The 138,540-nt window shown below is 52.9% G+C and overlaps 6 protein-coding genes across 7 annotated transcripts; 4 read left to right on the forward strand and 2 right to left on the reverse strand.

The window, feature by feature from the left end:
* Positions 1-213: 213 nt before the first annotated feature.
* LOC108961795 (uncharacterized) lies at positions 214-12,228 on the forward strand. The gene is made up of 3 exons (XM_018912401.3): positions 214-837; positions 938-1,972; positions 11,725-12,228. The coding sequence occupies exons 2-3, from the start codon at positions 1,495-1,497 to the stop codon at positions 11,901-11,903; spliced, it is 657 nt and encodes a 218-aa protein (XP_018767946.1). The 5' UTR covers positions 214-837; positions 938-1,494; the 3' UTR covers positions 11,904-12,228.
* A 7,247-nt stretch (positions 12,229-19,475) lies between these two features.
* Positions 19,476-25,270, reverse strand: LURAP1 (leucine rich adaptor protein 1). Its single transcript, XM_030226498.2, has 2 exons — positions 25,067-25,270; positions 19,476-22,088 (listed from the first exon to the last, which is right to left on the reverse strand). Exons 1-2 carry the CDS (start codon positions 25,265-25,267, stop codon positions 21,399-21,401), a joined length of 891 nt encoding a protein of 296 aa, XP_030082358.1. The 5' UTR covers positions 25,268-25,270; the 3' UTR covers positions 19,476-21,398.
* A 169-nt stretch (positions 25,271-25,439) lies between these two features.
* On the forward strand, positions 25,440-40,155 carry POMGNT1 (protein O-linked mannose N-acetylglucosaminyltransferase 1 (beta 1,2-)). Of its 2 annotated transcripts, none has more exons than XM_030226496.2 (22): positions 25,440-25,555; positions 26,372-26,565; positions 28,536-28,644; positions 29,018-29,133; positions 29,389-29,454; positions 29,851-29,964; positions 30,622-30,739; positions 31,047-31,145; positions 31,616-31,743; positions 32,332-32,402; positions 32,677-32,752; positions 34,159-34,242; positions 34,372-34,413; positions 34,583-34,641; positions 35,173-35,245; positions 35,554-35,682; positions 35,985-36,110; positions 36,265-36,329; positions 36,679-36,723; positions 36,893-37,028; positions 37,339-37,448; positions 37,727-40,155. In XM_030226496.2, the coding sequence occupies exons 2-22, from the start codon at positions 26,455-26,457 to the stop codon at positions 37,827-37,829; spliced, it is 1,980 nt and encodes a 659-aa protein (XP_030082356.1). In that variant the 5' UTR covers positions 25,440-25,555; positions 26,372-26,454; the 3' UTR covers positions 37,830-40,155. The 2 variants fall into 2 exon arrangements, with proteins under 2 accessions (XP_030082356.1, XP_030082357.1); XM_030226497.2 differs by having other exon boundaries at positions 25,479-25,555; positions 26,369-26,565.
* A 4,539-nt stretch (positions 40,156-44,694) lies between these two features.
* TSPAN1 (tetraspanin 1) lies at positions 44,695-49,483 on the reverse strand. Its single transcript, XM_030226229.2, is given in 9 exon segments — positions 44,695-45,427; positions 45,679-45,762; positions 46,246-46,314; positions 46,316-46,384; positions 46,742-46,840; positions 47,528-47,602; positions 47,980-48,186; positions 49,225-49,289; positions 49,408-49,483. Coding segments are annotated over 8 exon segments (714 nt in total). The 5' UTR covers positions 49,282-49,289; positions 49,408-49,483; the 3' UTR covers positions 44,695-45,373.
* Positions 49,484-68,939: 19,456 nt separating this feature from the next.
* LOC115483908 (phosphatidylinositol 3-kinase regulatory subunit alpha-like) lies at positions 68,940-76,470 on the forward strand. The gene is made up of 4 exons (XM_050977511.1): positions 68,940-69,162; positions 71,987-72,188; positions 72,517-72,602; positions 76,316-76,470. The coding sequence occupies exons 1-4, from the start codon at positions 69,048-69,050 to the stop codon at positions 76,468-76,470; spliced, it is 558 nt and encodes a 185-aa protein (XP_050833468.1). The 5' UTR covers positions 68,940-69,047.
* A 23,591-nt stretch (positions 76,471-100,061) lies between these two features.
* On the forward strand, positions 100,062-132,623 carry PIK3R3 (phosphoinositide-3-kinase regulatory subunit 3). Its single transcript, XM_009088684.4, has 10 exons — positions 100,062-100,845; positions 115,715-115,826; positions 118,121-118,219; positions 119,656-119,836; positions 120,572-120,697; positions 121,437-121,579; positions 122,666-122,842; positions 123,304-123,378; positions 123,692-123,862; positions 125,295-132,623. The coding sequence occupies exons 1-10, from the start codon at positions 100,740-100,742 to the stop codon at positions 125,494-125,496; spliced, it is 1,392 nt and encodes a 463-aa protein (XP_009086932.1). The 5' UTR covers positions 100,062-100,739; the 3' UTR covers positions 125,497-132,623.
* Positions 132,624-138,540: the final 5,917 nt, after the last annotated feature.

The following is a 138,540-nucleotide window of genomic DNA, read 5'->3' on the forward strand; positions in this document are numbered from 1 at the left end:
CAGCAACTCAGTGATGCCAGAGATCCCACCACTAAAGCAGATGAGCTGTATTTGTAAGGAGCATGAACCAGTTTCAGACCATTATCAAGGTGACCAAGGAGGCTGGCTCTTACCAGTTGGCGCAAACAGCGTAGCAGGGAGGGGAGACGGTGAGGGAGCTCAGCCTCAAACCCTCCGTGCTTTCTACAAACCAGTCATCCCTCCGATGCCCAAACTTTGCAGGGCGGAGGCAGCCGGGGAGGGAGCGGGGCTGTGGGGAGCATCACTCCTGCGGGATGCTGGCGGTGGGATGGATGATGTCCGCCCCGCTCCCGGCAGCGCCCGCGATGTGATTCCTCCCTGCCGCCGGCTCCGCTCCCAGACAAAGGCTGAGCTCAGCGCCCGAGGGCGGCTGGACCTGGGCTACCCACGAGAGCGCTCCGGCTGCTCCCCACCTTCCCCTGCACCTCCCCGGGAACATCCAGCAGACGGATCAAAGCTCATCTTTTGTCATCGAAAGGATTAGCTCCCCGGGGAGCAGCGGCGGAGGCTGAGCCCACGCTCCCAGCCTGCTTCCCAGCACGCTCAGGAGTTTTGGAGCCAACCTCCCGGCAGCTAATCCCCCTCTCTGCCGGAGCCGGGGAGGCTGGGAAGAGCCGGCAGGTGAAGGGACAGGAGGGAAGAGGACGGGGAGGAGTGTCACACACGCACACGCACACGCGGGCAGCCCGCACACGGCAGCGGGCAGCGGCAGCGGATCGGCGGCTGCGTGCGGGGAGCTCCGCAGGGACCCAGCCCGGAATGAAACAAGCTGGAGCATCAGGAGAGAGGATCTGTTCGCTTGGAAAAGTCTGTAAGGTAAAACACGAGACCGGCCGCTCGTGGACTGAGCTGGGGAGCGGGTACTGGGCTCTCTGCCGGCATGCTCGTTGTCTCTGACTTGGTTCTGTTTTTAAAGGAATCGATCGGGAGATGCCGGTAGAAGTTGTTGAAAGCCAGGCTGGAATGGCCAGGAGCTGCGCGCCGCCGGCCCCGTCGCAAAGCGGAGCAGCTGAACTTTGTGGGGTCTGAACATTTGTCTCCTCTGCGAACGCTCTGGGCAGCGCGAACGGGAGAGCCAGGACCGCGCCGCGCACCTTGAGCCTGACCGAGCCTGGGGCAGAGCCAAGGGGGGATTTCTGTCTCGCCAAGGACCATCGCCTCTGAAGAAAAAAAGCTGGAGAAGGGCAATTTATCTTTCTTTTCCAGATGACTGAAAATATCTACAGGATCCTGTCTCTCCGGTTTTCATCGGTGAGTAGCATAAGGGACAGGCGGCTGAGGAACAAAAATGATATCGGTCAAAATCATCCCAGCACCTACTTTTTCCTAAGGAACTTCATGCCCATAGGGGTTTTCTGCGGGCATTTCCAGGAGTGAGACGAGGTATCAGAGATGCATCCCTACCGGATCATGTAAGAATTTGCAAATGAGAAACGTACCCCATCCAGACCTTCTCTGCCCGCTTTGCAGTACATGGTTTGGTGTAAGCACAGCAATTCTCACCTCTTTCTCTCCCTTTTAAGTCTCTTGAGCTTGGAGACCTCTTTCCTCATTGCAATTATGATTATTTGCAACATCAGTGCCATCAAAGATTGGAGCACTTTCCTTTCCCAAATCCTCCCCAGCGTTAACAAGACTCTGAACTTGGTACAGCAAGTGGAAGCCACCACCAGCTCGGTGGTAAGTGTCCTCCAGGACCCCGAACAGGACAGCTACCTGTCCAATAGCCAGTCCATGAACTCCAGCAACTTCACAGCTGGCCTGGACCACTTGTTCCAGTACTCATACTCGGACAATGACCAGCTCTACAAGGAGTACAAACCCCCTCCTCGAGATGCCATTCCTCTGCCCAAGGCTGTCCTCTACCTCCTCATGGCAGCCCTGGTGGTGGTGGCAGTGGCGTACGCCATCGTCGGGCATCTCATCAAGGACCTCGTTTACGACTTTGTAGGTGAGTGTGGGCTTCATGCTTTGTGTGCTTGTGGCCAAAAAGAGCCTGGTGCCAAGGCTGGACGTGCTGCCTTGCGTGTCTCCTTTGACTTGGGTGGGTTTTAGACCAAGCTTTGACCCTTTCACTTTTGCAAGAGTGTTAGTTTATTTCATGTGCTGGGTTCTCCAAACTGAGTTCTGTGTTGACCATCTTCCCAGAAAAAATCCTTGGGTTTAGCCCCCTTCCTACAGGAGCAGATCTTGTACCTGTGTGTGTGTGCATAAATGTGTGTGCGTGAGTCTGGGTTGCCAAATGACTGTAAAATCCCTTGGCCAGTTTCAATTGAGCTTGGATTAGAGATCTCCAACATGAAAAGTTTCATGGCACCAGATACCTGAGCACAGGACAACAACCCATTAGTGCATAGTGAAAGAAAATCTGCCATATGAGCTTAACCCCTTATTAGACACCAGTGAGTCTACAAATTCCTAGGAAACCCAGCTCAGCAGTCTGGTTGCTTTAGAACAGCCATCACAGCCCCTGCAACAAATCCATGCAGTGACAGCCCAAAGAGGGTACATTTTTTTGAGATTTGCCTTCCTCCTCTTTGGTTTCATCCTGTTGCTGATGAATGCTGTCCCTCACCATTGGGGCCAAGAGCTGGGGAGTGCAAATGTGCCCAACTCCCATCTGAATCCCTGGTGCTTTTGGTCCCTACACCCTGACAGCCATCGTGTCCTTTTGGGTGTCAGGGCCTTTCTTCAGTGTGCTGGTTACAGTTTTCCAGCCTGGATAGAGATCCAGAAGGGATCCCTAGAGGGATTTAAGCTCCTGGCTCCTGCAGATGTGCACAATCCCCCAAAGCTCTGGGAACAATGCCCTGCACAGGGAAACGAGGCTGAAATCCCTTTGCACAGCCTTGCTCTGAGCCTGACCCCCAATCAGGGTTGAAGCCCTGCGGGCTCCATCTCTGAAGGGGGAGGGAGATCACACTCATCTGGAACAAAATCCACGTGTTCATTCATGATTCCGTTTTATCTCCCTGTTCCTGGGACACAGGAGACACACAGCAGCCAAAACTCCAGCCAGTGCCTGGGGGTGGGCAGCACCCCTGCCTTGCTGAGGGAAGGGCAAGCCAAGGCCTTTGGGCAGAGGGTCATGACCAGGCAAGGGCCAGCAGCTCCAGGACACAGGGATTTAGAGGGGGGTTATTTGGGACAAGAAAGGTCACACCTGCTGGCAGGGAGCAGTACTTGGGGTCTCACATGAGGCTGAGCCTAGAAAACAGCACGGAGCTGCTGCTGAGGAGTTTTCTTTGCTCCAGATGGAAGGAAAGGGATATATTGTCTTAAAGTGTTAAATTTAACACTTAATCAGCAGCTTGCTGGGGCTGTAACATCACCTGGCTCTGCCGCTCATCTGATTTAGTGCTGCCTTCCCCCAAAGGTAGGCAGTGGGGACAGCACCTAAAAATATACTCACTCCTGCCCCAAGAAGCTCAAAGGACCAGGTCAGGCCAGGTTAGAAGCTCCCCCGAGGCAGGGCCAGTCCAGTCCCAGTGCCCCCACAGAGCAGCCACCCCTGCCCCCGTTGCTGTGGCCCCTGATGCAGGAGAGCAGAGATGTGGGTGCTCAAACCACCCCTTGGGTGGGTGCTGCAAAGCAGGGCAAAATCCACAGAAATGCCCTGTCCCTCCAGGCACAGAGGGGGGCTGCAGCTGCAGTCAGAGGGCACCTGGGCCCCAGGTGTGCTGCTTCCAACTGGGCACCAATGTTCCCTGCTGACCTTTAACTTGAGCCTCTTCATGGGACGAGGTCAGCAGGGTGCCCCTTCTCTTGCAAAGCCCTTTGCAAAGGGACTTCCACAGCCTTTCACAGCACCACGGCCATCCCAGGGGCTGGACAAGCACTGGGGTCTGCCCACTTCCTGCCACTTTGGAAGAAGCCTTTTCCCAGTTTAACACACTTGCTGAGAGCAAAGCATCTTCCCTGCCCTGGGGTGAGGTAATATCTCTCCAAGTTAGGGTCAGAAATCCGTATGTGAGCTTCTTCCCCCTCCAGGCAGGGAGGAGAAGGCACTTCCCAAACTCCAGCAGCACCCCTCAGTGCTGAAGACTGCCTCCAGCTCATCCTAGTTAGCACTCCAGGCCCATCTTCCCACAGTTTTTACACTTAAAAAGAGCCAGTCCTCGGAGGAGAGCGGACGAGACCATGTTTGTTAACACTGCAAGGAACAGCCTTTAAAGAGAAGGGGTTTAATTTGAATGAATTTGCATAAAATTACTCTAGGGACTGGACAGAGAGACCAAGGGACAGTAAATAAGAATCTGCTCTATTAGCTGCCTTAACACAATGCCTGGATTGATATACTCGGCAGCAGCTCCAGCCTCTGCTATCAGCATTTCTGCACTAATCATGTTCAGAAATACACAGGGAGAGATGGAAATAAGATGCCAAAGGGCTGGAGCCTGTTTCAGGGAGATTAAAGTGGGAATAGTTAATCACTGCTTTAAACAGTCACTTGGAGGCAGTGGGGATGATTGTGACTCCTCAATAACAGCTTGTCGGACACGGCTTGGGGAGTCAAAGCATCAGCCAGGCCCCTGCTCCCACAGGAGCAATGAGGGAGAGTGCTGGGCTCAGTTTTGGATGGTGAAGGGGGTCTTGGGATGCTGCCAAGGTTTTCTCCCTGCGAAATCTGAATGGGTATTTGAGACACCGACACCTCTCTTGCAGATGCTTCTTAAAAAATCAATTAGAGCTTGCCCAGGCATCCCCAGGGGGATATGAGCACTGCTGTGATGCCCAGGGATGGCTGGGGAGGAGTGGAAAATGGGAACTGCATTGGAGAAGGAGGAAAGATGCATTGTTGGAGAGTAGGAAGGCAGAGCACCTAGATATGGATAAGAGGGATCTGAAAGAGCCCCTCTTCAGCTCTTCCTGGAGAGCCCTGGCCAAGGAGAGCCCCAAAGGCCTTCATTTCCCTCCAGTCCCTCCTGCTATCTCTGAGCTGACCAAGTGTCACGTTTGGCTTTCCCAAAACTCATCAGATGTCTCTACTTGGGGTCGGACACGAGCCCCCCGAGGAGGGTGGGAGGAAGGCTCCTGCGTGAGCACGGCTCAGACCCCACCAGCAGTCAAGGCAAATTGGGTCGAAGCGTTTGGAAAGCTGCTTAACTCTGAAGCGCTGGAGAGCTGCCAGAGCCGGCGCTGCGGCGAGGAGCGGGCTTGGCAAATGACAAGGCTGTCACCACCGTACGAGGCGCCTAATTACTGCAATCCTGGGAATCTGCCCGCCCTCCCTCCTCCGTCCCCAGCAGCTCGCAGAATATCGCTCCTATTTAAAATTAAAAAAAAAAAAAAAAAAAAAAAGGAGGAAAAGGGGGGGAAAAATAAAAAGTTTGACTGGAAACAAAGCTGTTGCCATGGAGACTGCACGCGTGTGGTCGCCGGGAAAGGGGAAAGCATCTCGCTCCTGCACGGGAAGCTCACGGAAAGGAAGGGTCTGCCGGGCTGCGTGGGAGCAACGCCTTGCAGGGAGACCTTGGCTGCTGTCACCCGGTTCAGCCAAGGTCTCCTCCGGGCTGTTGATCTCCAGAGGAGACCTTGGAGGAAACTTTTCCCTCGGGAATGGGCCAAAGGCAGGTGCCCAGCTGGGGCAAGGCAGGTTCATTGGCACTGGCAGGACTGTGCTGGTCGATGGCTTTGGGACTGCTCAAAGCCCTACGCCATCCTTGGAGCAGGGTCTTTCTTTTCTTTGCCCTTTTGACCCACCAGCCATATTTTTGTTTTTCAGCCTTATCTCCAGCCACCACATTTCAGGCTTCTTTAGGAAACGGTCTTGAACAAAGAAACTGTACATGAATGTGGCATTGCTGAAAATATCTGCTGGGTGATCCTGCAGGAACACAGGATCCACTTTTAATTGCTCCACACAGAACCACGGGGCTCTGAGGATAATTCAGCCCATGGCAGGGATTGCAGACAGATCTTAGGTCCATCAGAGAGGACTTATACCTCTTCTTTTCCAGCTCTGTTTTGAGGATAACTCCTTTGCCTCCCAAAGCTGTGGGAAGAAACCACGTCAGGCTCCCTTCTGCTTTTCTATCTCGGTTCTAACCCACCTCTCACAGTGATCCCCTGCCTCTGTGTTTCCTTTCTGGTGTGTGGGGGTGCATCAGGAGTTCCTGAGGTGTTGTTTGGGGAAGCAGTGGCTGCTGTAGGATAGTTCACCACTTCCCCTCACAGGCTGGGGCTGTTGGCTGGACAATGAGCCACAGTGGTCTGACCCTGCAAAAAGGGCCCACTGCAGGACAGCTGCATTTGAGGCCAAACCTTTGGAGCTCAGAGCTGGAGGAGAGCAATGGCTTCCAGCACACACTGCCAGGCATTGACCTCAGGGATGCACCATCCCAGCAGCCTTCCCATTCCTGCCATCATGTGGTCCAGGGATGGGCTGTGTCAGGTCCTGGGGGCGAGGGCTGTGTTTGTCTGCAAGCACTGGTCTCCCCTGAGCTGAGACCCAGCAGGGCTCCTCACACTCTGCTCACCTTCACTCTGCCTCTGGAAGATATGGATAGCAAATATACACCCCCAGGACCATGCCTGCCTCCCACCTACCACGCCTGAGTCACCACCTCTCAGGGACCCATTCTCTGGAGCTGCAATGCTGCCTGATGGATGGGACTGGGATCAAATGCAGGCTTGGTCCAGGGTTGCTCTGGTGCGTGCATAAAAGTTGTTTTTAAGAGAATATCATAATTAATTGAGTGCCTTTTCCACGTCACCCCTTTTCCCACCAGATGCTTCATGCTGGTGACAGCTCTGCAGAGGAGCAGTGTCCTTACCTGTCCATCAGCAAAGCAGAGTGCTCCTGCTGTTTGGGGTGCAGGACAATTTTGACTCAGCCAGCGCAGCAAAGATGAGGAATTTCTACAAAACAGGGAAGGAAGAACAAACCCTAACATGAAATTCATTTAGAAAGAAGTGAATCTGAGGGGAAAAGGGGGGTTTCTAACACATTGCTGTTGCCAGGGGCAGACACAGATTTTCCATCAGAACAAACCTGGGAGTTATCTGTTGATTTTGCTAATGAATAAGTAGAGTCTGTCCAGCAAATGAGACAGCTACAACATCCAGCTGTGACTGCTGCATCATGTCAGAGACTCGAGGGATACCCTTGAACTCATGTCCATCGGGAATGCTCTGGCCAGAGCTGGCCCTGCCTTGCTGCAGAGCACAGTGTGATTGCTGGGTCAGGACTTGTTTCAAAGAAAGAGGTGCTTCTGCTCCTGCTGATGGGAAAAGAGCTTTTTTAGCAGCTGCTTTCACACCCAGCTCCATTTAAAGCAAAAGTAGAGCATGAGTCTGATTGTTCATCGAACATGTCGCCTCTTCCTTTCCTGTTTCCATCTCTACAGGGACTGTGAATGTCTCACTCACCAGGCTGCATTTAAATTTCAGCCCTTTCTCCCACCCCCTTCTGCTCTTCTGCCTGGGATGTCTCTTTTTCAGCAGCTGAAATGCCTCACAGACATCCCACCCTGCCACCAGTGAATGCAGGGGACCGGGCCACCCTCTTGGGGTGACACTGAGCATACAGCAATCCTGTGCCCCTCTGCACCCAGACAACAGGAGGCTGTTTCCTGCTGCCTGCCCTGTCAGGGGTTTCTGGGCAAGGACCAGCCCTCATGCTGCTGGTACAAGAAGGGCACGTTGTGACATCTAGGCAACCCCAGCGTTTTTGTGTCCCCAAAAATACAGCCTGTCCCAGGGGTCCTGCTTCCAGGGGCGCTGGCAAAGACTTGGACAGAGACAGGAAGGTGCAGGGGCATTTTGTGCCACATCACTCTGCTGCTTGGGGTTAACAATAATAACAGAGTTGCTATTCCACAGCTCCTGATTTGCCCAGCTTGCTCTATCTCCTCTCTCCAGCTGCTTTGGATCAATTGCTCTGTATCGATCTCACCCCACCTCAGCTCTTCCCACCTCTCCACTGGCCCTGCAGACCCCAGCAGGCACACTGAGCCTCAGCAGCACCTGGCCAGCAGGAAGAAGTGTCTCAAGGTTAGGTGCTGCTCCCCAGCCTGGCTGAGAAAGTCACTTTGTTCCTCTCTTTTATCCAAGACATTCACATACACACCCGTGGGCATGCCCTGGATTTTGCAGCATGTGTGATGAGCTCCTTCCAGTGGCTGGGTAGGGACAAGCAATGCTTCTTCTTATCTCCAGAGTGTGACTGGCTTGGGTGTGGATGTGCCACTGCCCCAAGAGCACACTGTGTGATCCTTCCCCATCCCAGCTCTGCCTGTAGCTGTCCCAGATCCATTATGTGTCATTAGGTTCAGCCTAACTTTGCTCACCTTCTGGCTGGAGATTGTGTGAATCCATATGTGGACTTGGATCCAAAAGAGGTTTTTGTTTTCCTCACTCTGTATATTTTTTGTGGCTCACGCATCCCCCTGCCAGCTGTAAGGGGTGGAGAGAGAAATACCTGACGTGGTGCTGAGGGCTGCAGGTACCTTTGGCTGCCCACCACCAGCCCTTGGCTCCCAGCCCTTGGCCACCCCCCTTACCCAGTTACACCCCTGTGCAGGGTTCATTATCCAGGGTTTCCAGCCTGTGTTGGCACATGGCATGAGGTTGTGCCTTCCATCCCCTGCAAAGTTCCTTCCTCATCAGAGCGAGGTTTAATCCCACTGATGCCAAAGAGGTGCAGGTCTCCTCTCTGTTCTCCCTCATCCCTCCCCAGATATGCCATGGGTGACCCCAGGAGATCTTGGTTCCTCACCCTCAAACTGAGAGGAGCCAGAGGGAGAAGCTGGGAGGATGGATCCTGGCTGGGACAGAGCTGGCGGTGCCTGGCAGGGGACTTGAGGGCGCTGACATTTTTATGGTTGTTTCTCCAGGGTCCTGCTGGCAGGAGATCCTCTGCCAGCTCCACGGGGCCTCGCTCCCCTCTTCCACACATGGCAACACGCTGAAGTTACAGGCCATAAATGGCCACAAATAACATGTAATTGTGTAATTACTTCACTCCTTACTTACACAGTCAAATCATAAAGGCATCGCAGTAAATACCCTCTAATGACAGCCTAATTACATCTTCCTGCAGATTACTGGGTAATTAGATCCAGCAGGCTCCAGAAATAATTCCCAGGGAAGCAGTGGTTCGGATTAGCACTCACAATCCAGCCTGCTCTCACCCAGGAGCTGGACTGTGGCAGCCCCCCACAGCCACCTTCCCCAGGCACCCTGACCAGCCACATCCCCTTTGGTGACAATGCACTGTGACACTTCTCCCATGGCTTCTGCTGGTGCCATTGGTGCTCTCCCAATACACCCATCCCCTGCATTTCTCTGCCTTTACCACAGTGCCTCATCCAGCTCTTGCTTCTTATTGTGCCCACAAATGTCACCAGAGGTTCATCATCTGGCCACCAGATGCCACTTACCCCAACTCACAGGCGTGCAACACTCTCTGCTCCTCGTTGCACACAGCAATCCTCATCCAGTGGCTCCTGGAATATTTGAGGACCCATCACCCCTTTTTCTACAGATTATTCCCCTTCCTCCCTGCTGCTCCCACTGGAGTTTTACGGCTGACGTCAAGGAAAGCAAGCTGAGAACTGTAATAGTATTTGTAGGAGGCAATCTTGTTACTGCCTTCAGCTTCTCCTCAAGGCAAGCAGCTGTGTGGGGGCTGCAGCAACCTGCAAGGTCTTGGGGCCAAGAGGCTCTGTCTGGGATGGACCAGACCACAAAGAAGGTGGTGGAGTGTTTGGCCTTTAGTCTAAACCCAGGAAAGCCAAGCAAAATCAAAGCTATAAGGGAAAAAAAGCCCTAAATGAGCCTTCTGGGCTTGGCTGATTTTCCTTGGGGAAGGGTTGTGGGATGGGGAGCCCAGCCTCAGGTGGGTTATGCAAGTGAAAGCTAAATGTCCTGGTTGGGACTCAGGGCAGACTCAGGGCTCCCCAAAAATTTTGGACCACTTCTTTGCTGAGTTTCCCAATCCCTCTTGCCAGCACTGTGGTGGCTGAGGGAGCTGTGGTGGTTCTTCTCCTGCCTTTCCTGTTGGACAGCCTGCAAACCCTGCTAGCACAGTGATGAAGGTGAAGAAAATAGGAAAACCAAGGAAAAACAGTCACTCTCTGGACATGTTGGCAGTACCCAGTGTGGTGGGAGCTCTACTCTCCTTGGAGACAGCCCCTCTCTCCAGCCAGCTCATGCTGGCAGTGGGGCACAACCCCCTCCACTCCCTGTCCCTGGCAGAGTGGTCACCTACCCTGGCTCCACAGCATAAGCATCATCCTGAAAGTCATGTTCTGCTCTCTTGGTGATGCTGTGGCCAAATGGCTTCAGGCTGGGGAAAAAACTCAAATATTGCATTGCAAAAACAACAAAACTTTTGGCTTTTTTTTAAAGAAAAAAAAAAAAGGGAAGGTTTGGGTCTCTCAAAAAAAAGCCCAGAATTTGACTTGCAGTGCACATACTGAGCACAGAGAGGCCCACAGGTCATTCCTGTCTCTCTGCTCACACCTAAAGAAATGTCTGGCCACCACTGTGAGCTGAGAAATGAGATCTTCCATTCCCTTCACACCTGGCATCCCACCCTGGCATTTATCATTATTCAGTCCTAGTTTTGCTGTAAAACATGTTTCCATAGCCCAAGAGAAAGACATCATCTCACTGGCATGGCATTTCTGTGTCCGTGCCCCATCAGGAAGCCTGTGTCCTCTACCATAACTGGAATGTCCTGTGGGGACAGAAAATGCCCCACAGCACAAAGGAGAGAAATTGTATTCTGTGGGATCCAGTGGCAAATAAGCAGAGTTCCTCAGGAACAAAAAAACCAGGCTGGTCCTTTTCTCTGCCTCCTGGTAGCCACCTCTGCTTTATTTTGGTAGCAGAGCTAAAGCAGAGGAGTGCTGCTGCTCCACTGCCCACAGCCACAAGGTCTTGGGGCTGCTGTCCCCTCGCCTGGGTTTCCCCAGCTTTGGTATCCTCACTGCTGGTGCCTTCCCATCTCAGTGGGTCGTGGCCTCTCACTGCCCAAACAGCCAAGTTTTCTCAAAGGCAGCAGTTTGGGAAGCAGCACTGCCTGCTTTCACTCAGCTGCAGTCCCTAGTGCTGCAGGGGATGTTTCAGTCACGCTGGCATCCAGCAGTGACACTGTATTTTAGAGGGGCATGAGTCGCCCCCAGGGTTGTGGCAGTGGCTGGATCAGCTCAGAGCCAGGTCCTGGCGCTCTGGTGACCAGAAAGAAGCACAGCCCCAAAACTGCCAAGGAGAGTTTGAGGCCCTGGCATGGCTGTAATGTACTCTCAAGGCAGAAAAGCCATGTCCCAGCCACGTCTCCAGCCCCATTTGGATGACACAGTTATTTAATCACTTACTCTGTCTGAGTAAGTGCAAAATCCCACTTTAGGAAATAGATTGCTAGAGACCCCAGATGCACACTTCACTTTGGAGGCACTTCACTCTCATTTTTGGGATTATCAGGGCGATTTCATCTGCTTAAGCCGTGAGGGCTTCCAGAAACCAACAGCCTGAAAACCAGCCCAGAGCTGGGAAGAGCAGAGATCCCAGCACCAGGGGAGTGGAGGGAGCTGAAGGGGCAGGGATGGGCAAGGAACACTCCTGGAGGGGGAAGCACCCAGAGCTAGAGGTAGGATGTAGCTGGAAGCAGCAATTTTCAAACAATTTCAGAGCTTTGAGCTCTGGGCAAACAGCTGAGGTAACCAGGGGCTTGTTTTGTGCTTTTCCCTCCTCCAGACTGGATCTTTGGCCCCAACCCGGATGACAACAGCAACAAGAGCGACATCAACTGCATCAGCAACAGCGTCAACGAGATGAGCGAGATGCCCGAGGCGCCGCAGCGGCACCGGGAGCGGCAGCCCCAGGACGTGGTCATTGCCATCAGCGAGACCTGCCACCTGCCACAGCAGACGTGACCGGCGCCACGCCCGGGCCAGGCGGGATGGAGCAGCGGGATGGAGCAGCGGGATGCAGAGGAGGGATGGAGCAGTGAAACAGTGCAGCAGCCGCCTTGCAGGGCCGGGCGGGAGAGGAAGGGATGGGCAGAGCCGGCGCCGTGGAGCAAAGCCCTCCTCCCCTGGTTTTACCGGTCTCTGAGGACCTCGTGGGGGTGGGTGGCATCACCCCTTCTCCCAGGCTTGTCAGTCCTGTCCTGACGTCTGCCCTTGGGTTTGTGACCCCCTCTTTGTTCCCTGTGAATAGCAAAAAAGAAAAAGCAAATGCAAAATACACCCACCAGACAAAGCTTGCAAGAGAAATGAGCTGCAGAGAGGCCGGGCAGTCCTTTGGCATGTGGCTGCCCAGTGGCATGGGAGTGGGGTGGGGAAAAGGGCAAAGGAGACAAGGAGGCTGCAGAGAAATGTGTGGTTATCTGCATTTCTGGGGACAGGCCCAGGGCACAGCAGGGAGCTGGGAGCTGCAGAAAGGCACAGAAAGGTCAGCAGGGGCCAAATCCCCCAGTACATTGGTGATCTGCCATCACTCCTGCCTTAGTTTTGCAGCTCCAGCTCACAGCCCTTTTCAGCAGGTGTGTCCTGTGGCTCTGGGACATCAGGGTGACAGCCCAAACTTCCCAGGGAGCCTTATTCCTCTAGGTCTGTAACCAAGCCAGGGCCACCACATTCCCTCCACCACATCTCTGCCTGAGCCCAGCACCCCCTGACAGGGAGCAGCCCTGTTGGGAGCAGGTGCAACCCCTTTTTCTGAGGAACATTTCTGGAGAGGAGGACAGGGACCCATCTGCATGAAATCCAAACTCTTTGTGGTGGAAAATAGCCCTTGTATATCTGCATCCTTCAGACTCATCCCAGTGTGACCACCTCCTACATCACCCCCAGATTTTCTGCCACCCCGAGGGCTGCTGGCTCTGTGCTGGGGTCAGCCCCTTGTGCATTGATGGAGCAGGGACACCTCCCTCTTCTCCCTGGTTGCCTTCCTCCTCCCAGCCAGAACACCACCAACCAAAACTGCCCTTCTCTGTGCCCAAAGACATCCTTTCCCATTTGTAACTCCAGGCAGATCCCTGCTCCTCGCTGTTTAAGGGGCTCAGGGGAAGCCAGCAACAGCAAATGTGTGGAGCAAGCTCCCAAACCATGTGGGAAAAGGAACATCCTCATGGCTTCATTGCTGTTTTAAGATCAGCCCTTAAAAACCTCAATATGGGTTTTAAACCAGGATCCATAATTTCCCTGTATAGCAGAGTGGAGGCACTGGGACCAAGCTCATTCCTTGTGCCTCTCCCTTATGAAGATCCCTTTACTCTCCAAATCTTCTCTGAACTTAAAAAGCCACAAAGCCAGTCCTGGCCATGGTCCAGACTTGTGCCTCTGCATTCAGGGAGACAAGTCCTGCCTTTTCCCAGCCTGCAGTACCCAGCACACCACAAAGAGCAGGGGCCAGAACAGCATATTCCCCTTCTGAGAGTGGTTAAGGAAAATGGATGTGGTTTCAAACTCCTGCTCCAAGGGCTTTAATGAGACCCATTGCCAGCAGTCCCACCCTGGGCTGGGGCTTTGTCGCTTTTCAGCAAGCAAAGGCGGAGGGCAGTACCTCGGACCTCCCCCGTAATTAACCATTTCCGATCCCACAGTGTTCTGTGTTCTGCCACCGTCATTTTTCTCCCGTTTTTTTTAATCCTGGATTTGTAGCGTGGCTGCTCTGGCACCTGCCAGGCTTCCCCTGTGCTGCTGGGGCTGTGAGGAGAGCTGGACAGAGATGCTCCAGCAGCACCAGGGGGGTGCTGGGGCATGATCCCCGCAGTGACTGTCAGCCCCTGGGAACAACCCCCTGCAGCACCAGAGCTGGCTGTGGGCTGGGGAAACTGGGAAGCTCCAGATTCCCGGGGGACAGCAGGTTGTGCAGGGAGGGGCTGGTTTGCTTGCTCCCCTGCTCTCTCAGCATCAGCAGGCTGGACACCGGGGTCACCCAGGTGAAGGACAGTGACACACCGTGTCTCACAGTGGCACTGCTCACCATGGGGACACGCCACTCCCTGGGCACAACCGGTCCCCCCACGGCTGCAGCAGCAGCCCAGGGACTCCTCTGCACTGCAGCCCCATCACCCATCAGCTGCTGGGAATGAGGTGGAGGCTTCCCTGGGCGTGGAGGCAGCCCCCTCCCCTCCAGCCGGGCTCTCGCTCCTTTCCGGAGACTTTCGTGGTCCCACAAGACGCGGTTTGACCCAGGAGATGCTCCTGCACCGAGCAGCGACTCGCACCGAGGGCTGGCCTCGGAGCAGGAGCCGAAGGAAGGAGCCCAGCTCCCTCCTGTGGCCGCCGGAGCCGGGCCCGCCCGGGAAGGGCTGGCAGGGAGCGCCCCGAGCCCCTCCGCTCAGCCTCTCTGAAATCCCCCTTTGCAGGGGGGCCGGGGGCCCTGGGGCTGTGTCCACCTCCGGGACTGACCAAGCCCTGGGTGATGCTGCGGCAGTGACCACGGCGAGGGGAAACACCAAGCGCGTCCCTGAGCTGCGGGGTCACTCCTGGGCAGCGCCAGGAGCCAGGGCTGGCACCAGAGCTCTGCAGGACCCCGGCGCTGCTTTCGGAACTGACCCCACCGGCACCTGCCACGAACAGGGCAATACCACAGAGGGCAGCTGTTCTCCACACCACCTGCCTTCACATCCCCCTTCCCTGCATCACTGCCATCCAGAGCTGGCACCTCCCTTACCCCTGCTTTGTCACCAGAGCCCACGCTAGCGCTCTGAGGCTGACTGTGAGCCTGTCAGAGTCCCAAGACCACGGAGCCTCCAGACACTGGAGGCAGAGCATGGCTTTGGGCTGCAACAACCCCTGTCCCTCCAAAATCTGAGTGTTTTTCTGTCCAGCCATGCACCCATGCAGCTGACTGCATTTTGGAGGACATCACCAGTACCCTCAGAGGACCTTTGAAGCAGGGTGGAAGGACAGGACCAGACAGATGAGTGAGGAGTGTTCTCCACGGTTTTTTTGGGGCGTGCAAATAGTACAGCAACCTCATGTGCTCCTCTCGCCCACCAGGACCCCCTCTGCAGGCTCAGCTGTCCTCCTCAGCCCTCTCCTTGCCCCCCACAACCTCTGAGCAGTGGACAAGTTTTTGGTGATCCAACAGCGGGGACCCAGGAAGAGCATGGAGGGGCTTCTTGGGGAGAATTTTTGGGGGTGCTGAGGAGGAGGGGGTCTCATGAGTGTGCCAGGCTATTCTGACTGCACCTCTTTAGTGCAAGAGGTTGCTCTTTAATTCCCTCCTTCCTCCCCTAAGCGCCTTAGGGAGCAGAGAGGAGAGATGCTGTTGCTTTTTATAGCAGCCATAATCCCTGCTGCTCACACTGCCTGCACCTCCTGCCCCGAGACACAGGGCTGAGCTTCCAAAACAGGGGCTGCTGCCCAAAAACTGCCTCAAAACCCTTTTGCTCCCAGCATTGCCCCTCTCCCAGTGCACAGACCCCAGCTGGGGGTGGTTCTGGACTCAAGACCCCTTTTCAGGAGGGCTGGGACAGCCACAGGTGCTGCACTCTGACAAGGAGGGACAGGCAGACACACGTACAGAGACACACGGATGAGCCCCAGAACAACTGCCTGGCCCCCCTGCTCTCCTCCAAGACTTGTGGAACAGGAACCAACCACTCAGCACAGCCACAAGAAATTCCTTAGGCACAAGAGGAGACTGGGGGTTTCTTTCCTTTCTATTTCCCTGACTTTACAAAAGGGAAGCTGAAGTAGGGCGGGAGCAGGGTTAACCCTAACCCTGATGAGGGTAGGCAGCTGATGAGCTTTAAAGGTAGATGAAGCCTTTCCTTGGATGCAACCCCCAGGATGTGAGCTCCAGCACTTTGCCAGGATCATTTTGGTGTTCAGTTGCCCGGTTTCCCTCACCCAGGCTGTGCCTGTGAAGCCACAGATGGCATTTGAGCCATCCAGGCTTCATCCCTGGGCATGAAGGGACTGAGGAAAAGGGATGTGAAGTGGGGCAGTGGAAGGTTTGGTGTGGGGCAGGAGCAGGCTCTGGGAGAGGCATATTTCACCTCCTGTAGCTGTCCTGGTGATTAGTGCTGTCCTTCCACCCAGCCCCAGTCCCTGTGACCACCCCAGGACCGCAGCCACCAAGGAGGGCACGAGCTCTGCAGCTGCTTTGCTCCCATTGCCATTTCTCTCTCCAGCAGCTCTGCTTTTACTTCTTTCCAGCCAAAAGTCCCCCTGACTTTGCACCCTGCCAGGAGGAACACAACACAGCTCTTGACCTTTTACTGTTTCTGTTCTACTGCCCATGCTTGGGCAGATGAAATTTTCTCTGCCCACCCACTCCAGCTCACAGGGTCTCAGGAGAGGGCAGCCTGGCAAATCCTGTCTAAAACCACTTTGTCCTGCTGGAGGTCTGGCCCCTGTCTCCCACAGCTTCTTTGCAACGCATTTGCTGTAATTTTCCCTTTAAACACCCCACAGAGGGGAAAAAAAAACAACCCGGGAGAGGGGGGGGTGGTGGTGGTGGTTCTTCTAGGTCAGGCTGAGCTAAGACAGGGAAAGAAGATTAATTTCTCAGCAGAGCAATTCAGATTTTTCTGCTGCTCCCTGCTGGGGACTGAGGCAGAGCTGGTGCTAGGAGCACACTCATCTCCTGGGCACACACGTGTTTTGGTTGTCACCCCTGGGGTGGCACTGAGCAGGACGTCCCCAGATCCATGTCCTGCATGGGAGGTGTAGGGGGATTCCTGCCCAGCAATGGGTGATGGAAGTGGGATGAAGGTGAAATATCAGGGATGCTGATGGGGCAGGGGAGTTCCCAGCACCCAGTGAGGAGGAAGGGGAGAGCTGTGGCCCAGCTGGGCTGCAACAGGCAGGGAATGAAGTCCTGAGCCTGTCCTTGTCACCCACCCATGGCCACACACCCACGAGGCTCTGAGCGCTTGTTTTTCACTCCCCAGGAGTGCTGGGAGCTCTAAAGCCAGCAGATTATTCTCCAAAGCAAAGGCCTGGCCTGCTGCCAGCCCTGGCAGGGAACAAACAGCCTGGGGAGGCATTTCCCAAAGGTTCAGCTCCTTCCTGGTTCACACTCTGACTTTACACCCTGTTCAGCAGCCTCACACTCACGGAGCTGCAGACACCAAGAATCTCAGGAGGAGGTTCCCAAAGGTGGAGAGAAGGCAGGAGGTTCCCAGGAGACCCCACTTGGTGTCTGAGCTTCCCTGGGCAGAGTATCCCCTGTCCAGTGTGGCTTCTCCAGGGTTTGTAGAGGTTCAGCAGAAGACAGGCACAGGGAGGCAGATGTCTCTTCTTCTCCTCTTTGCACAAAACCTATAGGAGGTTCTTTGGAGACCTCTGAACCTGGGGCAGTGGGAAGGAAAAGCTGGAAGCCAGCTGGAAACTCAGGACACAAGAATCCTACACTGGGCTAATTTAACCCAGCACTGGGGGCTCCTGGGCTCTGTGGGATTATGGCTGGAGGAGAGCTGGCTGATGGGGCCAGCCTGGGTACCATGCCCCAAAGGAGTGGACTGAATTCAATAGTCCTAAATTGGAGGCAGCTTTGGCATCATGGAGCTCTTCCTGGGGATCTGGGGATCTCCACTTTGCTGCAACCAGCTCCAACACCTCAGCCTTGCCCAGGTGACCATCAGAACATCCCATTGCCAAAACAGGGCAGGCTGAGAGCAGGGGTTGGGGGCTGCACTTAGCCTTTCCTGTCCCATTGGTTGGCCTCTCCTGCCCCACACTGTCTGCAATGGGTCAGACAGCACAAAACCAGAGCTCTGCTCACAGCGCTGCTCCCCAGAAAGGGTTACAGGTAACCAGGTCAGTCTCCAAGGAAGAGGAGGATGGGGGCACTGTGATCCAGCCCCACAGACTGTGCTTGCACCCACACACCCCCTGCCCCCTCTCCCAGGGTCACTCCACAGTGATGCTCCCTGTGCCAGCGAGCCCATGGGGTGGTGTGGGGCCACAGAGCCACCAGACCAGAGGCCACAGAGTTCAGCCACCTCCCTTCCCACCATGGGGACCATGCTCTCTTTCCCCTGAGAAAAGGATGTTTTCATGTTTCCTCCCCACAGGAACTAACAGCAATCACTTAAATGGCTGCATGGCTCTGGGGACAGGCCCTTTCAGAGCTGAGCTGCACACAGGCAAGGGAAAGCCCAGGGGACATTTTAATAACAAGCAAGGAGAGCTATTGAAGTGTTTTACTGCCTCGTTAAGGCACTCTAATCTCTGTGTATATCTGGAAAGAAAAAATTGGCTGGCTGGTGTTTTTATTGTAACAGAGGTGGGTGTTTTCTGGCACGGCTGGGATCCTGCCTGCTTTATCTGCTTGTTTTCTTACCTGATACCGGCACTGAACAGCCCAAGAGCAGCTCAAGGGCAGCAGCAGGAAGGGTCAGAGCCAGGCAGACCAGGAGGAAGGCTGAGGATCCGTGCTGTGGGCTGTTTCCTACCCACATGTGCTCTGCACACCATTGCTGTACCCACCTTTCATGCAGGTCCCTGGGTGTTTCCCCAGGGGAGGTTTGGGAAGTTGGCTCTGCACATGTCTGGGATCCCTTATCCAGGCAGCCCAGAGACAGAGCAGGGAGACAACCACGAGGTCTCATCCACCCCTCCAGCTCCAAGGGCTGGGATTTGAGGGAGACACGGATTTTGTGACTATGGGCACCTTGGGCTGATGTAAGCCAGGCTGAAGAGTCCACGGCCAGGGAAGCCCCAGCAAAAGTTCTTCTGCAGCAATACAGGGTTATCCACCTGAGGTCTAGGTTTGTAAGAGGAGCAGGCTGGGCATTTTATGTCTAAGGTATTCTTCATGATTCTATTTTTTACCTCAGCCCAGCAGAAATGGGGGAAATCCTGCTGAGTCCTGCTGGCTCCAGCATCCAGTTCCTCACTCGCAAATGCTCACGGTGTCGAGGCCGTGAGCCCAAAGGGATGCTGGGGCTGGGATGGCAGGGCTGCATAAGCTGACTGCATTTGCTTTGGAAAAGCTGATGTTTGCATGAGCACTGGCTCTTGTGGTTTTAAAGGGATCCACCCAGGAGCAAATCCCAACAGCCTGATATCAGAGCTGTGCTGCTCCCAGCACGGCTGGGCTGGAGAAGTCTCTGCTCTACACCCAGATCCACGCTGCACCTCCTGGGTGGAGGAAACCATGGGAGCCAAAGCTGCCACTGCAGAACACAGGAAGCAAAGACTCCAGCACAGCTAACAAGGCTGGCAAACACCTAAAATTATCTTCCTTGGAAATATGGGGCTGGAAGGGTGAAGGTGCTGTTTGACACATAGTCCAGCCGAGATCAATAGTCACCCTTGCTCCCAGATGTGCCCTGGTACCCAGCTGCTTCAGGAAAAGTGACTTTTATCACTGATGTGAACAGGGGCAAATGCCCAGACACTTGGACTGTGCCTGTTTCAGGTCTGGGGCTAAACCTGCCCTTCTGCAGGGCTACCAGAGGTTCCAGGACATTCCACCCCACAGCCTCTCCCCCTTCCCTAGAAACACCAGTGAGCTCAGCAAAGCACCGACAGCATGGCCTGGGAGAAACACAAACATTTATTAAGCCAGCTATTTTTCTGTTGAGAATTACTTTAACAGTGCCAAAGGATTTACCCTGTCTCCCCCAGGGACCCTCAGCTGATTCACTGCATGCAGGGTTAGCAGGAAAGCAGGGGACAGCGAGCCTTGGGGACACGGTGGCTCATTGTCAGCAGGGAGCCACAAGCTACTCACAGGCAATGGCAAAGCAAGCACAGCTGCTCCAGGGCAGGCTGATGGATACTTGTTGCATAAGGGAACCCACTCCCAGTTTGCTGGGATTCACCCAAGTCCTCAGCAGGTACCATCTCTGAGAATTTTGGGTATTGTCCTGCTCTCCACATCCATCCAGGGAGGTTCTGAGGATCTGCAGGGGAAAGGAGGGTGCTTGGGGCTCTCAGAACAGAGGGTAATTTCCACTGAAGGTGCTGCTTCAGAGACACCGATCCAAACCTGTTGTGCACCCAACCACCTTCCTAACCACAGCCAGCTCACATCTCTCATCTGGAAAGTCACAGCCAGTCACCTTCCTCTCAGCTTCCCACTGACATCCCGAGACAATGTCCTCACTCCTGGCATCCCAGCACAGACAGATCCAAGCTGTGACCCACACAGGCAAGGGAACAACAGCACAAGGGTGAGAGCAAAGCCATCACAGCACTTGGCTGGGGCTGTATACACATGGGTTCTGAAGTCAGGACACTCCAGGCTTATCCACAAATGTGGAAGAGCTTGGCTCCTTGAATCAAGATGCTCAGGTTCTTTCCTGCATCATCTGGTGAAGGCAGAAGGTCCTGCCCAAGCTCTCACACAGCTCCAGCTGCAAGCCATGCTCTACAAGCCACGTGCTGGGAGGCATGCTGAGGACAGCAAAAGGCACAGGCAGAAGCCAAGGCTAAGAAGACAGAGATGTCTCCAGGGCAGAGTCACTGCAAATCCACCCCAACAGAGCAGCCTCTTGTTTCTGGTTGCTGGCTGAAGTCAGAGACCTGGCACCATTCATCCCACAGACAGAAACACAGACAGCCTTCCCCACGGTGTCAGGGGAGAGCAGGAGCCCCTCTGAGTCTGAACCCCGCAGGCTCTGCCAGGCTGCCCGTGTGCTGCCACATCCCAGGGATCCTGCAGGACGGCTCCCAAGGTGGAAGACAGTCCAGGAACAGACTGGGAAAACTGGATTTCCATTTCCCACCCAGTGCTTTGTTGTTCTCATGTCATTCACATTGGGAAGTCTGCACCATCATCTTTCCTCTGCAGAGCACGGACAGAGGCTCCCCAGCCCCACCTCAGACTGGCTTCACAGAGGCACCTAAAGCAGGCAGGGCTTCACCTGCAGGGAAGGGTGGTTTTGCATCCACCACGTGCTGGGACCAAACCCCAGGTCTGCTCTGCCCTGGATGGACACTGGCCTTGAAGACAATGATGGAAATGAGCAGGTCCAACAGGGATGCCCTGCTGATGGTCCTGCCCCACACTGAGCATGCTGGTGCCACCAAGCTGTGGCTGCATGACAGTGTCTCCTGTCGTCTCAGGGTAGTCATTTTGGGGGAAGGGTCCCCAGTTTTTGCACAAACAAAGCTGAAGATTAAAAGGAGAGATCCCAAGAACACCACTGTCCCAGGTTTCCCCACCACCACCAAGGACAACAGAGGGGCGTCCAGCCACCTGCAAGCAACACCCTAGAGCAAAGGATTCAATCTGCCAGGACCCGCTTCACCCCCCCCTCCCAGAAATGTGCTGCAGGGCAGGCACCCAGTCCCTTATGGCTGCATCACCAAATGCTGTTTGGGCCATCAGAGGAACACTGCAACCTACCAAGCCAGCCTGGCCCCCCTTTTCAGCCACCCCTACTCTCCCAAGCACAGAGAAGTGAAGCAGAGTGGGCAGCTGGGAGAGCTGGACTGGAAAGGCAAAGCCACGGGCTATAAGAATGTCACATCATCCTGTGACTGGAGCCAGCGCCAGTGGGCATCGTACTCCAGGTGCAGTTTGCTGTTGAGTTTGCAGTTCTCAAGGTCAGCCTCAGCTTTCCAAGCCTTCCCATCTGGATTTCCCTTCCCCAGCCTCTCCCTGGCCCCTGGTGGTGACTTGGTGTCTCTGTCTGGTTCCAGAGAGGGGGACTGCTGGCCCAAATACCCATTGGCCACCTGGGGCTCCTTAGCCAACCAGTGATCCTGGGGCATCCCAGGTGGAGAGAGGTCCACGTGGGGCCACTCGTGCTCCTCTGTGTCCTTCTCTTGCTTTGCAGGACCCCTCTCAAGGTCGATTCTGACCCAATCCTGCTCTGCCCTGGCCAGGGCTCTGCCCGAAGCGGACGCAGCAGCGTTTTCAGCGGCGTTGTGGGAGTACTCATCCATGTCATCAGCCAAGGTGTCCAGGTAGCTGCCGACGGAGATGCTGTCCAGCCTGTCGTTGGGGTCCTGCAGGCTGTCCCAGCTGCCCCGCCGCGAGGCCTCCTGGCTCTCCACCAGGCTGTACTGGCTGCTGGCCAGGCTGCTGCAGCGGCTGGTCAGGGTGCTGCGCTCCTCCAGCAGCCACTTGACCGCCTCGATGCCCTCGTTCACCACCACCAGCTGCTGCAGGATCTTCACGTCCACTGCTCGCAGGTAAGCCTGGGGAGGAGACAGACAGCACAGGGGGGTTGAGGTGACCCAGGGGCCTCATGTCCCTGCCCAGCTGAGGTGTCACTGTGGTGGCCACAGGTCTCCTATCATGATGAAGAGCATGGTATGGGAGAACACCCTGCAGGGAACCATCCCAGGGGGCCCTGTCCAAGACCTGGGGACACAGCCATCAGTGACCAACAACTTATGGCTCCCACCAGCCACCAAGCCCCGCAAGGAAATAAACCAGGGCACTTGTGTTGCGATCTTCTATGGGAACAAGGAGTAAGCAAGGAACTGGAGGTATTGGATGTAGATCTGATCCCAGAGCATCCTTCAAGATCTGGGAGGCTGCTGGCAGGGCAAGAGAATCAGGCATTGCTCAGTGCAAGTGTCTGGCTGGACCATCAGCACTTCCCCAGGCTGGTCCCTTCATGCCTTTGCTTCTCACCTTCTAGGATCTAAACCAAGCCTGGTGACAATGTCACATGGAGACCCAAATCTCACATCTGGAGACCCAAATCACTCCCAAAACGGGAGGACAAGGAGGACAGGCATTGCTGATCACACCACTCGCCTCACCGACTCCTGCCCCTCCGAGCCTGGGGAAGCTCTTTGCAGACCTCAGTTGCTGCAGAAACATCTGTTTTCCTAATGGAAAGCCCCGCGTGCCAAGACATTCCTGTCTGCATGATACTGGCCGCCAAAAGCCACTGGATTTCCCCTAAACAGGACACAAATATTTTGCCAGGAAAGGAAATAAGGCCACGATGGGGGAAAAGGGAGAAAACCCACTGCAGGGCATGTACAGGCAGGCTGCAGATAGCCATGGACTCCTTCACAAACACATCCTGTGCCCAGCATCAGCAAGCTGGGACAGAAATCCATGTGCTCCCCAGGGATCATTTTTAAGCACAGCGCCTGATCCTCAGCATCCGGTACCCTGGGAGTCGCTCACCCGCCCACGGGTGACCCCACAGCCTCCTGAGACCCCTGTCTCCAGTCCCACAGCCAGAGCAGCCACAGAAGCATCCGAGGAAGGAGCCTGGGAAAACTCCAGCCAGGATTTCAGCACGTGACACCTCTCACCCCAGACAACAGAAAAAAAGGGTCAAAGATTTGTGAAGACCCAACACCAGCCCTCCCACCCCCTCCTCATGCTCCTCAAGCTGGATTTAAATAAAAAATAGCAGGGATGTGCCCGGATTGGGGCAGGAGCCAGCTTCCAAGTACAGAAATTTCCTTTCTAGGCAAGTTATTTAAAAAACTGCCTACAATGGACTTTTCTGCACGCACTGCTAAAGCATCTGGCCTTGGCAGGGAGACGACGGAGGAGGAGGAGAGCTGGAAACCCCTGGTGGGGGGTTCCCCATTTTTCTCTGCCTCGTGCAGAACTGCAGCTGTCAGAGATGCCCGGGGAGCTGACCCAAAAGCAGAGTGTGAGATAACACTCCCTGCTTGCTGGAAGGAGTTAGCCATCAATTTGCTGCTAGTTCACACCAGCCTGACCTCCCCATTGCACTCCAAGAAACCCCCTCTCCAGCAAGACATGGTTATTGTGGGAGGAGACCCAGCACAGGCTGCTCTCTGTACTCCTCCAGATGCACTGAAGTTCACTGCACGACCTCGCAGCAAGGACGGCTGTACAGGGGACTGTCACTCCTCCTCATGCTCTCCACGGGCAGATACAGCCCTGCTCCCCTCCCCAGCACACAAGAAACCTCAGTCGCCTTCTCCTTTCAAGATACCTAGCCCTAGGAATAAATCTTCCTCCTCAGATCAGGAGGCGAGAGTGGGAATTTGCTAAATTCTCCTCCCACCGCCCACTCCCAGGCCAGCTTATCCTCTGAGCATTGGGTTTGCCGATTTCCTGCAGCTCAAATGGGGAGGGGGGGAAAATTCTGCTCCCTGTTCATGGGGATGGGGCGATGAGGAGAGCCCTGTGCTGGGTTTTGGCACCTGGGCTACAATCCCAAGCTGCTGATCTGGGTGTGAGGTGTCCCCACTTCCTCACTGGCCAGCAAGAAGGGCCAGGGCAGGGCAAGGAAATGCCTTTCTGAGCCAAGGTGAATAATGCCTGGCCCAGGCCAGGCCTTGCTGGCCATAGGCTGAGGCTGCTTGTACCTGGGCAGGGCAAACACCGCACTGTCCCAGAGACCTTTCTCCTCCGGTCAGGGTGCAGCCTCCGGTGCAGAGGGAGGATGAAAGCTCTTGCACCGATGGGAATATTGAATCAGCCAAAGCGGAGGGCTCAGGCTGGGTGGTGCTGCAGCCCCCCGGGGGCACGCAAGGATGCAGGCGTATTTAGCCTGTTTCCCTATGGAAACAATGCTCATTCCCACCCGCTCGGCATGTTCATGCGTGGGAGAGTCCCTTCCCCCCGCTGCACTTGAACCCATTGCCCAACCTCGCCACGTTTCCCGGAGGCGCAGGCATCGCCGGTCTTTGCTCCCTCCACGAAAGAGCGAGGCGAGAACGCTGCCGTCGGCGCTCCCCGGTCCCCGGGAAGGGCTGCAGCACAGCCCTTTACGAGCCACCCGAGAAGCCCCGAACCCCGGGAAAGCTCCCAGCGATGCCTGTGCCTTGTCACCCTGGGGGTCACACCCGGGGAAGACGAGATCCACCACCGTGCCCTTGGCGAAGGTCCCTGCCCTAAATTCTGATCCTGGACAGCGCGATTCCCGTCGAGGCCGGCTTCTGGGGCTGCGAGGGGGGCAGGACGGAGGTGGCCGAGGGGGACCCCGGGGGGTGGATGCTGCGTGGGCCGGGGCAAGAGAGCGGCCGGGGAAGGTCTGTGAGCTGGGGGCTGTTAACGCGTACAAGGAGGAGCAAGGGGGGTTCCCCAAAATGCAGGCAGAGCGCGGGCACTACTGGGGACTGTCACCGGGGGTGGCAAGCTGCTGCCCGAGGTGGCTGCGGTAATCACGGGTCGGGACGGTCAGTTACCGGGGGGCGGCCGGCAGCGCTCCCGGTACCGCGGCACTCACCAGCTCGAGGCGGAGCGTCCGGAGGCGTTCGGCGAGCGGCGGGTGGGCACCGCGGGCCGGTGCGGGTGTCGCGGGCGGCGCGGGCGGCGCGGGGGCGGTGTCGGCCCGCAGCCCCCGCAGCAGCACGGCGGGCGGGCGCCGTCCCACCTTGCCCGCCAGGTCCCGCAGGTCCGCGGGCAGCGCCTCCCCGCCGCCCTCCATGCGGGTGGGGCAGCGGCGGCCGCGCTGTCACCGCGGCCGGCGCTCGGCCCCGCCCCGGCCCCGGCCCCGCCCCCGCCGCCACCTGCCCGCGCACCAGCGAGGTCCGCCGGGGCGCGCGGAGCGGCGCGGGGCGGGGCCGGAGGCGGGGCCAGAAGCGGCCGCGCCCCCGCGGTGTCGCTGCGGCGCCGGAAGCGGCGCGGAGGGAGCTCGGGGCGGCGGCGGCGGCACCGCCGAGCCGGGACCGGCCCTGCTCTGCCCGGCCCAGCCCAGCCCCGCCTCAGCCTCCCCGTGAGTAGCGCGGCCGGCACACGCCTTCCGGCTCTCCCCGGCCTCCCCGCGGTCCCGAAGCGCCTGGGTCTCCCTCTCCCCGCCGCCGCTCATTGCCGCCCTCAGACACCCGGCTCTCCCGCCCCGCCCGGAGCGCCTGGGTGCCCTTCGCCACCTCCGTCCCCCGAGTGCCTCCGGGCCCCTGAGCGCTCCTCTTCCCGCCCTGCCTGGCCTTAAAGGGGCGCGCTGTGCTCCAGACGGTCCCCGGCCCTGCCGGGGCTCCACATCCCGCCCAGGCCCCGCAGTTTGCTCCCCGCAGGGCGCCCGGCCTCCCGCTGGCACAGCTCCCCTGCCCAGGGGTGCTGGAAGTAGGACGCTCCAGCAGGACCTGGGCCGGTGCTGCTCCCCGTGTCCGGCTGGCTGCACCCCGATAGTGGGCATGGCGTGTTGGTGGGGAGGATGTCTCTCCACCAGGGACCCCTGGCACATACGGCCGGTGAGGCCCATTCCATAACAGCTGATGGATCTGTTGTCTGCTTGTGACTTTGGGCTGCTTTTCTTTCCCAGAGCGTGGGAGTGGGCCCATGGCACTACAGTAGCCTGGCTGAGGGTTTGGCCTGGAGCAGAGGCAGCCACTGGCCGATGAGTTCAGGGGCTTCCCCTCACCCTGCAGCAAAGCCTGGCCTCCTGCACTGCTCCCAGCAGGAGCTCTGGCAGGCAAGAAGGCTCCAAAGGGCTTTTGCTCATGGCACATCAGTGCACTCCATGGCCACTGCTTGTGCCAGGCTCTGTCTTTGCTGGGGAGAGGGTTTGAAGGCAGCTCTGTCACCCCAGCAGGAAGCCCCGATGGACATGGGAGGAGAGCAGCACACATCCTGACCCCCGCCCCACACGGCTGCCCCCTGCCAGCCCCCGGGACTATGGAGGAGTGGAAGCCCAACCCCCCTGTGAAGCCCCACAAGAAGAGGAGCTGGTACCTTGCCTGGAAGTACAAGCTGATGAACCAGCGCGCACTGCGGAAGCTGTGCCAGGTGAGTCACCCGCGGCCCTGCAGGAGATTAGGAAGGATAATCTACAGGATTTACAAGTTTATGGGGCAGCTGCACGGGTGGAAGTGCGTCTGCTGGCAGTCTGAGTGACCTGACATGCTGAGGAAGCATAACTTGTTCCCCAAGAAGCTGCCTCCAAGTGTCTGTGTGGAAGGGTCTGCCATGTGTAGCAGCTCCTTTCAGCTGCCAGCAGACCTGTTGAGACCTGGCTGTGGGAGGAGATACAATTATCCAGGTGGCCTTGGGAAGCTTTCAGCTAGAAACCTGGCTCTGGACCCATGCTGATTGCTGCAGGGCTCAGCCTTTAGCTCTTTGATTTGCAAACCAAGCCTGGTATAAGGCACAACAGGTGGACAGAGAAAATAGGTCTTGGTAATAGGATCTCCTGCCCCAGAGGCAGCTGGTGTCTGGGAAAGCCTCAGGCTTGGTTGCTTGTGCCGTAAAACAGCTAATCCTTGGTGGAGACGGCATCCTGGGGGGACTCTGGGGCTGTAAGGACAGGAAGGTTTGGCCCCATAGCAGCAAAACACAGAAAAGGGGCCTTTCCTGAGAGGAGCTCATGAGATCTGGCAGTTGGTTGCTGTGGGAAGGAGCAGGGGAGGGTTTTGTATGTGTCTGGGAGGACAAAGGGTCATGAGGACTCTCTGGGCAAGAAGACTGTTCAGTTCTGTGTCTGATAGGGTGTTGAAGGCTTGGGAATGGGTCTGGTCATTCAGGCAGGCATTGCTCACCATGGTGGGGCAACGAGCTAGAGCCTGCACATATCTCTAGTTTGTGGCACTGCTTAAAACACAGATGAAAATTTGGCTTAAATAGGTAGACCAGAGCTGCAGGTATGGAATAGCCAGGTCTACAGCAGCCAAGCATTCATTAATTAGCTTTGACCAAGCCATCTCTGCTAGACCTGGCTGCTGGTCTTGCTTAATTATTATTCCTTATTGCCTTATTCACTCTGGTCACCAGGGCTGTTCCCTCATACTGATGAGGGCAGAAGGTTTGGGCAGGTTGGTGAGGTGGCCTTGCTGCCTCTCCATGAGCCCACGGCTCTGTTCGTGCTTAATTAAAAGCTTTCTGTGCACAGATCCCAAAAGGTGCTCATAGTCCTGAGTCAACAGCAAATTAACAAGCCAAAATGCCATCGTGACATTTATACCATCGTGTTGTCTTATTGCTGGTCTTCCATTTTCCTCAGTTACTCCTTGGACCTGCTTGGCAGGGGTAGCAGCAGCACAGAGCTTTGAGGCAGTAGCTGAACAGATAGGGCAGAAATCCTTTTAGTGCCTCTCACCAAAGGCAGGCCAGTGTGTGATCCCAGCCCTGACCTCAGAGAATCATGGGTCTGTTCCACAGCTCTGGACCTTCCCAAGCCCTCTGTGTCAGCATCCACAAGGGTTGCAGTTGAAGTTTGCTGCAGACAGTAAGGCTGCAGGCTGGTCTCTGCAGCCTGTGGTGCAGTTTCCTGAAATCAGACCTCAGCTTCTTCCCTTTGTTTGATTCAGCTGCACAGCATCTCTTCTCCTCTGAACACCTGAGTGCCTCCTCTGGTTCCAGAGGGATGGATGAGAGTAGTGATGCTGCAGCAGAGGCAGAAGTTAAGGTTACCCTGGGAGCTGTAACTCTGAATTACCAAACTCTTTGCCTGCAGGGACCCTCAACCTTGATGCAATAATTTAGCAGGAATCTGCTTACATATCTGGAAGCAGGGATACATTGGAAGTGGGTTAATTCTCACATATCAAGGAGTCAGTGCTCTCCAGCTGATGAATGCATTTCATCATGAAACTTGGTCACCTGTATTTCTTTCTCTTTGCTTTCCTCAGAAGAAATCAGGGGAAATGTCAGATGCTTGTGATCCCATGCAGGATCTCCTTGGGATGCCCTGCAGCCCATGCCAAGGCAGGTTTTGGGGTTGTTACTTACAAATTTGTAACACAAAACATCCTGCATTGCAGACAGGTGCTGTCCTCTTCCTGCTTGTGACCGTAATTGTGAACATCAAGCTGATCTTGGACACCAGGAGAGCTGCTTATGAGGAGGAAGAGGAGTCTGCACAGGACTATGGTGAGGGGCAGTATCCTGCTGTGCTTTGAAAGCAAGGAAACCAAGGGTTTCTCTAAGTCAAGGCTAACTTGTGACCAGCTACATCACAAAAAACAGGTCTGTGCATGTGGGTTTAACAAAAATTAATAGAAAATGCTGCTCCCTTCCTGGTCTGTCTACTGAAGGCTTTAGCACATTTGGCTGCAGAGGTCTCTGTGGGGTCAGAGCTGTTGTCATTTGCTATTTCCCCTTACCTACCATCCCTGTAAATTCCCACCCATGACTCCTTGGGCTGGTGTGCCTGCTGGGCACGCCCTTCTGGATGGGTTAGGACAGAGCAGGGATGAGCTAGAGGTGCCTTGACTGGTTGAAACTGGGAGTTTCTCTGCTGTAGATGATGAGATGCTGAATGTGGAAGTCCCCAGACACCCTGTCAACAACAAGAAGGTCCTGGATGTGGAGGTGTACTCCAGCAGGTCGAAGGTCTATGTGGCCGTGGATGGGACAACGGTGAGTGACAGGTGTTGGCTGTCCTGTGAGCAGAGGGTGGGCAGAGCTGAATAGGTGAAGCCACAAACAGCAGTGGTGAGAACACTTCAGTGACTGGCAAGAAGTTCTGCTTCCAGTACTTCTGCTCTGGCACCCATCACTGCTGTCAGCAAAGCCAAAGAGATTTGTCTCTTGTCTGGGGGCTTTGCTGCACAGAATGGGCAGGGAATAAGAAGAGGTCTTGGCATATGATTCTCATCATTTATCCACTTGCAGGTCCTGGAAGATGAAGCTCGGGAGCAGGGAAGAGGGATCCATGTCATCGTCTTAAATCAGGCCACGGTAAAACATCGCCGTGTTTTTCTAAACGGGGCAGTTTGTCCTTGCTCTTGAACTGTTGGCTGCCTGAGGCCAGGGGCAGCCAGGAGGGAAGGCACTGAATGCTTTTTGTCTGCAGTTTGCAGAGCATGGCACAGTCATGCAGAGAGTCCCTGCATGCTGCCTGCTGTCCCTGGGGAGCAGGCAGGGGAGGAGTTGTGAGGCTGGGTGATGCTTCCCATGGACCTCCGTGCAGGAAGGCCTGAGGGCTGAGCTTGCCTGGGGACTGATTCCCTGGCATACCGGAAAAGCCACTCCCTGTGCTGCTCAGGGAGTGAGGCTTCCAGGGCAGATTTCCATAATTCTGTGTGTCCATACCATGTGGTATTTAAGATCCATCTGACATATGAATACCAACAGGGACATGTGATGGCCAAGAGGGTTTTTGACACCTATTCCCCCCACGAAGATGAAGCCATGGTACTTTTCCTCAACATGGTTGCCCGGGGCCGGATCCTAATTTTCACCATTAAGGTAGGAGTGACCCTAATATAAAAAAATAAAAGTCATCTTGAGTCAGGATGTCCTGAAGCTCATCTGGGCAGTAGCCTCCTAAATGTCATCAGGCATTCCCAGGACTAAATGTCACATCCCCACGGAGCTGTGATTCCCTGTCTTGATCACCTCCCTTGTCCTCTTGCTCTCCTTTCTTGCTGCAGGTACTGCTGTGCCCAGCAAAGCAGGAGAGCAAAAAGCAGATGTGTCAGAGCCCACAGCAGTAGGCAAGGGGTTAGGTGGAGAATGGATGTGAGGAAATATAAGGATGTGGTGGGATCCTTCTGGCTCCCATTTCCAGGCTTTACAGGGGCCCTGTGGACTGTGCTAGGTCTGGGCTGCTGTGCAAGCAACACTGTGCAGCTTCAAGGTTTTTGTGTTTAGCTGTGTGAAGTGTTGTTTAACACATGGCCCTGCTTGAGAACAATTCGGTCTCAAGGAAACAGGAGTTCATGATTCCTCTGACCTGCCTGTGGGCCATTATGAAGCCACCAACAGCTTTAGAGGCACAGAGACCCTGAAGGTTTCTGGCTCAACTGGTTCAAGGGTGGGAGTGGGCCCTGTACCCCTTTGGTATTGATGGAGACTTCCTTGTCAAGAGCCAGACCTCAGCTGCAGGGTTGTGTTTTGTTCCAGGATGAAGGCTCCTTTCACCTCAAGGAGACAGCCAAGAATGTCCTGAAAAGCCTGGGGAGCCAAGTTGCACCTTTCCTGAGCTGGAGAGACATGTGGACATTTGTGGGGAAGAAGGGGGGTGAGTCTTGCACAGGCTGGGAGAGGCTTTGTGGCTTCTTTCTTTGGGAGAAGCCAGGTGAAGAGAAACCCAGCCCATCCCCAACAGGCTGAGCAAGGAACAAGTCCCAGAGAGTGGCAGCTCCATTCCTGGGGGTGAGGGGGGTATACCTGGGGGTATGGAGGCAGAGCATGTTCCTTCAGCAGTTTGCCAGAGGCCAGTGGGAAAAGGTGCCAAGCTGTCCCCCAGGCTGACAGCCCCTTGTCATGCCATGACAGAGTGGGGCTGGGCCCTTCCAGGCAGTCCTGACCCTGTGTTCCTGCTCCAGGAGAAGTGTATGGGGAGAAGCACGCCAAGTCACCTGCCCTCTCGACGTGGGGTGACCCTGTTCTGCTGAAGACAGAAGTTCACTTGACATCTGTGGAAGGTGAGAAGTACAGTCTGCTCTGTGGTGTCTCAGGGAGACCTCTCCCTGCTGCCTGGTTTTAAGTCAAAGCCATTTAAGGCTTTTTGAGATGATGATGGTAACTTTTAAAATGAGCTTAGCTCCCTTTCTTCCTACTGCCATGGCAATTCCAGGCATGGTTGTTGAGAAAGGTGAGGATGGAGAAGAGGGAACCTGGCCAGTTATAACCTCTTCAAACCAGACCTGGTCTGGTCAGTTTTCTGACTGTTGGCCTTGAACAACCTGCTGCTGCTCAGAGAGGCCAGAGATGGGGTTGGGCTCTGAATGGCTCCTGGGGTTGTCTCTGTCATCCAAAGTGTTGCTTGTTCACTGCCAAGGACTGGCTTGCTGGCTGAGCCCAGGGAGAGCCGTGCGTGTGGTTTCCCAGCCTGGAGCAGCCAGGGTGAGTGTGTCAGGGTGACAGATCTGTTTCTCCTCCTTGGTGCCTTCAGATGCTGAGTGCCATTGGCCTGACACGGAGCTGAACCGGCGCCGCAAGCGGTTCTGCAGCAAAGTGGAAGGATATGGCAGCGTCTGCAGCTGCAAGGACCCCACACCCATCGAGTTCAGCCCTGATCCCGTGAGTGCAGGGGCACATGGTCAGCAAGGCTCCAGGAGGGAGGGCTGGGCTGGACCAGGTGTGTTTTGCAGCTGATGCAGAGCACTGGCCTTAAGCACTAGCTGAGTGATGCAAGCTGCCCCTGGGCAAGCCCTTAGCCCAAGGAAAGGTGGGGTGAATACCTGGGGGCAGGTCATGCTGGGGCAGGGAAATTCCTTTGCTCTGAGTTGCCAGGAATAGTTACCCTATTCTAGGGATATCAGTGTAAGCAGCAGAGCCTGAATATCTACAGACAGAACAGCTGTTGTGACTTTTGGGTTGTCATTGACACCGTGCTGAAGGGTTCAGACACAGGTCTCTGAGTGGATGCAAACTGGGATTTTGGAGCTGATTCAGGGGTGAGGTGAAGAAGGGAAGCTGGTAGGGTTTTTAGTCGTGCTGAGGGCATCCTGGTTGGTTGGTGGGGCCCTGAGCCAAGCGTTAGGACTGTGCTAGACTGCTGTCTTAACAGTGGATCCCTATCCCTTGGATCCTGCTCTCAGTGGCGCAGAATCATTTTGGTTTGCATGGCCTCTCCCACCCCCACTCACACACATTGTTCTCTTCCAGCTCAAAGACAATAAAGTCTTTGATGTGCCAGTAGCTGTCATTGCAGGGAACCGCCCCAACTACCTGTACAGGTAAGCACTCCCAGAGGGCACAGCTCCTCTGCTCCCTGCCACAAGACCAGGCATGGCCCCGGCCCTTCCCTTTCTCCTGCTGGCAGCATCCAGCCTCCTCCTGGGGTTGCATGAGCACCAAGGGCAGACCTTGGGGAGGGGAAGGGAAGGCGTAGGTAGGTCCTGTTCCCTAATGGTGCACACTTTGCCCATCCCAAGGGATCCACACCCCTGTGCTGAGGGGCCTGTGCCCACTGGGGCTGTGCTGCACTCAGGCCCCTCCGTCTCTCCGCAGGATGCTGCGTTCCTTGCTGTCGGCTCAGGGTGTCAATCCACAGATGATCACAGTCTTCATCGATGGCTACTATGAGGTGAGAGCATTGCCAGAGATCCCTGTGGCCAGCTCCCTGCTCCCCTAGCCCAGTGCTGGCCTAGTCCTTGGAGGGTGGCAAGTTAAGAGCCTCGTCACCTTCCTCCTGCTGTGTGTCACGCTGCTCCTCACCTGCTCCTACACAAAGTCAGCCAAAGTTAGCCAAGCCATGGGTGTGGGTAAAGCTGCCTTGGCCTTTCCCAAAGCCCAGGACTGACATCCCTATGTCAGGAGTGGGTTGGTGTGCAGGAATGGCACATGGTGGTCATGCTGGGCTCTCCCCATCCCCTTTTCTCACTTGATGAGCATTGCCAGCCCCTTGAGCAGGCTCTGAGTGTAACACCACCTGTCCAGCTGCTTGACATGGAGAGGAACAAACTAGTCCAGCCATGCCTGTGCAGCTCCATTCTCAGTAAGAGGTGAAGAGACAGAAAACAGTGTTTTTCCAAGGCTCATAGCTTGAGGTTCATGAAAGCTGGGGCCAGGTGGAGGAGAACTGGCGCTTTATAGGCAAAGGCCTTCCTATCACTCAACCCTGTATATCCCTGAGAGTCCCACTCAAAGCCATGTCTGTCTGGCAGTGGAATGTGCTCTGGGGCAGGCATGTGGGATCTGAATAGATCTCAGGAGCTTGCTAGGCCTCATCTCTGCAGCATCCAGTGAGGTACTGCCTGGTTGCCCTGGGATGAAGACAATTGTTCCTTTACTGGTCTCCCACCACTGCCACATTGTGGGGCTGGGGGAGCTGGCTTGTTTATGCAGGCTCTTGCTGCACCACATCAGAGCAGTTAAAGATAGCAGCATCCATTGCCATGGCAACTGGAGCAGCATCCCTTAGCTACGACGGGGCAGCCAGGATGCTCGAGCTGCCATGGTGGATACCTGGGGAAGGGGGAAGGGTTGGTACAATGGGCCTCTTTTGTGGCCAGGAGCTGGGATGCACAGTAAGGGGATGGAGAAAGCCTTGGAGGCTCCTTCTTGGGGCAGGGATACCTCTGCCCAAATTTGGATAACTTTCAACCCCTGTCCTTGGTCAGAAAGGTCTTTTTCTTGGCAACTGTGACTGAAAGTTGGGTTGATTGTAGTCTTGCCATTAAGCAGCTGTTAGGAGGTCCTGGCTATACCTGTTTGCTTTCTGTACTGTCTGTGGGGGCTGGAATTGGGACCTCCCAGATATTCTTGGCTACAACTTTGGGTCTGCAAAAAGGCTAACAAAGTCATGGTGATACTGAAGGGCCACAGGGGTTTGGCAAGTTCTGTGCTGCAGGGCCTATATATTGAACCTCACTAGTCTGCAAGAAGACAGCCACATGCAGGGGATGTTCCTGTTCTCCTGGGGAGCTGACACTGGTAGGGGAGGGGAGAATGACCCACATATTTGATGAGCTTTGCACTTTTCCATTGCAGGAGCCAATGGATGTCGTGGAGCTGTTTGGCCTCTCAGGAATACAGCACACTCCCATCAGCATTAAAAATGCCAGAGTTTCCCAGGTGAGAGAGCTTTCAAATCCTGGGACAGTTTTTTCCAGGGACCTGGAATAGCATTTGAGGGAGGCAGGCTCAGCCCCAGATCTGTGCCAGGTTGATGCTAACGCAGACAATAATTGTCTTTTCTTGTAGCACTACAAAGCCAGTCTGACTGCAACCTTCAACCTGTTCCCGGTGAGTGAGACTGCTGCAGCACAGCCTTCCCCTGGCATATCTGATCCCTGTCCCACAGCAGCTGGGATCAGTCCTCCAGGGCAAAGCATCTCACAGACACAGCACACTGCTTGTGTCTCTGCTCTATTCTGTTCATCTCCATGCTTCTGATGTTCTCCTTGCCCTACAGGATGCTAAATTTGCTGTGGTTCTGGAGGAAGATCTTGACATTTCTGTTGACTTCTTCAGGTAAAGTTGGGAGTTCCTGTATGGGATCATTTCCTGGAAGCTCTCTGGATGCTCAGGAGAGGCCAGATCCCTGCCAGCTGTAGCTCACTTACCTAAGGCTGAGCAGACCCCGGGCAAAAGCAATAACTTAGCTTTGCCTTCAGAGTCTGAGGCCATTGTCTTGGCAGTCAGTGCAGGGTGACTTCAGGTTGGGGATCTCTTCTTGGTAGGCTTTTTGGGGACACTGATCTGTTCACATGGTTGGAGCTGCCCCATAGCCAGAGGACAGGGGCAGTATCTAACAGAGGCTCCTGTTTCTTCTTAAGGAGAAGAGACTGATGGGCAAGAGACAATGCTGTCCTTTCTCCATGGTGAGATGGAGCTTAGCTTGTTTTGGTGCTCCTCCTCTGGTCTTCCACCAGCATCAGTGATCTAAGGCCAAAAACTGGACTAAGCAGTTCCAGCACTTGGGGGTGGCTCATCTCTTTGTGGAGGGTTTGCCTTGGTTTACGTGGTAGAAGGGTGTTTGACATGGGTTAACTCTTTCATCAGCTTTCTGAGCCAGTCAATACACCTTCTGGAGGAGGATGAGAGCCTGTACTGCATCTCTGCTTGGAATGACCAGGTGGGTCAGGGAAGGATGGTGGAGCAGGGCCACCTCTGCCTTGTGTTGTTTCCATGTCAGACTGGGGTCCAGATTCCATCTTTAAAGCAGGGTGTGTGTCCCCACTGTCATCCTAAGTGGGTCTGTCTCCCCAGCCCTGGACTCTTCAGAAGTGTCCCTGCAAATCACCCTCCTGTCCCTGCCACGTGCTTCCCAGTGGCTGTTCCCCTCTTTGCATAATGAGGAACTCAATGGAGCACCATGCCTCCCCTTTTTCTGGTGGGGGCCGGGTGCATTCAGGGTGCTGAGCAGTCCCCATAACACTGCAGGGCTATGAGCACACAGCTGAGGACCCATCACTCCTGTACCGTGTGGAAACCATGCCAGGCCTGGGATGGGTGCTCCGGAAGAGCCTGTACAAGGATGAGCTGGAGCCAAAGTGGCCAACCCCAGAGAAGGTGAGTACCTTGGAATGACCCTTTCTTCTACACCCCCATCTCTGCCCACCATCAGGCCCTGATCTTCACCCAGTCCCAGGGTGTACAGCTCCTGGAGGGGCTATCCCTGTGCTTATACTGGGAAGGATGCCCAAGCAGAATGGATTTGGGACAGGCAGTGACTTGAGGAGGCACATAACCATCCACAGAGCTGGGGCCAAAGGGGCTGGACCTGGTGTGGGCACCCAGAAAGGTTCCTGGATGGCCATTCTACCAAAGCCTGTCCCCAGAGCTGAGTGTGAGCAGCAGTTTCCCCTCCCCAGCTCTGGGACTGGGACATGTGGATGCGGATGCCTGAGCAGCGGAAGGGCCGGGAGTGCATCATCCCGGACATCTCACGCTCCTACCACTTCGGCATCGTGGGGCTCAACATGAACGGCTACTTCCATGTGAGTGACCTCCCACAGCCCCCAGGCCCTGTCCTCCTGCTGAGCTCTGACTCAGACACCTCCACAACTACTGGGCATGCTTGAGGTCATCTCCAGGTGTTGCTGACTGTGATCAAACCTGCTTTTCCTTCCCTACCCTCTCTCTTTCTCCCAGGAAGCCTATTTCAAGAAGCACAAGTTCAACACTGTTCCAAATGTCCAGCTTAAAAATGTGGAGAGGTGAGTACTAGTCACAATGAGACCTTGATGAAACAGTTGCTTGCTCTGACCCTTGTCTTCTTGTGCTGGAATCATCTCCCATCTGGAGTGGCCATAACCTCCTGCATCAGCACACTGGCCTCTGCTGGGGAGTCCTGGCAGTGGTTTTTGCAAGGTTGGGTTTGGCTACCCTGTGCTCCAGGTGGACATGTTCAGGGGTTGTGGTTTTGCTGCCACATCTCAAGAAGGTGTGGCAGTCCCTGCTCTCCATTTATTGGTTCCAGCTGCCTTTAGTGTTGCACTGAGGCAGTCTTTAATTTGGATCAAACTGACTCTGCCCTGATCTCAGTGTTCTCTCCTCCTCCAACAGCTTGAGAAAGGATAACTATGAGACTGAAATTCATCGGCTCCTGGGGTGAGTGCCTGCTGGAAGGTGGAGAGACCTCAAGACACACTGAGTGAACCAGCCAGAACAGAAGGAAGGGTGGAGGTGGCCCCAGCCATGTCTTGCATGTCTGAAGTACTCTGACTTGGGAATAGGGAGAAGGTGGGGTCCCCTCTCACTCCTTGTTCTGTTTCCACAGTGAGGCTGAGGTCTTGGACCACAGCAAGAACCCCTGTGAAGACTCCTTTGTGCCCGACACTGAGGGCAGGGTCTACGTCATGTTCATCAGGATGGAGCAGGAAGCAGATTTCACCACCTGGACTCAACTTGCCAAGGTGAGGGCCCTAACATGGCCTGTCCTCAGCCCTGCACTGGTCTCTGCATCACTGGGAAATACCTGGCTGTTGTTCTTGGGTTTTCCCATGGCATTGACACAGCTCACAAAATGGGTTCTTGCTGTCCCTGGGTGATGTTGAAGCTCTTGGTGTGGCTGGAGGGATGCAGCCCTGTGCCTCTGTAGTCTTGGGATACAGCCCTCTCTGCTGTGTCTCAGTGAGTGCAGGGATTGTGGTTCTTCCCATGCCAGAGGGACCTGGTCCTGGTGTCCAGGCTCTGATTCCTTTTCCTCCCTCCTCACCATCATAGTGCCTCCACATCTGGGACCTGGACGTCCGTGGGAACCACAAGGGGCTGTGGCGGCTGTTCCGCAAGAAAAACCACTTCCTTGTGGTGGGGGTCCCTTCCTCCCCCTATTCGTGAGTATCAGGGACACAAAGGGCTCAGTAATGCCCCATCCTTATGGCACTGTCCCCTGCCTGGCACACAGCATCATGCACTTCTGTCCCAGCCCAATCCTTGGGCGACACCACCTTCACTCCTTAATCAGTGTGGTGGGAGGGGGGACGGGATACATTCCCAGGGTTGGAGGATGTCTCAGTGGGAAGGAGATCATGCCAGGCACTGCTGTTGGAAATTGGGGTTCTGAGGGGACCCAGCAGCTATGCCTGCTCCCATCCAGCCCCCTCACCTGCAGGTTCAAGAAGCCCTCGTCGGTGACACCAATCTACATGGAGCCCCCTGCCAAGGAGGAGGGGGCAGTGGCAGTGCCAGCGGTGGCAGCAGCAGAGCAGACGTGAGGCTGGCAGCTGGAAGAAAAGGGGACTGGGAGAGCACAGAGACCCCCACGGTGCAGAGACACAGTTGGCAGCAGCTCTCGGAGGCTGGTGACTGGATACAGACTCCTGTTTTGGGCTGCAAAAGCAGATGTTGGGCTCCCTCCAGCCCCCCATTGTGGTCTCCCTTTCCCTTGCACAGGACAGGGTCCTTCCCTGTAGATATGCCACCCCAATCCCAGGAACCTGGATTTTTTTTAACACAGACACTACTAACGCTGCTCCTTTTGCCCCCTGGCTGGGCAAGGCTGGAGGAAGGAGATGCTCAACTGGAGCCTAGAGAGGGCCTCAAAAAACACCTCTGCTCTCCTTTTTGGCCCTGAAGTCCTGAGAAGGCAGCATGGTGCAAGTGCTGCAGCCTGCCAGCTGGGTGTTATTTATTAACTCTTGCCTGCTGGCTTTGTGCCCCATGTGAACACAGTGCTGAAGAGGGGATATTCCAGCATCTCTCCTGTTACCTGCACGATGGATGCACCTTGAAGGCTGTGTGCTGGGTTGGACATCTTCCTGCACACTGGCTTTGCTGCATGGGCTGCAGGCACTGGTGCAGCCCAGCTCACAGAAAAGGGAATGCTGGAGAGGAGCTGGACTTGCTGCAGACACAGAGGGACACCCCACACCCAGCACAAGGGCGGTCAGTTCTGGAAGCTGGAGGTGATTGTAGGTGGACGTGGACCAGGCCATGTGCTCTGGCTCAGACTGTCCTCACCCACCTTCTCTGTGGGGGGCAGCCCTGCCTCTGGGTCATGGGAGAGGGGGTGAAAGTGCCTTGCAGAGTGAGAATGGAGCAGCCAGCAGGCATCATCCCCTGGCTGCAGGGGCTGGGTTTGCCAGGGTCATCAGGAGCAGGAGATGCTGCACTATGGTCCTTGCCTGTGGTACTGTACCCTGCCTCTCCATCCTTCCTGCCCTGGTACCCCCTGCTTTTGCTGAAGGCAGGGGGAGTTTCTTCTCCTGAATTCCCACCCTTACTGTGGTAAGTTGCTGGCAGGGAAGCTATGAGCTGGTCTGGGATGGGCAGCCTGGCCCTCCCACTGTGCAGAGGGAGAGGGTTCCGTGCCTTAGGAAGGATCCCAGGGCCCCCTCCCATGCCCAGCCATTTGGTACTAATCCCCCTGCACCCCAAGGGGGCAGTCCTGGTCCCCTTGTTCAGTGCAGCTCCTCCTCTCATCTGTGCAGCAGATTGATTCTCTGCCCATCCCCTGGCCTTGGGCAGGGATGCAGTGCTCAGGCTTGCCTTTGGGAGAAGGAATTGCTGCTCAGCCCTTTCCCTGAGGTAGCAGGGGCTCTTTCCCTTCATTTTCTCACTGTGAACTGAGCATTGGGGTCTACACTACACTAACTTATTTATTTATTACTCCTGGGAAGGAGTGAATAACAGGAAGCAGCATGGAGAGCTGGCAGCCCCCAGCCTGCACAGGTGCACTCATGAGAGGTTTGTCTCTCATCCCCTTGGCTCCACCCTCTGTTCCCTGCTTTTCTCCCTTGCCCAGAACAGGAATGAAAACTTGTGAACCAGGGAACTCCTCTTGGCCAGGATCATCCCAGTGTGGATGCAGCACAGCTCTGGCATGACTGCAGGGACTCTGACCCTCACAGTCCCTTGCATGCCTGCCCCAGCAGCAGGGTTGGGATGGATGCAGGAGGGAACAGGAGCGTGCAGAGTGGCACCCCTGAGGCTGCAGTACTGGTCTGGGGCTCAGCCCTGCCCTCCCCAGCCACCCCCAGTGCTGCCCTGATGGCCCCTGTGCTAGCCCTCAGGGTAAGGCAGGTCTTTTACAAGGATGGAAAAGGGATTTGACTTCTTTCTGAGGAAAAGTAGCTTGCTCCTCATGCCCTGCTTTGGAAGAACTTCCCAATGGCTCTCCATTGCCCTTCCTTGGCACCTCTGTTCCCAAGGCTCAGTTTCTCTTCCCCTTGAAACTAAATGCATCCTCCTGCCCTTCTCAGGTAGGGCTCAGGCTTGGCTTCTTCCAAGCTCCTCTTGGGGCTGGGGAAGGTGGTCCTAGGGATAGGGGATGGCTAAACATGAGTTCCCCTCTCCTGCCCTGCCAAACAGGGCTGTGGCTCCCTGCTCTCAGTGACAGCAGGACTCAGCTGGTGGGCTTCAGGCTCCCCCTTATCCACACACCATGCCAGGCCCACGGGGTGCTGTTCTCCATCCCTCCCTGTCCCCCCAGCAAGGCTCAGGAGTGGCAGCCGTGGCAGGGCTGGGTGTGTGGCATCACCAGGGTTTGATGCTTTCTGAATGGAATTATTTTTTCAAGAGTAAACATTGCAAAGCTGTTGAGCCTCGTGTGTTTCATAGCTGGCCCTGTGCAGGGTCCAGGGCTGGGCTCCCTGGAAAGGATTTCCCCTGTCCTCTGGTGGCTTGCTCTGCCCAGGGCTGCACATGCCTGGCCTGGGCTGATGGTGGCACCAGGCCTGTGCCAGCAGAGGTCCCCTGTGTGGTGCCATGCAGTGCCAGCAGGGCTGGCACAGGTTTGTGAGCTGTTTCCTCCTCAAGCTTTATCACTTTTATCTTCAGTTCAGTAACTGATGGAAACTCTGACGAGCTGCCTGGTGACTCATTCCCTTCTTCCTCCTGGCACTTCCAGGTGCTGTGTCCTGAGAACTACAGCCTTGTCACACTCTTCACCACTCCAAATGTCTGCCCCTATGGGGCAGGGAACCCTGGGAGGGCTGAGGGTGCAGCCATTTCTGGGGCAGAGACCACAGGACTGAAATGAAGTGGTAGTGAGAGAGTGTCGGCCACCAGCCTGGACCAGCTGCATCCTGCTGCCTCCTGCTCCCCTGCCTGATCCCTGCAGCCAGGATGGGCTGACAGCCCCTTCTCAGGACCAAGCACAGCTTTCTGGCAGGGCAACCCCTTGGCAGGAGTGTTTTACTTAGTCCCAAGGCCTTGGTGAGGGGCTCTCACCTCCACATCTGCCTTCTGCCAAGCCAAGCCCTGCAGCACCAAGTCTGTGCCAGCGCACCCAGATCCGTGAGAGGCGGATCGACCTGCTGCGGGCAGAGCCCTGCAGAGCGTCCGGGCTCAGGTCTGACACCTCCGTGTGGTGGCCACCGCAGGGAGCCAGTCCGCGCAAACCGCTGCCTTTATAGGAGCCTCCGCTCCCGAAACAGAGGGATGACAGCAGAGGCAGGTTAACCCCTTGAAGGGGAGAGCCTGTGGAAGCTGATGGAGAGCCTCGGCCCTCCAGGTGCTGGTGGTGTCAGGGTTCATTACCCCGGGGAACTTGTTAGATGAGCCGGGTCGCTCATCATCCTGCCCTTTTTGGGGGGTCTCGCTCACTTCCTGGTGCATCCTGCTGCTGCTGGAGCATTCCCCGCTGTCCCAGGAGCTGGCTGGGCCACTGTCCCCTCACCTGCCCCCCTGAAGTCCAGCCGAGGAGGCTGCCCCAGCTCAGCCCCATGCGGTAGCAGCTGCAGCACCTGCTGCCCGAGCTGCATTTCTCACCCAGCCCCTGCAGCCCCCCAGCCCGGCCTCCCTGGCTTTGTGCAGCCCCACAAAGGAGAACCTGTCCGGGCTGCCCCACCTCCCAGGAGCTGGCTGATAATTAAACAAAAGCAAAATAGTGTTGGCATGAAACTTGACCTTTCCAGAGCTTGTGGGGGGTGGGGAATTTGCATAGTTTCCGGTGGTGTTATTTTTATGCATCATAGTTTTTTGTTGGAGATCTCTATGCTGAGGAAGCAGGAAGTCCCTGTGCTCCGATGACGGGCTGGTATGTGGGAGACAAGGTGTAGGCTGACCCTTCCCATGGCACATGGGTTCCTCTGTGCCCCACAGATGGAGGGAAGAGCCTTCCAGCCAGAGTCTTCTGGGATATCACACCCAGTCCTCTTGAATGGAGGGATCTCATGACTAGAAGGATGCTCTGTGCTGGCCCCATCTCCTTCCCTGCATGGGAGGGAGTCAGTGGTGCTGTGCCCTGCCACTTGCATCCCAGCCCAGGGAATTGATCCTAAGTTTTCAGCACCCTCTGCCTCATAAAATTCTATAAATGCCAAAAGCTAAAAAGTCATAAATGCCAAGGTGCCCAAACTGCTCCAGGAAGGGGCTCTGCTTGGCTTCTCCCTTTGCTCCCAGGTCCTTTCCTTGCACCCAGCCCATTCCTGTCCCTGTTCCCTGCTGTACCTGCAGACACAGGGCTGCCACCTCCTGCTCCCACATTTAAGGTAGGTGGCAAATTAATCTTCAACTGGCTACCAGGATTGCTGTGATGGTTATTGTGCTGTCCCTGCCCAGTGCAGCATTAATGATTAACACACAGTTCAATGGCAGCTCCTGCCTGCTGCCTCTTGGATAGCCCTTGCATTGCCTTCCGTGATATCCCCACAAAATAATTAGGGCAGGGAGCTGCCTAGAAAGCCCTGTTGGGGTTAGGCTGGCACTCAGAATGGTTTATCTCCGAGGAGAAGGGGAGTCCAGCAGGCAGTCTATGCCAAGGAAAGTGTGCATTGCCTCACTTCTTCCCCAGGACCAGCCTGCACCCTTCAAGGATATCCTCTTCTTCCTAGTCTGGGAACATCCTGTCCCAGCTTTTACAGCAGGCAGGGGTAATTCCCCACAGCAGGCACTCCTTGGCAACTAATGCTGGATTAGTTTGCTTTTGCTACTTATTACCCCCTTTATTAGCACAAACCCATAGAGGTGCAGCTCCTCCTTCTTTTCATCTACCTGTTCCCATCAATGCCAATTCCCAGGAAGGAGGGGGCGGTTCCTTTCCTGAATTACCCATCACTGCCCACTCCCTGCCAGCACAGGTGCCTGCACCACACAGTATTTCGCCTGTTGTGCCCTGGGGCAAGTAATGCCGGTGGAGAGTGCACCCTGCAAATCTCCAGGAATTTTGATCTCTCTTCGGCTCCCATCATAGCGCTGGCTGTTTGCCCAAAGTCCCTGCAGGGAGACTTTGCCCTCCTGCCTTCCCTCACGCTGTATCCCAGGTGGAAAAGAAGAACCCCCACTTTGGCACACACCCAGATGTGCCAGGTTCTCGAGCCATCTCCTGCCATCTTCCAGGGGCAATAAGGAAGTTTCTGTTTGCCACCATAAGGCCTTAGGTACCTTTTGGCCTTGTGCTGACAGTTTCTGTTTGCCCCAGCGTGCCAGTCTGTGAGAACTGGGCAACTCTAAGGGATATAAGGTGCAGAGGTGCCTGGTGGCACCCACATGAGCTGGTGGGAGTGGGTGGTGGGCTGGGATGTGCCACAGGGCTTGTGGGGGAGCATCTGGAACGGGATCTCCTTGGAGAGCCCAAAGGCTGTGGCAGTGCTTGGGCAGTGGAAGTGGAGGGCAGGGGCACAGTGGGAGCACAGGGAGGCTGTGCCAGTCCAGTTTACCCCCCACTGCTCTGATTTTGGCTGCCAGGGCAGCCAAGCACCGTGGAGGGCAATTGGGAGGAATCGCATCCGCATCCGCGAGGAGAAACTGGTCCTGCAAGTTTTCCCAGCAGGTGGAGGGGAGGGACCAAGCCAGTGGTTGCAGGGTTATTTACAAAACTCAGTGCCACAGAAACAGCCTGTTCTGACCCATGGAAACCCTGGCTAGGAGGAGCTGCAAAGGCGGAAGCCAGCAGTTTCACCCTGAGCCTGCTCTGCCCCACACGGGTGATGGCGAGAGGGTGTGTGCCAGGAGCCAGCTCTGCAAGGCATCCCAAAAACAGGGGCAGAAGAGGACATGGCCAGTGTGCCCAGCTCTGAGCCAACTGGTTCCTGGGCACCACAACACCTCCAGGAATAGCTTCCTGGCAGTTCTTGCATCCTTGGGGAGGGATAAAAGGCATAAAACCCCCGATGCCACCCATGAAGTGGCACCAGTTTACGGTAGAACTGGGACCTATTTATTGCCTGTCTGGGAAAGACAAGGCTGTTTCCTCACAGCTTCCCCCACACCTTGCCATGGGGCAGGGCCACATGCCATGTCCTCAGAGCTAAGTGACCCAGTGTGGGCAGTGGGTGCCCATGCCTGTCTCACTGTCCCTGCCTGCTCCTGCCCGTGTGACAGGAACTGGATGGCACCAGGGAGATGCCAGACTACAGCAGTGCCTCGGTGCAGCCTCGTACCGGGCAGGAGCCGATAAGGGGGTGCCACAAGAGGCACACAGCAAGTCAGTGCTGGGGAGGCTGTGTGCACACTGGCCTCCTGCCACCACCCCTGTCCTTCACTGCCCCTGCCCCACAGCCATGGCCAAAACAGGGTGAAGGAACCCTTGGGAGCAACACCCCCAGCTGTGCTTTTGCAAAGGAGAAGCTGAGGCAGAGTGAGTGTATCCTCAAGAGCAGAGAGGGAGGAGTAGTAAAGGTGTCTGGAAACCACCCCAAGCCCACCCCTCCCTCCCACATCCCCACATACAGAGGGAGGGCAGGTGCATCAGACACAGGCGGTGCGGGACAGAGCTGGGGTGACATTTAGAAGTGGGGGTGGCAGGATCCATCCCTCTCCACCACCCCATTCCGGCTTCCTGCAGCTGATGGGGACACAGGAACTGCCCAGCCAGCCCTGCCTGTCAAGCCAAGCTGCTGCTCAGTCCCTGGCTGGGTGCTGTGAGCAAGCAGTGGCTGTTGCAGAGGGCAGGGGATGTAAGGGTGGTGTCCTCCCTGTACCCTGTCTGTTGTGCAAACACAGGGCTGCTCTGTTTCCAAGCACCTGAACAGGTGGGGAGCCACAGGCAAGGAGGGCAGGGAGGTTGTGGGCAGGGCTGTGGTGCCTGCAAGGACATGGAAGGGAAGGGGGAAGGGAGGCGAGGCAGCCCCCACCCCTGCACCCCCAACCCAGCAGAGGGTATTTATTAAAGGCAGCACCAAGATCAACTCCAGAAAATAATTTGTATCCAAGATGAAAAATTTATTTGCATTCCTTTACAGCATGGAGAGGGGCTCAGGCACAAAATGGCATGGGGTACAGGGCAGGCTCAGCTCCTGCAGAGCCAGGGACCACCAGGGCTGTCTCCCTGCCTGGGAAGGGGCAGAGAGCAGCCAGCACTCAGCCAGCCCCTATTTCAGGGGACCACATGGCAGCAAGGCCCGGGCTGGCAGAAGACGTGTGCAGGAGTAGATAGATCCCCAGTGAAGATGTAGTGATCCCTCAAAGTGATGCAGGGGGACACAGCAGGGACAGTGTGAGAGCAGTACAGCACCCACTTGCAGGGGTGCATCAAGGCATCACTGTGCCATTGCCAGATCAGTAGCCCTGAATAGCCCCTGTGCTGCCTTATCTCCTGCTGGCATTAGCCAAACAGACCAAGCAGCTTCTCCCAACACCCACCCCCCCAATCAAAAAACACCCCACATCTCTATGTACAGGCTCTGTATTCCATATCAGTACAAAAATATACACAAACTCTACAGATCCCAGCTCAGTAGATCAAAATACAGCTACAAATCACAGTGCACAGGAGAGCATCAGACCCAGGGAGGGATGGGGTCCCCCTGAGAACATGGCATGTCACGGCTGCACCCCAGCACGGGGGGGTGGCAGGTCATCCTCCAGCCTCAGGGGGTCACTTCTCATCCAGCCGACAATACAGGTACATGGAAACTGCCATGGCTGCAATCTGGGGGTGGCAAGGTGCAAGTCAGCCCCCTTAACTGTGCAGCCTCCCTCCCCTTCCCAGCAGGGGTTTGGGTCACAGCCCCCCATGCCCAGTGCACCAGGGGAGGGCTGGACATGCCCAGGGAAGCAGGCTCAGTAGCCTGGAGCTGCAGGTGGTCCATGGAGCTGCAGCAGCCCCCTGGGCCCCCCAGGCTGGCCCAGCCCACCTCCAGGCACAAGGAGGAGGCAGCAGAGCAGTGCTCAGGCACTCACCTCCAAGGCAGCGATGCCAGCTGCCACGCCGCCCGCCACTGCTGCGTTGGTCCTGATTTCTTCCAAGATCTGTTTGAAACAGCCCTGCACGAGGCAACCACACAGGTGAGGATGGCAAGAGGTGGTGATACCCCAACTGCCAGGGCACAGCACCCTCCAGAAAGGGAGGTACTGCTTCCCCAACCCAGAGCACACAGCCATAGGTAAGGTCTGAGGCTTCAGGGGCAACTCAGCCACTTCTCAGACCAAATACTGTGTGGGGAACAAGGAAAGGGAAGGAAAAAGCAGGAAAATCACCCAAAAAGGCAGAGTGGTGCCTGGGTTCATGCCCAGCACCAGTCATGTCACCCTATTCCCTTTAGGCGCAGAACAACATAACAGCTTTACTTGTTTCTACCAGGGACAAGCCAAGGCCCCCACAGCCTCCCCCCAGAACTTAAAGCCCGTGGGACCATCATGTGCAGAGCTGGGGCTGGAGCTAGCTACAGGACAGGTCTCCCTCCCCATGCCCAGACACACCCCAAGTCAGGCTCTGCCAGCAGCCAAGAGCCAGCAGCATTCCCGTACCTGGACAGCCATTTCTGCAGCCATTGTGCTGTTGCAGGGGGCCTGCATGTCGCAGCACTGCCTGGGGTAGCCTGTGGTGTGTATCATAAAAGTAGGAGTTGTTGAAGTCTGTGTAGTTATTCAGGCCACAGCAGTGAACCTAAGAGGGAGAGAGAGGAAGGGATGAGAAGAGCATCCTTCAGGTCTCTGTCCAGGCTCTGACACCATCTGGACCACACTGGCTCATGGAGGGAGTCACCCAGCTCAACCCTGCTTCAGTGGGCTGCTCAGTAGTCACCTGGGACCAGGGTTTTGCCCCACACACCATCACATACAGCTCTCACCCCACTAGGTCCCAAGCAGGTAGTTCCCAGGAACCTGGGAAATTGAGGAGGTGGTGACTGCTCAGCACATCCAGGACTGTGATGTGTCTCCACTTCCATCTCACTGTCCCCACCCAGATGTTCACCACCTAAGCCCATGTTGGGAGGATCCCGACCCACAGGGCTCAGCACACCTCTGTCATGGTGACATTCCAGATCTGTGTGAATGCCTCATCCACCCCATACTTCTCCTTCAGCAGCGGGGTCACCAGACCTGTCAGTAACGTCTCTGCCTGGAAGAAAGGGCAGAAAAACACCATCAGAGAAGGTCCTGGGGAGCACCACAGAGCTGAGCACCCCCATACTGGTCTCAGCCTGGGGAGAGGAGACCAAAAAGACCCAGCAGGGTCAGAAGTCACACCATGGCCATTTGACCCACAGAGAGTTTTCCTCTTTCCCACTAAGCAGTGCTTTATGGCACAAGGTCACTCATGCCATGAGTCATCTGATAAGCAGCCTTAAGTGAGGAGCCAGGAATGAGTTTGCCCTGCGGTTGACTTCTCCAGTGCCTAATGAGGCAGTCACCTTTCTCCCCAGGTGGTTTCTCAGGTACCTAATCATGGGGTGAGTTTGCTCAGCATGAGGCAATAGGGACTTCCTCCTCCAGTGGCTCCTACCCTCAGAGGTGGGGAGGTGTCAAGCCTAAGCTGGTTTGGGACTGAGGGGCTTGACAGAAAGAAGTGGGCAAAACTTATCCTAAAAATATGAGGGTTATGATATACCAGGAACCCCTGTTCCCACCACCCACAGGCCACTCCAGCCTGCCCATGTAGCTGGTGCCAGCAGCGACCAACATCCCAACATCCCTTCCTCCTGCAGCACTGACCACCCCACAGCAGCCACACCCATGGCTCCTGTTTTCCCAAGGGGTAGGACACATCCCAGATCAGCCCAACCCAAGACTCAGGTATTGCACTCACAAGACCTGTGAAGACCAGAGCCACCACGGCAGCAGCAACTTCAGCAATGAAGATGATCAGCACCACTGAGAAGAACTAGGACACAGCAAGAGGAGGGAGGTCAATCCGACAGCCAGAATCCTCAGGGGCCCCTGGAACTCATCTGCTTCCCCAGGGCTCCAGCCCTCCTGCCTCACTGCCTTCAGCTCTGCTCCTGGGCAGGAGCAGCACAACCCTGGGGTCCTCCAGCTGTGTGGGGCTGAGCTCTGGACACGCTCCAAGAGAGAGACCTTAACACACCCTCCTGCCTCCTCTCACCCTTTCTGGGGCAGACTGAGTCCAGCACTGCCTTTCCAAGGGCCACCCAGATGCCACCACATGGAAACATCCACAGAGAAATCTGCCCATCGGGTCTCCCCCACCACAGACCCAGCTCAAATGAGGCTTGATAAGGAGGTCAGCCAGGTCCATACCATCATCAGGAGACATTTGCTCTCCTTCTGGGCACCGTAGCACCCGAGGAAGCCGATCACCACCAGGATGGCACCAATGACGATGAGGAGATAGGCCACATTCACAACCTGCAGGATGCTGGAGGACAGCGTCCCAAATATTTTCAGGAATGACTCTCCATCCACTTTGACCCAGATGCCAACTCCCAGGAGGGTCCCACCACTGAGCTGGGAGGAGAAAGGCGATGTCAGCTTCCAGGTAGGCATGAGATTTGATACTTGGGCAAGGCCCTGGCACAGGTGTTTCTCCCCTTGGCAGTTTTTCACCACACCAAAGCAAGACTTTGTGGCACTGCAGGCAGCTCAGGGCACTGCAGATGGGTCAGTACCCCAAAACACACCCCACCACCAGCACATCCCCTGGCAGTGTCACAGCTGCCCCCCTCCCCAGCCCAAGGGGTTTCAATGCCAGCAGTGGAGCAGCCAAGCCAGCAGTGCCTCCAGCCTCCCCACCATCCCACAGGGCCAGTTCAGGCGCTGGCCACCACCACACTGCCACAAGCTCCTCCACGCAGGCGGCTGCCTGCCCACCCAGAGGAGAAGCTGAGCAGCCCCTGACCCTAGACAGACATGTACCCCTGGGCAAGGTCAACTCTGGGCTGCCTGCAGTCTGTGCCAGCCCTCCCCTCTGCCCACTCGACCTTCCCCACCGCACTCAAATCCTGGCAGGGGCTTTACAGAGGGAGTGTTTCAGCAGAGGGAGCTAGGAGGCTCTGCACCCCCTCCTTCCCAAGGCTGTATCCTACCACAGCCCCTTCCAGGTGGCTTCTGCAGGGCCAGGGCACCCCTGCCAGCTCTACTCCCTTTGCCCCGGGTGGGAGTAGAGCCTGCATGTGCTCTGAATTCCCGACATCCAGGAACCCCAAAGCCACAGTCACACACGGGGGCTGCTCCCCTACAGAGGCAGAACCCCCAGGCAGGGATGCAGCGAACCCGCTGTTCCGGGGCGGGAACACCTTGCCAAGCTTCAGCACAGCGAGGGACAGGGGCAGCTGATGCAACAGCCACTGTCCCCAGAGCACGGCACAGCCCGCTGGGCTCTGCGAGTCCCACCTACACCCACCTGCCCACACTCTCTGCCCCATCGCCCACAGAAAGGAGTCCGGAGGGGCAGGGGAGCGCGGCCAGACCCAGACCCCCCACTCCCCGCTCCGGGGGCTCGCCGGGACCCCCTCCCGCAGACCCCAGCCCCCGGGGCGCACTTACGAAGATGGCCAGGTTGAAGAGGATCATCATGACCTTGATAAAGGTGAAGCACCCCATCTTTGCACCTGGGGAGAGTAGAGAGGTTACCGGGGGAGTCCCCGCTCAGCACAGCCGCTGCCGTCCCGAGAGCCCAGCGCCCCTCCAGGGGGTCCCCACGGGCGAGGAGGGACAGATCCAACTTACCTGAAGGGAGAGCAGAGCTCAGCGTCCAGTCCCGTCCTGCCCAGCCTGCTGTGCCTCCGCCGCCCCGCCGCTGCCGCCTTTTAACCGGGCGCGGCCGGGGCCGCCCCCGCCGCCGGAGCCCCCCGCCCCGCCCGCCCCCGCCGGGGCCACCCCTCGGGGCCGCGGGCAGCCCGGACCGGAGCCCTGCTGCCCTCTGCTGCTGGCAGCTCCGTGGGACACTCCCGGCTCCCTGCCCGGTCCCCGCGGGGTCCCTCCTGCCACGGGGACCCTGCGATGGGACAGCGGTGCCAGCCCCGGCGGAGTTCCAGCCCTGCCTGTCACCCGCGGGTGTGCGGAACCACCGCGCCGCCTTCTCCGCATGCCGGGCACCGTGCTGGGGGCTCCCAGCTGTGGGCACCCCAGCACTCACCGGGTCACAGCCCGGGTCACGGCCTCCCTCTGCCAGCCACGCCTGGGACACCCCATCCTTGCAGGTTGATTCTGTGGGTGACCTGCTGCTCCCCCTTCTCGGCACCACTCAGGCAGGGGTCTCTCCAAACCCCAAATTTCCAATATCCTGGGCCAAAGGAGAAGCTGGCAAAGGAGGGCGCTGGGGAACGGCCGCACGAGCCGCTTTGCAAAGGAGAAGCCAAAGCTGTCCCCGACTGCTGCACAGCGAGGTGGATTTTTGCTGGCGGGAACACAACAGGGTGACGGCAGGAGAGGGCAGTGACAGCCATGACAGATGCCAGCACTGGAGCAGTCAGCGGAGACCTGCCATTGCCTAAGGGCTGCCAGAAGTCATTTTCTTTGGAAAGACTCTTTGAAACAGGGCTGGTTTCCCACAGAGGAGGACTGCAAGAGTCACACAGCCCAGAGGGAGATGCTGCCTCCCCAGGCCTGACCCTGGCAGTGGTCCTTGACTGTCCAAGGGCTCCTTTGGGTCAGGAGCTTGTGCTGTTCCCTCACCAGAACCCACAGCGTGTCCCTTCAACTTGTCATCAAACCACAGAGCGATGCAGGAGGCAGGGGAGACCTCATCCTGCAGGAAACCAGGCTCTGTGTGCTCAGCACACTCCACCCCACACCCAGCTCCCCAAAACCCCACAGCACATTCCCTGCCTGGCTGTAATGATACATTTCAGCAGGATGAAGTCAGCCCCATTGGCTCCAGCCAAATCACAGTGGTATTTGGGGAAGCCTCTAACCCTCCCAGGCACCCTGGGTATGAGCACAGCCCGTGCTGCAGCTGGGGGCTGTGGCCCTCACACCCTCACTGCCTGTAGCCTCAGCCCTTTCCTGCAGCAGCTGCCAGGAAGATGCTCAGAGTCAGGACCAAGCCTTCGTTCCTCTGCCAAAAGGGGACAGCTGCTCTTAAACCCTCTCTCATGTTGCCCCTCTCCCAAAAGTTGCCCCATCCCAGCCTGGCCCTGTTTGCTGCACACAATCCCCCACCCCAAAGATAAGTTTTGGCAGATACGTGAATACTTGGTCTCCTTCCCAGTCATTGCCAGCCACAGGGAAAAAAGGAGGACAAGCTATGGACTGTTCCTCTCACCTCCTCCATGCCTGGTGCCACAGCCTGGGGTTCAGCTGCTCCCCAGCACCCCCCACCTGAGTCCCACTAGGGAGCCAGGGCTGGATTTTCTAGTTTTCTGGGAAGGCCTGACCTGACCACAGAAGGACGAGTCCAGTGACATTCCCATGTCCCTGCTGCCCAGCAAGGCCACACTGTCTCCCTGCTGTCCCCATCCTCTCCCACAGGCCAGCTGGATCCTGAGCATCCCCTTCCTTGGAGTATGGGGATGCCTCTCACCAGGGCAGGGGCAGCAAAGCTCCTCCAAGCAGCCAAGTGTCCCACTTCCCTGGGGCACTGAGAGCAGGGAAATGGCCTCAGTTTCCCTCCTGGTAAAGCACTGGGTGAGAAGCCCCAGGCATCACCAGCCATGGAGATCAGCCAAGTCTGTGACTGGCAGGATTTTGGGATATCCCCAGTCAGGTGAGTCCTTTGCAAAGGGCTTTCACATGTCTGTTTTGGGCTGGCAGCATCTATCCAACTGTCTGTCCAGCACCCAGACACCTGGGTAGTCAGGATGGATGGACACACTGCAGTGTGCCAGCGATGAACCTGACTTTGGGTTTGCAGATGGAACTTACTGAATGTTGCAGATTTGTGCTGAATTCATCACCTCCCACCTCCTGATGCGGAGAAATAAGTGTCTGCATCAGCCAAAAGTTTTTGATGTCTTGAAATATTTCAGTTCTCATCTTCAAAAGGAGCCAAAGCATTTTGGCTGGAGAGCTGGGGAAATCCCAATTCCCTCACCCTGGGAGGGACCAGGCAGTGGGACCACACCAATTTCCCTGTGGCTGCAGCTCCCGCTTCCGGGGGAACCCTACTCATTTCTGTGGTTCTGTGCAAAACCACGGCGTGAGTGCCAAGAGCAGGAGCTGCCCCATCTGGTGCTGCGACCTCTGCCATGTGGGGCCCGGGGTGTACACCCAGGGGTGACAAGGGGCACTGCCGGTGTGTGCCAGCAGTGCCTCGCCCTGTGCGTGTCCCTCAGGGGAGGATCTGTCCCTGTGCCTCACGCAGCCGATGTTAATCGCGGGGCTGTCCCAGCTGGGTGCGGATAACGCCGCCAACGAGGGGCTCGGTGACAGCATCCCTCCATTGTACCGGACTGGGCTTCCCCCCGTGCATGCCGCCCCCAGCCAGCCCCGAGCCTGCCCTGCCGCTGCCTGCCCACCCCTCCAGATCCCATTTCCTTGTTCCTGACTCGTGTCCAGGCCGGCAGATCCCTCTTGCATTTTAGCTACCAAGGGCCACGCCGAGGCGGCGGCTGCCGTGCCGCCGAGCCGGGCGGGTTCGGGGATGCGGAGGGGTCACACCGGGACAGCTCTGTGCCGAGCGCCGCCGCTCCGGGGCTGCTGCGGGCGAGAGCCAGGCTCTGCCGGCTCGCCAGCCACGGTGGCCGGTGCTGGGAGAGTGCTGGAGCTTTCTGCTCCCACCCGGGTCGGGTGCAGCCTCTCCCTCCCCAGGCTGGGGTAGCCCCAGCCCAGCAGGCAGTTGGGTGGTGGTGGGAGCAAGTGGCAAGAGGTTGTCCATGGATGCCACACTGGGAGGTTGTTTGAAGAGGCTCTCTCTAAAGCAAAATCCACAGAGCTCAGTGCTGGGCACTCAGGAAGAAAACCAAGAGACAGGGAGTTTTCCCGCTCCAAAAGAGAAAGCAAAGCAGGGCCCATCCCGAATTGAGGAAACAGTTGTGATACCTAAAAAGCCAACTCTGAAATGCCAAAGAAAATCAAAAACCTTTTTTTTACAATTTTTTTTTCTGGCTGGGAAGGGCTCAGTCCACTCTGCAGCCTCACTTTCTGCAGCCGGGCATGTTAACAGCTCCATTTCTGCTCTATTTGCTCACAGCCATGTGGCCAACTTCCCTGGACATGAGCATGGCAGCCCCCAAAAGCAAAGAGGGGAGTAGTGGGACCCCTGCCACTTTGGAAAGGCCAGGACAGGCAGCCAAGGTGGATGCTGAGCATTCCCTGGAGATGCTCCCACCAAGGGTTATCCCACCAGCCAGGGAGGAGAGAAGCTGCAGAAGGGCATGGGGACCCCAGTGGGGACACATCGCTCTCCTCCCCACAGAGCCACCCTGGGCTGCCCAGACAGGGAGCAAAGGGCAGCCTGAAGGGAGCTGTGGGCTACAGACAGCAAGGACAGCTCCTCCTGCTCTCTCCACAGAGCAGCCAAGGCCAGGCAAGCCACGGCAAAGCTCTCATTGCCATGAGTACTGCTCATTAATCCAGCGAGGGTGGATTAATCAGGGCCTGACAAGCAGCTCCTCTGGCTCAATCAATAGCAGTGAAGGCCTGGAGCACCTCTTGCAGCCTTCACAGGGTGCTTCTGAGTGCCCTCTGCCCACCCTGGGGGATGTGCCAGACCCCGGGCTGGAGTGGTGAGGGGGTTTAAATTAACCAGGTAGGGGTGACACAGGGTGAGGGGCAGCCCAGGGTGCAGAGTTTTGGGAATGATCCTGGTGCAGAGCAGCTGGAATGGGATATCAGGGGTGCTCTGGGGGTTCTTGGGACAGGAGCCAGCCTGTGGGAGCTGGGGTGATGCTCAGCCCACCCAGCCATTGAAGGACTGGGGGCAGTGGAACTTGGCTCAGCAGGAAATGGTGCCTTTGTGTTCAGGGACCTCAAGGGTGCATCAGGAGGGAAAGATATTGTCTTGGTTTGAAAAGACAGATGTCTGCTAAGGAAGGCAGGAGCCTCTCTGAAATGGAGATACCTGCCTTGGGCAGGAGGGATGCCATCAGCACCCTGGGAAGGGGAGATGAGGGGTGTCACACCAGGCTGTTCCCCTGCCCCTGAGCTGCAGGACTGTGGTGATTCCTGGTCTGCATATTGGATGGATCTTGGGACATGATGGTGTGACACTGGGTGGGGATGGGCCCACCAGCCTCCCCAGCTCCGACCCTGTCCCAGGAGGGAAGCACCCTCTCTGTCTTTCCCCAGGCAGCCCCCAGAGCAGCACTGGCACTCTGCTCAGCCTGGCTGAATTCACAGCCCTGTAGGACATGCTGGGGAGACCAGGCAGGGCTTCAGACACTCAGCAAAACCTCTTCACCCCTGGTGGGACACAGGGAACATGACTGGGGAAGCAGGACTGTGGGGAGGGCAGCACCTGGCTGTTCACAGCCACCTCTGACCTCGTCCCACCAGCAGTGACAGCAGCATGGTGCCATCAGAAATGGGACTAGGGAGAGAAAATTCCCTTTTAATCCCCAAGGACCAGTAGCTGGGCTGGATCCAGCTGGGGAGTGGGGCAATGGGGGCTGTGCTGCCCAAGGAAGTGCAGCTGAGGAGGAATCCCCCAAGATGCTGCTGCCCTGCACCATCAGGCCGTGCACTACAGGGAAAGGAGGGGAGGGTTGCTGAAATTATGGATGACAGGGCTCATACATCTCCTGCACTGCTCTGCTGGCCTCTGTGTCTGTTTCCTCAGTTTTCCCAGAACCTGGTGCTCCTCCTTGGACTTCATGCCACTCCTGCACTGCTGCCTGCAGTGGCTTGGATTCAGCCAGTGTGCATTTCCCAGAGCCCGTGTTTTAGGTACCATCTATTTTTAGGATGTCCAACCTGCAGCAAAGACAAGGAGCCACGACCATTTCAGAGAAGTCAGCATGAGAAACAAGGGTTTAGGAAAAAAAAAAAAAAATAACAACAACCAAAGCAAGCCTTTGGGAACATCACATCCATCTCCCTGTGCCTCACAGACAGACAAATACTGGGATAGCTTGTCCAAGCTCAGGAGAAACCAGAGCATCCCCGAGCTGGGATTCTCCATGACGTCTCCTGCCTGTCCTGAGTGTGTTTTTCAGCCTGGTTAAGGGATGGGATTCTGTGTGGGTGCACAGGGAGATCTGGCTGACATAAGGGGGGTGTCCATGGGGTGCTGGTCCCCTCCTGTCCTTTAGCACCCCTAAGGATGGATGGAGACCCACAGATGGGAGATCTCCATCCTACAGAGGATGCAATTTGGGAGCAGAGATGCTGCATCTGGGAATGAAGTCATCCACCTACTCCTACAATTCTCCCTCCTCCTGCTCAGTAGCCGGGTGCCCCCCGCCCCCCGACGCGCTGCGGCGGGGGGGCCACCCGGCTACCGAGCGGGAGGAGGAGGAGGAGGAGGAGGGACGCTGACATCACCGCCGGAGCGCGGCTCGGCGGGGCCGGGAGCCGGCTCCGCTCCGCTCCCGTTCTCTGCTCCCGCCGCTGGAGCCACCGCGCCCGGTAAGGCTGGAGGGGCGGCGGGAGGGCTCTGGGAGGCGGGTGGATGGCTGGACAGACAGACGGCTGCTGCTCATCATCCCTCCATCCCTCTTCCGCGGGGTCCTGCTGGAAGCTGGGGGACAGTGGGTCGGCAGCAGCACAGTCTTTCCCCCCAGGGATGATGTCACTCTTGGAGGAATACATAAAAATGCACCAAAAAAAAAAAAAAAAAAAAGGAAAAAACCCAAAACCAAACCCATATGAAAAATCTACATCTTCATTTGCCAGCTCCGTGCAGCAGTGCCAGGCTGGAGCTGCCGGAGGGGAGCTGCGTGCGGCAGGAGGTTTCTCAGCACATATGTCTATTTTAAAAACCCGTGGCGTGATCTCTTGCCCTACTTTCCAGACTCTTGCCGGTACTTTCCTTGCGTGCAGTGGCCGAGCCCTGCTGGCGGGAGCTCCCTGGGAAGCAGGAGCCGAGCGAGCCGCCGGGCTCTCCCTGGTGCCGGGAGGCTGGCATGGGGGACGGGCACGACGCCGAGGTCAAGGCGGAGGTTTGGTCACTAACGCGCTGCCTTTCTCTCCGGCAGAGCAGGGATGTCCCCAGCACGGTGCGGATGAAGCCAGGCTAACGAGGACCCACGATTGTCCCCTCTACCCCCAAAAGCCTCACTCGCTCCCCTCCGTCTGCCCCGGTGAAGAAAAAGCTCCTTAGCCACACCTGAGCCAACGGGTCCCAGGCGCTGGTGTGGCTCCACAGCAATTTTGGGTTTGGAGGGTCAGCAGCCGCTCTCCACCTCGCAGATTTTCCAACACCGAGGTTTTCATCGTGCGTGTGCAGGGAAAGGAGCGCTCCCAACCCCACAGTGCCCCAGCCCAGCCCCAGCTGCCCCGAGCGGCCACCCGGGCCCCAATGCCCGCCCGGCCGGGGCCGGTGTGACCCCGCCATGGCCTCCTCGGACGGGCTGCAGTACCGGGCTCTCTACGAGTACCAGAAGGACCGGGAGGAGGACCTGGCGCTGTGCCCCGGGGATGTGCTGACGGTCAGCAGGGCCGGGCTGCTCAGCAGCCCCAACTACAAGGACGGGGACGAGCGCAACCCCCAGGGGTGGCTGCACGGCGTCAACGAGCGCACCAAGGAGCGCGGAGACTTCCCCGGCACCTACGTGGAGTACCTGGGTCCCACCCGCATCGCCGCCGCCGCCACCAAGGCCCGCCCGCGGCCCCTGCCCCTGCCACCCGCGGGGACCCCCACGCCCTGGGGTGAGTGTGAGGGGAGCAGGACAGTGGGAGCCCACGGGTGGGTTGTCCCCTGCGAGATGGTGAGGGTGGTGTGGAGCGGGGTTGGATGCTTGCAGCTGAGGTGGCCTGGTGGGAAACCACACTCGGGATGGGGATCCAGCCCCGGAAAAAGAAGTTGTCCTGGGAATTTATCTGCCCTGGTGTATGGAGGCAGCCTCAGGAGGGGCAGGGAATGCCCAAAGTGTCGCTACCCCCCGGCCAAACACGATGCAGGGATTGCTTCCCACCAGCATCCCAGGCTGGCTGCTGCACTGGCAGGGGGTGTCCAAGGGGATGCACATCCATGAGAGCACAGGGGAAGATGCAAGGCCTCTTTGGCCCCTCAGAGAGGAGCAAAAAGCCCCATGGTGGTCTCCAGAGACCTTTTCTCCAACTGCTCCTCTCCCCACCACTGCGGCACCTGATTCAGGCTGCTCTCAGTGCCCGGGCGAGTGCTGGCCCTCGGCCAGCTCCCAGCCTCACTGTCACTTTGTGCAAGCTGGGACAGGGGACAATCCTGGCAAGTGTTGTGGTGAGTCCCTGGGGGGCTCCTCTGTCCCTGAGGGCTGCAGCAGAGCACTGGGGGTACACTTGGCAGGACCCTTCCTGGCACAGGGGCCTGCAGCCATTTCTCTGCCTGGATCTGCCGGGCTCGTGCAGCCGGCTCTGCCTTCACACTCACCGTGGCCAAGTGCGTTGGGGCCAGGAGGGATTTCACAGCAGTTCCACGGTGTACACGAGCTAAAAAAAACCCCACCAAAGTAAGAATGCCCCCTTCTTCCAGCCAGGCACATCTCAGTGACACCAGTCAAAGCCATGGTGCTCTCCTGCTGGGGATGGATGGAGCAGAAATGGCTGTCGGTGCTGGCCTGGGGCTGGGAGAGCAGCATCGCCTTCAGCCGTGGCAGGAAAACCTGCCCAGCTGCTGGTCTGGCACCTCAGACACCCTCCTGGCCCAGCCTGGGACCAGCGTGGTAACCAAAGGAGCAGCCCCTGTGCTGGCTCTGGGTTTAGAGGGGCACTCACTGATGAGTCTGTCTCCCTTCAAAAGAGGGCTCAGGACCCCCTTGTCACTGTGATTTGAGGGGGGACCCCCCGGCTCCTGGGCTGAGCACAGCACCATCCATGTCCACGTGTGGGGTTGCCATGCAGCTCCTGATGTGCAGCCCCACAACCACATGAGAAGGACGCTGGGCCCCCCCACACCTCCCCTCCCCAAAATGCAGGTGCTCCTCCCCGACCAGTGCGCCAAGGCAGCCGCAGTCCCAGCAGCACTGGTGAGGCTCCGTGTGCAGCTACGTGCTGGATTTGCAGGAGGGTGGAGGCCACTTTTTGAGGGTGTTTATCCTGCCAGATGAGGGGTTTGAGCCCCCTGCCCAGTCCAGCTCAGTGGTGAGCCCTCTGACTGTTCAGCAGGCAGAGCCCTGGAAAACTCAATGCTGTGTGGAGATTTCAGGGCAGACAGGAGCAGACCCCAGGGCTCTCCAGCCCGGCTCACCAGGGAAGGTGAAGCCACCTTCTCGTTCCTGCTTTTGCTGTCCCTCACACAGGCAGTGCCACGGGCTCCTCTCCGAGGGAGATGCGCCCAGGGACCCCTGCCCACAGGTGCTGGGGATGTGGAGATTCCCTGCAAACCGAGGGATGTCCGCAGCAGGAAGCGCGTCCTGGCCAGAGAGCCTGGCCCAGCAGGAAGGTATCAGTGTAGGCACCCTGCTTGCACTCAGGTGAAAGGATAACAAAATTTTTAAAATGTAAAATCCATAGGTTTTAGTAGGGAAAAAAGCCCTAAAGCCAGGTTTTGGGATAGATGGGAAGGGCTCCACCAGCTGCAGGAGGTGCTCTGGCCATGGCCAGGTGTCCAGCCCTGCTGTCCGGGGGGACACTGGGTGCTGCTTTCCCAGTGCTGTGCCATGGGTGCCCCTCCCTGGGGTGCCTTTCCTGGGGCAATGCCAGCGTGTGCAGGCTCCTCACCAGGGGACGTGTTGTCCCACAGCCACGTCTTTCTGCAGCACAGGAGCAGTGTGTGCCATTTTGTGTCAGTTTAAACTCAAACCTCCCAGCTCACAGGCTTCCCCTTAGAGCAAAAATCTCCAATGTCCTCTTGGAAGGGAAGGTACTTTTGTTTTGGTTTGGGATCTTTTGGTTTGTGGTTTTTTTGGTTTGGTGGGTTTTGGGTTTTTTTAATTCTTCTCACACTGATTCCATTTCCAGATGGAAGTTTGAGGGACATTTTTCTGGCAACAAAAGCACCCAAATTTTATTTCTGTGGCAGCAGTGCACCCCATTCCCTCCACCTCTCAGTGCCCTCAGTTCCCACCGAGCTCTGGTGCAGCACAGGGACCCTGAGCTGGCTCAGGCCATGGAGGAAGCCCTGAATGACAGACACTGCATGTCCCAGCCATGCCTTCGAGCCAGGGCTGGCTCTGCAGGGAGGAATGGTCCTTCTCTTAATTAAATAACATCCCGAAAATGGCTCTGCAGCAGATCCAAATCCCTGGGGATCTCGCTGGCTGTTTTGCCCCTGACTTGTCCTGGGCAGCACCACTGCCACAAGGCATCACCTCCACTTCCCCTGGGGCTGGGGTCCAGTGGGGCATCAGGATGCTGGGGTCCAGCGTGGCACAGCTTGGGGCCACTCTTGCCATTCCCAGTCAGGAGAAAGTTATTTTTTTGCAGTCACCACCTTTTCCCCAAGCCATTGATTTGGAGGAAAAGCCCAGTTTCCTTAATTACGAAACCACTCATGCAGTGGGGACATTTTTGCATGAGCTTCCAACGATGCACTTTGCTTTTAACCCTGAAATCTTCCCTGTTCCCAAGGCACCAACACATCTCACTGGGTGGCAGAGGGGACCCCCTTGCTGTGCTTGGGGGTTGTGGCCATGCTGGGAGACAGATCAGCCACGCAGCAGTGGCAGGTTTGCATCATTATCTGTTCTCCAGGGAGCACCAGGGCACCACCACGGTGAGGATCAGAGCCTGGATCGACCTGTTGCAGCCAGGTTGCATTTTTTGCAAAAGCTTGAAGGCAGCATGGCCCTGCCCAAATTCCCTCTTATATTTATTTTGGCCTTTCCACAGGCTGTCCGTGCTGCAGCAGTCACACACGGCCCTGGTGTGCAGCCAGTGGATGCCCCTGTCCCCTGCTGTTCTGGGTTCTCAAGGCCACCAAAGAGAGAGCAGGGAGAAATCCCAGCACTGCCCTGCCAAGGTCTCTGCTGGGTTTAACCCACACAGGAAGGGTTTATCAGCTGGGGTGATAAAGAGGGATGGATGGATACAACATGCCCTGGGGTAAGGACAGCTGCTCTCCTGCCTGCCAAGGGGTTTGCTCCTCTCTGCCATGGTCTGCACTGAGGTGTCCTTGGTCTAAAACCCAGGAGTGAGCAGCACATGGGGGCTTGTGCTGACCCCTGTTTGGCTGAAGGGTTTTTAGTGGCTGAGGGAGGTCTGCACCAGCCAAGGGGAGGCTGGCTCCTCGCTGGGCCTGAGCTCAACCCTGCTGTGCACAGCAGAGAGCCCGAGCAGGTGAGAGCTGCAGAGCCATGTCTGTGGTGGGCACGGGTCTGTGTCCCCAGCTCCTGCCTCGTGTCACTGTGGGCTGTGGGTGATCACATGGGCAATCTCACTGCTGTGGCAAGAGAGGTGGGGAAGGGGTTTTGGCTTGGAGGATCTTCATGCCCAGGATGGGACACTCCCCACAGGCAGGGCACATGCCTGAGCAGGTCTTTGCATCTCAGCAAGCAGCTGAGCCCCCAACGGTGACTCTTATTGCAAAAAGAGGATAAAATAAAGGGAGAACTGCTCCAAAATTAGACATGCATGAGCCAAAGTGTTGGTTGTGGCTGTGCCAAAGCAGCAGCTTGATCCTGTCCTGGGGCAGCTGAGGAAAGCAGAATTCCTGCAGGCAGGAATTTCCAAACCCCTTCTCCCCTTCTTTTCACCGCAGGACACCCGGGGCCGGCAGAGCTCAGCGAGCACCCCGCCCTGCCCGAGCAGGCGCTGCAGACTGTGGCCAGGCTCATCGAGGCGCTGGAAAAACAAGGTACGAAGACCCAGGGCCCCATCCTGGTGCCCGCAGAGCCACAGCTCTGCCCGCTTCAGAGCGCCCCAAGAGCATCGCCAGAGGCAAAGCTCTCCCCAGGCTGCCCAGCCCCCATGGCAGGGTGGGAGCGCGGTGTTCTCGGCCCCTCCGCCTGCCCCGTGTCGGGAAGGACGAGTGGGGCTCAGCACTAACCCCTCTCTCCCGGCTGTGTCCCAGGGCTCGACAGCGAGGTGCTCTACCGGCCCGGCCCCGCCGTGCTGGGGGATGCTGAGCTGAAACAGGCGCTCCTGGCTGGTGAGTCCCAGAGCCCGTCCCGCGTTCCCGGGAGGGAAGGGGGCTGTGGAGGCGATGCTGCCCTTTCAGGGAGGGGTTACAGCACCAACATCACCACAGCCCTAATCGCAGCTCTGTGGGGCCCTGCCTGCATGCCGACCCTCCTCTTCTCCCCGTGTGATGCAGCTAAAAGTGATGCAGGTGCAGGGCAGGGGCGCTTTAGGAGAATTTCTTTTTTTTTAGGGGGGTGGGGGTGGGGAAGAAAAATACTTGATTTTTTAAATCTCTAGGGTTTGTGTCTGAGAAGCAGGGCAGGGAGAAAGCGTCTTGGGGATAGGGAAAAAGAAAGAGGAAAGGGAAAGCTCATTATTTACAAGAATGGGAAGCTGTTAGCAGGACTTAGGGGCATGAGCAGGGTGGGGGGAAGGAGAAAACCATTTCCCCATACCTGCTTCTAAACCCGCTGCTGGGATAGGATGGCACACGGTGCGGGGCGGGAGGGACGCGATGGATCCAGCGTGCCGCTCAAATCTGGGTTTTTTGGGGGGTAGGGGGTGCATCGAGCATCCCCATCCTCCGGCCGCCGTGCCCAGAGGGCGGCACTGTGACACCAGGCACTGGCGGCCCCACACAGCCCCGGGCTGGCCCCGCATCCCGCCGCATGCCGGGCGCTGCCGGCCGGGGGGCGGCGGGAGCCGGGCGGTGTTGCTGGGGAGAAGGGCTGTGATGAAATCGCTATATTAAGCACCATGACCTCATCGCTTCCCGCGCACCGGGAGCCGAGTCCCGCCGGGCGGGGAAGGAGGGATGCAGGAGAGGAGAGCTCCCAGGGATGCTCCTTCCCCACTGCCCCGAGAGGGCTGCGCTCCCCGATGGGGGCTGCGGGCACCCCACCACCCCACTCTTCTCCCCCAGCTGTGGGCTGAGGAAGCCCGGAGCAGCGGGTTCTCTTCTTCACAGTCTTGTACCCCGGGCCAGATTTACTGGCTGAGCTCTGGAGGAGGTGAAGGCATCCAAGAGCAATCCCTGGACTGCCCTGGGCACTTGTGCCTAGGCTGGGCTTGGGCAGCAATACCAACGTGAGAAGGATGCTTTGTTTTCCAAGCACACAGGAGTTATGGGTCCTCTGTTCTTCCCATGCAGCTGGTGCAGCATCCCAGGCAGGTCCAGGGCTACCCACAGAGCAGCACCACTGCAGTTACTCTCAAAATCCTGCTCAGACCTAGGAGATTCTTCCAGCTCAGGGCAAACACCACCGGCTTGGCCAGAGTTTTGGGCACTTGGTGGGTCTGTCCAGGTCTGTCCATCTCCCATGGCAGGGCCCAGCATTGGTCAGAGAAATGCCATTGTAGTTTTCAAAACATTTGAAAGCCCTTAAAAAAACACCAGCAGCCCTGGGAGACTTGATACTCCCAAGCCCACATCTCCTCTGGGACAGAAATCTTTCACTGGGCACAGCAGGGGGCTGCCCCTTGAGCTCAGCAACACTGAGCTGGGCAAAGTCAGCACTCCCCAAAGCTGGAGAGGGAAGGACAAGTCTCACACATTAGGTCTCAGCTGAAGGGGCTGATGCTCACTCATGCCAGAGGGATGCTCTGCAACAGGATGGGAATGGTGTTCCTGCCCGAGTCAAGCATCCCAGCAGAGGCCAAGCTTGGCAGCCTTACTGCTCTTATTGCAACTCCTGCAGAGCACAGACCCAATGCTGCTTCCCCAGGACCCTGCTGGAGCCCACTCTGGGCTAGGGAGGGCTGGAGAGCATCTCTGCTTTGTCTCCCATACCAACCCCCTCATTGCATTTGGTGGGATAGAACAGCCCTGACAGAGCACTGGGGTTTGTTTGCCCCACGGGTGAGAAGACAGAGTCACATTTCCCTTTTTCCCGTGCTCCTGCTGGTTTGCCCCTCCAGTGTCCCATCTCTGCCAGCAGCCTGCCTGCAAAGGACAAGCTTCATCCTGGGGAGTGGGGAGAAATCAGAGCCAGGGTTGGTGGCTGCTGTAACCAAACCACATCTTGGCTGGGGGGAAAACTGGGTACCCACAGGGGGTTTCAGCTTCCCTGTGAATACCCAAATCCCACTGGTGTTTGGCAGTGGTGGCAGGAAAACTGCTAGAGAGTGCAAGGAAAGAGGAGCAAGGGCTGGAAAAGTTCAGATGTTGGTTTTCTAATCCCCATATCTCAATGTGCTGGAGAACTCAGCATGTTTTCTGCACTGAAAGAGCATCTGAATTTCCAGTGGGAAGAAAGAGGAGGGACTTGGGACACAAGGAGCTGTGTAAGTCAGCTCCTGGCTGTCCCTAGGAGCCCGTGGGCACTGTGTTCCTGGGGCTGGCAGTGCAGGCACAGGTCTGAGTTGTGCTGATTGAACCCTTTCCCCATCCCTGGCCCTTTTAGAGCCCTTACCAGGGGGAATCTTACCTGTGGGCAGTCCCTGCTGAGCTGATCATCAGCCAGGTTTGGGATGAAGGTTTCCCACCCTCATGGCAGCATTAGACAGAGTGGCTCCTCATGGCTCTACAGTCTGAGCTGAGCCTGTCCCCATGCTGGCACTGGTGACAGTCTGCAGGTCAGTGGCATCTGACTGCTCTCTAGAGCCTGTGCCCCGAAATTGGTATTTCCATGATGGATGGTGAAAAAACAGTTAAGAGAGCCGAGGGGGGCATGCAGCATCACTGAACATGAGAATCAGAGTCATATGGTGGCACCAAAAAGGGACTTAAAGAAAAGCTGCAGCTTCACAGGGGGCTGGGGGGAGCTCAGAAAAGGCTGGGAGGTGACCAGCCAGCCAGGAGTCCCGCTGCAGTGTCAGGGAAAGAGTATGGGCTGAAAAAGAGCAATAAAGCAGAGTTTCACCCTGCTGCCCCCAACACTCCCTGCAGTGCCTGCATGGGAGCTGCTTCACGCCCTGGGGTATTTCTGTGGTGTGGGGCCACACATTGACCCCAAGATTTTCCAGCTGCCAGCACTCCTGCTGTCCCCTGTGTCCCTGGGCTGCTGTCCCCTGTGTGCAGCTCAGGGGCTGTTTAGGGTATGAGGCAAGGGGCAAATCACCCACTAACTCCACAGTGCCTGGGGACATGAGGTGTATGAGCCTCTTCAGTGCCCGGACCTGATGCCTTCTCTCCCCAGGCTTGCTCAGGGTTCTGTCCACGCCTGGGACGTGGCAGGCAGCCTTCTCACCGCTGCTGCTGGAAACTTGGGACATTCTTTGGGTTGTAGCAGCAGAGCTGTGGGTGGGCTGGTGGGTGCTGGAGCCCTTCAGGCCTGAAGGACCCAAGGTGGGGGAGGTTTGGCTTGGGAATGGCTGCAAAGTCCTGTGTGCAATATCCGGGCAGCGCTTTGCCGCTGCTGAGTAGGGAAGGTCTGCGTCCTTATCCCTCCTCCCTGGAGGGGGACAGTGCACAGAGACCTCACCCCAGAGCTCCGTGGGTGCTCCCTATGGCTCAGGTGGGACCGAACCCTTCTGGGATGGCTGCGAAGCACTGAAACCTCCCCCGCACTTTGGATAACCCCCGCTCTGCCCGGGGCTCTGGAGTCCAGCTGCAGACGTAAACACTGAGACCCTTCCCCAGATACAAGCGCAGCAATGGGAAGAGGCTCCGCTGTTGTCAGGGCCAGGCAGGAGCGGCTGCGGCTGGGCTGCCAGGGAGAAGGCGGCGGCAGAGCGCGGCGGATTGGAGCCGGTGTCTCCGGGCGTGCCGGGCGCGCTGCCGTCCCTGCGCGCTCCGGTGCGCGGCCCGCGCGGAGCAGTCTGCCTGGAGACACGCTCACGTGCCCGGGAATTAGGTCAGGTCTCGGTGGGGATTAGCGAGACACGGTGGGTCCCGGGGCTTCGCTGGGGCTGCCAGGAGCTGCTGCTAGGCAGAAAGGGTCGGGGAGCGAGGAGCGGCTTGGGGGGCTTCACGCCGCTCCCTCCGTCACCACGGTGTGGATGCACAGGGAGGGAGCTCATCCCCATCCTCATCCCTAGGATGCCACAGGGGATCGGAGGCCCCCAAGGGCTCTGGTTTCCCCTGGCCAAGCTCATTCCACCAGGATGACTTTCCTCCAGAGCGTGAGGCGCCCCGGTGCCTGCGGCACTGCTTTTTATTTATACCTGCAGTGGAAATAAACCCCGTGTCGTCAGAGCCTGGCGAGAGGCATGAGCTCATCTCTTATATTTGGTGGTGATGAAAGAAGGGTAAATAAACGGCAGCAGCAGAGACATCCTTGCCAGACCCATCAGGGAGAACTGGGGGTGAGTTTTTGCCATCCCCTCCCATAGCAGCTGGGAAAACTGAGGAAGGGGATTGCCTTAGGGAAGGTGAGGTGGGGGAAGGCAGTCTCAGTGGGCACCCTCAAATGGGATCCCAGCACCCTTACCCTGGTTCAGTGCAAGCCAAGGGTATGGTGGGGTGAAACCCCGCTAGGAGAGTGTTTGGAGCTGGCAGGAGCTCCTGTGCACGGGCAGGGGGTGTCCTGGCAGCTGCCAAGTCCCCAGCACAAGGTACCAGCAGGCTGGCTGGGAGATGTTACAATGATGCTGAGTCAAAGCTGGGAAATATTCCCTGATTTGGTGCACAGTTTCCCAGCAAACCTTCACTGTGGGATGCCCGGAGCTTGAGTGCCTGGTCAGCATCCGTGCAGATGGGAATGTACAATCCCCACAGCTGGGCAGCAAGGACATCTCTCTAGCACCCATTGACAACTAAAACTAAAGGGCCTGGAAGGTGTAGGGAAACTCCCAGGTCGGTATTTCAGTCAGCTCCAGGGTGGTTTGGGCACCCCTCTGTCACAAGGACTGCACACCTGAGAGCATCTCACTGCAGCAGTGCTTGGTGGCCAAGGTCCAGCTCAGCCTGCTGGACACCCTGTTGGGAGAGGGGCCCTGGGTGCTGGGCAGGGTCTGCACCCTGTCACCCACGAGCTGCTCAGGGCTGTGGGAGCAGCCATCACCTGTGGCCACATGCAGGGACAGCTGGTTACCAAGACCCGCTCAAGCCTCTCCTTCAAAACAGCCCCCACCTCCCCCACAGCCCCTGGTGGCGAAACATCCTCCTCGTTTACCGAAACTCGGGGCTTACTCACGCCTCCCCGGCAGGCTGCAGCTGCGGGAGAGCTCCTGGAGTTTCCTGCCCAGCCTGACTCAGCCCAAAGCTCCAGCACCTTTCTGCCTCCACTGGGATGTCGGGTCTGGAATCCCAGTAGGAGGAGGCTGGGAGTCCTTCCCTTTGGGCCAGTGGTCATCCCACGTATCCTGTCCACAGTCCTAAATTTATTCCTGCTTTTCACCTCTCCATGGGCAAGGCATGCTCGCTGCTGGTCCCCAGATGCTTGCTCTGCCAGCAGGTCAGCAAGCAGGTTGTGTGTTGGAGGGGGTTGGTATGGGGTCGACGTTGGGGTTTTGGGGTGTTTTCCTTCTATTTATGGCAAGCAGATGGAATCCCTCCGTCATTCCTCCATCATTCCCCTGGGGAAAGGATGGGAACATCTGGAGAGCAGCAGGAGAGCATTGACTCATCCTGCAGCTTCATTAACTTCTTATAGCTGGTTATCATTTCCCTCAGATAAGAAGAGAGCAGCATCCGTGGGTCAGGCCGGTGGTAATTGTCTGGGAAGGCTCCGGGGTTAACCCTTCCCCAGCTGCCAGCTGAGCCTCCCCGAGCTGCCGGGGCACAGCCGCTGCTGGGGAACAGCTCGGAGCATCCCCGTTGTGCTCTCAGCCTGACGGGGAGCCCAGCTCACTGGGGCAGGAGGATGCCACTGCATTTCCAGGAGGAAGGGGACAACAGGCTAATGGCTACTTCTAGTCGCAGTGCCGCGGAGAATGGTGCCGTCAGCAATCAGTCTCTGTCAGCGCGGTGTGAATCCCCCTGGTGCCCCATCACGCCTCTCTCTGGGTGTAAAGATGTTTTTTGAATCTCGCTTTGAAACCGGCTGAGCCTTCCCTTTGAACACCCCCCCAGGCTCATGCCTAACGAGGCAAACAAGCTAATTAGGCCACGGTGGAGCCCGGGGCGGATCGCCTGGGGCCAGCGCCCGGCAGCGGCCCCTTCTCTGCGCAGGAACAGCTTGTGGCTGCTCTCCTCAATCCGTGCCAGCATCCTTAAGGCGAGTGACAGGTCCCTGCAGAAACCCTCGTGGCGAGTGGGAAGGGCTTTGGGGTTTGCTCGGTGCATTCCACTGATGGGAAAAGCTCTCTGCAGTGCAATAAGACCCTGGGACCCCCCAGCAGCATCCCTGGGTTTTAACCATGTACTGTGAGTATTCAGCCAAAAACAGGTGTTGGAGCATCTTGTGGGATCCCTGACCCCACTCTCTGCCACCTGCCCAGCTCCAGACAACCTGCCAGCTCACAGCTCCAGGGCAAGTGCTATCAAACATGGGGAACTGGCTGCCATGCCCCTACAAAGCCTGGCAGAAATAACCCTTCTGGCCAGCCAAGAAGGTCCAGAAGTGTGGTTGGGAGATGGGAGCATGAACACGGACCAGAATGGGACCAGGGTGCAGCTGGCACAGCCCTGCTCACCTCGAGGATGCCAAGGGCAGAGCAGTCCATGGGGCGATGCTGTGACTTCGTGGGGTGCCAGAAGGGCAGCACCCCATTTGCCCTGGGTCACATTTGGCCACGCTGGATGGATGCCTACCCTGGCATGGTGGCATCTGTCCCGGCTGTCCCCAGGCTGCCCCAGGACACAGCTCCCAGCTGCTGACAATGAGGTAGCGTCTCCAATGGCTGGGTTAAAGGCTTCCCTTCGGGCATTGGCCAATCTGTTTTCTCTCCGTCTGGGAGCCAAATGGAAGGCACTGGCCATAAGGGACCCACTGCAGCTTGGTGTTCCCACGCAGGCAGGCAGCTCCCAGGCTCTCTGGTGCACAGCAGGGACACTCCAACGAGAGGAGATCAAGGTCAAGGTGCTCAAAACCAGCTGTTTCCCATCCCAACCCTGCTGAATGTCTGCTTCTAAAGCTTTGTCCTAGGAAAGAGGGTTTCTCCCCTCTTTTGGGTTTATTGCCCCAGAAGGAAGCACAGCTGGAGTGGCTGGAGGCTCACATTTTCTGCTGGAAGTTGCTGGGCTGGGAGATGAAGCATCTCCCAAAATGGCTCCAATTTCAGTGAAGCTGCCTTGGGGGGGGTAAAGATCCAGTGAGCAGAGTGGAAGGGGGCTCTGAGCAAGCCCACACTCTTCTCTCTCATTCCAGACCATTTGGGGCCTGACACAGCATCTTTAAGAAAATTACATTTTTTTTTTTAAATTAACCATTTCAGACTATCTCAAATATGTTCATTTTTTAAATTATTCCCAACCTCCTGTACCTCTCACCCTCCAAATTCTCCGAGAAAAAGAATTTCAAAACATTGCATTTGGGTCCAGTTTGAACCAAAGCCAGATTTTGAAACCTTCTGATCTTTGCAAAAGGCACCATCACCCTCCAGACAGCCACCACCCAGCCCAGCCAGGATGGGAAACCTCCAAGACAAACACATGAGGCAATACCAAAGGATGCTGAAAGGCTTCTTCCCCCTGGACCATGGTGAAGCAATGTCCCTGTGCTGGCCTGGCCATGGGGCTCAGACAGACACATCCCACCCTCTCACTCCTGACAGGCCATGGGACATTTCCGCTCCCAGCACTGCCTCTGTCCTGAGCCCAGGAGCCCTGAGCCCCTGAGCCCAGGCTGTGTGGCCTCCTGTGCTTTCCCCCATCCCTGGAGCATCCTTCACCACCTCCCAGGGCAGCCACCTTCCAGGGCTGGGAGAAGTCCTGCCAATTGGGGCACATTCACAGCATTTTGGGATTGCTGGGGGTCACATGGGCCTTTAGCAATTGAATTGTCTGGGAACCATAACCCCATTCCATGGATGCCTTCTCTAAGCAGGTCCTGCTGGGCTGGGGTTGGCACATGGCACCTGGCCCTGAAAACAGGAAGGTTCCTGGGACAGTTGCTCAGTTCTTCCCATGGGTCCCTATCCTGCAGTGGGACCCCAGTGGAATGGTGAGGCTCCCTGTCCCATGCACTGGATGTAGAGTTTACTCAGAGCAGAGATGCTGCCTTGTGCTCTCCTTGGGCACGTGAAACTCGGGGTCAGTGGAAATTGGGACAGGAATATTTGCTGGGTGAGTGGTGGCAGTGAAATCATGCACTGCCCCACTGGGGAGATGGAGGCATGGGCACAGAAATCAGCTCCCATGTCTGCAGGAAGGCCCACAGGCAGGAAGAGCTCCGAGCTCTGTGCCGGAGGGAAGAACCCTGGGCTCAGGGCTCCCTGTGTCTGTCTCCCCAGATGCCTCAGCTGTGGACATGGACCTGTATGAGGCCCAGACACTGGCAGATGCCCTGAAGTGGTACCTCCAGGAGCTCCCCACACCCCTGATCCCTCCAGCTCTCTACAGTGACTTGGTCCACATGGCTCAAGGTAAGCACACATGGGCTCCCCCCACACCTGGGACCTCTGTGGAGCTGGAGAAACTTTGGGAAGCCCCTAAAAAGGCTTCCCAGCATCTCCAGGGTGGCTCGGACCCCATCCCCTACCCAGTGCTGTACTAAGGGCAGATTCTAAGAAGGGCCATCGGGAACATCACCTGTGCTGGAGCAGCACGGCAGCTTTTGGGAGATGCTCTGGGAAAGAAGGGACATCCAGGGGGCTGCTTTGCCCCCACCACAGCGTGGTCTTCTCTTTCTGCAGTGCCTGGAGGAGGAGGTGCTGCCTGCCAGGACGGGCAGCTGCCAAGGCTGGGTGATGCTGGCCCCAGAAGAAAGCGTTATTATAATATTTTGGCTCTGCTGCCTGGGAATTTTTTCCTGTAATCTCATTAACTCCTGGCTTTATATGGGCACAAAAAATTCTCAGCTTTTTCAGCTTAGTGCCATTAGGAAGTGCCTTTAGATCCCTGCAAGCTTTTGAGGCTCTGTGCAAATGTATGAGACCATCAAGGTTTTGGTTTTGTTTGATTTCTTTTCAAATAAACAGAGCAGGCTCATACCCAGGTCAGCAGAGCCCATGGTTCATCCCAACAGTGAGGCTGGATCAAAACCCATTTCAAGTGAGTCCTCACAGAGCCACTCAATCCCACCCAGCCTGAATGTCTGTGGGCATCACCAGGCACACAGGAAACCCTTGCCCACTCTGTTCAACAGGACCTGAACCTCCTACTGCTCGTGAAACCAGGATTTCTTCCCCTTCCACAGCAGCTCTCATCTCACTGCCAGTTGCTGCAGTACCCTCCATCCCTGAGCATCACCTCCCCATCCTAAGCCAGATTAGTGCTTGGGCAGATCATATTCTTGGCTGCCTTAAGAGGCACTCAAAGATCACCAATACCTAGACCAGTGTGGCCTTTTCCTACCATATCCTGATGGGAAAAGGCCACGGGCTCTTTGTGGCCTCCAGCGAGGCAGAAGGGACACACGGAGAAGGTGAGGGATAACTCACACCCCATCCTCCCTGCCCTGTGCTGAGACACAGAGCCAGAAGAAAAACCCCTGGGGCTGGTGGCACAGAGAAGCTGCCTTCCCCTCACCCGTCAGAGGAGAAATCAAAGGCTGCCTCCCTTCCAAGGATAAAAACGCAATTAGGAAGCAATTAGCTGGGTTGCCTCGTTAAGCAACTTCAAAGGGAAGCGCCTTTCCCTGCAGCCTGTGCTGCAGCGGGCTCTGCTCCTGGCACAACAGGGGCAGGAGAAGGAGGGGGCAGAACGGTGGAGAAACCAATGGGAAGAGGATTTCTCTGGGGCTTAAAGGAAAAAATTAAAATGTAAGTCTTTGAGGAGACGGTGCTGGGTTTTGGCAGCCTGCCCTGCAAGGCTCCTCTGCCCTGCTTGAGGCTGAGACCTGGGAAAGCAGCAAGATGACCACCTTCAAAAGGAAGGGAAAAACATCCTCAAATTCCCCCTGAGGCTGTGAGCCTTCTCCTGCAGGATCCTCTAGGTGCAAAAAAGGTGCAAAAAAAAAGCAGGAACTGTGGCAGGGGGGACCCTGGAGCAAAGCTAAACATCCCTCAGGAGCGGTTAGTTGGATACAAGGGCTCACCAACACCCCATTGCCAACACGGCTGGGTTGCAGACCCGCTTTGGAGGGGATCCCAGACCCCCACCCCTCTGGCTCTGGTGCACCGTGACTCCAAGGATGGATGTCGGGAGCTGGCTGGGCATTGGCCAAGCCTCAGTCCTGGTGCAAAGAGCCGCGGGGAGCTGAGTCAGCCCCCAGCCGAGCTGGGCTTTGAAGGCGGCTGAGAGCAGCCCAGCCCAGGGGACTTCCCTGTCCCCAGCAGATAAAAGGGCTGGGACAAGGCAGGAATGGAGGATGGCTGGAGAGTGGCTGTTTCCTGTGCCTGGGGCAGCATCGAAGTCCCAGGGCGCTGAGCTCACAGCTCACAAGACCAGGGAGCCCCAGCCAAAGCTGCCAGAGGGCACGGGGGACACGGTGGGAGCTCGTGGGCTGTGGGCTGCTCAGGGCACCAGTGACAGTGGTTTTGGCAGCACCTCTGTGATGTGCAATGTCATTGTCTGATCTTATCCATATGGGCAATTCCAGTATCACTGGAAGCAGCTGCACCGCAGGCAGCTCTCCCTGTGCTGTGTTTCATGGGGAGTGAGACCATGATGCAGGGGGCTTCAGGAGCCTCACTGCAGCCCCACCTGCGGCCCAAGTGCACATTATTTTTTTTTCCTAAAAACCCTTTCCCCTCCCAGCTCACTGTTTCTCCAGGGGAGGGCTGAGCCTTTAAAATCAGTAGATCTTCAAGCTGGTGCCCATTTTCCCACCTCTGCTTTGTTCTGCCTTTACTATGGCTTTGCTGTGCACCATGGAATGTTCTCTATTTGAGCAGCACTGAGGGATTTTGAGGTGCAGCCCTGACCAGGTGAGCAGCTCAGCCCTCTGAGCTCCCTTCCTGGATGTGCTGACAGAAGGAACGTGCTAAAGGCACCTGACAACCTGATCTGGGGTGGTGTGATGGGGCAGGCAAACCCCAGAAAGATATGGCCAAGACCCTGAAGAAATCATCTCTGCAGACCCTGGGATGTCCACAAGTCCCATAGCCTGTCTGGAAAGGGATGGGCTGTAAAAAAATAGTGTTGGGAGAGGCTGAGGTCAGTTTTTTTTGGGTTTCTAGAAGGAGCAGAGAACTACCACAGCTCATGCCCTGTGTGCTGGTAGGTGCTGGGCTCCCATGAGAGGCATGGGGATGCCCCGACCTCCCAAACTGACCATTTTTTTTTCCTGTGTCCTCTCTGCTACAGAGACCCCAGGCCTGGAGGAATGTGGCCAGCGAGCCAGAGCCCTGCTGGCCCCCCCAGCCCTGCCACAGCCACAGGCACTGCTCCTGCGCCAGCTCGCCCGCCACTTCTGTCGCCTCTGCCAGGGCAGCCACCGCAGCCGCCTCTCACCCCGGCTCCTCGGGGAGCTCTTCGGGGAGCTGCTGCTGCACCCTGTGGCAGCCAGGTGAGGTCACCTGCCATGCACGGGACAGGGAGGGTGAGAGGAGGGTGCCCATGGACAGGCTGCTCTCAACCAAGCTGGTTCTGCTGTATGACAGCCCACCAGTGCCCCAGGCACAGCTGTAGGGGGAGGCCAGATGTGGAAGCTGTCATTCCAGCTGTGCGGCTCAGACATCACACCCATTCCCAAAGTGAGCAGGCACAATGCACACACAGCATTGCCTCAGTCCCACAGCAGACCCACTGGGGTAGCTGGCTGCTGTTCCAGGGAGCTGGGGGTCTCCAGGGAGGTGGAACTGCTGGTGTCCTCACACCTCTCCTTCTCCTCTCAGCATCGAGGCAGGCCCTGAGCTCCGTGCAAGGATCCTCGAGTCCTTCATCATGGCCAGCGAGGTGGCAGAGCTGCCAGCAGCTCCTGGTAAGAGACATCTGGCTGGAGGGCGGACAGCGGGTGTGGCATTCAGAGCAGTGACAGCAGCAAGTCATGGGGCAGTTTCAGTGATGAGGAGGTGCTTCTGTCCCTGTGGCAGTGCCCAGGCCGTGCTGACTTCCTGCCCCGTTTCCCTCTCTCCTTTCTCCTCAAAGACACTGATTTGGGGCCATTTCTTTGCAACCCCTCAGAAGGTTTGCAGCTGTTTTCTGGCTTCATGTCTCTGTCATTGCTCTCTGGTCCCTGGGTTTGTGATGCAAACAGGTTCTGGTCCCCCACCTTGGGGGCTTGGTATGAGCTGGAGGCTCTTGGTGGGGGGCTAGTGTGCAGCTTGTTGCAAAGAGCAGGGATCTGGATATAAACTGGGAGGAAGAAAAATAGCAGCATGACCATAAAATGGCAGGATGGTACTTGCCACAGGATCTAATCAGGGTTTATGATTTTTGACTCACATTTAGTCCCCATCTGAGCAGAATCACCCTGCATCCACTGCTGCTCCCCCACAGGACACCCCCAGGGTGTGGATGAGGACAGGCACTTGCCCCCCACCTCTCCATGCCTTGTCAGCAGTCAGGAGAGTGGCTTTTTCTGCAGATGTTAGCGAGCCTCACCCCCAGGGCTGCAGTCCTGCCCCTTTCATTGCCAACACCAGTGTTTGTCTCCAGCACCTCCTTGCTCTTTTGCTTTGCTGGCCACCTTCTCTTGCCGTGTCACTCTTGCTGGGTGGCAGCTTGTGATCCCATCACTGTCCAAAGCTGAAGCCCGTGCTCCCTGTGCCCTCTGCAGCATTCCAAGGATGGGGGGGGCAACTGGTCCATCCAAGTAGGGAGGGAGAGAGGGTGCTCAGGGGAGCACAAACCCCACACCTGGAGACCACAGAGACCCATTCTTGTGGGATCCCATCTCCAGGCTGTCACTGAGACCCATCTATTCCCCCACACTGAGCTGCCTGGATGCCTGAGAGGCACAATTGCTTCCAGCCCTCCTGCTTGGAGATATGCTGGCGCTGGCCCCAGTGAATCCTGTTGGTTTGTGATGTCTCTGGGTCCTTGTCACCACCCTGCCTCCCTGGGGGATGGCCAGGCCAGGCTGGATTACGACTCTTAATATTCCTCATAAATCAGCCCTTTCAGACCTGTCATCTCATTTATTGCTCTCCCCCAAGCTCACACCCATGAGTTTGTCAGGATGCATCTGTCTCTCCCACCTGCTGATCCAGCTGATGGGCAGCTGCAGCCCAGCAGTCCCTAAGGTCACTGCTGCCATCCCCAGACTTTGTAGTGTCATCCGTGTCACCACTCCAAACTTAGGAGAGGGGTCGGGCAGGATCTTGAGGTCCTCATTCCCTTTCTGAGTCAAAATCTCTCCTGTGGTCATCCCACAAGTGTGGGGCAGGACACAGGACACCTGGACTCACTGTGGGACTTCAGGCAAGTCCTGCCACCTCCCCTCTCTTTGTACCTAAAAGCGAGGATATTATTACTTGGCTGTCATCACATTAGGAGGTTGGGAAGCTTAATTAAATGCCTGCAAAGCGATTTTTAGAGCTGTGGATGAAAGGGGCTATATATAAAGTGCAAAGAATTATTATTAGCGGTGCGGTCCAGGTCCTGCTCCTGCTCCCATCAGCCTGGCCCCACTCCCCTGCATCCCGGCACCGGGATTATTTTTGTGTGTGTGTGGAGTTGTGGGTTTATAATTATACATGTAAAATAGCTATAAATACCCTGCAATAACACGGTGGGTGTGTGTGCATTGCACAGGAATAGGAGTCGGTAGCTGACATAAGGAAATCGTGGTGTGACCTCATTCTGACTCATGTAAATATACCTCATGTGAGGGGGCAGCTGGGGGGCTTGGGGCTGCTTGGGGCTGCAGGGGCAGTGGCCTCCTTGGCAGGGAGGGGTTTAGGGAGAGATCTGAAGCTCTCTGCTGATTATAGGGAGGCTCCTGCAGGGCCAGGATCCTTCCTCTCCCATGTGTCCTGGGACTGAGCTTTTGAGTCTTGGATGTTAAAACCTAAAAGAATAAAAATGTGAATTATGGAATTTGGTTCCTGTAGGGGCTTCTCTGGGTGAACTTGCTGTTGCTGGGTTTGCACATCCCTTCCTCCAGGCACTGCTCCTGGGGGTCTCTTTAGCTGCCCATTTTATGAGCTGCAAGGGAGAAAATGGGTTTGTGATGGCTCTTGAAAGCTATTCCTAGGATGCAGTGCTGGGGTCATGCTGGAGGCACTGGTTTGCATAGGGCCCTGCTCTGGTTTGCATAGAGCAATGCCACAGATCTGTGGGGAAGCTGCCATGGAGCCTGGGGGCAAGTGACTGCATTCAGGCCATCTCACTGTGCTCTCCAGTGAGTCCCCAGCACTGGGCAGACACCCCAGGGGGACATTTCTCGGCCCCTTGGGGGCCCTGGAGGGCATAGAGAGCTCACAGCAGGATCCCAGTGTCTGGGAATGACTGTTTCCCAAGCAGAGTGAGGGGGCAGGGGAAGGCAAAGGGAAGGAGTGATGCAAATACCAGCTCAGCTGAAGGAAGATGACTTCATCTCCTTTTCCTCTCCTGGTGCTATTTATAGTCACTTTAATTTACTCCCCTTTGCTTTATTATCTCTCCAACAAGCTGTTAGCCCTCAGACAGCAGGATGCCCTTACTCACCATGCAGCCAAAAGTTCTGAAAAAAAACCTCAACCCACCACCAAAAAAACCTGAAAGCGGGGGCAGGAGGCAGAGCGCTTGGGCAGGAGCATCGCTGTCTTGTGACGTAGCTTTCTGGAAAAACAAGAGGACTTTTGGCTCCTTTTGGAGAAAGGAGTGAGAACTGGGCAAGGAAGATGTCCCCTACCTCCTTCAGAGCAGTGGCTGGAGGGGTCAGGACCTGTGATGCCGGGTCCTCACCCTAGGACAAGGGCCACTGTTTTGCTGGACCCAGCTGAGGCAGACACCCCCTGCATCCCCCCAGGGAGTCCCAGCCCTGCCCTGCTTCACGTGGGGCAGTGATATCATGCCAGGATATGGGGATCACCACCACCCCAGGTGCCTTGAAAACATCTTGCCAACAAGCAGGTTCGGCAGCCCTGAGCCATGGGGAAACTGAGGAACAGCTTCCCCATGGAATCACCCTGTGATTCCATGGGGAAGCTGTGGCTTCAAAGTCCAGTCCCTGGGAAGGCTGGTGCCCAGGTGCCCAGCCCCAGGCTTAGCCCTGTGGCACCCCATCCCCAGTGCTCAGCAGGGCTGCAGTGATGGCAGTGGTGCGTGACAATCCCGTGAACATCCTGTGATGTGACACTCTGGGCACTTCCCAGCCCAAGCCCCATGCAGACACCTCTGGGACAGCATCAATGCTGAGCAGGACTGCCGTGTTAAGCCAAATTAGAAGGATCTGGCTTTGAAGTTTCTAATTAACTTTCTCCCTGTTTGCTTTCTTCTGGATCCAAGGGAAAAGCCCAGCCGCCCCACTCTCCCCAGCTGATGTGGCACGGGGGAGGTTGCAGACTCGGATGTGCAGGGGGTCAGGAGGTAACAGGATGCATTGTATGTAATCCAGAACAGAAGGTGCAGCTGGGGGCTGTGTCCAGGTGCTGCCCTGCCTCCCCGGGAGCATCCCTGCACAACCATGAGCATCCTCCCACCTGGCTTGGCACATGGGCCACAGGGAACCTCAAATTTTCATTACCCCTTGGTGTTTCATCCCCTCAGAGCTGCTGGTGTGGGTTAAAAATAGCCGTGAGAAAGCCCAACCAAAACCCCGAGTGGAGAGCAGCATGAAGAAGCCATGGCTGAGTGGTCCCCTGTGCCGAAACACCTCGTTCTGCCTCCCCAAATCTGCAAATAATACAGAGAAAACAAACTGATGCTGGGGAAGGGGAGGAAAAAGAGCCAGAGCCGAGCTAGCAACATGAGGTAGAGAAAGTGGCTAAAAATAACAGATCCCTGAAGGCATGGGGAGGAACATGACGGGGACCCACACTCCTGCCATCCCAAAAGGCAGCCTTGTGCCTTCCCAGCTGCTCCTCATAACAGCCCTGCCCGGTGAATCCAGAGAGGGAAAAGCCTCCGAGAAGGGCGGCAGCGGGGAGGTGAGAGGTGCAGAGCTGTGCCATGGAGCCAGGAGCGATGCTCCCACCTTCAGCAGAGCATGGGGGTCCCCCAAGCACCCAGGGTGCCAGCTGGGAGGGAACTGCTGCCTGACCCACTTGCAGGCAGCCGGCAGGCAGTGGGATGCTGCTGGGAGACCCCAGGGGTGCTGCCTCCACGGCTAATTTTAGCCTGTGTTCAATTAATCATGGAATGGGAGGGGATCACAGCAAGACCAGCCTTTGGCAGTGCCTCCCCTTTCCATCCGCATGTGCTGGTGCAGGGTTCAGAGGAGCAGGGGCCAGGCATTCTCTGATCCTGTGGGTTTGGGCTGAGGAACTAAGAGAGATCCTGTGCCACACTCCTTTTCCTCCCGTCAGCTTGAAGAGGCTGGAGCAACCCTGGGAAGGATGTTATCTCCTCATGCCTCAGTTTCTCCCCTGTGGCTGGCATTGGTGACCTTTGCTGTGGAAATTTCTCAGGTTGCCTGTACAGCTCTGAGCAGGCATCTTCCTGGCATGTCAGAGCTCTGGAATGCTTCCCTGGGATGGGGAGCAGTGACCTCCAGCAAGGATGTCTCAGCCAGCCAGACCTCTGCTGCATGCTCTAAAGGCACCCCCTTTCCTGGGACTCACCAGCTCTGTTGTGTAAAGCTGGGGCAGGAACAGCTGCACTGCTCAGAGACAGGCAGCTTTCCCAGGACAAAGGAGAAAGCCTGGCAATGCTTTTGGGGTACAGCTTGAGATCCCTGTGGTCCTGCTCTCCCCACGACCCAGCTTCATTGGTCCCCGTGTCAAAAGCACTGCATGGTCCAGCCCTCCCCCATGACAGAGGGAATGGCTCCTGACGGAAACAGGGCTCAGCTGGGATTGAAACCCTTTTCCTGCCTGCACTGTGTGGCCAGAGCTGATAAGGCCTGGATAACCCCAAGCATTGTGTGTTCTGTCAGCTCATGACCTGCCAGTGTGAGAGGAAACGCTGCTGCTCGGTCAGCCAGGATCCAGGGGGAGACTGTGTGCTGGTGGTGGGGTGCTGGAGTGCCCTGCTGTCTGTTTTCCCTTTGGGCAGCATATGAAGTTTTGGGATGGCTCTGTCAGATTGGTGCCAGCCCAGGTTGCTGTGTCAGCACGCAGAGAGCTGACCGGCTCTCAGCTGTATGGTAATGAAAAAAGCTGCCAGCGTGAAAAACCTGGAGGTTCAGGGTGATTGTCTGGCACAGACAGGGTTTGGCCCTTGGGATTTGCAATCCATCCTCTTGGGATGGAGCTTTGAACCTGGGACACCTCTGCCTGTCCCAGGGGGCAGCTCCCAGTGGCCAGGCTGGCTGAGCAAAACCTTGCCAATCCAGAGGGAGCCACCAGCTTTGCTGTCCCACAATGGTGAGGGCTGGCTCACTCCCTGTGCCGGCTGCTGGCCAAGCCAGACTACGGGAATGTGTGTGCCAGCGCGCGTGTCCTCCCGGCTCCTGCCCTCAGACGCTGTCTGGGCTGGCGTCACCCTTTCTGCCGCAGCGCCTCTGCCTAAACACCGTGGGCAGCTTCACAAAAGAAAATGAGGAGGGTGACAAAGTGCCAGCCACGCCACCAGCCACAGCCGATTGTCCAGCTTGGCACCCAAGCCAGGAGCATCTTTGACTGTGGAGCGGCATTTCCATCCCCTGCTTCCTGCCTAGCAGCAGGTCCCCCTGCTGCCCTTTTGGCCAGGAGAAGCCAGAAAAGGGCAATGCTTCCCATGGGGAATTTCATGCTAGAGTAGGATCCCACTGTGATCCCACCAGCACCCCTGGACCCTGCCTCCCTCGAGAGCACACCGGCTCTGTTCCAAAGGGGTGGGAGGAGGCAGGGTACCCAACACAGACACTTGAGCAGCTGTGGGGAAAGGCAGGATTTGTGCTTCCAGGAGGGAAAATGAGTCACAGGGGGATGACAGGGCTGTGCCAGCAGCGGAGCGCGGGACTGGGGTAAGTGGTGGCTGTCAGCTGCCATCCGGGAGGTCAGGCAGAAATGCTCTTACAGGCCTTGCCTGGCTTTAAAATCTATTAACGTCATTTTGCTGTTCAAGCCGAGAGCCGTACAGGCAGCACAAACGTTCGGGCACAGCTCAGATCAGAGCAGGATTTCAATTACAGTAATCAAAGGTGACACAGATAAGAAACCCCTGGTCTATGGAGCCACGACAGCTGTCCTCTGGCTCCAACCAGCACCCATCCAGAGCAGCTCCATCAAAATCACTGAAGTGGTGCTAGGGTAAAATTGGATTGGAATCCATTTTCATCTGCCGTGGTGGAAAATGCTTTCCCTGCACTCCTTGGGGAGGAAAACCACCTTCTCAGGGACAGCAAGGGAGAAAGGTGCCAGGCATGGAGGAGGGGACAATATCCCTGGGAATAGCACTGACGACTGCTTTTGGATGATGGAGGTAGCAGAAGGAACAGCTGGGATGCTGAAGCATCAAGGCTCTCCCTCCTGCCTTCCCCTTTCCATTTCAGCCTGGCCCCACAGTATCTGTCATAGGTGAGGCAGGGATGTGCTCAGCTCAGTGTCAGGCTCCCTGGAGGTATGGACATCCCTCTGAGCCCTGTCCATGGCCCAAGCATCCCAGGATGTGCTGCAGGATGGACCCCCAGCCAAGGAAAATCTCGGGGGAGGGTTGGGAGGTTGGAGGAGAAGAGTCCAAGGGGCAGGAGCTGGCACTCTTCTCTCATCCTTGTAAATGGCAAGGTGATGTACAGGGAAAGCTGCCTCCTGCTCCTACCTCAGCCACCACTTGCATGTGTTGAATTGTCCCCACTGCTTTTGTGACTTTTTGCAAATCTTTTGGATGGCAGCAGGGCATCCCTGCCTCTCACTCCCTTACCCTTTTGGGCTCCCACTCCAAGGAATCGCTGGTGCCCACTGCCACAGCCTAATGGGAGCCTGTTTGCAGACAAGCCATGGGGGCATCCCTGGGTCCCATGCACACAAGGGGTCCTTTCTGCCCCTGCCCCAGCACGGCAGGATCCGGCCAAAAACACAGCATCTCTTTCTGTGCCCCCTGGCCCCGCTCCAGCCTGGCCAGGTGTCAACTGCCCGGCTGCAGCGTGTCCCCCCCCACGGTGCTCCGCCGGGAGCAGAGCCCTCTCCCAAACACTGGAGGTTTGTTCGGGGTGGCGGGGCTGAATGGTGGGTCTGTGTGGCCGGGAATGCCGGGGCGGGGAGGGAATTTGAGCCGCTTGTTTCATCTGTTTACCTGGAAGTGGAGATGGTGGCCAGGCCCAGCTGCCGCAGCGGCGGCCCTTTCATGCCAGCGCTAACGGGATGGGGAGTGCCGAGCTGCACCCGACACCGTGCAGCCTGCAGCATGACAGCAATGGGGACACAGCAGGGGCTTGGCAGGGCTCCCCTCCCTCCATGTGCCTGCACAGTGCTGAACCCTCCTGCCCTCTGGAGAACCAGAGCCTGGGGAGGGATGTGGGGATGACCCCAAGCCATCACAGGGGTGGTTGATACTGCAGGTCATCCTTTGTCCTGCAGCATCAGTATGTCCAGGGGCTCTACAGAGTCCCCCTGCATGTGTCCCCATGCCAGCTGGGTCCCCATCCTGGCTGTGTTCCTCATACTGTTGGCGGTCTACATCCTGGCTGCACACCCCTCCATAGCTCTCTGTGCCGGCTGTGGTGTCCCACACTGGCTGTGGGCACCTATGCCAGCTCTAACCCTGTGTGGGTTGTGCATCCCTGCACTGGCTGTCCCCCTGTACCAGCAGTGTCCGCATGGGAGTCACTTTGCAGCTCTGGGAGAGAGGGGCCACCCATGCAAGTGCCGCGTTTTGTCCTTGCATGAGGCAGGACTGACAGCCACACACAAGCTGCTGGGGAGAGAAACAGGATGATAGCATCTTCCAGTCAGAGCCTGGATGCATGGGGATTAATGCAGCTGGCTCGCCTTTCCCAGGATTCAGGTTGCCTTATCTGTGTCTATCTGTTCTTACCCAGGCACTGCTAGAGCTGCTCCGATGTGCACAGCTAATCCCAGAGGCTGGCAGATAGGACAGGGACTGCTGCTTCCACCCACACCTGCAGGGCCAGGGGCACAGAGCTGGGCTGTGACCTGTCCTGGCACAGGCCAGCCGATGCTGGGCATAACTAGAGGCACAGGGCAGAGGTGCAGGAGTTTGGTGGTCTCAGTGTAGCAGTTGTATGTGCAGGGCTGTGAGGCAGGCATTGCCTCTGATCCTGATTCTGAGGCTGCATCACCTTCCAGTTCTCCCAGCAAAGCTGTGCCACCTCAGTTCATCTCTGTCCATCTGTCAACTCAAAAAAGTTACTGTCCCATGGGACTGTCTCTGGAAACTTGTGGCTGTTCTTTGGTTAAGTAGATTTCTCCATCTTTTGGGTATTTCTGGTATTGGGGGAGGGTAGCAGGTGGTGAAGGGGCTGGAGTACCCACGGAGGCTGGAACCTCACTGAGCAGCCTGGCACTGTGTCATGCTCAGGAGACAGGGAGCAAAGGCTAGACCATTTCACCTTACACCACACAGATGTGGCTGCAGCATCCCTGGCTCTTCCCAAGTATCTGGAGGACCCAGAAGCCCTGACTGCTCATCCCTGGTGCCATCAGGAGGGTGTCTTCCCTCTGGCTCCTGGCACTTCTTTCTCCATTCTGTGCTGGCTCTTCATACCCTGGGGCAGGAGGAACATCCAAGGCTGTGCTTCGGCACCATCCCAGATTTCCGATCTGGTGCACACAGTGCTATGGCAACACTTTATTTTTTCAGCTGCTTCCCTGTTTTCTTTGCAATTGGGCTCTCACTGGGTGATGATGGTCCCAGGGGCTATTTGGGCAGGGTTCAGCTTGCTGCTGAGCAAGCAGCTTGTAGCATGGTGCCTCGTGGTGGCCTGCCCTGCCACGTGCCCCACACCTCGCACGGCTCTGACCCTCCCTGGCCACAGCATAGAGGAAAAAACATCAGCTGGGGTTGGGGGTGACTGCTCAGCTCTGCACACCCCAAAGTTACCCTGTGACCTCAAAGCTATCCATTTCCCATGGGCTGTACAGTTCCATGTACCATAGACATGGACTCTGCAGACTGATGTCCCCAAGGTCACCAATGCCACCAGAGCTCTGCATCTGTGGCAAAATGGTGCTGAGTTTGGTGAAGTGGGTGCCCAGCATGGCTATCACTGCTCTTGCTTCCGTGACAGTCCTTCCTGTGTTCCCAGCCTGTGGCTCCTCCAGAGCATCTTTTCTGTAACCTCTTGACCCTGCTAAGTGGGGTTTAAAGCTATAAGGAAGGTGGCCTGGAGAAGGCTTTTTAAAATGCCAGTGGGGAATCACGGCAAAAGAAACTATGGCGGGGGGAGAAAGGGGTCAGGAGAGCACAAGCCCCCAGGACCCCTGTGTGAACAGGGATTGGAGGACAGTGACAGGAGTTTAGTAAAGCAAAAAGCACAAGCAAGAACTGGCCCTGGCCAAACAGCCTCCCTGGGCAGTTTCAGGAACAGTCACAACCACTGAGTGGCTGCACATGTCTGAAAGAAGCTCTGCTCCGCAGCTTCTGACAGCTGCTTCTTCAAGAGCCTTAAATTGAACATTGGAGGTGTTTCAGAAAGAGAAACCTGAGTGTTTTGGGGACCAGAACAATTCAAGAGATCCTAAACAAAATCACAAACCATCAGTCTTGATGGGAATCTGGTCTTTTCAGCAAGAAAGACAAAAGCCTTTGTCCAAGTTGTTTCCACCTAGCTTTTAGTGGGATTAGAACTGCAGTGTCCTGTGCTGGCAGGCATCCCCCAGGCCAAGCACAAGCAGCCCCTGAAATCACTTTGTGCAGGCCTCAGAGTCCATCTTGGCATCCTGTAGCTTGCTGCTGCCATCACTTCCAATTTAGACCGGCTCATGGCAGAGACCAATATAGAAGCACTCTGCAGGATGGCACTTCCCCTCCCCAGGGAGCCAATGCTGGCACTTTGCTCTTGCTGCTTACCAGCTCCAAGGAAGACTGAGGAGCTTGAATTACATTTTTCCAAGAAAGGTGGATTTGGTTTGCAGCAATTTAAAGACTGGGGAACAGTTGTTCTGCTCTGTTGAGCCTTTCTGCTATCTGGAACAGCTTTTGATTTCCTTCTGGATACCTCTGCCATGAGATGGCAGGACAGGGAGAGGGGCAAGAGCATCACGAGGACCCCCAAGGAGGGGAAGCATGAGGAGGTGGAGTCAGGGGACACATGGGTCTGTTCCTGTGTGCCCTCTTCACAGGGGTGGGTGAAAGTCAGCCCAGGCAAATGGAGATCTGATTTAGGGAAGGGCTTGGAACAGATCTCACTATGGAGGGTCGTGGAAGGTTGTGGAAGCCCCCAGTCAGGCTGTCCATGGCATGTGCCCACTCTGCCCATCCCCTTGGCAGGGTGGTGGCTGTGAGATCCTGCAGCTGCTGCTTCTCATTCTGCATTTTCAAGCCCAGGGGCAGAGAAAGCCTCATTGTTTTTATCTTCTCTCCTTTCCTCCTGGGGAAAAACATAAAAGCAAAGTCACCACATCAGGGCTGGATTACTCAGGGATGAAGAGGGAAGAGCACATCCAGGCCAGTGGGCACTGCTAACCCCAGCCCTCTGGGTGAGGTTTCTAATGTCCAGTAAGGGATTGGTGATCCTGTAGCTTTATCCTCAGTAAAGCCATAAAAAAATGTCTCCCATTCCTCCAGTGGCCTGTTCCTACAGAAACTGGGGCAGAACTGGGTCTCTTGGGCATGGTCCTCCTCATAGTTGGAAAACACCCCACAGAGCTCTTCTAGGGGCTGGACACCAGCTCCCATCAGCCCTGCATGGCTCTGAGCCACTCATGTCCATGCCACATATTGGTGTCCTCTGGTCCCTCCCAACTACTCTGTACCAAACACTTCCTGTGTGGTGGACTTGATTTGGTGTCTCCAAGGCTGACACTCAGCTCAGGACCACGCTGCCACTGCCCAGGCAGCCTGTGCTGCCCTCAGCATCCAGTGCTTGAAACCACAACCTCATGGTGAGCATCCTCCCTGGAGAGGCCACGCTCTGCAATTAATCTGGGCATGGTTTATGCTAACGACTCTCCCCACTTTAAATTATAAATGGCCCTTGGCATGTGTGCACACAAACACATGTGTGTGTGCAGAGATCCTTTAAGGCCATCATTAGCTGTAATTAGCAGGATCTGTCACTCATCTTTGGCAGTTAACGATGAGCCCTGAGTCAGAGGAATCCAGCGGCAGATAAAATAAACACGATTTCAAACAGTTTGGAAATAACAAGCCCTCATTAATCAGACAAGCCCCAAAGGGAAGTGCTTGGAAAAGTGGCAGCTTCTTTGCCATTGCTGGGAGTGGGGCTGGGTGGGCTCCAGGACAGCCCCTGTGCTCCCCAAACTCCCCTCCAGTGGGAAAGGGAGGCAGGATATTCTCTCTTGTCTGACTTCATTGCAGGACTGAGGTGTCAGAGCCAGTCAGCTTGAGCAAAAACCTGAAAACTGGCAAAACCTACCCAAAAGGGTTCCTGCATGGCCCCTCTCTGGGTGAAAGCAGCTGAGGCATGGCCTGGCCCGAGGTGCAGGTGGGGGTGAAGCTGGTGCAGGGCTCAGCTCTGGGTAGAAATGAAGTAGCTTTGGGGCAGCACATCCCACAGCCATCACTCACCCCAAGAGATTAAAGGCTGTGTGGAGGGGAGCATCCCCAGCAGCACAGGGGATGGAGGATTTGGGGAAGGGGCTGGTACAAGAGATGTTTCCTAGGGAGCAGGGGAACAAGGGGAGACTTCTAGCTTTCACAGCTGCAGCTAAATAACAGCAAATAGGAGGGGAATGGGACACATGAGGCTGGTTTATATTACAAAGGAGCAGTCCATCATGGGGTATTTAAAATAATCCGCTTAGATGCACAGTAGCAGATTTGGAGCGCTAAGGGAATTGAAGGCGCTGTGGCTTTGCAAGACTGGATCAGATCTAGTTAAGATGCCACTTAGGACAGTACATCCCATCCTGCCTCACTGCCCCAGGGGACAGGCACACAGCACCTGCAGCCCCTGCAAGGCCAGTCCCATTCTGCCAGGGACACACCCAAGGTGACACTGGCCACATCAGGATGGGTGACAATGTCCTGTGGCAGCTCTCTGGGACTGGCAGCAGGTTTGGGCAGCATAGGACATGGTCTGGACTAGGCACAGGACAGGGGATTCCCATTAGGGGCCAAGCCTTTGGAGTGGTGGAGGAGGTGTAATTGGCGCTTGGGGTCCAGGGACACCTTCATGCTGAAGCCAGGTGTCCCCTGGTAGAGAGCTGGAACCAGGGGATGCTATGAGAGAGCTGCACCCACACTGCCAGGGGTGGAAACCTCCTCTAAGGGTGTCCATGTAGCATTTCCTGCTCAGTTGGGGCTGGGGACAGCGACCTGGTGTGGTAGGCTGGGACCAGGTGCTTCAGGGGAAGAGCTGGAGCTGCTCTGCCGCTGCATGGCCTTGCAAACCTCCCAGCATGGCCAGTGGCTACAGAGGAGGGTTGCTTCTAATGCCACAAGCTAGAGGGTCCTCTGCTGGGGTCTGGGATCAGTCTGGAGTCTGTGTGGGCAGGAACATGGGCTGTCTGAGCATCCCTGGCATTCTCACACTGCTCCTCTGAGCCAGGATGAAAGCTCAGCCCCAGGGAAGCCAATTTATCCTGAGAGAGGGATTTCATCCCAGAGACTTCATTACAGGCAGATATTCCCCCAGAAGAGTACCCTTCTAAGGGCAGATGGTTTCCACCTTGGCCAGGCTCAAGGGGTTCATCCTGCAGTGGCCCTGCAGAGCCAGAGCAGCAGCAGCCTGTCAGAGCCAAGCAGTGCAGCCAGAAATGACCCTGTCACAGGGCTGGTCCTCACACTGCCCATGCTCCCAGCAAGGGCAGGGCCCAGGAACATCCCCACAAAACCTGAGGCTACATGTCAGACCAGGCCACAGGACTGCCTGCACCTCTTCTTGTCCTCACCCTGTGCCCTCTGTCCCCCTCCGACCCCGCTACAGGGCTGGGCTCAACACAAGCGCTCACTCTGGCAGGTTTAAACACTGTCCCCAGCTCCCCTAAGCATTAATCCAAGGGAGGATTAAGGTTGCCAAGCTCCTGGAGCCACCCAGCTCTCACATCTCCCACAATGGACCCCTCTGTCCTGGCTCCAGAGAGGGCACAGGGCTCTGCTGTCTCCCTGGGACTTGCTGCTGCCCCCCCAAGCCCCCCAAGCTCTCCTCCATCAGCAGGCATCTCACTGGGGTTGTGCAGCCCCTGCTCACCTCTGCAATTTGGGGACCAGAGACCATCTTTGGGGCTCTAGGGGCTTCCAAGCCTCTGTGACCAACTTCCCCCTGCTCCCTGCAAGGCCTGGGGTGGGTTTCGGGGTGGGCATGAGCTTCTCCCCCATCTTCTCCCCTGTCCCCCAGGTGCCATGCTCTGGGTCAGCTCTGGGTTCGTGACAACTAGTTTAAAGGCATAGAAAATACCTTAATCCTGGTAAGACCCTGATCCCTGCCTGCTCATACTTCCCATGAAAGCCCCCCACTTCAGCCATAATCCCCTGGAAGAGGTCATCTGTGCACCCTACATTTGTGGGAGCAAAGAACTCTCTCCAGGGCAGCCACAGACTCCTGGGGTTAGCACACAGGGTCCTGGCTAGTATTGCCCAGGGGGTCCTGTCACCTGCAGGGAACAGCAGGGATATAGATGCTTCTGCCACAATGGCCAGTGGCTCCTGCCACCCTCTTGTGCCCCCTTAGGGCCACCAGCTCCAGAAGTTTTCAGAGAGAACCAAGGAAGTGTAAACTGTTTTTACATGCTTGTGATCATTTTTCATTTCTGTTTTGAGCTGCTATATACTCCACACTGAGCAGAACTCCTAGCATCCCAGTTCCTATCCCCTCACAACTCCTGCCCCATCCAATCCAGAGGGCTCCCCAGGGCATGGGATTGGAGGAAGCCCTGGCTTGTGGGGAGAAAGAGGGCTTTGGTTCTGCCCCCCGTCCCATTTCCCCAGCATCAGAAGCTTCTGCTGCCTTTACCTGCCCTGACCTGTGGCCCCACGAGCTGTAATCCCCCTCCTGCTGCACCCGCAGGATCAGAGGCTGCCAGTGTCCAACCCATCCCAGAGAAAGGAGGGCACTGGGGGTTGGTAATAAATCCTAATGATATCCTGGGGAGAAGGATAGAACAACAGGTTCTCACCACTCCCTTGCGTGGCAGCAGGAAAAGTCTGTGTTTGCAGAATTGTCTGTTGTATTTACCAGAAGCAAGGACAGTGCTGGGATAGAGGCTGAGCTGAGCTTTTAACCAGCCAGATTACACTTAGCAGGAGCATTTACCTCTGCCTCTAATCCGCCTGCCACAAAGACTTGCTAACTCCTTCCCGGATTTAACTGGAAGGCTTCAAATCTTCCTGCAGAGGAGAGAGTTAAGCCCGAGCTGGTGCTGGAGGGCTGCGAGGGTCAGGGTCAGTGCTCCTCTTTCTCAGGCACATCAGGTTTGGGCCGGACATTTAAGTCCCAGGCTCAGTTTTTTTTCTGGCAACAGGCCCTGCAGTCAGGACAGGCAAGGGATGGGAAGGTGCCAGGAGCACTTCAGTCCTTGGGAGCTCAAAATCAGAGCCTATGCAGAGAAAAGATTTGGACATTCTTGAGCAAAAATCACTGCTGCTTAAACGCAGAGCAGAGGAAAAAGCTCTGGAGGAGTCACCCGGTTGGAACAGTTCCTTGGTTTTGGCTGGATTTCTTGTAAGAATAGAAAATATCTGTAGCCAGTGCTGGGTGGCTGGGGAAGGCTGGGATGGCTGCTGTAGAACATGGTCATGCTCCCAACAAGTGTCACCTGACACATGGCCAGTGTCCCCTGACTCCCCCATCCCACCATGGAGTAGATACCTTCTCCACTGCCTGCACAGGGCCAGGCTCATCGATCCTCAGAGCCCAGGACACCTATGGCACCAGCCCTGTGGCTCATGCCAAGCAGAATCCCTTCCTTAGAGGGCGTTCCCTCACAAGATGCTTTGCATCCATGCCAGGAAGGGGAGAGACAAAACTCCTGGTCCTTGGCCCTGCAGAACACCCCTATGGCATCCCCAGCACAGTGACCCTGACAGCACCGGGGCTGTGGTGCCTCAATAGGGGATTTTGGTGTGAGGCTTTGGCGCAAGGGGACAGGGACGTGGCACATGCTGATGTCACTGAGCTGGCTGGCGTTGGACAGCACACAGCGCTGTAGGGGTCCCACCAGCAAAGATGGTCTGACTGGGAGAGCGGCCAGGAAAAGGGCTGGAGCTCTGTGTCTGGCTCCACACAGGCTGGCCCGACGGGCTGCCCACCCTCGGCCTCACCCCACACCCTGGCACTATGCCTTGCATGCCAGGGTCGCAGCCTGAGCTGGGAAAGACACGTGAGCTGAGACAGCAGAGCCAGGGATGAAACCTCCCCTGACTTCTGGGAAGCCGGCAGTGTCGGAAATTTCCCTCCCAGCACAGTTGCGTAGGGGGGACGGCGAGTCCCCTCGGCCAGACCCTGCATGGTGTCCCGCCATCCGGCAGCACCTCTGGGGCTGCAGGCGCGCAGGGCCAGGATGACACGATGGCAGCCATCCCGCTGCCACCGCCCCGCCAGCAGCTCCCTCACAAAGGCCGGAAGCCGGGCGCAGCCGGGGGGTTTCCCGGCTCGGCCATGGCCCCAAGTGCCCCAGGGATGAGCTGGCTGCCAGCCAGCGGCACCCAGCCCAGCCTCTGAGTCCCTTTGCGGCGCCGCTTATAGGGGGCCTCTGCACAGTCAGGAATTCCCTGCCTTCCTCCAGCTGCCCCAGTGCCACGGCAGTGGAATCACACGAGGGGCTCCATCCACAGCATCACCCCTTCCTTACGCCGGGTGCAGAAAAGCACCTGAGAAAGAGAAAATCAACCTCTTGTGTTCCCAAAGGAGGCTCCAGGGCCTGCAGCAGGCAGAGCCTGCGGGGCTGAGGGTGCTGTGCCGGGGCAGGGCTGCAGAGCCCTCCTGCTCCCCTCCTCCAGCCTGCTGGGCAAGGGGCCAGCTTGGCTTCCGCAGCCCTTTCTGCAGGCTGGGCTGGTATGTTCACCACAAGCTACGGACGGCCTGGCTGCCGCTTACAGTAAATGTGAGCGAGCTGTTTTGGGCAGGCCCGCAGGCAGCGAACTGGCCGTGTCCTACCGGCATCGGCGTCTGCCGCAGGCGTCTCCTGTTCCCAGCGCTCCCCTTGGCTTTCCCAGCATTGACCCGCCGCGTGTCACACCCCGGCATCAGCGCGGAGCCACTGTCCCGGGGTTCCCCCACCTTCCTGGTAACAGGCACTGTCTGGGGGAGGGGACAAGCATTGCCACCACCCCCCTGCTTTGGCTCCAGGTGCACAGGAAAGCTGGTGAGGAAGGATACTGGGGTACACAGTGATGCCAGCACCATCCCACAAACTGCTGCCCAACCACCCTCTTCTGCTGCTTTCTCCCATCACTGCCCTCTGGCCATCAGTTCCAATCTCCAGCAGAGGAACTGGGGGATTTTTCTGCTTGCTTGGGACAGTGTGAAGCCTTTGTCCTGTGGCAGCTAGCAGATGAACCTTAAACACCACTGAAGCATTTTCTTTAGGGCTTAAGTGGGATTTATGGGGTGAAGATGCCTGCTCCAGCCCTCTTCACTTCAAGCATTGGGAAAAGGCAAGATTTGGTTTAACAAACAGGGTTTCCCTGGGCCATCAGGATCATATGTTGCATTTCCTTATCCAAAAGTATTTTCTTCCTACCCCCTTTTAAGTGAAAATCACAGAGGGGCGCTTGTCACCTGAGACTCTGAGGCTTGGAGCTGCAAGGTCTGTCCCACACTTTGCTTCACATCTGTACCCCAAGTCCAGAGGAAGGTGAGGTACACACTAGCAAAATTTAATTATATTGAATGACCAAAAAGCAGAAAACAAGGCACTAAGTCACCCAAGGACAGACCACATCCCGAGGGCTAAGCCCTGCCACCCCTGACCCACCAGCCTGGGGACACTGCCCCAGAGCAGCTTTGCCAGCTCCGTGGTGCCTTCTGCATTTGGCCCAACCTTTCCCAGCATGGGAAAGGATGCACAGCAGACACAGGCAAGGGATTTTCCAGGGTGGAAGCTTGCTCCTGGTCTGGTTTTTCAGAAGCAGACTGCGAGCTTGTGAATCTGAGGTATTTGTCAAGTCGGTTCCTGCAGTGGAAATGATCAAATAATTGTTCATGCACCCGTCTGGCCCAATGGCTCATGCTCACAGAGCAGAAACTGGCTGTCAGGCTGCAGGACTGTGGTTCCCCCGTGATGCTGTGGCATGTTTGTGAGAGGAAGATGCTGAGGCTGCAGGTGCCTTTCCAAGGCAGAGCTATGCCACGCTCCAGGCACGCTGCCAGCCCGTCACTCGGCCGGATTCATGCCGCCTTGCTCTCGGAGAGTCTCAGGGAGGGCTGCACTTCACAGCAGGCTTTTCCTGTTCCACTTGCCCTACAGAGTGCTTTCCAGCATCTTCTCTACCCCTTGTCCTCTCCTTCCTCTTCTCACCCGTTTGCAGTTCCGACAGCCTGTCCTTGGCTCTCCCTGCTTCCCCATGCTCAAGCAGGCATCCAGAACAAGCCTGCTGCTCTGAGAGTGAGGATGGAGGACATGCATTCCTATGGAAAGTCAGGCTGTCCCAGCAGCAGCCTCTTCCAGCCCCTGAAGGGACAGTAACCTGAACATTTCTTTTCAGACCAACTATTTTTTCAGGCATTTTTAACCTTCTCTTATGTATTTTTCTTTTTCCTTTGGGGTTGAAATTATTCTAGCTTTGTGCAAAAACCAATTCTGAAATGCTTGGGGAGTGGAAACCTCCCATTATACTTTTGAAAAATAATATTAATCTTCCCTTTCCTTTTATGAAGAATTCTCTCCCCAATGGCTCAGGACTGGAGGTAGGCATTTGATGTGGAAATAGCCCTTGCTGGAAGAGCCCTTTGATGTTTGATTTTCACACGGCCAACTCCTAACCAACCATGGGGGGCACAGGGTGCTCGCAGGGTTGGGCTCCAAAGGGTGCCCAGGAAGGACACAGAACAAAGGGGAGGTGCTGCCAGACCCTTATCCTGACTGCCTTGTTTCCCTGAGCAACAGGCAGGTGTTTCCAGGCTTCAAAGATAATAAAACCAGGGGGATTTCCATTCGTGAAAACTGCCCTTGGCCTGATTCAGCTCCAGGACCTAAGGCAGGTGCCCAGCCTGCACTGAGCCAGAGTGACCCTTTTACCCAGGGCAAGAAAGACTTGGCATCTGCCATCGACCAAAGAGACCAGACAGGATTGCAAGAAGCGGGTTTTGGCCTCAGCTGCAGAAATGCAATGGCAAAGGGAAGGAGAGGACACACTGGTACATGCTGGGCTCCCCAAAATGCCTGTGCTGAAACACAGGAGGCCGTACCATGAGGATGAGGTGCCTGAGCTTGGTGTGTGGGGAACACCACAGACCCAGGCAGCATCTGCAAGCAGCAGCATTGCCACCCTTGCTGCAGGGACCCAGGGGACAGTGAAGTGGATTCCCGCTTTGGGACTGGGACATTGTCATGAGGTTTCTCTGGTGGCAGGGAGCAGAGTCACACATTTGCCTCTTTCCATCTGACATTGATCCCAGCTCCTTATTTAGTGGATAGTATTTAGTATCCACCGACTTTGCCACCTGTAGTACAGCAGCAAGTTTTTCTCCCCTTCCCCTCCCTCTCCTGCTGTTTTCACTCATTTAATTCCTCAAAGCACTTTTAAGAGGCCGTTCATCTGGGAGGTATCACCCAAAACAAAGGTCTATTGTGTACACTTGGTCAAAGCAAGATAAGAGCTTCCCAGCGATAGGGGAGTAAAGGTGCTTCTTCAGGTGCTGGCAGCTCTCACAGAGCGCAGTGTTTGGGATCTGCCAACCCACCGGCCAGGATTTGCATAGGCACAATATCCCTCTTCACTTTCTGGCACCCTGGAAACTGTTGTATTAAACCTCAGTTCAGTGTTTTGGCCTGGTAACCATCATCACATGATTTACTTTGTTTCCCCCCTTTTTCTGTTCAGAGACAATATGGATTTTATGCTTTGTCAGCAGAAGGCAGGGCAGAGCTCACCCTTCAGAGCGTCCCACTCCTGGGAGCTCTGGCAGCTGTGTCTACTCTGCACAAAGAGCTCATGGCCAGCACATTCATGGCACCAGGAAACAAAAGGTTTTCTACTGAGTTCTCTACTAACCTATGTGTTGTGAGAGACACTTGGCTGCCTTTTTACCCAAAAGCTTTGTCCTTAGTAAAATCTGAAGGTGCAGCAAGTTTGGTCTGATCCTTGAGGAACAGATTAACTGCTGGACATCTGGAAATCCTGGACACTAGCACCAACTCAGCCTTAAGGCACATGCTAAGTAAGGCCAGTGATCCCAGGGACACAGCTGAACATGTGCCACACAGTCCTTCTGTCCATGGGCTGGGAAGTTCGTGCTTTCCAAAATCTCTGGATTTCTTGTATGTTTTGAGAACATCTGTGCAGCATAGGCACTGGTGGGCTCAGGATTCCAGCAAATGGCCCAAAGATTTACCCGGTGTTCTGGGAAACCGAACTTCATGCTGCAGTGGCTGATCTGCCAGCTTGTGCCTGCCATACTCTATAAGAGTGTAGTCAGGACTTAGTGAACGGGAGAAATTTTGGTGTTTGATGGATAAAGTCTTGTCTAGTGGCTCGAAGTAGTGTCCTGGTTTGCAGGTATGAGGGAGGGGTTTTCCTGCATGTTTCTAGAGGATACCTAAGATTCCACAAGGCAGGCATGGCAGCAGAGACAAAGAGTGAGTTCTCGGTGCCCCTAAGTCTCACCTGTCCTCCAGGGAAATAATACTCTTCTCCTGGGAACCCAGAATTATTCAACCAAATTGTTTGGAAATCTTCAGCAGGGAAAGAACCTTTATGCAAATGACAGACAAAAACAGGTCTTAATGAACCTGACCTGCAAGTTGCCTTTGCTCAAACTCTCCCTGTCCATCACATTGGCTGGAAAAGGAGGGCATTGCATTCACATGCCGGATTTTAAATGCTCACCCTACACCACGTTGTTTGTTTTATTTCTCCACTCAGCATTCAGAGGTTCTTCTTCTTATGCTTATTTACTGTAAAGCAGAGAAAGCCAGGGAAAATGATCTCCAAAGCAAATAGAGCCATGTTTCCATTTGGGAAAACTTAGAGGGAAAGTGCGTGTAGCTAAGCAACAATGCATGATGGTAAATGGGTCATTTTCCAAGGCATGAATTGCATGTGGATAACTGCAAGGAAAACAACCCTGGCCAACACACTGCCGACACTTGAGTTCTTGGCCTAAGTGACTAATAAGAAATGAGAGGACTCTTCAATATCCCTGAGAGCTCCCTGGTTTGTTATGGGAGTTTTTCTCCTGCTTTCCATCTCCACCCAAAGTCTGGGGTGGGAAGCCTCTGTTCCTGCAGCTGTGCACAGCTCCAAGTATGGATGTGCTGCAGTGAAGTTCCCTGGACGCAGAGAAATGGATAGGTCAGTTCCATCAAATCCCAGGAAAAGGGATGGGAGCAAAGTACTTGCATGGCAGGACTGGGTACTCAGCCATGAGAAACTCCCTTCTGTTTTGGGCCAGAGGGAAGCCAGCATTCCCTGGTGCATTAGGACTGAAGGTTGATCTCAGCTTCCTCCAGCATTGCCCAGGAGTTGCTTTGCTCACTTTCCCTCCCTCCAAAACCAGATGATCTCCACTGCAAGGAAAGGGAGAAGGTTCTTACATGTTGCGGACTTATGAGGGTATTTCTACCAGAATAATACTGGCAGAGGAATGGTAAAATTGTCTGGGAGACCAGGAATGAGAGACTTTGCTGGAAGATAAACAGGTGATGCCACACTGGGCTGGGGACATAATGTCCACGTCATGTAGCTGCTGCATCATGGAGGCCAGGCTTTGCTCAGCCAAAGGTGAAGGGTTAGGAAACATTTCAGCTGTGCATCCTAGGGTAGGGAAACGATTGTGTTGGGGTTTTTTTATAATAATAACAAATCTACAGAGTTCAAGCTTTGCTTTGCAGAAGTGGAAATCCTCTGGGCTTTTCAGAATTCCTCTTACCGGGAATGGTGCCACCTTCAAACCCATGCTGGCAATCCAGCCTGAAGGTCACCAAGTGGGATGTCAGCAGAGCAGGGCTGAGACCTCGCTTTTCCTAGAGGTGATGCTGATTTCCCCTTCCTGCTGCTTGCATCACTGGCTGGGATCAGAACATACCCTGCCATGTTTATTAAAAAGAGCTACTGCAGGAAGGTATTGGGATTATTTCTTTCCTCCATGAATAAAGTTCTACAGTACCTCTTAAAATCAGACCTGAGGAATTTACAGAGTGGTTATTGTACATTCCTGGGGGGTGGAAATCTAAGCAAGTAGTTCCAGTGCATTAAAGCAATGAATAGAGGAAGTGAAAAATATTTAAAATTCCTATACAGTGTTACATTTTAAAAGTGTCCTGGCTTAGGACATTAGAATCAGAGAAGGAGCTTTTCTCTCTCTCTTTTATCCCCCCTCTAATTTCTCTGAATTTGTTACAAGTCTCCTTCCATTTTGCTCACCATTTCTAAGCAACAAAATAGAGAGAGGCCTGGAACGATGACAGAGATGCGAAGTGCACAAAGGGACCAGAGTGTGGTCCGATAATTCTGTAATTGGAGCTGCTCGAGGCAAATTTTTTTTCAAGCCAGTGTAAATGGGGATCGCTGAAACCCTTAACAATCGGTCTGTCAGGCTGCTTCTTTAATGGATTGCTCTGTTTAACTCTCTCTGTTTGTCACTGGCAAGATGACAAGAGAAATTAGTGTACTGGAAAATATAAGGTAACTGGCAGTTCCCCAGCCCGGTTCTACAGCCCCGCAGACCCCGGGGTGCTACAGCGCTAGAGCCCGGCTCACCGGCTGCTCTCCTCCCTCTGTGGAAGAGGAGGAGGAGGAGGGGAGCTTACAACCTCCTGCCCTTCCAAGGGGTAGGGAGATCTGCAAAAATATCCCGTGGCTCGGGGACTAACCTAGTGAAGAGCATGTGGAGAGCAGCGGTACCCCCATGGCTGGCTGCAGGCCAGGACTGGGGTGGGGAGAGCACTGAAATGTCCTCCCAAGCCGCAAACCTTTCATCAGCTGCTTTGTCGCTTGCTTTTTTACACCACGCATACTCTTTTTAAAGCGCTGCGGGTTAATGTCAGTTTTCTGGGAGCAGTCACCATTTGAGAAGATGCTTCCAGCGTGTGTGTGAGTGTGCGTGAGCACATGTGAGTGCGTGCAAGGGTGCTCCGCTTTGGAGATGCTCCGACACCTCCATTGTTTGCAGCTAGACCCTGAAACTTGGCAGCAACGATGCCCCGAGGCTAGAGATGTACCTTTCACTTTTCCCATGAAATTCCATTCTGGTTTGGCTGAGTTATAAAAAAAAAGTTTGAAAATCACCATTTCCCTTCTGCTGCCTGCATTCCTCAGGAAAACTTTGGCAGCCTGTCAAAACAATAACTGAACGTGAACTTTCTAAAGAGCTGGCCCGGTGCTGTCTGCCAAAGCAGCAATTCAGCACAGCTCAGTGCTGCGTGCCCTTTCCCTCACCCCCCCCCCCCCCCCACCCCGTGCCCACCCCTTTATCCATCCCCGGGCACTCTCCAGGTGCAGATGTGTCCACCCCAGACACCCTTGTGCAGAGCACGGGGTTGGCATCCACTGTCCAGCTGCAAAAGCCACATACATCTCCTCTCCCTTTGCGGGAGAGCAGATTTCTGCTTCCATGCCAGACCGTTACTCCTGAAATTTTTTGGGCAGAAGCCTCTGGAGCAGTGAGGAAAGGCCAGTTCAAGCCTTGCTAAGGAATACCTTAGGTCCAGCTGCAACAACCTACATTGTAGACATTTATTTAAAAGATCTTTTTCTTTATTTTTTTAAATGTTATTTCCTATGTTAAAAGAATGTTGTTTACAATGCAAAGCCAAGTGCTTTTAAGTTAGGAAATGCCTAATGTATGATTCCTTGCGAGCTCAGCTCTATGTGCATGCCTTGTGTTCCGACCTTTATGGACCTGAGCCCCTATTTCAAACTCTTTCCTTACCCAGCAGACAGGGGAGGGAAAAGGGCACAAGCTGCTCTCACTGCTGTAAATAAGACACTTCCTAACACTGAAGTGTTTCATTTCAATGTTTTTTGCAGACCGCATATTATTCTTTAATACAGGTTTTTAATGCAATATATAATTTTCAAACCAAAGCACCCGACTTCAGCACACTTGCCAGAGTTTTTCCTCACCACAGAAATGTGGCCGCATCTGGGGTGGAGTGAGGCAACTGTTCTGCAGCCTGTTAGGACATAAAATGACTCTAAGGCAGAGAGAGGAAGCACAGTCCTTGTTAAAAACACCCGTTACATTTCACATCAAGGTTCTGGAGGATGCGGGGAAGCAAACTGCTGCTGCTTCACCCCTGCAGGGATTAATACTCTTAATCTTGTGGCAAAACCATTGTGGTCTCTGTGGTACTTTTGGGGCTCAGACTGTACAACTGAAGGGGAAGATGGTGCTTGCACTGTCCTCATGGTTCAGGAAGGCAGGATGAACCTCTGCCATTCCCAACACCTCTTCTCCTGCCAGCAAGTCCCAGGGTTGGTCTGCAGTGTACTGAGCCACACTGAGACCCAGAAGCAGCATCTGAGCCCAAGCAGAGAAACCCTCATGCCTTCCCTCGTCTCCTCATCACCAGGAGCTGAGAAACAGGCAGGAAGAATCCGTTAACTAAACCAAACTGCCATAACTGGTTGTTCTTGTGCTGCTCCTTGCGAGGTATGACTGCCCCCGTGGGAAGCTGGCCACCAGTCACAGCATATTCTCCAAAAATCCCAGTGTCTGTGCAGCAAAAGGCCAGTAAATTTCTTGCAGCATCTACTGATGGCCAGGGAGTTGTCCTTGCTGACGTGAATACAGTTCTACCTTCTCCAAGCTCCCCTCCAGCAGGCCCTGGGTTTGTGCTAACAGTGCAGCTAATGTCTGGATCTCAGGAGTGTCCAGGAGTCCCCTGCCTGTCCCAAAAGCCTCTCATCATTTCATGCATTTGGCTGGCAGCACTGTGGATCCAGCCCCCCTCCCTCTTGCAGCCCTCCAACTATAAAAGCCTGTTGTGGCCTACATTCAGCTGTCGGATATCACATTATCATGGCTCGGCAAAGAGGAAACCAAGCAGTTTGGCACAAATGGCTTTTCTGTGTTCAGTCTGTTCCAGTGCAGGTCTGTTCAGCTCCTCCTGAAGCACATGGAAGCGCTCAAAACTTCAATATTTAATCTTGCCTTGAAATGCAAATTGTCAGATCCAAGGAGAGGAAAGTGAGCAAATGCACAGCCGTTGACACAGGATGTCAGGATGTTGGGAAGGCAGCAGGCACTGGGCTCACTTCTTGTCTTTCAGCCCCTTGTCAGTCAGTAGTGTGGGGCACCAGGTCCCCTCCTCCAGCACTTTGACCCCTGCTCAGGCACTGCCAAATCATCATTCTTTTGTTTCAGAATGTAGCTTTTCCCATCTTGGGGTGATGTATTGGGTTTGCATGGCCAGGTTTTGGCAGTGGGAGCACTCCCAGACCTTGAGCATTCCCGAGCCCTCGGCGTGCTCCCAGTTTTGTCTCTGCTCTCCGATGCTCAGACCTTGTGCCTGTGGGAGAGGCACAGGCAGAGGGGGTTTAGCGGTGTGTAAGGCAGCAGATGTGCCTCCCTCTCCCCCCTGGGCACACACATGCACACCATGCTCATCCCTGGTGCAAGGCAGGCAGTGTGGTAGGAAAGGGAGCACCCTCTATGTGTGCTTTGGGAGCTAAGCAATCTTGGGTAAATTATAAGCACAGTTTTGAGAAATAAAAACACATTAATATTCTGTTCTCTCAAGGCATTATCCTACTGTTTACCATTACACACAATCCTCTGCCTTAAATTGCATCTTTGATTAAAGCAGCAATGAGAGAAACCAGTGCTAATAACAAAATGTATTCTGCTTTAAATCACTAAAGTGAAAACATCAATAAGCTGTAACCATCAGTGCCGCCATGAAAATGAAGGCAACCACCATGGGAAACAGCAAGGATGAAATCCACTTTGCCAGCATAAAAGCCAAGTAATTAGGTCTTATGTGGGTGGAACTTATAATGAGGTGCAGGAAGGGGGAAAATGAATTTCAACCTGAGTCTGCCTCCTTCCCCCTCTCTGCCACAGCTGCTAATCTAAGTTTGGGGGCTGCCATAGGGACCACAGCCCCAGTTTTTAGCTCTGCAGGGCCTGCAAAGCAGCATCCACTTTCTGCACCTCCACCCATGCCCGACCCTTGTGGGATGCCCCACACCTTGCCAGTGGGCAGCTGATGGCTTGGACACAAAGCATGTTGTTAAATTTCACCGAGGGAGCCAGCTGTGCTTCCAAGGAGGGCATTTCCCTTTGAAGAAGCTGGAGCTGATACATGGTATCAGCTCAATAATTTAATTTAAAAATTAGAAAAAGGGCTCATATCTGGTCATCGTGGATTAATCAGAGTTTGTGGATGGGTTTATAAAATTAATTTATGTACAGTGAGTGACTTGAATCAAAGCCCTGTGCTCTTCTGCAGCCAGCCATCCCTCAAGGAGCTCTGCTCCTGGATCAGGCTGCTCTAAATTGCTTGCTGGGAAAGTTGTGATACATCAGCAAACTTCAGATCTTCCCTCACACTCTTCCATCGGGTACAGCCTTTTAGTTATTCAATGTCGCAGTCACCCTAAGGTTCAGCCAAGACAGGAGGGTGTTTTCAGAAGCTGCTACCTAACGCCAGAGCAGGACAAATTATTCGTCACTTGCTCTTCTATGCTTTGAATTGCAAATAAAGCAGACAACATCAGTGCTGGGTTTTCCAACCTTCCCTGAGATTTCCACAGCAGATCAAGGTGTTGTCCATCCCTGTGCCTCTGACCCTGCCTGGGAGTCTCGGGAAAGGACTTTTCCTTAATTTCTCAGCAGCAGCCTTTCTCTAAGGATGCTTCGCCGCGCCAAAACCGAGGCTGAGTGCCGAGCTGGCTGCACTTCTGCCTCCCGCCGGTGCCTGCGGGCTGCGGCTGCCCATCGGGATGTGGCTGCCAGGCAGGCTGAGGTTCCATTTCGGGTGTGTTTGCAGCTCAGACTTATCCCAAACCTGGGGACAGACGGACATCCAGTTTGGTGCCTTTTCCTGTGGTTTTTGGCTTGGTTTTTTTTTTTTTTTTTTTCTTCCCCCCGCTGGTTATGCCACTAGAAAGCGCGTCGGGTTTTTCTCGCGGGTCACACTCGCTAGTGACGGTGCCCTCTGAGATGGGCAGGTTATTACGTAGATTACGCGGCTCACACAGCAGGCAGCTGCCGGGGCCCTGCAGAGGAGGGAGAAGAGGCAGTGTTCGTGGCCAGTGCAGCGGCTGAGGGGTCAGCCAAGACCGGCTCCCGCCGGAGATGTGGCCAGCGGCTCTACCTGCACAGGTCACCTGTGCCCGGGTCTCCCACATCCCCACAGGGCGGCCGGCCCGCTGGGTGGCAGGTAGCCCCGGCGCTACGGCGCACCGGCTCGGGGCGGGGGCAGCCCCGCCGGCGGTGTGGGCAGGAGGAGTTTCCCCAGGGCCAGCGCTGGGGCCGGCGGTGTCGGAGAGCTGCCCGGCCGGGATGCGGGGCCGAATCACCCCGCGCCGCCCGAACCCTGCTTTCGCCTCAGCGCTCGCCTTCCTTTGTCCCGCTTAGTAACCGGCGCTCGCGGCCAATCGCCATCGAGCCGGCCGGCCCCGCCGCGCGCTGATTGGCTGGGCCGCCCGCAGCCCTCTGCCAATCCCGGCGCTCGCTGCTCCCTCAGACAAAGGCAGCAGCTCTGGCAACTGCGCTCCGCTCCCCCCGCCCCCCGCGCGTGCTCCGCGGCAGCGGCCCCTTGGCGGCCGGCCAGCCAGGGGACCTACCACCGCCACTGCTCGCCTCAGCACGGGGGGGCACTGCGAAAAGGCGTCGAGAAAAAAGACGAAAGCGAGCCGGATAACAGCTAGAAAAGGGGAGAAGCAGACTTTTGTTCTATGCTAAGCTTTCTATGTGGGTCTGCCTCGCCGGCGCGAAGAGGCACGTTTCCCTTTTATGTCTTTTTTTTTCTGTCCACCCCTCTCTCCGCCTCGTGGAAGCGCCCGCACACACACACCCCCGTTCACCTCCAAGGGGTTAAAGAGCCGGCGTGAAGCCCCGCCCCCTGTCGCCGGGGGGGGCGTGGCCCGGTCCCCGGCAAGAGGCGGGTGGCGGCGGCCGGGCCCCTCAGAGCCGCTTAAAATGTCACCGAGCGCGGCCGCCCCGAGCCCGGCCCCGCCGCCCGCCGCCACCGCCGCCCGCCGCCCCGCGCCGCCAGCAGGGCACGGCGGGCCCCGCCGCGGGCCGCCCGCCCGCCGCTGAGCCCCGCGCACCCAGCCCCGCCGGCGCGCACCGCACCGCGGGCACAGCGCCGCCCGCCCCGCTCGGGCTCCGCGCCCGCCCGTATTGTTGCCCGCCGCCGCTGCCTCCTTTCTCGTCCTCCGCCGGCGGAAAGAATTCATCCAGAGACTGAAATCGCCCCTTTTTGTCCGCTGCTTCCCACCATCCCCCGGCTTTCCTGTGGGGGGCTTGTTTGGCTTGTCTTTTAAAAATACCCCGAAAACGGCGATTTTTAGAAAGAATTCAGGAAAGTGGCTTTTCTGTGGAAAGGTGTCTTTTTAAACAAAAAGAAGCACTCCCTCTATATATTATTATATATATTGCTACCTACCTTTAGTTCCTGTAGGGCAGCTGCTGAGGTGACTTGCCTGGAGGCTTTTTTTTTTTAAGTTTAATTTTGCGATTTTTAAGTTTTATTTAGAAGTGTTATTTTACAGCGAGGTAAATTCTTCTCGGCTTTTTTTTTCTTTTTTTTTTTTTTATCCCCTCCTTTTTTTTTTTTTTTTTTTTTTTCCACCTCTCGATTAAAAGCCGAGCTATCCAACCTCTTATTTCTAACCCTGCCGGGACTTGGCTGTCGCGATGTACAACACGTTGTGGGATATGGACCGCGATGACACGGACTGGAGGGAAGTGATGATGCCCTATTCCACTGAGCTGATCTTTTACATTGAAATGGACCCTCCAGGTAGGGAGCCGGAGCCTGCGAGCTGGCCCCGCACCCCTGGCAGCGGGTCGGAAACTGCCGTCCATCCCTGCCCTCCCTCCTCATGCAGACTTTTCCCTTTTAAAATAAAAGGAGAGGGGGAGGGGAGAATGAAAATTAATATCTGTAGTTAAACTTTGTGTAAACTTCCCAGGGACTTGAGCTCGCTGTCTCCTGGGCAAAAGTATTTTAATACTGGGGTTTTTTTGTGGGGGAGGTGGGAGGAGAAGAGCAATTTATGGTGCCTTTTGGGAGATGGAAGGAGGCAGGAGGAGGGGAGCTGCTCGCAGCCCCTCTCCCGTGTCTCCTTTTTTGAAAACCTTTATTGAAAAGCGTATATTTCGGCTGTATTCGCTCCTAGAGGAGCGCTTTTATTATCCTCTTCACCTGTGTGCCTTTATGTGCCTGTAACACTTTGATGGTGGTGATTTACCCACCTCCATTCAGTTCCAGTTTAATCGCTTTTACAGTCTCCAAGACCCTTTTCTCCCCAGCTCTCTTCCAGCGGTGACAGATGAGGTGTGTGCTGTCGCTGGGTTTTGGTGATGGAGTATAATACTTGGGAATGGGCTGGAATCCATCCCTGGAGGCACAGTTACTTTGATAACACTTAATAACCTTGTTCAAAAGGATTTGATCCACTTTTTCTTCCCTCCCCCCTCCATGGATTGCTAGTGCTGAAAATGGGGAATCCCATTATCCCTTGCTTGCCTGAAGTTTTTAGATGGGGCGGAAAGTTTCTTTTGTGTCTGAAGAGGGAGGGAAGGCTTGTGAGGTGGAAAGGTTGAATCTTTCTTTGGTAAATGAATTAAAGTAAGCATAAAAGGGTACTGGTGAAACTGTATCTATACCTGTAAGAGTCAAACAGGCTGAAGCAGTAAGGTAACTGAAGGGCCTTTATCTTCTCAGGTCTCTGATCTGTACAGCCAGAAGGTACAGTAAAATATGCACCAAAAGTCTTAGCCTGCAGAGAAATTGATAGCAAATAAGTAATTCCAAGAGCCATCTTTTATGGGGCACGTACTTTCAGAATGTGCTTCTCAACCTGTGCCTGAATCATGGCATGTATCTGCAAGTGTGGTTTATTCTCTTTGTTTCAGCACAGTGAGCTGAGTTTTTCTCTCTGGAGGTATGTGGTACTTTAATTAAAACAGGAGGAGGGGATCATCCTCAGATTTTTGGATCTCAAAGACCTGTACTTGCTTCTTTTGGTAATTCTGGCACTTTAAAAATTGGACAGGTCTCTCATACACACAGCCCTGGCCACTACTCATTAAATTCTTGCATAGCTGACACTACCTATTTTTAGATGTTACTCCTGAAAGCCTAAAGTTCAGTCAAATCACTTTGCTTCTGTGAATTTTAAAGGATATCTTTCTTGTAAATGCTTTTGATTTTTGACTATTCACATGCTAAGTATTTGTGTGTGCATGTATCAAATGAACAAAAACCCAAGTCCCATTGTAGGTGACTTAAAGCAATTAGTGTGGGGCTCTTATTTAAAAAGAAAAAAAAAATAAAACCCCTTGAATGACTTAGTTCAAGGAGGCTGCTAAAAGGGGCTGGACAAAATGAACTGGTTAGAAAACAACTTTCCAGTGTTTCTGCAAGAATTTGGCCGTGCAAAATTCTTACAGAGCCTTTCAAAGTTTACATTAAGAAGCAGTTCTTCTATCATTAATGCAAATGCTTCCATCACTGGAGCCCTCTTGTCAGGGATCAAGGATCTGCACAGTCCAAACACCCGTTAGCAAAAGGACTTAATGTTACAGGCTGATCCCTGAAGTGTTCAGTAACTTTATCTTTCATATTTTTAAACTGGACGAGGCAGAGCTGGAAATGATGCATGGGATAATCCCCATGTGTATGTCCTGATTTCGTGGAACTGCAACTTTTAAATTGCAGGGGGAGGGAGAGAGAGTGTGGCAGAGGAGGTTCTGCTTTCTCCCGTCCAGAGGCAGGGTGGGAAGGCATTTTCTGGCCTGGGATGATAGGTCATCCCTAAGGGGAGTGTGGAGGAATTTATTTGGAAGGCTTAAACACCCGGCGTGCCTTGGGATAAAGTCACTGCCTTTGCACCCGGTAACAGCCACAGCTCCATTTGGCCCGCTTCCAACAAAAATTGGGAAGGTTTTTCGGTGCAGCGTTCCCGGCGCGGTGGCCGGAGCTCCTGGGAGGCTGAATGGTGGCAGCGCTGCCCCGGGAGCGGCGGCGTGCGGCATCCCGGGCAGGGGCCGTGCGGCACCCCCGGGAGCGGCGGCGTGCAGCCCCGCTGCCTCGGCAGCCGGAGCGCTCCTTTGTTCCCACAACTTGAGCCGAGACATCCCCGGTTGGGTTTTGTGCTGCAGCACCGGGCACTGGCGGATCCCGGGAGCCCAGTGTCTGGGCTCACGCATGACTGCCCCTGATTACATTTTGCTGCGTCTAAACTTGAGGCAGAAGACAAAAGCAAGGTGAACATAATGTGCGGTGTCACCCGTAACCTCCGAGCCGAGGGTGGAGATACTGTTTCTCGTTAAGGGCCGGTAGACCTTTAATTTATCTTGGCAGGCTGTCTTAATACCCACCTTAGCCTTGCCCAATAATAATGCAGAAATAAAATCTGGTGATGGCAGGCAGCCTGCAGCGCAGCCGGAGCTTCTGTCAGGCCTCAGTGCACCTGCACCAGCTTATCAGCGGGCTTGTGTTTGCTGTTCGGGCTGTAGGTGTAAATGGATGTTCAGAGCAGTCCTGGAGCCTCTCTGTAACAAGGTTTGCTCTAAAGTTCAGAAATAAAAGTAATAATGCCTCTCTCTCACTTTTTTCTCAACTCGAGCAGAGGCAGTCAGGTAACAAGGAACGGCAAGCTTTCTGCTAGGCTTTAATCCATCCTAAATGTAGGAGTTGGGACAGTTTTCCCAAACAGAGAGGTGGAACCCGGGATGCAGCTCTGCCAGCCTCACAAAGTATAATTTGGGGCAGTACAACTAACATAGGAACCACAGTGATGACAACCAGAAGGGTGACTCCTGTTACCTCATGCTTTTTCCTCCTGCTTACACTTTATTTTGCATTTATACATGCATCACTGGCATAAGGGAGGATCTCTTTATGGCACATAATACTACATGCAACCAGAAACTTTCAGTATCTAAAGACACAAATGGGGCCATCACTTGTATATAGCTAACATAACAGCTTCTCAACTTTCTAATGGTGGATTAAGTTAGAGTATTGTGGCTGTAGCAGCATCATGTGCTGGCTCTGGCATTAGGAAACTGTCAGGGGTTCACTCACATGTTTGTTGTTGCTGTGGGTCTTGCTATGTGAAAAGACAAGAAAATAGGTTCTGGGTTGAAATTAGTTTATTTGACAACATGGTTCAGGTCTGCAAAAAGTTGTTACTGCCAGAAGTTTTAGAACAGAGGATGTCAAATTGACTGCAAAAGTTAGCAGAGTTTCTAAAGCACAACTACCAATGTATTGCCTCACTTCTACTTAGAAGGGCTAAGTGATGTCTTTCCCTCTGTAGATCTGGGATACATTATCAGTTGTGTTGGTGATAAAATGTATAATCACTGAATACATTTTGTCACAGTTGGATGAAAATCAGTAAGAGTGGTCTGCTGGGATTTCTGATACAGATGTCAGCAAAGATATTTGGCTCAACTACAAATTAGAGGTTAGTTTCCTTTGTGTGGGTTATGAAGAAAACCACAAGTTTAAGGCAAGCTTCCTAATGCAGAATGGGCTCTGTCAATGAACAGATAGTTTAATAACTCTTTGACCTAAAGCTATATGGAAGCTACCTGTTTGAACCCTGAAATATGACTAACTAGATTTATAACTTGATCCAGCTGTCTTCTTCAAGAACAGTACTTTGCCTTGCCTCATATGCTGTAACAATGCTGTTGCTACAAAATCTTTCGATATTTAAGCAGGGCGAGCCATAATTTGTGGGCTACTTAGTTTAGGCAGCACTGCCAGTGTATGAGTAAGATAAGTATTCCAAGTATTCAAGGGAAAGACTGTATTTATTCATTATAGTTTCTATTCTCATATATAATTTGACAACCCTTATTTTAGGGGAGCTATACTGTAATTGTAATTTGGAAAACACAGGGTTCCGAGCTCAAGGGCAGTGTTTACTGGGATACCAGGTGTGCTGTATCATTCTCAGTGTTACAGTGGAAACTGAATGTGGTTTCTCAAATTGGGTTTGTGGTACACAGTAGCCAGATGTAGGTGAACACTTCCAGTCTATGCCTGACTAGTTTTCCAGTGGGAGAACAGATGCAAATTTGAATAGCATTGTCAGTGTTGTCCTTCAGCTTATCTGACTCCAGAAGCCTATCAAAGAAAAGTTCTGTTCTTGCATATCTTAAAAAAAATAGTCCTACTAGTGCATGTATTCAAAACAACAGCACTGTAGCTTCAACTGTCTTTTTTTTGCAAATTTAAATCTTGCTGCAAATTGTATTTCAAAAAAAGTAAATGTTTGGGATTGAGAGTGTCCCTGTTACAGAAGGGAAGTTTGTGCAGGCTGATTTAGAGTAGAGCAGGGAGTAAATAAGGCTCAGTCACTGTATTCTGCATATCTGGGAAAATTGTTTGGATTGGAGTCTCAGCTTCTATGAGGGCAGTGGTGTGAAATGCTAATATTCTATTCTTTTTTCACCTAGAGTTCTCTACTGGCCTTTTTATTTAATGACTTCTGTAACCATTCTTTTATTTCTGATTGCATTTTTAGGCTTGCTTTTGCATTCCCTGCATTTAATTTTCTTTTTGATGGCTCTAACTGTTAAAGAATATCACTCATCAGCTTTCAATTAAATACATGACCACAAAAAATAGCATCATTAATAGAAAGTGAAATGCTGTTTTGCTTGAGATGAGAGAGCCTGCCTTAAAAGGCTGACATTTGTGTTTATTACTAGATTTTCAGTTTATGTAGAAATAGTTGGGGAGGCAGAACTTACTAAAAGGAGTTTTTCAGCTCTGTGTTCTTAAAGCTATAGGTTTATGCAAACCAAAATACAAGGGAACATTCTGAGAAGAAATGAAGCTCTTCAACATGTGTTTTTGCAGCAAATGTTATTTCTGCAATTGTTGTTCCAAGCAGTTTTGTGTCTTGCATGATCCCTGTACCTGACAGGAGTTAATCACGGTGTTCCTTCTGTCTCACATGTTTAAAAGGAGAAGACTGTTCCTGGAGTTTTCTGTGGGGCTATTGCTTTCCCAAGCAGCAGAGCTGTCTTCTGTCTTTGCCATTGCCTGCATGATTATCTTATTCCAGACTGAAGCTGTTTGTGCTTATCTTTGCTCTACAGCTTGGGAAAACAGAGGCATAGCTGGTCATACACATCTGCACCCAGGACTGAATGCAGTTGGGTGCCTTACATCACCTCATATTGGTTGTTTAGTGAGTCACTTTTTGGGCAGAGAGCTAGAGAAGAATAAAGAATACTTTTATCAGCATGCCCTGTGTGTTTTAAAGCTTAGGCTTTATTATTGTCAGAAAGACTGTTAACTGTGTTGAAACAGTTTGCTGTAAAACTTCAGTCCCATTAAAGCAATAGGTGTGTTCTAGCTGGATTTTTTGGAAAATTCATTTTTGTAAAGTAGGTTGCTGAGTAATGCTTAAGGAACAATCTCTGCTCATGTACTAAGTGCCCCTATGGAAATGAGTCAGATTGTCTTTTTTTCTTCTGCTTTTTATCTCATTTCTTCTGACAGGTTAAAGTCTGCACAATAGCTAAGTAAGCAAGAATTCACTTCTCCACATAATATAAACTACAGCAATGAGCTGGTGCTGGGTCCCCAAACAGTGTGAGGGGATGTAACTTCTTTAGAAGATATTTTCATTGTCCTTCATGTTTGCTGTGTCCTCCACTCAACAGACAAAGATTCTGCAATGTTCCAGTGAACATATTCCAGTATCTTAAGTTTTTCTAGTTCTGAAGAAAAGTGTCTGTACACAGGGAGCTTTACAAGGATTCATACAGTACAAAAAAAAAAAAAAAAAAAAAAAAGGCAAAGTGCAGGTGGTGCCTCTTGTAGCCCTTTCCACAAAGGACTCCAGCTGCCCTGCTGAACACCAACCAGCTGCCTGGTGAATCCTGATGCCGAAGCACAATGAGTTCTGAAGCTTTCCTGGGGCTGAACAGGATCCAGGATCTTCACTGGCTTTGAGTGCAGCAGCACACTCAAGATGGATGCCTTCCATCCAGAGTACTTTGAAAAAGGAGATGAAATACTTCAGTTGCTTCAGCCTGTGACTGCTTCCAGAATTCACCCAGACTCTACCAGTTTTTGTGATTTTAGTGGTAGTTCATAGGAATGTTACTTCTAAAAGCAGATATTCCTGAAGATGACAAACAGTTACCTAGAAATGGCTTCAAAAACATCAAATTTCTCCACACAAAAATTGCTGGGTTTGGAAGAATTATAAAAATACCAATCTACTCCTTAATATAGTTTGTTCCTTTGCTACAGAATAACTTGACTTTTGGTTCAGTGTCACTTTGTGACTTTTGTACTTCAGGTTAGTTTTCTTCTTCCAAACATAATCCTTTCCTTTTATTAATGACTGCTTACTCTCTGTTAGTTTCTTCCTCTAACCCTTGAAAGAAGAATACTGGAGCCATTTTTTAGGTTTTTACCTTCTGTAGCCTCAATCTCTGGAGTCCCTAACATCTGATGCTGCACACAATCATACTTTCTTTTGGAGGAATTCTTTCCTTCCTTGCATGCCTCCCCTTAAAAAACCCAAACAAAACCCCTGAAAGCACAGCTGCTGCAATGGAGTTTAATAAAATTTGCTGTAATGGGGGGAACTTGTCTCACTGTTGACATGTGGGGCTTTTTGAGTGTGAGCAGTAGGGCTTGCACTCAACACCTGTCCCAGGAAAATGTCATAGAGATAAAATGGATGAGAAGTTCATTGACAATATTGAACTTGAGCCTGTAAATTCTGTCTGTTACAACCTGAATTTGTACATTGCAATTGAATTTCCCAGGCTGTATTTGTGTACTGTGTTCCAGTATTCCTGCTGTTCTGCCCTGTGTAGTTGTCCTGGGGGCATTGTCAGAATCTCCATCAGTGCCCCTCAAGGAAATGCTCCCAAGTGTCCAGTTAGAAGTTTTTGGTGGTTTTGGCTTCATTGCCCTGATTCATCTCCTGTCTCCAAGAGTGCCTCTTGAAGGACACAAGGCAGCTTGAATCAATGAGATGAGTGTTTAAGATCCTTTCAGTTTTGAAGGGTTCAGTACAGTCTCACTGATAAGTTTTGGGGCAGTGAGAGAAGTCAAGCTGCTGCTCTGAAATGGATTTCATTCAAAAACTTTGAAAATCACCATGTACTGAGTAAGAAGAATAAATCAGAGCATGAGCAATGGCCAAGATTGACTCTTCCATGTCTGCTCTGAACCTCCCCTTCTGCTACAGGCACTGAGTGGGATCCCCGCCATGGATTGGGACTTCTGCCTCAGTGGAGCTTCCTTCAAGGCCAAGGTTCTTAAAAAAGATGACTCATGACAAAGTACACAATAGATTCCCTCTGAATACTTTTTTACCTTCAAATTTCTTCTGGAGTCTTGATTTAGAAATGAACCTTTTGATCTTGATTTCGATGCTTCACTCTTAGCAATTTAGGTGGTGTTGAAATAGTTGTGCTTTGGTAACTAGAAAATGGTTTGACACAGCACAAGGACAGGTACTGTATGAGGAACAATTTTACATACTGCTCTGAAAGATTGGAGCTAGTGGTAAGCTGAAATAAAATGCTGCTTAGAGCAGCAAGAATCATATGCATTTGCAGCTGTATTATTATTTTTAAATAGCCTCTTGTGCAGCAAACTTCTCAGTAGCACCAGTTATTTCTGTGAACTGGATCCCCTGTGAGGTTTGTACCTGACATGTGGATGGATGATTAGTCTTTGAAATACCTGGGGGAAACAGCCCTGAGCTGTTTTCATTTAAATTATTTATTATTTAAAATTAGTCATTATTTAAAAGAAATTTTTCTTTTGCCTTTGGTATGTCTCCTAGCCATAGCTGTCACTGCTGGGGCCTGACTTCATTCCCTCTCTTCTACAATGAAAAGCCAGTTCTTCATTCTCAATCACTGTAGTTCTTTGCTTATTCTGAATTTTGTGTTTTCCTTGCACTTGTCAAAAATTCTGTTCCCGCATATTGACCAAAGAGTACTTTTAATAGTGTTCTGAAGACTCTGCCTGTGGAGGAGTAGAAAACGTGCTGTGGTGTTTCTTCTGTGAAGGCAGATGAGGAGCTGCTTTACTTAGAAAGCAAAAAGGGAAACTCCTTGCTCCTTGCGCTTTACGTTTACTTTTGCTGTATAGTCTTCTAGACCTGACATTTGATACTGTAAAGTACAATATTCTTGTTGAATAGCTGAAATTTTCATGGCAATAAAACGTCTGTCGTGGACTTTCATCCAGAGTTGGCAAAAGCCTGGGCCTGCTGTTTATATAATAAAATTATTCCTTCCTTGTGTGAGCCAGGCATGTGACGCTGGGTAGTGATAATCTTTGAGTGATGAAACATGACAAAAGTTCTAAAACGTCTCCAGTTCATTAAGAGTGTGCTAATTATGCCTGGTAGGTGAAAGAGGACTTATCCTTTTTATCCTCCACATGTTAATTTTGGGACAGTCATCTCAACCCTGTTGATCATGGAACCTCTGACATTGCTGTTGCTTTGCAGCAGTTACACTGGGCTCTGGGTTGGAAGGAAAACAATTTTTCTTTGGGCAATGAAAATAATTGGGAAGCTGAGGGAATTTTGGCTTTGCACCTTCATGCAAAGGCTGGAATGAAGGGGAGGAGCTGTGTTTTGGTACAGATGTCAGAGATCCCCATGTCCTTTATCTGACTGTGAACATCTTCCATTTCTTATGTCTGAGCACATGAAGTAATAGGGCTTGCAAAGTAGTCAGAGATGCTTTTGAAATGCCCAAAGGAATGCTGATTTTGATCCAGCCTCTTCACAGACTGCTATTGTCCCCTGTTCTGCAGGTGCCCCAGAGCAGATAATATTTTAACCTGGGCAGTAGCTGCGGATGCTCATGAGGAGCAGAGTGCAGTAGAAGCCTGATGGGTTGTAGGAGGTGAAGCAGTGATTGGGAGGTGTGGGAGAGGGCTGGATAGCTGGGGAGTTTTCAAACAAAACAGATCTTTATCAAAAAAGCCAATTAATAAAAACTGAAATATTTCTTAAAGGTGTTTTTTATGAAAGTTCATAGAAACATAAGCAAAGCTATAATGGGAGTGTTTTCATTGGAAGCCTGCCTGGCCTTCTGCCAACTTGTCTGCTGTTTTCTGTAATGAGATATTGAAAGACTTCAATTCTTTGAATATGTCTTACTCCTTGGCATCTGGCCTAATTTGGGGGAGGAGGGTGAAAATGTGAGCATGCCTGAGGTTCTGTGGCCAGCAATAATTCCATCAAGGAGCTTCCTTCCCCATTCCCAGAGCAGTTCTCTGTGCACATTAGCTGCCCTTTGAGGAAGGGCAGCTCCGAAGGGCATCGGTGCTCAAAAGGGGTCTGGCAGGAGAGCTGAGATGTGGAGCTGCCAAGATCATTTACCTGCCAGTGGTGGGGAATGAGCTGCTGTCAGCAGGTGTGCGTGACCCTCCTCTTTGTCAGCTGGAAAGCCTCTGCACAAGCCTGTGCTTTTTTCACAGATATCTTTGAGGGGTTCTCATGCAGCAGGGACAAGTACGGGACTCCAGAGGGACAGAAAGATTTTGAGGCTTTGCCTGAAATGTGCTAGAGAAATTGAGTAAGACGGCAGAGAGCAGTTAAAGATTGGGGTGAATTTTTCTTTTCAACAAAGCTAGCCTACATTTTCATTCCAAGTCTTCATCTGTATCTCCAAAGGGAAAACCCTTCTCTCCTCAAGGACTATGTCATTAAAATGTTAGCTGGCCTAACCACAGATTACTTGCATGTTTCCATAGCAATGACACTTTGTAGAGCTTTATATTACAGTTTGCAGGGTATCTACTGTACATCAGCTTTTTTGAAGCTGAGTAACTGTCTTGGAAATCCTCTGATCTGTTTTCTGCTTGTCACAATGTAGAGAGAGAGTAGATTGAGAGCATCAGAAAGAAGGCTAGTAAACAAGCCCATGAAAGTGCTGAGGGACTTGAAATTGACTTTATCGGAGTTCTCGGTAGTTGTGATTATTTGTAACAGTAAGGTAGATGTAATGCTGCATTTAAACCTGCTACACTCTTAAGTATGTGGTTTGAAACTCTTGGAAAATACTGGAAGAAATAAGTTGTGAAGCCAATTCTTAGACTAAGTGGCATCTGCCTTAAAAATGAAAATTAGAGTTTAATTAACTGGCAGGTTAATTTTGTATGCAAATACTGCAGCCAGAGAAGAAAAAGTCTGCTTGACTGGATACTGCACGGGATATAGCACTTGGATAATCGAGACATTCTTCCTGTTTTCCTCCTGAATCGGTGCCACTGAAAACTCTCACACACAGGGCTCGGTGGTTCTTACATCATGTAAACTTGTAAAATTTTTTATTCAAAACCTGACTTGGGAATGTGTGTGTATCTCACTGAAGTCTCGGCCTACTCCACTGCAGTTAAAATGAGGACCAATATAGCCCACGATTTTTTACGAGAGACTTTAAAAGAAGCACAGCAACGCTGGACTGCAGGCACTTGCCAGCTTTCCTGCCTGGGAGGCGCTTTGAATTTCAGAGAGTCAGCTCAGTTAAAGTCACAAGTCACCTTTTCAAAAAACAATTCTGCCCAGTCAAGAAAGCACCCCAACTCCCTTTGGCAGAGCCCAGCCCATGGGTTTGTCTCTCCTGGGCCCTGCACAGCAGCTGTGGGAGCAGCTCACTGGAGGTACCTGCTGGAAATGGCACAGCAGCCTTCAGGGCCTGACGTCAGCAACATCCGATCCCACGCCCGGCACGCATTGGCTGCCATCCCTCTGCTCCATCACCAGCTCATTTTTATTTCCCCCTTCTAAGTGACACTAAGCTAGGATTGGGATTTTGCTCAAGCTAGTCTGCCTGGGAAAGCTAGAAAGAGGGAACTAGAGTTGCTGAAGAAATTAAAACCAGATATGCCCATGAATGCATGAGGGAGAGCCAGTCTGCTCTCATTGCCAGGCGGTCACTGAGGGCTGAACCTGATCTTTGGAATGTTCTCATGTGGGAGTGAAGGGTACAACTGAGCTGTCACCTTTTGGTGTTTGGAAAGATCTGTGCTCTAAGTTGTCCTAGAGACAGGCTAGGGGAAGGATGGTTGTGTATCTGGTGCAAAGAGAAGGTTCTTTATTAGAACAGATAGATCTGTTGTGCTGTTAATCACTTGTGATCAGTGTTTTTCTCCCAGGAAAAAGGAGGCAAGAAACCATCAGGATCATTCACTTTAATCAGAGCTGGTCTTGAGATAAAGTAGCCTGTGGCTAGATCAGAATTGGATTCAGTCACATGGAAAGAAACACGGCTGCTCTTGAAAGCATTTCTGTTGACTTCAAGACAGTCTTATCTTACTTTATTCTAGGATTTTAGATCTCTAATACTCATTGAGTAAGGTATATAAGACTGAATTCTTTAGAATAAAATCAAAATCTGTGGACTCTTTGAGGCTCTTTGTAGCTTCTCATAGAAACAGCGCTGGATTTCTCCTAGCAGGTTTGTTAGTACCATCTAGGTACTAAGCAAAAGCTTCTTTAGGATGCCTCCCCTAGCAACTTCTTGGGCCAGCATTGTAAGAGCAGCAGCGTGGTGGATGCTGTTCTGTTGCAGTAGACTTGCCATGCCATTACAAAATATTCCCCTTTTGTCATCATGGGGCTGAGCTGTGAGACTTTTAAACTACCTTTGTGAGTGTTCTCCATTTGTACAGACTAAAGTCTGTGGGCTGAGAGGGTAGCCAAGAAAGGCTGAAATGGATGGGCATGTTGGCCTATAGTGTAAAGCAACAGCAAGGGCCTGGATCTGCATCCAGTACAGGGGAAAATCTATTGTGACTCAAAGAGCTCAAAGCATTGAAAGTAAAGAATTAGATACATAGCTCTCTGGAAACAGGATCCACCCTTGCAAATAGTTTTGTATTTTTGAAATGTGCAAGCTATTAAAATCATTTTTCAAAAGTCTATTGTGTAAAGGACTGACTTCCATGAGTCAGGTTTTACAGGAACTGGTCCAAGCCTTATTCTTTTCCCTGAAAGAATTTCCTTCCAGTTTTCTCATGAAGAATGAAGTTCTGTAGGCAACATCCTGATAGTGAGAACTGATATCTGCCTATTAAGGGAAAGGAGAAACTCCCACCTGTAGTAGGGACACTTGGTGTAATGATTAGTGCTCTCAGTCCAAACTCCCATTCCTTACCTTGCTGGTCATTGTTAGTTTGCTTTTCTGCACCCAGTGCTTTGGAGTGAGCCCTAACAAAGCTGCCTTATAATCCCGCAGTGTATAAAGGAGCAAGACTTAATCTTACAAGGAGGGCTAGAGAAGTATTTAAGTATTCTAGAGAACACTTGAAAGCCCCTTCTGGAAAGCCCCTACTACCAGTGTAAAACAGGCTTTTTACACTGTAAAATAGCTTGAAGTTGTTGATATGTCCAGGCCTTAATTTGAAGGTCCCTTTGAAATAATTGCAGGTGCTGGTGCACTTTTCTAAAAACTCTCTGCACTCTTGTGTGTTTTGTAAAACCTAATATGCTTTTTGATGACTCAGAGGCTTCAAAAGATTCTGGAGTGAATCTGCAGGTTTTCTGACCTCAGATTTACTGTGACACTGATGAGACTCAGAACTGCTGTAGCTGTCCTTTCCCAGGTGTGATGTTGGGAGCAGGGAGGACCTGATGACATTTCCTAATTCAGGAACTTTGAATGAGGGAGATGGAACAGCACAGTGAATGCAACTGATTCCACAGGCTTAGCCTGGTTATGTGTTCCTCTGACCCTGAATGGGGCTGGGAGCTTCAAGCAAAGCAGGGTTTGAGCCATGTCTTACTCTCAGTGGTGCTTTGTGCAAATACTTGGGCACTACACAAACAACTGTAGTAGTTAAGCTAGGGATAACTGAAGCTTCCTAACCAGGAAGCTACTTCACTGAATCTGAAGGTTTTCACCTTCCTTTTACAACAAGACCTGTTATTGCCTCACTAGATGTGTGCACACCTGAAAGTTCCCAGCTCACCCCATAAAAAGAACCTGTATGCTACGGTTTAATGCTCGGTCCCGCAGAATGAATGCTGCTATCTGAATCAGGTGTTTGGTCAGCAACCCCAGGGTGCAAACGTCTGGGTCAAGGTTCAGATTTAGTTTAGATTGGCTCAATTAAAGCATCTCCTGGTTTGTCAGAGAACAGTGAAGTTACTGTGTTGGATATTCAGCATGAAATGGTATTTGGGACTGCAGTTGGAACTGTTTTCTCTTCTTTAATGTGGGAGGTGTGGCTCGGAGGTGAGCAGCTGGATGGTGCCAAGTAGCACACCTCTCAGTGCTAAGCCATTCCGTGCTGAAGCTGGAGATCAAAATCTTCTTTCTGCTGCCTTTATTTGTGTTCCTGTGTGTACCTGGGGATTGTGCATCTGAAAGATGGCTGTTGTCACTGTGTCAGGCCTGCTCGCTGGTGCTTGTGTAATCTGATGGCGAGGGCACAGGGCTGGGAGCAGATGTTCAGGGTCTGACTTAGAAACGTGCTAGCAGCAAATCAATGTGTGTAGCTGCTTCCTTACTCTGAATAAGAATGTGACCTACTCCTCTGTAAAACACTCATGAAATGCCTAAAAAATACTCTTTTTTGGTGGCAATGTTTATGATGAAGCATCCAGTCTTTGCAAAACAGGGGAGAGCATTCAGGGCACCTTTCCAAAAGAAAATGTATAATACATTTCTGCTCACAGACCAGTCTCTCCCAGTACATGAACGTGCCTGTGGCTGCTGAATTAACTGATTCAGGGCTTACAGTCAGGTTCATGATAAAGTTGTTTGAGCAAAAACTGGCCAAACAGAAACAGCTTTGGTGTGTTGTATGCCCTTACATTGTGTAACCTATTTTGAGAATGGAAGTAAAAGCCTGTTTGCCATGAATTCGGGATAGGGGAATCCTGGGCAGGCGTGCACCAGCCCTGCAGGTGTGCAGTTCTGCCTGTCTATTGGGCATCTGTAGCATCCCCTTTCCTGTGGCAAACACTTCAGCTTGCACTTCAGCAAAGCAGTGCAGGCACTCTAACAGTTACCTATCGTCCCCTGTCCCCTTCCCTTATCACCTCATGTCCTGTAGTACTCAAAGAGTCACAGTTTTAGCTCCAAACAGAAGCCTAAATGACAAACCCAAGGTAAAACATGAACCTTGGGTGTGTGACAGATACAGCCCTGCCCAGCCACCACTGCTCTCTGTCAGTGTTTTTCCCTCTGAAGAGTTCACCTGTTTGCTCTTGTGGGCTGGCTTCAGGGCTTCTGATGCCTGAGCAACTGGAGCTTTTCCATAGTGGTGCCCAATGCTCTCCAGGCTGTGGCTTTCAAACACAATACACCTTTGTCACTTGTTTGGAGCTTTAGGCGGCACCTGCCCTTGTAGTCGTGCCTGCTCCAGTCTTCTTTTAACAAAAACTCACATTTCCTCATACTCCTTACTTTTCCCCTCCCTCAAGCGTTTGATACTAAAAAAATCTCAGATCACAGTGAACAATTGACTTCAGACTTCCTTTAAGATTACAAGTTCCATTTGGTTTGAGAGAGCTTGAAAGCTGAGTTCAAGATGCACATTTTCTCTTTTTTTTTTTTTTTTTCCTGTAATATTTCATTAGCAGTTTAGTGATTATTTTCTCCTGTTTACGTTTTGTTAATCTGTTTTTCTTTTTCAGCTCTTCCTCCAAAGCCCCCCAAACCAATGACTCCAGTCAATACAAATGGAATAAAGGACAATTCCAGTTTCTGTCTGCAGGAAGCAGAGTGGTACTGGGGGGACATCTCAAGGTAAGCAATATTGCTAGAACATATTAATTAAAAGGTATTAATATATACTGTTAAAAGTAGGATGAGCCTGCTAGAATTCAAGACAAAAAGAGCATGCCTATTTCAGGCAGCATTTTACTGGAAGGGAATGCTTTAGGACCATGCTTGACAAAGCATTTAAGTGAAAGTATTCAGCTGGATTCAGGATATTTAAGCTGTTGCTCTTCTGGTGCAGATATTGCCAGTCTTGGTGACAGTAATTTTTGAGTTTCTAAATTTGCCAACATGTACAGTCTTTAAAAAGAAGATAAATGCTTCTGAATCTGATATTTAGTGAAGTGTTGTAAACATGCAATCCTGGAATGCATGCAGTTCAGCAAGATTTCAGTATAAAAATAATACTTCAGGATAAAAGGATTTGCATTCTTAGTTTGTTTAAAATTTCACCTTTATCAATTTCTATTACATGGTGATATGAAAAATAGCTCTTACAAATGCTAACCATCATCCAGCTATACTGAGCTATTGATGATAGAGACACATACCAAACAAATTAAGTTTTGCCTCTGAAGAAAACCCTTTTTTATGCACTTGAGAAAATAGATTGCTTGGGCTAGGTACAGAAAATGAAAGACCTGTTTTTATATACTTAATTGCATAAAAGAACTGAAATGTTCAGTCATCTCTTACCCTCTTAAGGCACTTCTGAAGAGTCTAGAATTTGGAGCTGTAAGAGGACAGGCAACTGTGCTGGGAGTGTGATCAGGAATTGCTCAAAGTTGTGCACATAGTATTTTGAAGCACTTTGGCAGATAGAGGCATGCAGAGTGTGTTTGCCACATGAGCTCACTGACGTTCTGAGAAGGGAAATAAAGTTTTCATATCTTTATTGTACCACCCTTATCTTTTTATAAAGCAAGCCTCATAGATCTTGCTTTTGAAGGGCCTTGGCAGAGATATTTTTCTGTTAATTTTAAGCTGAAGCAGAGTGGCAAAACCTGATCACAGTTTGTTTAAAACTGCTCAATACTGGTATCAGTTTATTGACTGTGGATTTGTCCCTCAATTACCAGTGCCCATGATGGCAGGAGCTAATGCACTGCAAATCGCATTGGAGTGGCTTTATTAGATTTAAACTTGATACACGCTTATGTAAAGATGGAATTGTTTATGACCCTGGTTTGGCAGCCAGCAGGTACAGGCTGCATCAGGCTAGCAGGGCAGGAGCAATGTTCTTCAGTCAAGAGCTTGTGCTGAAAATTCTGTCATGAGCTCCAGGGTGCAGCTTGCAGGCCCAAACCTGTAGGTTGCTATCTGTCCATTCAAAAAAGTTAACTGGCTCCAATCTGTGGTCCTAGAGGAATAAATGGATATGAGCATGTGATACTCAGTAGGAGTCAGTTTTACTAACAAAATAGTTTTCAGGTAGCTAAATCAAAGCTAAGGCTATTCTTTTGTTATTCTTTTGAATACTTTTGTTCCTTAGTATTTGAACAAAAAAAAAAAAAAAACAACAAAAACTGCTGTTGATTTTTCTTTGTAAGATTCAGCTAGGCTTCCTACAACACCTAAAAAATGTTAAGGCTACTTGAGAAACTGAAGTTTCCAAATGATTGTATTAAAAAGTGCTTAGGGCTTCCAAAACCTTTGAGGGAGCTGTTATAAAGTAAGACACATAATCTGGGTGAAGTGCTCATAAGCAAGATGCATATCTCTTCAGCTGAAACAATTTTCTTAATGCCTACAGGTACTCACTTTCACTAAAAGATTTCTTGGTTTAGCTTAAAGCTCTGGACTGACTATCCTTCTGCCTTAGTTGTAAATAAGGAAAAGTTGCAGCTAGCAAGGTTGTAGTGGTTTAAAAGGGCTGTAAATAAGATCAGAGTTAAGCCAATAATGAGCCTCTTGAGACTAAAACTGTGCTAAACTCTAGGCACCTTTGAGCTGTGATTCTAGAGACCATGTCTTAAGAGGTCAGGACTGGCTTCTCAAAGGGCATCTGTTCCAGTGTGGACTTTAAAACATGAACAGATTAAAGGGAAAGGTTGTGAACTGAGTCACAGCTGTTGAGCCACTGAGCCACTGTTGTTTAAACAGAGACTCCTTCCTAAGTGGCAGCTGACTGCAGCTACTTTTCTTTGGTACAGCTCCACAAGCTGAGACTTGTTTTAGGTGGCCTAAAAAATTGGAGAGCCTGAGCATGACAGAAGATTGAACTCTGCAGACATTGGTGTTGCTGGGTCAGATGTTTCACCTGTGGCAAAGGTGGTCATGTCCTTAGCACTTCTAATTTTGCCTCCCTTTCCATTCTCCAGGGAAGAAGTCAATGACAAATTACGAGACATGCCAGATGGAACATTCCTGGTGCGCGACGCATCGACCAAGATGCAGGGGGACTACACTCTGACACTGCGGTGAGCACTGAGCACTTGTGGTCCCCTCAGCAAAGCCCTGAGGAGCTGTTGCCATTCCAGTGACAGCCCTGGCTGTGTAAAGCTCATGTGGCTGAAGCTGAGAGATTTTCCCAGTTCTGCACATCCCAGAACAAGCAAATAAAGAGCCAGGTCTGACAGTCGGTTCTGCTCTGTGCATTGAGTGCTGTGCCTCACTAAGAATTACCCTGAGGATCTCTGTGTAGATGAGATGGGACTCAGGGAGGAGAGCTGCTCAGGAGTGCTTCATGGTTTCAGAACTGCTAAGATAAAAGGTGTTTGTAAACCAGACCTTTGATTAATTGGAGAGTGTTGAATACCTCATCAGCGTGCAGCTCAGGAGAACTGAACACAATGTCTTGGTAAAAAGAGTATCTTGTGCTTTCTGATCCAAAGTTTTTGGAATATTGATTTGGAGCCATGTTCTTTTCTTCAAGTCTGCATGTGGCAGGTTTCCCAGAGCTGCCCCAGCCCTGTCTGCTGCAGTTAGGCAGAAATCTCATGTGACTGGCTCTGGTGCCTTGCCCAGCCTGCCCAGCCACTTGCCTCTGACAGGCTCCCAAGGTTGATTGTTAGGGACAGGCAGGTGAGGCACAGAAGCCACAGCCTTTGTAGCACACCCTTGGGAGTTACTGTGATATGGCAGGTACTTGATCCTGCCTTGAAATTCCATTGCCTTAGTGGTAAGTTTGATCCCAAGGGTGTAGTTAAAATTCTGCTTTAACTTCTAAGTTCACAGCCTGTGTGCCAAGGTTTGGCATGATTTGGTTATTTCACTGAATTCTACTGAATTTTTGTCTTTAGGAGGCAAAATTGTAAGTGCAGGAGAAGGACAGAACAGTATCTAAACAGTCTGTTGTTGGGAAAAAAAAGGAAAAAATAAGCACTAAGTTTGAGGAAACCGCTAGAATGTATAAATCTGGATAACTACATTTACAACCATCTTGTAATCCTCAAAGGATTTTGTAAATTCATGTATCCTATATTAGCACTCATAACTCAAAAAGATTCATTAATAATTGTATAAATCTGTATTCTGTTGTATACTATTAGTGACCCTGAATTGCAGGAAATTATGGGTTTGGGTTTTCTTACAGTTCCTTTATTCAGCCTTCAGAATTCTCCTTTTCCCTTGCAAAACTTCTGGCAAAGCTAGGACTTAAATACCATAAGCTGGCTCCAGAATGAACACATAGGAAGAGATTTACTTTGGGCTTTGTTCCTGTTCAAATAATGTGATGATAATTCTGTGTGTATTGACTCTTAAACTACTTAATACTACTGCTGTGTAAAGAATCACTGTGAAGGTGTGCACTGTGGCAGCCACTCGCCCAGGAATTTCACTGGTGTCATCAGCCTTAATGCTGCTGAGGGATGGGAGGGACACAGCAAAACCTCTGAACGACTGTACTTTACAGGAAGGGTGGCAACAACAAACTGATAAAGATCTACCATCGGGATGGCAAGTACGGCTTTTCTGATCCACTGACATTTAATTCCGTTGTGGAACTCATTAACCACTACCGCAATGAGTCCCTTGCTCAGTACAACCCCAAGCTCGATGTGAAGTTGATGTATCCTGTGTCCAGGTACCAGCAGGTAAGAGTTTAATCAGACCCCAATGGCTTTTAGTGCAGACCAGGAAAAAATTGCAGATGTGGATAATATTTTTTATTGGTGGTTTATTTTTGTGTGTGCTTTTACTTGTTTTGGTTGGTTGGTTTTTTTGAAAACAGGATTTTTTTTTCCCAAAAATTTCATATTTGGCCTCACTTGCATCTTCCAAATTGTCTAACCATCTAAGCTGCTACATTTTATCAGATTTCCAGTCTCCATCTGAGCCCAACAGAGAATTTAAACCCTGACAGGCAGCAGAGTTGAACCTCTGAGAAACTTTTTAATTTCTCCTTGGACCCTTGTGAGTCCACTAAGCGCTGCTGTAGCCAGTGCTACCCATATGAGCTGTACAGCTGCTCACTCTGTGAAAAGTAAAAAAAAAACCAAACTCTGATTTTTAACCAAAGATTCTAAGCAATTTGCTTCCTTCTTTCTTGAGCTGGGGATAGCAATCCCGAAAGTAAGGTGTGGTGAGGTTTTGAAAGGTTAGGATTTTGGCACAGCTCTTGGTGTCCCGTAGTTCCAGTTCCTTGTGTCTGTAAACTGTGGAACATGTTTCACAAAGGATGGCAGATTTACATGCAGTGCTTTCTGGAAAGTGGATTATAAAACATGATGCTAATATCTGTAAAATGCAAATATGCATAAGTGGACAAATGAATACTCTTAAGGAAAAGCTGCTTTGCTTGAAGACTTAACAGCTCTTTGTATGTGCAGGATCAGTTGGTGAAAGAAGATAATATAGATGCAGTAGGTAAAAAACTTCAAGAATACCATGCTCAGTATCAGGAAAAGAGCAAAGAGTATGACAAATTGTATGAAGAATATACCAGAACATCCCAGGTTGGTACTGCTTTGGCTCTTTGTAGAGTGTGTTTTTTGTTGTTTAAAAAGCAAATAAATTTTTTTTATCCTGTTAAGTCTTATAAAGGCAATATAAGGAAAAAAATCTTAGTAAATTGTGGACTACAGCAAGGAAGTTTCATATTTGATGGAAACAGTGAATATTGCTGTTGCTCATAGTCCTAGAGGTATGGTGTGGGGCAAAAAAGAGGAGCTGAACTTTTTAATATAAAGTAAAAGCTGTGGAGAAGGCCAACACTTAGAAGCTTTACACTGCTGAGTATTTCCAGCTGCCACATGCTGCAGTGAGAGTTGTAGAGGAGTTTGTCCAGGTTTTTTTGTGAAATCATGTGCAAGTCAGTTACCAGATATTATGCATTAAGGAAGTGTGAATACGGTATTTGGACTGCTTCTTGTAAAATAAGATAGTTCATATATGGGGAGGAGGTTTGCTGGCAGTCTTCCTGCAAACTAAGATGGAAAATATGACTAAAATGTTTGAGGGGTTTGCAGCCTAATAGAGAGCATCTTGTAGGGGAGGAGGGTAGACTTACTGGGAGTAAGTCTGCCCAATTCTTTCCTGACCCTACTCAGACATTTGACTGAATTTAAAGCTGATTAATCCTATTTTATCTAAGTTGGGGGAAAAAGTATCATCTTCTCAGTCAGTTTAGGGAAATGAGTCTTGCATTGTTGTCTGTGTTATGACCAAATGATGAAGGACTCTTTTCTCACACAGGAAATTCAGATGAAGAGAACTGCAATCGAAGCATTTAATGAAACAATTAAGATATTTGAGGAGCAGTGCCACTCCCAAGAGCGATACAGCAAAGAATACATCGAGCGATTCCGCAGGGAGGGCAACGACAAAGAAATTGAGCGGTGGGCTCTCAGGTTTTGTTTGCTTACCTGGAAACAGTGGTGTCCACACTGACACTGCCATTACAGCATCATATAAATCATATAAGCCACTTTGTAAGCTCAGTGTTTTCTGAGACCTTCCCTCAAGGTATCTCAGCCTTCAGTAAAGCTCTCTTCTCTCAGAGAATTGCAGAGCTGGGAAATCTCTGGATTATCCTCTCTTAACTTCAGTAAATCAAGATACTGGGATGAGGACCAGGAAAGAACAGGAAATAATGATTTAATTTGCTTATCCCATTTCTATTTGTATTTGCTCAGAATATAATTCAGAGAACTCTGTACTTGCAAACCGTGAAATGTACACAAATCTGGTAAATCTCATTGTCCGTAGTTGGTTTTGGTCTCTTTCAGAGGAGATCACTGCTTCGTAGCTGTCATTTAACAAATTCAGTGAGTGCATTGTTTGAAACTGCCCTTCCAAGAAGGTATTAGCAGAAAAAGCTGGATCTGGGCCTTTGAAGAAAGGCCAGGTATAACACCTCACTTGACATAGTGCTTTCTGAACCACATTAAGGAGGTTTTTGGACCAGAAACAGTTATCTGTAATAATCTCACTATGCACTTGGAGTGCTTCCTTCTGAGTAAAGACAATTAAGAAGCAAAAGATGTAATTTTCCTGAGTCACACAAAACCTGCAAACTAATCTTGAATGAAGAGACAGTCAGCATTACTTCCTCGTAGCTCTTGATAGTAATTGAAGTTTGCATTTGAATTCTTGCTATTGCTGATGCCTATGGTGGGCTCACATAATTGATACAACAAAAACTGAATCTGACAGTGCAGGAGGAATCTGTTCTAGCTTACCTTCCTACAGAGAATTTCTTCCTGCATCTCTGCCAGAAGTAAATATATTAAGGTAAACTGAAGGTTGCAGGCCCTCTGACAAGAGGTCTTTCCTGTCACTCATACAGTAATTTCCATCTAAGGATGAGGTGGTCAAAGGGAGGAATTGCTGTTATGGTATTCTGTGAGACAGCTCTGTAAGTGCTACCAGCAGGTTCAGTCCTTCTGGGCTGGTTTGACCTCTTCTCTCATACCCACGTGCAGGATAATGATGAACTATGAAAAATTAAAATCACGCCTGGGTGAGATCCATGACAGTAAAATGCGCCTGGAACAAGACTTGAAGAAACAAGCTCTGGACAACAGGGAGACTGATAAGAAAATGAACAGCATCAAGCCTGACCTAATTCAGCTCCGCAAAATCAGAGATCAGTATCTTGTGTAAGTAAGCCTGACCCATACCTCAGAATAGTGTCTCTGATGAATCTGATTAATGGCTGTTTCCATCAGGATAATGAGACTTTAATTTTCTTTTCATAACCAAAGTTCTGTATGTTAAGGTGTTACAGTCTGGCAGGGGATGTCTGAGAGCTGGTTGGCCTCTTCATGACTTCATTATTTAAAGAGCCAGCCACAACTAGGTGCACAATCTGTAACTCCTGTAAATAAAGAATTTAAGAAACACTAGTTATAAACAAAACCTGTGGTTACTAATACAACAGATGGTAGTACTTTTTTTCTGGTATGTTGCTTGTACCCACACTTGATTTCACCACCGTTATCCAGCTCCTGATGTCCCTGAGCTGGACACAGACTGTTTCTCCTGTGTCTGAACTTCAGCTTGCTCACTAAGAAAACCCATATATGTGCTCTAATGTATTAATGTTCTCTTCTTCTGGCAGATGGCTCAATCACAAGGGGGTGAGACAGAAGCGAATAAATGACTGGCTGGGGATCAAAAATGAAAATATTGATGAGTAAGTGTCACTATACATATGATTTTATTGAGAAGTGTTCCATTAGGAAGTGTTTTCTCTTGTGGGGTTGGTAACAAAAACTACCAGTTTCTCAATAAAAGACTGGAGTCATGTGATGTCATGTGAGGCAGCAACTCTGCTGAAACATGCAGGATTAAAATTAAGATCTAAGTAGAAGCCTTTAATATATGTTCCTTAGGAGCCCGACCTCCCAATTTGGGCAATTCTGGTATTTCTTTGTATGACTTCTGTGAAAATAACTCTGCTTATTAACTCCTTTACTGATCACTGGTTAACAAATGTATCCTCTCAGCACATACTTTGTGAATGAAGAAGATGAAAACCTGCCACATCATGATGAGAAAACTTGGTTTGTTGGGGATCTCAACCGTGTCCAAGCAGAAGACTTGCTCTGTGGGAAGCCTGACGGAGCATTTTTAATTCGCGAGAGTAGCAAGAAAGGATGTTATGCTTGTTCTGTGGTGTAAGTCTGTTTTCCTTTTTGTTCTAGCTACTCAATTCATAAATCTCTACCAAAGCTCTTTATTTTGGAGAACAAAAGCCAGGCCTAGCTTAGGCCTACCCATTGGAATGTGTTGCATATTTGCAGGAAGACCGGCATGGTAAAAGCTTTGTAACAAAAATGTGCTTTGAATGTGCAATAACTGTAGCCCTGCAGCCTCTGCACTTCCCACAGTTGTTAGTACAAAATTCTGAAGTATCCCAACTTGAAGCTCTGTAGTAAGGGCCTAAGTTAGGGCCTAATTCTCCCATATTCTTCCCTGCTAAGGGACGCATGGGAAGAATTAAAGCAGAGCTGTAAAGGTGTGGCATCCTCCATTCTTATTTTCAGATATGCCCAACTCTAGATCTTTTTCTTGTATGTGTAAGGTAATGGTGATGCTCCAGAGGATTATTTCTGAGCAGTAGCTTTGATGACATTCACACAGCCCTGCATTGATTTCTTGTATTTCACTTCATTTTATGCTGGTGTAATGAAGGTCAGAAATACTCCAACTCCATTATCTAAAAATCCTTCAAGCTTGTCCTGGAGTCCAAAATGGCTTTCACTGATTTATTTCACATGAGGTTAATTGCTTCTGAGCACAAATCTGAGAAATGAATATATGAAGGTTTAGCACCTCAAGGTAACTGAAGACTGTAGTATCTGCCGTGTTCTGTGTTCCGTTCATTGTGGTCACTCAAGTGTTGGGTTCATCAGATGTTTTTGTTTGGTTGGGATCCTGCTACAGGCTCAAAAAGGGGTGGCACAAAGTAACCTGTTCCTACAGGTGACTGGGATTGTAACAGGCTCCAGTACAGGGATTACATAATATCTGATCTTTCTGGCAGATAAATGTTTCTAGCTGCTTTGGAATTGCTGTGCTCCAGTGGCTGCTTTGCCAAGTTAGAGACTCGGTCACTGTGGCTTCAGATAATGAATCAGCTTGAACCTGTCCCGTGTTTAACATTAAAAAATGCACATGGAAGGTTAGCCCCTGTGTTTCATGGAATACTTTGCAGGTCCTGATAATTTGTGGGTTTTGGTTTCTTTGCTTAGTGGAAAGGTTTCTAGGTGAGTTGAGCACAAAAAAAAGCAATGACTTCGGGTGCTTATCTTCCTGGTTCAGTTATTGACTTTTTCCCAAGGACCATTTGGACAACAATGCAGTAGGGAATTGTACTGCTGGGATGGAAGAGCCCTCTTATGTGGATTATTATGCAAGAGTGTTTAATCACATGCCCCGAAGCCAAGTTTCTTCGCAGACTATATTAATCTCCTCCACTGACATCTACTGGGTCTTCCATTATGTAACCCAGTGACTGGCGGAGATGCTGCATTAGTTAATTGTTAATAGACTGTCACTTTGGGTTTGTCCTTTTATGTTAAACTCTCCTCTTTCCTTTCCTTGCAGAGCTGATGGAGAGGTGAAACACTGTGTGATCTACAGCACTCCAAGAGGTTATGGGTTTGCAGAACCGTACAACCTGTACAGCACACTTAAGGATTTGGTTCTTCATTACCAGCAGACATCCCTTGTCCAACACAATGATTCCCTAAATGTCAGGCTTGCCTATCCTGTCTACGCACAGATGCCCCCCTCTCTCTGCAGGTAAATTTTGGGGAGGAGGAAAGCGTTGGCTTATCTTGGATTCTTTTCTACGATTTTTATTAGAACTCAGAGGGCATTCTTTCTCCTTAGACTGCTTGTTTTGCACAAGAAGTGATTCTGTGAATGTGAATCAAAAAGAGGCCTAGCAGCAACAAGATGACAACTTGGGTGTAGGTGTCCTGGTGCTACCTTAAAAGCTCAGCTGTGCTTTTACACCGATACTTTTGTTTCCTTATGAGGGGAATAAACTCAACGCAACGCATATGAAAATACTGGAAGCAGAGCATCATTTTATGGAGATGATTTTTTGCCAGGCACCTTCAGTGGAACTTCTAATTGGATTTTGTTTTCTCTTGTTCTAGTAGACACAATTTGAAGCCTCTACCCGAGGCACTGGTAATGTCTTTCAGTCTTAAACTCCCAACAAACTAGGGGGAAACTCTGCCACAGCAATTCTTCTCTGCTAATTTTAGCAGCTTCACTGCGATTCAGCCGGACTTCCAAAAGAGGGCTTGTCTTGAGGTAGCGTGGAATTTGGTGAGAGAAGACCAAAGGAATTATGGGAAAGCTTCAGGTTTTTATTTAAATGGAAAAATGCTTGTAAAAGGAAAGTTGCTTTATTTTTTTGCCAACAGTAACGAAGTTTTGGTTTCAATGGCACTACAGGTCTTCGCTTAAAGGAAACATAACCAAACTGAACATGCCAAAACTTTGTTCGTTGCTAGATCGAGCACTTACAGGGGAGGTTGCATTAGCATCCGCACATACTTTCTGCACCAAAACTTGAAACAAATAAAAGGAAAAGCTAAACATTGTCTGGCTTCAAAACACTAAATTTGTCTGATTTGATGTAATTGCTCACTCTCCTCTTTCTTCACTCCCTCTCCCTCCTGTTCCTCAGCTTGGGATTCTGTTTCCAGAGTTTTAATGATACTGTGCTTCAGAATGTAAACCAGAATGAAGCTTGCACTGACCTGCTGCAGGTCTCTTGCTGAACAGTGACAGACTCTTGTGACACTTGATTTTGGTACAGAAGAGGTCGATGTAATCAAATGCTCCTGGATGGCTTATTGTACCCAATTCTTTGGTGGGGTATAATTATTCTCAGTTGTAAGAAGTGAGCATGTTAATCCTAAATCTCCTCTGATTTGTTCTTTGCGAGCTGGGTTCTGAACTCTCACACCACTGCAGCCAAGCAAGATTTTACTCTGGTATAATCAAAATTCCCTTGTAGTTATTTTAGACATGATGCAAAACACAGGTAGGGATGAGAGCCATACTCCTCAGTTACTGGATGTCTGGTACCATCCTTTGGCAAGGGCTGCTGTCAAATACTGGAGCGGGTAGTCCTGGGCTTCATCAACTACAGCAATCATCAAATAAATCCCCTCCCTGGAAAGTGTACAAAGCAGCTTATTTCCATTCCTTAAGCTTCTAAAATGAAAAAGAGCTAAGTTTGGCAAACTGAACCACTTGGCATCAAAGCACAACTGGCAAAGTAATTGTTCAGCATGCAACCTTGAAAGTTACTTTTGTTCCCATTACTGGAAGCATTTCCCTTGCAATGCACCCATTGTGCAGGACAGGAAGCAGACAGTCATGCAGGTCTGAGAATGCTGGAGACCCGTTTCTGACCCTGGGGCTGATTTCCCGTTCCAATGGCTTTTTTCTGTAATGCCTGGGCAGTAGTGCCAGGCTTGTTGGTGTATATTGTTTACACTAAAAGTATTATTTCACTGAATGTCTTGAATTCGCAAGTAGGGAAGTGACAAGGCTGGAGCACTGACAGCCATTGCAGGAAGGGTAGTCTGGTTGCCTGGCATGCCATGACATTTTTTATTTTGCACTAATGACCCTGACGCATCCCAGATACTTCCTAATTGGCCAGAGTGCAATCTTCAGGCAAGGAATTCTGTAGATGCCACTTTTCTCATTTAAATGATACCCTACAAGGCTTTACCAAATCTCAAAACTCTGTGAGAGAAGAATAAAATTCACATAAGCTGCTATGTCAAAATGAACCACATCTGTTTGTGTGTCCCTTCTACTTCCCCAGGAAAAAAGGAAGAATGAGACATAGCCTTTGCTGTTAGTGGAAATCTTGAATGGTTTCCTCAGTGGTCTGTGGACATGGAATTTTTTCTTGGCTAATTTGCAGTTCTAATCTGGTAGCTGTACCTCTGCCATTCTCACACCTCTCAGGCATCCAGCATTCCCTTGATGCTGGGCTGAGGCCAAATGCTCAATGAAAGAAATCAGTTCAAAGGCACAAATGATAGCCAGGTGCCTCATGCCAGTTGAAGAACCTGTGTGAGAGGAGTGTCTGATTTTTCCCTGCCCTTGTGATCTCTCTGTACTCTCTTAGTGTTACCATTTGAGGCTGATGAAATCCATATTTCTTATCCCTGCTTTTGTAACAGAGGTAACCTGGCCAAAGCGTTTCACATCTGCCCCAATTTCAGGTCTGCCCCAATTTCAGGTAGAGCTCAGATTTGTTTTAAACAGGCACAGGTCTACTTCCAGGCTCGTAAATCCTGGCACACCCTCGCAGTCCTGACAGCAGCAGGATAGCAGAGCAGGGCTGTCTGAAGTCTCCCTGTAGTGGAATCTGATTGATCCTGTGAGGTCTGGTCCAGGCTCCAGCCCTGGCTCTGCCAAGGTAAATACAGTGTAATTCCATTAGCATCTGTGAAGGTAGCTTGGCTTTATCGTGGTGTGAGTGAGTTGGGACTCTTGGCCCTTTGCTCCCCAAGCTCTTTTTGCTGATCACAGGTGATGTATTTGCTGTGAATGATGGAGCCAGGGCCAATAAGCCATCCCGAAGTGTTCTTTGAAGTTCTGTTTTGCCCAGATTTTCAGAGCAGGGCTATGGGCAGGCCAAGCATGCATTCCTTGTACTGGCTCCATTATTCTGAGCAGTCTCCTGAGGCTGTTGTGCCACTGTCTCTCCCTGTGTGTGGTCTAGGCACCTGAAGTCCCAGCTGCTGCCACAGTTCCCCATTGACTCTCATGTGCTATTGCACAGATTCTGTCTGCAACTATTTTGCACTCACAGAGAAAATGAAAATTGTTATAAAACCAACTGACACGTGTAGCTGGTGTGATCTATGGGGCAAGGGCTTGGTCCTGCACCTCTCATCGTGCTTGGCCTAATTCTGTTTGCTCAGTAGCATTAGAGAGAACCCACAGCTTCCAGGAGCTGCTCTACACTTGCATGACTGAGAAATCAGAAACGGGCCTGTGAGGTGCAGGATTACACCCCAGGATGAAAAGCAGCTGTTAAGCCTGAAACAAATACAGGAAATGTGAACAAAGAGGCAAAATAAAGAAACTCAAGTTCTTTTTAAAGAGTAAGATGTGAGAAGGTTTTAATTTTAAGAGTCAGAACATCAGGAGGAAAGGGGGAAGTAGCCTCACTGTCGTAGCAGCCATCTGGTACCAAGCTGCAGTTAAAGGAACATTGATCTCACTGACCCATTTGTATTAAATATATATGTAGAGTTGAAGAAATAACTTTTGCACAGTGTTAAAATGGGGGAGGGGGGAGGCGATGCTGAAACTCAAATATGCACAGTTTCTTCTAATCTGTTTTGAAGTATATTTGCAGGGAATTAGGGGTGTTTCAGTATTTTGTATTGGTATGGATGGAAATCAGGTCTGCTTCCACAGTTGCCATTGGCCCCACTGTATCAGCCACGAGTGCCATGTTTTTGAAGTTAGTAAGTTATAAATATTTTCCCATTAGTTTGTTTGTTGATTACAAGTAATCTGAGACTGGGAAGAGCCAACCTAGAAACAAGGATATCCCAACAGATGCTTCACTAGTGTGTGAAGCAGTAACGTGCAATTGTCCACCTTCTGATACTGGAGTGCTCTAGTTTTGGGGGTTGTCTTTGGGTTTTTATTTCATTCTCATCAGCAGTGAAGTGAGCTGCTGCTTTGCACCAGTGGTAGTTGCAATCCAGAGTTATATCCAGTATAGCCCTTTGTCTTATGCCAAAAATAAAATGCTCTTTCCACACTCATCTCTCTTGAGGGGGCAGATGTTCAAGAAGTTTTCCGTTTAATGTGATGGGCCTGATTCTTTTTCACTGACACTAGTGTTAGCAAGACTTCTACAACCAAAAGCCATTCCCAGGAAACAACTTGCATTTAATCACAGCTGAATTCTAGTCACAGCAGGGCAAACATCAAAGTTTTTCCCTCGCAAAGCCAGGCAACTGTGATGGGACTGTGGAAATGAATGTTGACACTTAGTGCTGTTTTGGGGAGGACAGGAGAAGGATGAGGGTCTTGGTTGCCCCAAATCCTGGGCTCTCTACAGGCTTAGGTGGCACCATGTCTGTAACTGAACGCTGTGGCTGTTTAAAACAGCAGAATTGCTATAGGAGTGTCACACTTCGAGTTTGGAAAAGCCCCTTATTTGGTACTTGAACAATCTCGCTTCTGTTTTTGAATGTCTGTTTATTTTTTTATCTTTTGTTACACTAACAGGGAATAAAAATCTGAAATGTTAGTGAGTCTTGTATGCTTGCTGCATTGTGCAGACATGAAACAGGTACTGCTTGTGGATCAGGAGGGGTAAGAGACAGACAGGTTCAAAATGCAGTTTTACAAAGCACTCTGATGGGTTTGGGGTTGTTTTGTTTAGGCCATGTTTAAAATCAAGTTTCCTTAAGTATAGTTTCCTTATGGTTGATTTGCAATCTCTGCTTTTGCAATAGCAGAATCAAGATAACATTCCCGAAGAACAAAAATGCTGTGAAGGGAGGGGACCAGGCTCGCTCAAATTCAGCATTCAAAGCAAATAGCTTTAGTGGAGAGGAAGGATCAGCACCCTAAAGCATCCCTCTGGTTGTAGTTTGAAGCAGGAGACAGACCATGAACCAGAAATCTCTGCCTGGAACCATAAAATAAGAGGAGATGCCAGAGCAGACCCTTCTCTTTGGAATAACCAGTTGTAATCTCCTTAAATGCACATGCAGGAGAGGTTTAGGGAATTGGTACAAGTCCTTGAGGAGCTGCTGCCCTTTCTGTACGGGAAGGGAACTTGCTCTGCTGATCCCCGTTTCCCTTGGCACTGGGAGAAGGGAAGGACCAGCCCAAAGAAGCACTGGCCTGTTCCTCGGGAGGCTGGGCCAGTTCAGCCCTGCGTGAGCAGCAGCTTTGGAAGGGGTTACGTGAAGTTTGGCCAACATTTTTGTGAATCTTGCATTCTGTGGGCAGAAATACTTTCCACCAAATGAGGGGGGGGGGAAAAAAATCTCTCTTGAAATCTTTTCAGTTCCTTCCTGTTTGTTCAAAGGGGCAGATTGGGAGCTTTAGCTTGTTAACTGTTTAGATGATGACAGTGCTTGAAGTGCTGGTCTTTGGGGCTGGCTCCATACAATTAATGCAGAATTTGCATTTTTTAAATTGCTATTGGCATAGACTCACCTTATTTTATGACAAGACTCGCCATTTGTTCTAAAGTTTGCCTTAAAAAATGTAATATGAGCTTCAGAGGCAAGGAAAAAAGAAGTGAGACAGGCCCTTTTTGGTAGAAAAAACCCCACTTCGTTGATCAACCCGTATTAGACAAAGCAGCTTTAATTTGATGTCCCCTCCACCACCTTCCCTTGGGGTTGCTTCTGTGAGATTGGCATTGGCAAATGAGGGGAGGGACATTCCCCCTGTGTCCAGCAGTGCCGCTGCCATGCACTCTCCAAGTGCTTGTAGCAAGAGGCTCGGGATCGTTTGGAGAAAGTTCCTGCATCCAAAGGCAAAGGAAAAGGTCTCTAAGGGTGACTGTCACCCCCCAGCAGGGCCTTGTAGGATGCTGGGGCCAGCCCCAGGTCTCTGCTGGCTGCAGTGGGGGGCTCACTTTCAGTCAGCTGGGTCGGGGTTTGAATCTGTTTTGTTTTCGTGAGTGACTTCTACATCCAGCAAAGATCTGTTTGATGAAAACCTGTTAATTTTGTATATCTGGCTGTTTATTGCACCATGGGATTGTAATGGTCTGCATCATCCGTGTGTGTGTGCGCGTGCGTGTGTGTGTATATGTACTGTATGTATATAGATATATGTAAAATATATTCACGTACACATTTATATGCATTAGCTGTAAGTGGCACTGCCCCTTAAAAATAAAACAAAACTCACTGTTAGCACATTCTGCCACGTGTTTAGGCAGAATTGGGTTGGTTTTTTGTCAAACGAAAAGGAGTTTATTGTATTCATCTTGCATATGTGCTTCTGAAATGCTGAACTCTGGATTTCCTCGGGGGGGGTTGCTACTATATTTGTAAACAGAGTTGATTTGGGGTGTTATTTACTCTGGGACAAAGCATTCAATGGTGTCCCAAGCAAAGGCTTAGCAAAAGAAACCCCTCTTGCTCTCCTGTGAGATGCAGTGATTGTTTGCACGTTCCAGTGGCCCCTCAGTGCCCCCTGTCCAGAGCTGATGTGCAATGGGTGGTGTTGGTGCGTGTCCCTTTGTGAGTGGACTCTTTGTACAAGGTGTGGTTCAATGTAAAGCATGAGTGGGTGTTTGATCTTGTGTCGAGGGCTGAAATAACAGCACACTCCTTTGTACAACCTTTGCATCAATGTTTCCGCTTTTCTTTGACTTCTTTTTTCTTTAAGGGAAACTGCATCTGTTAAGAACCTGCTTCTCCAGAAGCTATTGAATTATTTTGTTTTCCAGATGAATTCCAGCATGTAACTTTGGTACTCTTGTTTGTTATTTGTGTAAAATCTGTTCTTCTGTCATTTATGGTGTAGTCGGGGAGGGGGGTGGGGGGAAGAAAAGAAATAAAAAAGGAATTCATGTAGTTTAACTTTTAAAGAAAAGAAACAAACTGCTTCATAAGGAAACCAAGTGTATGTTAGTGTTTTCTGACAAGTCATCCTGTAGTTTCTAGCTCAGTAATGCAACACTGTACTTGTCACCGGGTGTGTTACAATTTTGCTGTACTTTCTTTTACTAGATGGTTGGGCTTTTAAATCCCAGACACTAAGCATCCTGGGCCTACTTGCTCTAGATCAAAAAAAAAACGCAATAAAAAAAAATTGCAATAAAGCACATTGACATGTAATGTTTTAGAAGGATGTACTGACAGCTGTTTCTAATAAATTCCGAACTGCAGCGTGGTTGGGCTGCCTTGGTGTAGCTGTGTCTGTCCCCCAGCCGAGGCCATGGGCATCATCTTGAACAGAAGCTTTAAAAAAAAAAAGACTTGCAGAGGTCTGATTTCCTCTAGGCTGGAGAGCAAGCCCCTCCTGGGGCTGGGAGGAGGGAGGAATACACGTAGCACACGCGCGCTCCTTAATGCAGCCTTCCCCGCGCTCCTTTCACAGCATCTTCTGAGGGAGCAGGAGCCATCAGCAGTGCTCCTGCATGGCTCACTGCTTCCTCTGCCAGCAGGGAAAACCACCTTTGGTGATGCCACTCTTGCTGCTGGGGGGAGAGGAGGGCATGCACCACTTGAGCAGACTTAGGAAAGACATGGCTCAGCTGCATCCACTCACCTAGATTTTGCAGGACATTGGGAAATCACTGTTTGCTTTCCCAATTCCTTCATGAGCACCAAGCATTCGAACCACTGAAAAATCAGTGAGTTTGGGGGTGGTGTTGCTGATCCTCTTTCATTACAAACACAGATGATGGCAAGAAGGGCAGACCTGGGGGGATGTATTGCCCCTTAAACTTGGCAGTCAGATGGGCTGCCACCCGAGCATCCTCAGAAATTTAGGGCCAGTGGCTGTGGCTGTGTGTGGCTCGGTGTTTTTGCAGCCCCATGAGTCGACTTTTTTGCAGACTAAGAAGCAACATTTTTCCAACCTCCTGAGTCAACCATATTTTTTTAAATGCTGCATCAGCATTTTTCACAGGGACATGTAAGCCTTTTCAGCTGCTGAGTCAGCATTCCCTCCATCACCCACACCAGAGGCCCCTCCACCAGCATGCAAGGAGCACCCAGCTGGGCAGAAAAGCCCCTGATCATGGGGCAGGGGAGCTGGGAGCACCCAAATGCTGGGTTGATGGGCTCACTCAGTCATCTGTCATTATACCCAGCAAGGAGCTCACCCCATGTTGCAGCACCTCAAGGTGCTCCCCGCTGTCCTGCCCACAGCACTGGAAGGATGCAGCCCCTTAGAAACATCACCTGGAACAGCAGGAGCCACGTGGTACCCAAGGGATGAGCCATGGGCTCTGTGGGCCAGTGTTCATTGCATTGGCACCCCCAGGAAAGAGGAGAGCAATGGGGAAACAGCAAGGAACTGAGAGGACTCTGTAAGGTGCTCCAGGGGCCTGGCTCTTTTTTATTATTATTTCATTTATTTCTTTTTAATAAGGGCTAATGAGGTAGAATTGCAGGAAAGATGTAAGTCACTAATTGGCGAATGGTTTTTCAGGGCTTTGCCAGGCTGCTCGTTGTGTTATGAAAACATCACAGCCAGAGCCGGCGTAGGAAATTTCCAAGCGGCCGTGCTGACTGGATGGAAAGAAAAACACCTCCCAGCTCAGATGTCTTCTCAGAGAAAGGGCAGATCCCGAGGATTTTTCCATCCTCAGCAGTTCCACAGAGCTTCCTGCAAGTCCCCTGGGTTTCCCCCCCCCTCACACACAGGACCCGTCCCAGGGGCAGGCAGTGGCTTGGCACCTGCAGGCGTGGCACCACAGGGCAGGGCTGCAGGATGGATGGACAAAAGTCCCCAGGCTGCTTTCATGGGATTTCTCTTCCCCCCCATCTAGGAACCCACTGTAGTGGGAGATTCATGTGAGGATCTTGCCCATGGGAAAAAAAATCTGTCAGGAAAATCCCAAACACGTCCAAAAGCCCATCCTCCCCCAGCCATAGTGCCTTGATGTAAGGGATCAGGGTTTACTTTGAAACCTGGGGCTTGTTGCAGCAACCAAGCTGCTTCACTTTTCCTCCTTGGTTTCATCTCTCAAAACAGACTTATTTTAGTCTAATAGTTTAGTTTAACAGACACTGTGTTGCTGGGCAGCAGGAGCAACACAACCACAGCCATGGCTCTGAGTACCACAGTCATCAGTAAAGGGCAGGGTGGTGAGTGTGCTGCACAGCACCTTGAGCAGCCCAAAATCCATGAGGGATGTGGTTGCTTGTCCCCTCCATCCCACTTCAACATGCACAGCTGAAATGTGGGATTCATCAGGTGCCTCTGCCATGAATGAAGCTCCTGAGCCTGGAAATGCAGTCAGGGCAGCTGCTTCTCTCACCAGTCCCAGTGGGGTTGGGGTGAATGTGAAGATAACCAAGACAGAGGGAGCTGCCTGAATCCCATAATTCATCCCTGTGAGACATGAGATGCAGCATTTGCCTCCTTGGAGCATCAAGTCCAAGTTTGGAGCAGCAGTCAGCAGCTTTCAAATGAACTGCTGGATTAGGGTTGGCCAGAGACCCAGAATCCCCATTTCATGGGAAATCTCGTCTTGCTTGTCAGGTTTCATCCAAATTGGAACAAAACGGTAATCTGCAAAATTTGAGTCTGGAAAATACTTTCAAGGGGAGGAAGAAAACACCCCACACTGATTTTTATTGAACTGGCACAGTCCCACACCAGCATTAGCCTTTCTATATCAATGTTATCCATGAGCCCAGAAGGGTTGGAAGGACAGAGGCTTCACTCTGACCAGCATAATCCACTTCCCTGGCTACTATTTTCTCCACATTTTATCTTGACTGTTATTTTTATCAAATCTTTTCTTTCTGATGGCAAACCTTTCTCACCGAGATCTAATTCACTCTGAAGTGATGGGTAGGGGACAAAATGCCAAAATGTCTCTGTGCTCCCTGGGCAGAGGTTTGGTGGAGGAAGAAGAAAAGGCTGCAGAGCAGCAGCCTGGGTTGCTGCCCACTCTCCTGCCTCCAAACCCATCCTTGATGGTGGTGGTGGCTCCTGGGAAGCACCCTGGCCACCTCTGCCCAGTCACTGGCATATTTCAGGGCAAACCCAGTGCAGGTTTCACTGGGCTCCACCTCTCCTGTGCACAGCCACCTGCCCAGAGCCCTTCCCTTCCCTGGTCCCACCAGACCCAAGTCATCTCCCCAAAAGAGGGGCAAAGCCTTGACTTCTCCCTTGGAGCAGGAGGAGGCAGCTCCTCATGTCCAGCTGGCTCAGCCTCCCAGCCCTGATGCAAACTGGAGCAACTCAGGGTCTGGTTCCCAGAAAAGGGAGAAGGAACAGGAAGAGGAGCATGAGCTGTCACAAGGCCTCAGGGCAAGCAAAGGCATGTCCCATGGTAGAGCATCTTCAGGCAGACTAGGATGGATGTCAGGAGGGCAGGGGGGCAGGGGCCAGGGTGTGCCCCTGCCTCCCAAAAACTTTCCCTGTGCTCCTGCATGGGCTTCTGGGCAAGATCCCAGCTTTCCCAGCTGCTGCCCCAGGGCTGTGCCCAGGAGAAGCACTTGATATTCACAAGCCTGCTTCAAGCAGAGCTGTGGCTGGAGCACTTCCCAAACTTTGCCTTTGCTCACACTTTCAAGGGAAGGGGCAGGATGGGTGCCCTGAGAGCAGAGCCGGCCGCCCTGGGCAGGTGCTGTGCACCCTCCCGCAGCCGCCCTGCCAAAGGAAACACAAACATCCTACCCAAAGAAAGCACTTTTCATCGGCAGCACAAGTTCCCATTTTTGCACAGGGCTGGTCTGTTCCTGGCAGCTTTCCCCACCCCACCACACAGCCGGGCTGAGCAAGGGCCCGGCCGAGCTTTCCGGGCTGGGCTCTGGCCAGAGCCGCCCTTCCTGCCCCACGCTGGAGCCACAGGAACCAGGCACCGTGACCACCTCTGGCACCTGGACAGGGCTTGGGCCGACCTGCTGGGAGACACCTCCGAGCTAAAGGGGCCAAGTCAGCCTCAGAGTCCCTCCCGCACTTGAGATGTGGCACCTGGGGATGTAGGACCCTGGAGACTGGAGACCTGGAGGATGTGGGAACTCACTTCTCCTTATTACTGGCAAGGGGAATTTTGGCCAAACCCAACTGTCCCAGCACTGCAGACAGAGGCGGTGAGCCCCCATAACCTAGAAGGAGCTGTGGAAGGGAAATTCCAGTGTCATGTAATGGTGCAGTTCAACACCAAGTCAGGACAGCAAACACAAGTTATTAAAAAAAAAAAAAAAAAAAAAAAACCTAAAAAAATAAAAAGCAAGTGTTAATTTGGCCTAAAGTTTGTGAAGACCTGAGCAGAAAGCAGGATTCAGGGTGGAAGAGGGGGTGAGGAGGAGTGCAAGGGCACTTGGATGCACGTCACTCATGGAATAAATAGCTCTGGGTGTTTTATACCTGCCCTCAGTGTCAGGAGGGGAGAGGAGCAGCCGGGGCTCCTTCTCCTGCTCCTCTGCCCCCATCAAAGCTGCTGGTGCAGCAGAGCCAGAGTGTCCCTGGTCCCAGCACCTGCCCAACCTCACCTGCCCAACCTCACCTGCCCAACCTCACCTGCCCATCTCACCTGCCCAGGCACCGTCGGGAGCGAAGTCCACAGCAGGAAAAGCGAGGCTGAGGCCTCAGGAACAAAGCAGCCTTTCACAGCAGCAGCTTGGCCAGAGGAACCAGGGAATGTTCCTGTCCAAGGGCTCTCAAACGGCTCCCAGCTTTGATCCTGGGCACAGGGCGGGTTGTTGGCGTTTTTCCTTTCCTGCTTTGTGTTGCCCTTTAATTTTTTTCCTTCCTACTTCATGGTGTAATTTTTGTGTGTGTCTACAGTTTCTGAGAGAATTTTCTTGCCCCTCTGGGAAGAGAAGCCTTCTGCTGGGAGCAAGATGCACATGCTGCACAGCCCTTTCACCCTTTCACCTTTCTCCTGAGGGAGAAAAATCCCTCCTCCAGGATTCACTGGAGGCACAAGCGTTCATCACCATCATTTTCAGTTCAGAGGTTGTTTTCTGAATATGTCTGATAAATCCCAGCCTCACTCAGGATGGGAAGCTGAACCAGCTCCACAGCTGTGTACCTTTCTCCTAAACCACACCTCTTCCAGGGATTCACTGGCTTGCATGCTCAGGTGGCCTTTCAGACTCCCCAGGTGACAGGGACCAGCATCTTCCTCCTGAGCAGCCCCCAGACGTGCTGCCTTCCAACCAGTTCCTCTGTCACCGGTCTAAAGCTGCTCCCCCACCCCAAATGCAGAGGGAGGGGGTGCACCAGCCCCCCTTCCCCAGCTGAAGCCGTGCCCAGCCCAGGGCTCTCCCCTCCTGCAGCACAGGGATGGTTCCCCACGAGCCTGCTCACTCACACAGTGTGGGCCACACCTGACACCCCTGGCAGGCCAGCCCGAGCCTCCCCTGCCCACTGCCCACATCCCAAATATTTTTAGGCAGTTGAAAACTTGCCTTTGCTGCTGCCAGCCTTCCATGCAGGGCTAGGAGGAGACAGATGGGATGGAGAAATTGAGTCAGCCCCGAGAGGTCACTGTGGCAGCCAAAGGAATAAAACCATCCCCCTCCTCTTCCTCCTTCTCCTCTTGCTCCTCATCCTTCTCCCGGTCCCAGCACCGCCTCCTGACGGATGTTGCCTTTGGAGCAGGCTCCTCGCAGCCCAGCTGCCGAGGGAAGGAACGCTGTGGTGAGCCCTGTGCGCCCGCGGGCCGTCTGGAATCCATCACTGTCTGTGCACAGGGACGCCGGCCAAACCCTGCTCCTGCCTGCTGCTGGCAGCCCCTGGCTTTCCAGGGGAGCACCTGTGGGCCCTCCACTTCCCAGCACTGGAATTTAGCTGGAGAACCCACTGTGCCAGCAGCAGGGGCTGGGAAGGGGAGCAGCCCCCCCACAGGAGCCCCAGACCAGCCCCACGCTGGGGAATGGTGCTTTTCTCCCGTGCCAAGGTTTGGGTTGGTATCTCCAAAGTGGGGAGGTGCCAGGGAGGCTGTCCCTTGCCAGCACAATGTGCTGGGCCATGCTACAGGGCTCCATGTGCCACAGGGCCTTTCCTGGCTCTGCCACTGCATTCCCAGATCCTCAGGAACATCCCTTCAGCCCTCCCCATAAGGCTCCACACTATTTGGGGTTCATACCCCTCTCCTTGAGCAGCAAATGCCCCATCC

The sequence above is a fragment of the Serinus canaria genome, chromosome 8 (genome assembly GCF_022539315.1).
Source record: "Serinus canaria isolate serCan28SL12 chromosome 8, serCan2020, whole genome shotgun sequence".
In the NCBI taxonomy this organism is placed as follows: domain Eukaryota; kingdom Metazoa; phylum Chordata; class Aves; order Passeriformes; family Fringillidae; genus Serinus; species Serinus canaria.

What these genes read in the sequence shown, in the direction of transcription:
- PIK3R3 (XM_009088684.4), top strand. Translation starts at nt 100,740, where the DNA reads ATGTACAACACGTTGTGGGATATGGACCGCGATGACACGGACTGGAGG. An exon ending in CTGTGTCCAGGTACCAGCAG is followed by an intron (nt 119,837 to 120,571) that starts GTAAGAGTTTAA and finishes TTGTATGTGCAG; the next exon opens with GATCAGTTGGTGAAAGAAGA. An exon ending in TGTTATGCTTGTTCTGTGGT is followed by an intron (nt 123,863 to 125,294) that starts GTAAGTCTGTTT and finishes CTTTCCTTGCAG; the next exon opens with AGCTGATGGAGAGGTGAAAC.
- LURAP1 (XM_030226498.2), bottom strand. Translation starts at nt 25,267, where the DNA reads ATGGAGGGCGGCGGGGAGGCGCTGCCCGCGGACCTGCGGGACCTGGCG. An exon ending in GGACGCTCCGCCTCGAGCTG is followed by an intron (nt 22,089 to 25,066) that starts GTGAGTGCCGCG and finishes TCTCCTCCCCAG; the next exon opens with GCTTACCTGCGAGCAGTGGA.
- LOC108961795 (XM_018912401.3), top strand. Translation starts at nt 1,495, where the DNA reads ATGGTTTGGTGTAAGCACAGCAATTCTCACCTCTTTCTCTCCCTTTTA. An exon ending in CCTCGTTTACGACTTTGTAG is followed by an intron (nt 1,973 to 11,724) that starts GTGAGTGTGGGC and finishes TCCCTCCTCCAG; the next exon opens with ACTGGATCTTTGGCCCCAAC.
- LOC115483908 (XM_050977511.1), top strand. Translation starts at nt 69,048, where the DNA reads ATGGACCTGTATGAGGCCCAGACACTGGCAGATGCCCTGAAGTGGTAC. An exon ending in CTTGGTCCACATGGCTCAAG is followed by an intron (nt 69,163 to 71,986) that starts GTAAGCACACAT and finishes TCTCTGCTACAG; the next exon opens with AGACCCCAGGCCTGGAGGAA. An exon ending in CTGCACCCTGTGGCAGCCAG is followed by an intron (nt 72,189 to 72,516) that starts GTGAGGTCACCT and finishes TTCTCCTCTCAG; the next exon opens with CATCGAGGCAGGCCCTGAGC.
- POMGNT1 (XM_030226496.2), top strand. Translation starts at nt 26,455, where the DNA reads ATGGAGGAGTGGAAGCCCAACCCCCCTGTGAAGCCCCACAAGAAGAGG. An exon ending in TCCTAATTTTCACCATTAAG is followed by an intron (nt 29,965 to 30,621) that starts GTAGGAGTGACC and finishes GTTTTGTTCCAG; the next exon opens with GATGAAGGCTCCTTTCACCT. An exon ending in AGTGGCCAACCCCAGAGAAG is followed by an intron (nt 35,683 to 35,984) that starts GTGAGTACCTTG and finishes TCCCCTCCCCAG; the next exon opens with CTCTGGGACTGGGACATGTG.